Here is a 144179-nt window from a genome sequence, read left to right on the forward strand (position 1 = left end):
ATGATGTGACACAGCGCTGGGAGGTTGATGATGATAAGAAGAACTGAAAACCATCCACCTTTAGAAGAAGACTCACAGAGCAGTGAAGCACGAAATAAGCGTTTTAGGTGAATTCGGGTGAGCTACATTTCCGTCCTAACATTTTAATGAAATACCCTCCTTACATTAGTACTGTAGACGTTGCTCACTGTACGCTACTGCGCCGGCTGTTTGGGGCTTCGGCTCTTATTGATATGCTAGCTGTTCTCCAAAACCCGATATTATGAGCATGAAACCTTGGGAAGCAAGATAACGAGAGATGAGACAGTTTAGTAGAAAGTATTATTATTGTGGCAGTTACATTAATGAGCATTACTGAATGCAAAGGCAATTAATTACTGCTTGCATCATCACCCTGGAAAAAGTGTTTAATTATTTTTTGATGCACTCTGTTGCACTCTGCGAGCCTGGTGGAGTGTGCTCAGGCTGACAAAATGGATGCTGGCAGGGAACCAGCTAAACTGTGGTTTCACTGCCTAATGGCTATTGTACTGGCAGGGCAGATGGTATTTCTTGACAGTGGAGATGCACTGAGGTCTGCTGCAGCAGAGGTGACACGGCTGCGTTTAAAAGGTTTTCTTTCTTTCTTTTTTTTTTTTTTTCCTAGTGATCGATGTCTGCAGCAGCTGACATATTGCATACCGCTATATGGACGGTCTTAAACTTATTAAAGGCTGATGCAAAGACAAACAAACGATTCAGTAGGTATGGTTTTAGAAATACTGAGGTCAGCTGTCCACGTCCCTTCTGTTTCCTGGAAGACACAAACATTAAAGCCTGTAAAATCGTTTAATCAGTTAATCAGTCAGTTATATTGTCTGTATCAACTGCCATGTCACCATCAAGGGTCAACAAGGCCAAAGCCTTCTATACACCGACAGGAATGAAATAAATCCGGTGGCCTAAAAATAGCCAAAATTCAATATATACAATATTTATTATAGTTAGATACAATATCAAATCGAAACCCGATCACCAGATGAAATGTTGGCAATATATATTTTCTGCAACTTCAAATATGTCAACTCTCAGTTTTATGTTGTGACACATAAACCACTGGGTTATGGTTAGGAAAGGAACATGTTTTGGCTCACCTTGTTCTGTTGCCAGAAAGTGTCGACTGAAAATGGTCCCAGTGTGTCCTTAAAATTATCCGGTGTTGAATGTTGAAATACCATCTCATGCAGTGGACCCTGACTTTGCAGCGGTCTGGCCCGAGTGTTACACTGTGTAATATGCAATAATATGACATCAATTGTAGAAAATGTTTGACACTATCACAATTGCTGATGAAAGTCTATGTACCTGTCTCAGGCAGGAATGTTCACAGATTAGGTTCTGCTTTAAGGTCTTATACACAGGCGAATAAATGTTATGCACTGTTACTTGGAGTAAATGTGGGTTTTTCTGGGTTTGAAGATGGTTGGGAATGTTTGGGATCATGTCAGTGGAGCAAAGGTCAGGTGTTTTTTATACCTTTTTACAGAGATGTCTCTTACATATGTATTTGTGGAATGTAAACTCTCCCAAACGCCACGTTTGCCATAAAGTATGTAGGGGACATGCCATCAGTGTACTCAGTGACAGCTACAGTGTGACCTCCAGACTAGATCAAAATATGTCTTTTACTTTATGTCACATCAGAATCTCCAATCTGGTCAAATTACATTGGGTGTCATGTAGGGACCAGGTTTCTACAATCAAGAATAATGTAAAGTAGTGTAATGTAGATTTTTATTTTTTTGTCTTGTCTTGTTTGTTGAACTGACCATCATGAGTTCAATGACTCTTACTTGCTGGAGTACTCTTTTACTGGTGTGGATTACCAACTGAGACCGTCGCGGCCAATGAAAGTTCCAGGTTTGCTATTTGGCAGGTTGCAGTTAATTTGATTAAATGCGAACATGATTGGAAACAATGATGGAAAATAAAGTTCCAGCAGTACCTAATAAAGTTTTATGATCTTTATTATTTCACTTTATTGTGTACATATTCCTTTCTCTGTGATGCATGCATTAATAAATCTTAAAGAAATATGTTTATTTTAATGTTTGTTATCTACTTATAATGAGTACCTACTTGTATAAAAAGCCATTCTTAAATTGCTTTTTACTTTGACTGAAAATACATCTATTCACTACAGTTGACGTCATGCACGGAGGGGTATGTTCTGCCTATTGGGCCTATACTTGGAGAAAAAAACGTCTGAAGACTGTTTAATATTGATGTTTAATTAAACTATTCGAGTGGAAATTACATCATAATTATGAATAAAACATACAAAATAAGGCAGAATTGCATTAGGCAGAATATAGCCTTTGGCGCAAAACGTCCACTGGAGTGGACAGATGAATTTTCTGTCACAGAGAAAAAATAAAAACATTTACAGGAAAAAACTGAAATCTGAATAAAATTATTTCTATCACGTGGTTTAGTTGATTTGCTTTTCTTTTTTTCCCTCTCTGCTTTTTGTGAAAATAAGAGGAAATAAGAATCATTCCAGAAGTACTTGTTGTGTCTACCTTTTTCCCTTTTCCCATCCCAGAGACACACATATGAAACTCAAATGGAATTATGAACAGAGCTGTGGGGGTCCACCACCTGGTGGTTGGGACATGGTGCTCCAGGTCAAAAGGTAAAAAAAAAAAAATGGCCTCAAGGTCCTGATATATTTGTGCTTACAATAAAATACTGTCATTAGTATTCAACATACAGCAGTGTTTCCGGCAGTGCCACCTGCGGTCAGCCAAACAAGATGCTCGCGGTCCTGTTTGGTGCCGTTTCCGGCAAAACACAGCCCATAATGTTCTCCGGTGTTGAGGTAAACCCAGGCTCTGGAAGTCAAGGATCCACATGTATGACGAGGTGTTTAATTGCAGGAGGGAACCTGGAGGGAACCGTGGCGTGAGCGGTACAATCAACAGCCATCTCACATAGCTCCCTTTCTTGTCTAGTTGGTTCAAGGTTCAAGGTTATCCATTTGTCACATACACAGAGTGCACAACATAAAGGCTCTCCAGAAATGACAAACCGTGGTGTGCCATGGTGTCATCCGTTGATTGGTTTGGACTTAAGGCAAACTGTAAGCGGGTCAACTGCGGATGGGGAGAAGCGGAATGTAATCCTTGACCAGCTGTTCAAATCACTTCATCACTACAGAGGTGAGCGCCACTGGATGGTCGTCCTTTAGGCAGGCTGGTCTTGTTTTCTCAGACTCAGGAATGATGATGGACTTCCTGAAGCGTGTGGATATGACACACTGAGCCAGGGGCATGGGGCTGAATGCGTTATCTTGAACACGGTGGCTCTGGTGTTATGGTTTGTTTGCTCATAACCCGACACTGAGTCAATCCTTTAATCAAACGTCATGCTGTGTCAGAGTAGCGGAATACAAATTCTGATATCATGTGATGGTCTACGAGAGGCTCTCTTGTTTTCACAGCGGGGCTCCCAGATTCTTCCCCGTCAAGCATTTCTTAGATCGTAGTTAGATCATGACATGTTTTTATTTTGTATCATTTTCCTAGAGGAGACCGACAGCTAAAAAAAAAAAAAAAAAAAGTGTCACACAGTGTGCCAAGAGGCGCAAAGATTGATATAACACCTTCTTTTTTTAATAAAGAAATTAAGACATTCTAAAAACATCATGCAAAACATCAACAAAATATTGCAGCTACTTAGAACAATACAACACAGTGGCGATCCACACATAGTTTGGTGTAAAATATGACATTGGTGTTAAAAAACCTTCACATACTTCACAGCACTCAAACTTTTTTTTTTCTACATTTTGTGTCTGAACTTTTCAAACTTTTTCTCATCCCCACTACAACAAAGCAGGCTCCATTTACTGATCATGGCACATCAGTGTTCTCTCATTATATCAAGAAGATGTTTCACTGTGGTGCAGGACTACTGCACCATTCTAAAACAAACTTACTGACGTCTAACTACGAATCAAACATTCAGCTTTATGTTGAATTTCATATGTGATCCCCATTTTCCAATATCTTTGTTGAATCTCCTGTGAGTCACTGAATTTATAATGTGTATTGACCTGAACAGCAGAGCTATAACTCGTTTTCAAGCGGAATTCATTGAAGACAAATAAAACTGTTCCAGTGAATTTGCTTACGAAATATGAAATATCTAAATGGGTGAAACAACAAATCAGCCACATTATCGATGAGTCACAAATAGTGGGGAAGCGCAGGAATGTTATGTGCTATGCTGTTTCTTTGTTGCAACATAGCCTGGCATATCAACACGTTAAATATTGTTAAAGTCCAAACTTGCAGCAGATTTTAGATGAACATTCCAAACTTCATCTTGAGTGTGTAGAGTGCATTGTCTGCCTGTAAAACAGGTGGTCACCTGATGCCAAGTGTGACTCTCAAAGTGCCCTCATGACTTTGTAATATGCCAGGCCTCTGAGCAGGAGGAGCCACCGGCTGTCAGACATCAGCATCTGGTTTCTCTGCTCTCATGACTTTGACGTGACAAGAAGCAGGAGCTGACCACAACGTGGTTTCAGCAACACAAACAGCTCATGACCTGACTGAGATTTTTAAGTGGAAAACGAATTGGAAAAACTGATACGTTGTGATTTAATGTTGCGTTTTGTTTTAATGGATGATCTGCTGGGTTTCAGAGGTTTTCAAAAATGTAGACATTTAGACATTGATACTGATTAATGGCATTAAATTACAACTAATTTATTAACAATTACATTTGTCATTAATCTGCATTCATGTGTAATGAGTACCAGTACGTTCTTCTCTAGTTCAATGCTGTAATAAAAAATAACAGTCACTGTAGATTGTAGAATATGTTCATTTGCACTGAGAACATTCTGTTGCAGGACTTTCTCTTTTAGATTGTTGACTTTTAGAGTTGAATCAGAACCAAACTGAAAATAGCATTCTGCACATTGCTCATTCAGAATAGGATCAATATATTATATCCTATTTCCATGATCTAGGAAAGAACCAATGATAACAAGAAGTAATTGGAGATGGATTACTCCATTCTGAGTTAGAAAAATCTATTGGAGAACATTATTTTCTAGGGTGTTGTTTGGAACAGAATCGGTTTGAGTTATAATCTGAGTGGGGGTCTTTAAATTAACTAGCCTTAGCCCTAACCAACGTATAAGGCAGAGAAAGATAAACAGGCTAACAGCAGAGCATGTGCGTCCTGAGACACCAAGACTTTTCACGTTTGGTTTTACTGTCAATCTCAAGTGATCCGACCGTAAGTGGACACCTTCGAGCCCGTTAATTCACACTTGACCTTTAACGCCCCTCGACATGTGTCTTGTGACCACTTAAGATCTGATCTCACTTCCCCGCTCTATATGCAAATATATACGTACATCCCCGGAAAACACTGAAACATTTATTACACAAAGAAAGAAACGTATTTGAGAAATGAATGTATAAATGTTTGCCGAATAAACGAGTAGGCCCAGATTGCGATGAGTGTGGTGTATGCAGGGTTTCACAAAGTTCGCACAGTTTCTCCTAACGGGGGGGGCTGTCAGATAGGAGGGGAACATCGAGGCAGCTGTGACAGTAGCCACTCCAGTTCTGGAGCTTCCCAGAACCAGGGCTTAAAAGTCAGCATCCTCTCAAATCTAGCAGTGGCAATGTACTCAACCAACACTTTGTGATGGCTGCTGACCCATCCTACAGTCCCACAGTGTCAGTTTTTGATGAGCTGGGAAACCAAGAGCATCGCTATCTGATGATTTTTTTTTTTTTTTTTTGTTCCCTGAAGTAGGGTTTGACACTCAAAAATCAGCATTTCTTAGCAGTACGACCTTTAAGGTGTTTCCAGTTGTTCCTTTTTACCTTTTCAATTCAGTTTTCATGTCCATCTATTGCTTTTTGTGTTTTCAAGGATAAAAAATGGAATAATGGATAAATGGAAATGCTTCATAAAATGAATATATTATCCTGTTTCTATGAAAATACTTGTTGAGGGGTTTTCAACATCGCTTTTGGGTCACAGTAAACAAACAGCGCCTATGGTAAACATGGTTTATGGTTTTGGGCGTTGATTGTCTCACACCTGTGCAGTAAATGCGGAGCAGTGTTTGGGAAAGCGTCAGTGTTTGTGTCGCTGCTTCTGGAGGTGACAACTCCAACGCCCCCACAAAACAGGCCCGCTGCAGCACAGATGGGAGGAAACGCCGTTCAGCCAAACACGTGCCGACCAGCCTACACACAGCCTCCAGGTGCGAAGGCAAAGGGAGCTCGCTAATCAAGTGTGTTCCAAACCAAGGGTGTGCTGTAGTGATGACTTATTCTTTCAGTATTGCGCTCACATTGTCTCAGGGCTCTACAATCTGCACGGTGAAGAGGGTGGAGGTCAGGAGGAGCCACGGCGGAGGAATCCCTCTCCCAGGACTAACCAGAAATGCGATAGATGTTGCTTGTACAGAAAAGAAAAACAAAATCACAGTGTACAAGTTGCATTGACAGGATATCTGATACAAATTATAACATGTAAAGTGCATGGATCCAGGACTTGAGTGACCAGGACATCCCCAGGTATAAGGAGATCGTAAAAGCAGAGGAGAGCAGTGATCCAGAGGAGACAAGGGTGTGACGATCCATAAGCATCAATGTGTGAGGCAGCAGGAGCCGGGAGAGGAAGATGGTCCCAGGGGGCCGGTGGTCAATCAACAGGGAGCCAGAGTGAATAGTGAGGAGGAGGAGGAGGAGGAGGAGGAGGAGGAGGAGGAGGAGGAGGAGGAGGAAGCGATGGACAGTTAGAGAAATGTTAATCAGAATAAGCAGATTGTTTCTCATCACAGGACAACGTGAATTTTATTGCAACAGGTAACTCATTGAGACTGGGACCGACCCACTGAAGAAAGTACTATCAAATTCAATGACTAATTAAAGGCTAAGTCAAAGAAGCGAGTTTTGAGTTCAAATTTAAAGGCATCAGTGGACCCAGATTGTCTGATATCGGCTGGGAAGTTATTCCAGAGGAAGGGGGGCACGATAGGAAAAAAAAACCCTGCTTCTTATTAACCCTGGGGACCGTCAGGAGCCCTGAGTTTTGAGAGCGTAATGCACGAGTTGGAATATATGGCATGATGAGATCTGACATTTAAGATGGGGCAAGGCCGTGCACAGTTTCGTACGTCATCAGCAGCACCTTAACGTTTTATCATGTATGCATTGGGACTCAATGCAACGAGGCTAGGATTGGTGTAATCTGATCGAATGTTCTTGTACGTGTTAAGACTCCATCTGAAGACTTGTAATGCGATCACGCGGCAGACCTGACAACTTGAATTCCTTCATCATGTGGTCCTACTGCATGTATTTCCTCATGTTAAGGACATCTGTTCATTATAAGGATCCCCATATCTGGTGGCATGGCATTCAGCCAATCAAACCGCGGTCCCTCATACATATCACATAGAGTACATGACGACCATCGGTTCATTAATATACGTACAATTTCTTTAATACAGGTATATAAAATAAAAAAATCAAAACTTTCATAAATGTGAAAAATAATACACCCATATACAATTCAATGCCGGTAAGCAGTTTACATGCATTGAGGTAGAACACTAAGTGAAGTGTCATGAATTGACACACAATTACTGAAAACTAGCACAGTTTTACATCCTACTACTTTTTAATCTGTTATCTATATGCCAATGAACACCTGTTTTAATTAGACTGATATTAGAGGGCAACTGTCAATTTGGCCTTTCGTGGCTCCAGAGGAAGCTGAACGTCATCTCACAAACTGCCTCCAGTGATATCACTCAGTGGGTAAGTTGCATTGTGGGTAGCGTGCGTGGCAGGTGCTGAGAAGGGAAGAGGAATGTGCGGCGCGAAAAAGAGTGACATCTCGCAATCTGCTGTATTGCATTACAGGAGTGCAATGCCAGGCCGCTGCTTCTAAAAAACCTGGCGCCGACGTTACCCACAAGGCAACTTAACTACTAAATGACATCACCGGAGACAATTGACGAGATTGCATCCGCCTCTTCCAGTTTGTTATGGCTCTGTTAACAAGAGTTTTTAATCTCACAACCTTAATAAATAGTTTTGTTTTTTTTTTAAAATAAATTAAAAAGCTGTGCGTACGATGATGTCGAATTGTGGTATTGGTGCAGTTGGCAATACAATTACTGTATTGTGCCTCCTGCATCCTTCTCATTTGTTGTGGGGGCATCAGACAAGTGCTCCCTCCTCCTCATGAGGTCAGGGATGGACCTGCCCTGATTTCATATGTAGGAATTATGACTTGAGTGGTATTCCAGTGTACTCCAGACAGAAGGTCAGATTCTTTTTTTTAAATTCCAAGTAACACGGCATAAGACTCAGGCTGCGATCCGTAGTCCTGTGTTGCCTCTGAAGGTTCCTAACTGAGTGAAATGACCCGGGAGTGTCTAAGTGGCAGCCATGATGGGAGCTGTTTGGATTCTCTAAACGCTAAAGAGAGGGTGCATCGGCGCTTCTTTTCTTATCCCCTGTAGGACACACAGGAGCGTCCTTCACGAAGGGAAAGATAAATAATTCCTCGCAGCCTTTAGTGTAAGCACGATCGGACAGCGCTGCAGCTGGGCTCCTTCATTCCTTTTGAAGTCTCCGTCACATCTCTCCTCCGCCTAGCAACGTTTCCCGCCGAGGTCAAGGAAGACTGCTTAGGGAAAAAGGCCGCAGCCGAGCGCTTAATTACCGAATTGGCTTTGTTTTTTTTGTTTTTTTTCTGCCGTATAGCTGGAAGGTCAAACTACTGATTGAAAATTAAAGGATAGATTTACATTTTGTCAAGTGCACCTTAACAATAGCATTGACATGCCTGTAACTACATTTATAGGGTTATTGGTTGCTGTAATTGATCCTCCTGCCCACACTGGCCATCATGATTGAAATATTAATGAGCGACAGAATACACTGACCTTATTTTTCAGGCAAGACATATACGGTTGAGGTGAAGCTAGCGCGGTGCCGCTTTGTGACCAATCCTCCATGTCAGGCCGGCGAGGAAACACTTTCCAAGGAAGTACAAAGAGGGAATTTCACACTAAATAAAGACCATAACTTGATTAATCTAACTCAAACCTGTGGAAGCATCATGTGACATGTAAATCAAAAAGCTTCAGTACGGAAAACCACTACAGTATGTGTGCGAATATGAACACACATGTCTTATAACACCATTTTAAGCCTGTCTCTTGGATGGATCGACTGCAAAGACACTTTGATTGCTATCAAACCATCTTCTTAAAACAAGTGCTACACTGTAAAAAAAAAAAAAGAAAAAAAAAAAAACCTCATAAATGAACAGTATTATTCTGGCAGCAGGGGGGTGCCAAAGATGCTGTAAAATACCAGAACATAAATGACTTGTGAAAAAACAAGCACTTTTCTAAAAATAGAATCCATTTTTTTACTTGAATTTGACATAATTCTCTTGTTTTTTTATTGTTTTAATGTTTGAAAGAGGGTATGTGTGCATACATACATTAGAAACAATCAAACACTGTTATATTACAAATAACCGCGGTTAGAATCACAGGCACAGTGCTGATTTTGAATAGGATTGTAATAAATAATTCAACATGAATAAGCATATCATTTGATTAAACTGAAGTCTGCTAATAAGATTTGTCTGTTATTTGGAATGGCGTTAACGCGTGGCTAACTTCGCTGTGGTCTGTATCATCCAGCAGAGCACACCAGCATCACAAGTGGCAGTGGAAGTTTGTCAAGCGGACAACAACTTGAACACACTCGAATCTAACCGAGGAATCTAACCTCTAACCCCAGAAAAGTACATTTTGTACAATGTTGCAAATGTTATGGTTAGTCACAAGTATAGATTTGTCCTGTTATTTTACACTGAACACGTAAATTCACGGTCTGTTTCATTTCAACCTTGTGTGTTTCAAAAATTACATTACATTCCAAACGCTACACATAAATGCTACATTTGTAGTTAATTAAACTTTACTTGCCATCATCCTGTTATTAATGATGAAATGCGTTATAACCCATTTATTAAGAAACTGTAAAGCTTTATAAACACGTGTTGCCACTTTATAATGGACCCCCAGATAATGCATTTGTCTAATTAACCTTTTAAACATGATCATAATGATCTGTTCCAACTTGTGACTGTGACAAAAGTATTTACTTAAGTTTGATCAACTATTAATGTATCGATGATTTTTTTTTTTTTTTTTTTTTTACAGTGGGGAGTGCGCGCTGAACCAGCGGACAGTGGGGACCAGCGATTATCCACATGACTTTGGACCGGTCCCTCTAACGCCTCAGCCCACGGACACTTGAGTTGATGGAAGAGGAGAGTGCTCGTCCCAAAAGGCTGATCCCTGATCGGCCTCTGAATCAATTAAGAGCAAATATTAGGAGTGGCACAATTTGTGCCCGTTGCAACAAAAGGGCAAAGTGTTCTCGGTCCGCCCAGGAGACTCATAACACTCCAGCAAGGATCTCTTCTATCTTAATGACTCGGGACATGCTGTGCTCGCCCGGCACTTGTCGGGTCGCTGGTCCCCCCCCCCCCACACCCATCTCCATCTCCATCTCCATCCCTGTTCGCTCCCATCTGATGCCTCAGAGTTATTTAATGGCCTCTGAGACGGGCTGTCAAGAGTGTCTCCTGGATGCATTAGTATCAAGATGGTTGGACACACCCACACTAAATACGCACGCCTGTTCATTACTGTAAAAACATAAGGGCTCTGAGGTGGCAACGTTTCCTGTCCTTCTACTTTCAAACAGCCCTGGTGGTGAGGAGGCCTCTAAAAACACATCTGTCATAAAGAGGAAAAAACAAACAAAAAAAAAGAGTAAAGAAAAGAAAAAAGAAAAGTACAGCATCAGAAAACAAACTCCGCATCATCTGGCGCTAAGCATACAGACGTTTCAGAATACAAATCTCTCAGGAGAAAAAAACAAAACAAAACAAAACGAACAAAAAAACAAAAAAAAACCGTGCGCTTATCTTGCTTTCGGACGCAGAAAAAAAAAAATGCGCGGCGCGTTTTCAAATCAAGCGGTCAAGGTGACAGTAAGGGACCGGATGAGGACTAGATTTGCAGAGGTGTGGAGTGTGTGGATGCCACAGTGATCCACTAGACTGACGTCTCTCCGGCAGCGCACACGCGAACACCGCAGCCCCGGTTATTCCACAGACTTCAGCGCAGCCAAGCAGTCGACAGTGTCTCCTGCAGAGAAGACGGAGAGAAGAGGGGAATAATAAAAAAAAAAAAACAACGGGAACTTCGGCAGCGACAAAGCTGTAGTCTTCTTCTTTTTTTTTTTCTTCTTCTTCTTTTTTTTTTATTTTTCGTTTTTCTCGCTGTGCAGCATGTTACACCCTCGGCAATCTCCGTTTCAACACACTCGCCCAGCAACTGTTTGATTTTTTGCTGGTGCGTTAGGGCTCTTCTCTTTTTTTGTGCGTGTGGACGGATTCGTCTTTTCGGCTGATGTAAAAGAAAAAAAAACAAAAATACAAATCGACCCCTCTTACATTGGAATGATGTGGACCTCTCACGATACTGTTGGATTTGTTTTCTTAGCCGGATTTTGCGTGCAATTGGGATTCTCCTTCGAAGGTAAGAATTGCATTTATTGTTGTTATATATATATATATATATTTCATTTCTTTCACAAAGAGTCGTTCTCAGTGCATCGTGTCGGGCTCCGGTGCCCCTGCGCGGCGGAAGGCAGCTCGGTCGGAGAAAGTGTTAAAAGTGCGCAGCCGTTTTTTTTTTTTTTTTTTATGGAAAAAGAGAAGGAGGCTTGTCGGAAGGGGAAAGATGAGATGTTTAAGTGCATAACGGAGCGAAGGAAGGAAGGAAGGAATGGAAGGGGGGCGACAAGCAGGAAAGGCTTAAAAGATGAGGATGGAGAAGGTTGTGTGTTTTTAACCCCGTGATGACACACACACACACACACACACACACACACACACACACATACAAATGCAACTGGTGATTGTTTGGCGTGCGGAAGGAGAGCGGGCGCTTTTGTTTTTCCTCTCTCCTCCGATTTGCGCCAGAGAATGTAGAGATGTCTGTTTGAAAAAAAAGGGGGGGATCGAACTTCTTTGGAGAAGTGGCCGAGCGGCTGCAGGGGGTTTCAGCACCGCGGACAGCCGCATGCAGCAGCAGCGGCTGTCCGCGGTGCTGAAAGCGTTGAGCCTGCCCTGCTTCCATCCTCCATCCTCCATCCGCCTGAGCGCAACACTTTAAAACTGCCTCCGTGCTCCCCCTCCTCATCCTCCTCCTCCTCCTCCTCCTCCTCACGGATGTGTCCCCCCCCCCCCCCCCCCCCCACGAAAATTACTGAGGAGCGATCAGTGTGAACACCGCTGTTGTGATGGAAATGATCAAAGTTTGAATATTCTCACTCTTTTCTCCTCTACCGTCGCCTCCACTCTCCTCTCGGCTGCGCCCCCCCATCTCTCTCTTTTTTTTAGTCTCTCTCTCTCTCTCAAACCAAACTCATTTATTATTGCGTGTGCTTTCTCCGCGCTTCGCCCTCCTTCTGGCGCAGTCAAGTTTATTTAGTATTTAATCGCGGTCACGGAGAGTCCGAGGAGGGGGCAACGGAGCGGCACCCAAACAATGGAGATGAGAGAGGAAAGGGGGGGGGGGGGGGGATTAAAGATATAGATATAAGTGAATCATGTAGCCCCGGTGCGTTATGTAAATTCCCAATGAAGACGCGTCGAGATCTGTGACTGTGGGGAGAGACAGAGAGAGGGAGAGTGTGTGTGTGTGTGTGTGTGTGTGTGGGTGGGTGGGTGTTAGGGGGGGGCTCTCTCCTTCAATTAAAAACAAGAACGCACCTTTATCAAGCGCCTGCTCTCACCAACACAGCTGCCGTCCCCACGAGCACACTCCATTCGGGGTTATTAATTCATGGGCATTTCTTTTGCGTGCAGAAATCACATAACTGTCTCCATCATATCCCTCCTCCTCCTCCTCCTCCTCCTCCCTCCTTCCACTTCCTCCCCATCTCTCATGTGCAGGTCGCTTCACGGATCTGCCCTCCAACATGACGGTTAAAGAGGGACAAAACATAGAAATGGCGTGCGCGTTCCAGAGCGGAACCGCGTCCGTGTACTTGGAGATCCAGTGGTGGTTCGTGAAAGCGCCGGAACCCACTGACAGCGAGGAGGACGTCGATCCCGAAGAGGTACAAGGGACCCCTTTTTTCTCCCGTTCTCTCTTTCTCTTTTTTTTCTCTTCTCCCCCACCAAAAAAAAGAAAAAAAAAAAAAACGGAAAAAAAAGAAAAAAAAAAGCTGTGGGAGTTCTGTTTCTAAGCACAACCCACTCCAACAAGTATCCGCGTTATTACGCACAAGCGCCTTTATGTCGCCGGGCGTCGTGCCCGTGTGGCAGCTCCGCAGACGTCACGGGCTCTCACGGTACAACTTTCCACACTGACCCGGTTTCCCCTCCAAGGTGCGGTGACCTTCAAAATCCTCCAGCAGCTACACCTTGAAGTGATCCCAAAAACTTGACGCGCTGTGTTGGCTGCGTTCAACTGAAGACTCCCCTCATTCATCGGGGAAAACGCCGATAGATGTCCAGCCGCAGTGCGGGGGACACACTTTAGTGACAACATGTCGTTTGTATGTTCCCTGAAGAACATCATCTTTTTTTTTTTTTTAATGTTTCACTGTGAGCTCACAGACCAAAGCCCCGGAAATGTCGTTTTCTTTTTATTCTCATTACTCAAAAAGATATCCTCAGATGTTTCAGACTTCCATGTGAATTAGTATCTCCAGCTGACCATCCAGCCATTGTTATAAGGTGTTGTGGATTGAACAACAGGTGTAGTCCTTTATTGAGTAAATAGAAAATAAAGCAGAGAAATGCATTTTGTGTATAGAACAGCGAAAGTAGTTTGGCTATGGGGAGGAAACTGTGGGTTGTCTTGATGAATCACATGACGGCATGGCCACGTTCGCCACGGTGCCCCTGAATGCCCAGACAGGACGTGTGTGTGTGTGTGTGTGTGTGAGCGCTGACGAGCTGATAAAAGTCAGTGAGTGTGTAGAGCACGTGGATTGGATTACTGGTTCACAGGTCGATGTCTTGGATTGTTCATGACTGGTTTATGAAGCATTTCGTTGTTTGTTAACGGCTAAATAACTTTTAACTGGAGTTTGAAGGTGCACTGTGTGGTTCTGAGAAAGAAATTGAAATGAACCATAAGGTCCCCAGCACCTAGATGGTCCGGTGGGACATGGGGCCCTCCTCTGTGGACAGTTTGTTCAGTGTCTACGTACTGCACCTTTAATGAGCCGGGAAGTTACCTTGAATTTTTTCGATGGTTATTCGCGAGCGTTAGCTTTCAGCAGCGGGATCCCGCTTGATGAGACGTCGTCACTGATCCATCACGTCCCTCTGACGTCGTCTGTTTTCGTATCTGACTCCATGAGCGTCACGTCAGCGTCCCCCTGCCTCCCCTCAAACAGTTAACATGATCCCTCCGCACTCTGAGCAGAGAGCAGACACATCAAGAGAAAACACAAACATTAATCAAGGCCTCCTGTTGAAAAAAAAAAGAGAAAAAGAAAAAGAGCGAGCTCGTTCTGGATATTAATTGCATAATAAATGAGGTAAATGAGCCCGGCTATTCATGAAAGGATAAAATGTGGCTGAATCAATACAGCTGTATTCTGGTATATTGCCTAATTAAACAGTGCATTGGAAGTGCTGTGGCATTTTGTTATATATTGCTGTTGCGTTACCGCCGGCTGTGGCAGCCTTCCCCTCGCCCCGAATAATGACTGGCTTCTTGGAGGATGAGAGCGTCTGGATGTGTTTACCGCATTCAAATGGAATGAAAATGACTTGCTTACATATTGTATGGCAGGTAGCTGCTTGTCAAGGTTGGGAAAGGGGTTGGTGTATTGTCATGGCAGACATCAAACGGTGCTCTTTCTATTTCTGTGACAAAGAGGAGGAGACTCGAGCATGTGTGTCTGTGTGTGTGTGTGTGTGTGTGTGTGTGTGAGTGACAGTGGGCGGCTGAATATCCATGTGGCTTTAATTATTGTTCCATTGTTGCCCCGGCTCTCGTCGTGGCATGGGCCAGGCTTTGATGTGGGTTTGATCCCACGTGACTCTTGGATGTTGGGCTGAAGTGGCCTATTGATGCAGACATCACATTGTTACCCACATTTCTTATCAGCGAGGCCTGTTTGAAAATGAAAGCCGCTGTGTGTGTGTGTGTGTGTGTGTGTGTTTGTCCTGCAGTTTGAATGGGAACAGTGTCAAGGCTGTGCAAGAGACGCTGCTTGGGAAGCAGCTGGTCTCCTGGAAATTTAGAGGAAATGAGCACGACGTCTTCGAATGCAAATACGTATGCAAATGTGAGCTGGGCGCGCGAGAAAGCGAGAGTCGTCGGATCTTTGAAACGGTGACATGAAAAGGCGCGGGCGGGGGGGTGGGGGGTGGAGAAAACAGACAGCAGTTTTCACGTGGAAACGGTGCAGCGGGGGGGAAGGGGCGCCGGATGTGGACGGGTGGGCGGATTCTTCAACAGCCCCCCCCGGATCACTTCTCAACTTTACACATGGAACTTTCCGTAATGAGACGGGGTTGTTTTGTTTTGACGGTTTTGTTGAAAGCTTTTTGGTCACATCACGGCGATAAAAAACCCCACATACCTAGATATCATGGCATTTTCTCGTCTGTCCGCCTCGACGGACAGGGAGTGCCCGGGTCACCGGTGTCGTCCCCGTCGTCCCCCGGGGTAGAAAACAGAACTGACCATGCAGACAAACCTGATATGCACCCATACATTAATACTAAACAGTCTACTCGCTTCATCTCATGAAAGAAACATAAACGAGGCCTATTGATCACTCAGGTCTTTTGAAGTTTTGCTCTGGTCCGCTGAAACAGCTGAGAAGTCGTAGAAAAACCCGTTTGATTTTCCCGCTACAGCTTGTCTAGTCTTTTTTTTTTTTTTTTTTTGCAACATGCTGTTTTGGTTCAGTCATCCAAGGTGTTCCAAGGTGTGTGTGTTTTTTTTTGTTTTTTTTTTTTAAAGGAAAGAAAAAGGAAAATATGAATTATTGCTTAGCTCAAACCAACTGGAGGACACAGTGAACCTGAGTGTGTGTGGGTCTGAAACACTGAAACACTGAAACACCGTCTATTGTAGTCCGAGCTGGGGATCTGATGAGACCTCCAGCTGTGCGGTTTCTGCTAACTGACACAGACATGTTGAGACTTTACGCTTCTTTGTGTTTAAACTCGACCTTTCTTTGGGTTCAATGTTGTGGCAATGGTTTGATTATGCTCTGGCTAGGTTGAGGCATAAAACCCAAGTGGCTAGAAAAACAAAAAAAAAAACCCATCATGTTTTGGCTAAAACAAATATCTACTCCTGTCGTCAGCAAACCCAGCAGGAAATTGTACCGATGTCTCCTCATGATTGTCGAAACACTTGAATGTTGTTTTCTTCATTTGGCAGCAGTCTCACCCATCTGTTGCGCCATGCGATGAACATATTATGATTTGTGTTGTGCTGATGTGACAGAAATGAAACTGATTGGATGCTGATTGAAGTGGTCTGCAGACAATGTGAAATGCAGACATTTTATTCTGGCAACTGGGCTGAAAATATGATGATGATGAAAATATGAAACGTTGGCGTCTTCGGGGTCCAAGCCACACTTCTCGTGGGGGACATGTCCTGTCATTGGACAAGCAGTCGCTGGATACACCTGAATCTCAAATCTGGTTGCGAGTTACCAGTTGCATCGTGGGTAATGTAGGCACTGATTATTGACAGCCAACCAAATATCCATGAAAATATGAAGACGATTAGTCTGGTTCTCTGGCTGAAATGCAATCTTGAACTGCAATTTACTGTCTCTGCGAGCCTGTAACTCCGTCGCCATCCCCTCCACCTCCCGATGCGGAGGCCAGGTCGCGAACACGATACGACACGTATTGTAAAAAGCTCAATATGGTCTGAAGCCTGTGACAGGTACACATGTGAACGTATCGGCGGGTCCACAGAATCGTTAATTGCCAACAGTTTATCCTGGCAACTGAACCGTGCATAAAGGAGTTTTATCTGATTATAATAATTCTCTTGAATTTATACTTGGCTGATGGACCAGATTCATCTGAAAACAAACCAGGTTTATACATTTCAAGTTGGGGACATCCGTTTTATTGTAATTCTAATAGTGAAAGAAAAAGCAGCCAGCTGGTAAAATTGAATTTGAGTAGATGTGATGGATATTTATTATTATATAAATCGTCCATAGTTACAGTCCCTCAACCTGAGGTAAACGCCTTAATACATTAGTTGCGTTGCTTTCCGTTATGGAGCAGTGTTGATCTGTATGGCTGAACCATTTCATCAAAAACAAACTTTATAGGCATCTCGCGCATCATTTCATAAACACTTCATTGAGAAGCCTAACCCTAACCCCACCATTAACAAAGATTAGGATGCATTTATCTGCCGGTCCCTTAATGTGTGAAAGCTGGGAAACTCCAGTCGCCCAAATGAAACGACAAATGACGACTAATGGAATAACCCTCCAGACAACGGATGCTCCAAAGGGTGAGCGTGACATCATTTGCAATCACAGAACTAAACTTGTTGAATTTGTGCAACGACTTGGTCGAGGTTAGTGTAAGAGTGGCTTTGGGTTGAAAAAAAAACAAAAAAAAAACAATTCTGACCCCCAGAACAAAACAGGAAGCAGATAAGGGTGCCGTAGTTTTTAGCTAACATGGCACAGGGAGAAAATGTGCATCTGTTAGGGACTGTTTTAAGATGTGCTCTAATCCACATTTGCTGCAGCCAGTGTGGGACTGAGAATTCAGTTCAATTCAATTCAATTCAATTCAATTCAATTCAATTCAATAGGATTTATTGGCATGGCACTGGCCAAAGCACAATTACAAGGAAATAAACAAAAAAAAAAAAGTGTGAATGGCAGTATTAGTTAATAGAATAAAACAGACAATGAAACAGATGATAGGGAAAATGACACATACATACACACACACTCATATATAGATATATATAGATATTTATTCACATGTGTTTTACGTTCAGAATATGCTTAGATGGCAACACTGAAACATGTCGCTTTTTGACGTGATGACAAACATCATAACACTGTTAATGTTTCACCCAGTCAAATTTGTTTTTGGGGGGGAAATGATGCTGTAATGTTGACGCTGCAACTGTTTGCTCCCGTTTAATGAAACGCCACGAGACCGGACCGGACACAGATTATGGAAAAAAAAAAAAAAAAGAAAGCGACAAAACAAACATGTCAACAGAGGGAAAGCTGCTGTTTTGGCTCCGGCTTCCACAAGTGGTGAGCGATCCTCCTCTCAGATTATAAATGACACGCTGCCAAGTCGTAATTATGCACAAACACAGAGAGGCAGAAAACAAAATATTCACACCTCCATGACAAAGAGGATTCACGCTGCTGACGGGATTTGCTGCACTTGTGATGTTGTTGATTCAAGTCAAAGAGCAAAGATGCACAGGGAGGCGGAGAGCGATGGCGCGGCCCGGGTGTGAGCTAAACATTTGCTGTTACAGAACACGAGCAGATTGCCGCGGCGGCGACGGGTCATCACTCTGCGCGGCACTTTTTGGCTGCAGACGTTTCGCAGCGAAGTGTGGGGCGTGATTACACATGATTGTGTCGAGCTGTTTGAGTCTTCTTTTTTTTTCTACTTTTGCAGGCTCTGGGACTGCTTCTGGTAATTTGTGATTGTAATCCACGGAGGCTGAAAAAGCTCTCAAAAGAATATAATTTTGGGAGAGAATAAAATGTTGAATTATGAGCAGGGAGAGGTTTTTTTCTTTTTTCTTTTAAATATACCACTTCTCTTATTTTAAAAGCACAGCAAGTACCCGTGGTGCTTTTTTTTTTTTTTTTAATATTAAAAGAGTAAAATCAAAGCCATCTTTGTTCCATTTTTACATCGCAGGTTTCATTTTTAGATTTGACTGTCCGGGATGACAGTAATGAGATGGATGAGGACTGTAGTCAGAGGTGCAGTGAGCCATACTGATCAGGCAGAGGGAGCCTGCTGTCTCTGCTGATCAGCTGGGCAGTCCACTTCTCTCGGATGCTCTACATCTTTTGGTGAACTCGCCAGCGACAGAGATCCAGGTTCAGTCGTGAGCTGAAACGTTCAGTAACTTCGTCAGCCTCGTGTCTGGGATTGTTTCTGCCTTCCCGGCATGCTCCACTAGTCAAGTCATCCGACCTGCTATTCACAACCCCTTTCCTTTGTGACCCTTTTTTAAAAGTGAAACAGCTCCTACTTGCGACCCCAATCAAAGAAGTCACAGTTGTAGATGTAGTAGTTGGCGAGTCGGTTGAACTCCATGGAAGCGCTGGCGAATTATTATTATTTTCTTTTTCAATCGAGGAATGTGCGACACCCTCGTACCGGCTGGGGAGGAGGCACGAAAAGTGGGACTCTGACGCCTCAGGTCAGGGTTTGGTTCGTGTCCTGGAGTAGCTGGATTGAGTTAAAAAGATCCAGATTGTGTTTAAATATTGATACAATGAACACCTTCTCTGCTTCATGACAAATTCGATCGACCTCACCAAGTGCCTGCATATTATAACTGCACATTAACTGTGCTGTTCTAGGCACTACAGATGCACATTTTGGGGGGGAAACAAAAGAAACTTGTTGTTGGCCAGCTTTGCAGATTAGATCATGATGACTGTGATTGTGAGTTATGGGTATAACGACAAAGCTGAGGTGGCGTTAGTGTGATTGCGTCATGTTGCCGCTGCAGGTCAGTTAAACTGCCCAGAATGAGGAAGTGATGCCAAAGTCACCCTTCACGCCAAACCACTTCATGACAAAGGTTTTAGGAATGTATGCATTGTGCTCACTGTGATCAAAGTCACTTCACAAGACGCAAAGATGATATACATTTACTTTCCAATGACTTGAAGGTGCAAACAAGATGATTTAGGTGACCATTTCGGCCATCCTCAGTCTCCAGCGTTTGATTGGCTGTCGTGTGAGTGTTGAGCAGCCGACCTGACGCCTGCAATGATAAACTGAACAAAAAGAAGTGATGAATCATCTCGTGCTGGACATCGTACGTCCATATCCAAACCACGGATTCAGCTCGTCCTCAGGCCACCGCCCCATCTAACCACGTATCTGTCACGCCTGTAGTTACTCTTGTGATGTCATAAATAAAAGTCAGGGGTGAAAGCGCGGTGGAGGTAATAAATACGCCAACACTAAATAACTACACCCTGAGGCTGTGGGCTCCTGCTTTGCTGCTTTGACCTCCATCATGGAGTCAGAAAGCACAGACAGCAGAACACAGCCTCCTGGGTAATGGTATTAGCTGGAGGCTGTGTCACACATGGCGGACAAAGAGCCTCATTTCCATGTATTTCAATTTAAAAATACATTAGCCAATTCCCCTTTTGGTTTCAAACCCCTAAATCCCTCTTATTCTGAAGAGGTGGATTCGATTCTTCTTGGGGTTTGATCTCACTTTTTTATCCAGCTAATCCAGCGGGCTATTGTTTGCTATGAGATCAATTTATTGAGTAAATCTTTACAACCCTGCCCACTGGTAATTCTATTTGGTGTGGGATTAGGTTTGGATATAAGGGAGAGAAAAAAAAAAAAAAAGAAAAAAAAAAGAAAAACAAGGGAGGAAATCTGAGTTATATCTGCGAAGGTAACTCCGCTGATCCTTTCAGCCAGTGCTCTGTGAGTTTTGCAGTGGCGTATTTATATTCCTACTCAGGTGAGGAATAAATACATGAAAAATAAAAACAGCTTAGAATCACTTTAATGCTGTCTGCGAGGGAGGGGGGGAGATCGCAGCGTATCTGGAATATCAGAAAAGCTACACCTTGGCAGGGTGAATTTTTTTTTTGGAAGCTGGATCAAGCGAAGGCACAAAGAGTCGGAGGGATGATGATGCTGCTGCCGGAGCCTCGACGCAGATGTGGGCTGTTTAAAAATTCATACCGCATCCCGTTCCTCAAATACCGCTCCGAGTGCATGAGTGGCTAGACTGCTGCTGGATTCAGACCTGGATTTATCTGACCTGAGATATGTTAAAAGGCGGCATGATGCGTCTGATGTGAGAAGAATTTAAGGTAAAATAAAAAAAAAAAAAAGAAGGGCGAGCGGACATGATGTGAGGCCGCCCTCGCCCAGGCCCGCCAGCGGAAAACAGGGATCAGCTGCGTCCTGTGGCCAGAATACAAATGCCCATTACATAAAACATCCACTGGTGCTCTTTGACCAAAAAAAAAAAGCACTGGAGCCGCAGCAAGCTTTACCTCTCTTAACAAGTGAGTTTATAAATCCAGTGGGTGTAACAGCAAGGAAGCATAAAATCCATCGTCTGCTGTACTCTCTGAGTGACCTTACTGTCTTCCTCCCCGCCCTTCCATCACCGCTCGACTGCAGCCTCCTCCGACACCCGTGCTGTGATAACTGCACCGGGAGTCAATATGATGCACCAGGCGGAGCCCCGCTAACTGCTCTCATCAGGCCCCGACGCCTGCCTATGCACACACACACACACACACACACACACACACACACACACACACACACACACACACACACACAAACACACAAGCACGCGTCGGTAATGATCGTAATGGTTTCCAAATGGCGCGAGATGAATATGAGTTCCTCGCGGGAGGTCGTGTGTGAGCATGTACTGACACATGAAAGCAGCCCGCTGCTTTCCATTTTCGACCAGTGGACTGTGGACCGCTCGCTGCCAGGCTCCGCCACAGTCATCAGTCATAGGAGGAAGGCTTCTTCTTCTTTTTTTTTTTTTTTTTTTTAAATTCACTAAAAAAGCTGCTGCGTCAAAGCATCAGGCTGCTGCAGACCTGGCCCTCGAGTTGGACTTCACCAGAAGTCACATTCTCCTCAGTTCTGTCCAAGAAATAACAAGTCTATTGTTTAGGATTAATGAACGCGAACACACGTTTGTTTCCTTCAGTTTTACGCTTCCAGCTGAGCCAATTGGTACCCTTTGAACCCGCCGATAGAAACGGTTCGTCGGTGCCTACGTTGGCGTTTTTTGCCTATTGTGATGTCATTTCTTTTGGAGCATCTTCACATACTTCACATCCCTGGAGTCAACCTAAGTTAAGAGGTTATTTAACTCACATAACAATAACACATGATGAAAAGTAATTCAGTTATGTCAGAGACTTAAAAAAGGCAAAAGAAATAGTGCTGTATAAAAGCACAAAACACAGTCATCCAAAATATTTTGGAATGTAGGAAGGTGAACTATATCTTTTCTAACACAACATATTTCAGATTTTGTGAAATGCTCGTTTCAAGTGACGAGTACATCGCTAACCCTAAATCTCCCCAGTGCCTACATTGGTATTTTTGCTTGTAATGATGCTACTGTATGATCAGTATGCTCACAACTACAAAAAAACCCCACTGAAACATAAATTAGATCATATGCAGTACATATTTGCTTATGAATTACATGTATACAAGCCATTTATTTATTTAGTCATAAGTAGTGATTAGATAAGGGCGCGTGTTCTGAATTATTAGCTAGAGATTAATGAAGTGGGGGTGGGATTAGATTAGTTCCCACTTCTTCCTACTCCTTTTGGAACGTGTCATTAGAGTCGCCTGTTTTCATATGAGCTGCTCATTTGCTGTTTTGTTTCTTTTTGAGAAAAAAAAAATGTGTATAAGGAAATAATGAATAATAATAATTTCAACCAATCGATCGATCGATCAATCAATCAATCAATCACTTTGTTCAAAACTACAATATACACGTTTTGATTGAAACATCATCATCACGTTTTTGCATCATTCGCAAATTTTTTCCATTGCTAAAACAAAGACTGCACAAGCTGTTAGTTTTCTTTTAGTTTATCCCACGGGACGTCCGACTCGATAGATACAGCTGTTTGACACTGTAAAAACAGTATTTATGCAACTGTGGATGACCTTACATCACTCTTCATTTATATTTAGATCATCAAAATGGCATAAAAAAAACAAAAACAAAAAAAACAGAAATGGCGGAAGCCTCGAGCCCATTTGTCAGTGCTGAAGACATTTAAATCTGTAACATCCAACCAAAACCAAATTAGTCTTCAAATGTCATGTCGGAGAGCCTTCTAAATTATTAAGCTTTTTTTTTTAATTTTTATTATTATTATCATTATTTAAGGGAAGAAAAATGCCCTGAAATGGGAGATGAATCAGAAAATGTTCCATTAGCCTACCAACCTCTGAGTAGGCGTACATGTTTGATTAAAGGCTGACAAGGATGTGGAGAGACACTGTAGACAGCAGCATGCCAAAGACAGACAGTGTTTTATTAGCAACAGCACTGTAAAAGAACACATGACTGACCTTACCAGGGATTTATGTATTCACTTTTAAGTATTTATGCTTTTCTAGGTAATAGAACTGACTGGCCAACTAGCCATGCAGCCTTTAAACTGAACGGCAGGCTGATGTGTGTCTGCCGGAACACTAGAGAATGCTGACATGTGCGACTGCGCTACACAAATACCGTTGAAAATAAACTTATTTCACTGGCTACATGACAAAGAAGCGCTTACGTATGAGAAACGAGCAGGATCCAGGTTCGTGGAGAGGCACGGCGCTGTTATGAAAATAACATATAAAATAGACAGTTCCCCTTTTAGCAGCGAGCACAGGGCATGCAGTTTAAGTGGCAGGTCTGCATGCTGGGGTATGAGAACACACAAAGTAAAGGAAAATAACTGGTTAACAAAAGACAGACTTCATACACAGTTCATATTTAACAAAAGGCTCAGTAGTTTTAAGCAAACAGGAGGAAATAGTCCACTTGCTAGGGACTATTTTCAGCAGCGGATTAATCCACACTTTGTTCTCTAGTGAGTTTTTCAACTGAACGGCAGCGTTCCTTGTTGGTTTGTGTTCACATTCACATGCGATGATGTTTTGCTTTATTTAATTTGTACATTTTCATTCAAATGTGAATTTGAATCTGTTGTGGAAATGCTCATTTCACGTTCGAGTTGTTATTTCACTTTCACACGTTAAAAAAGGCAGTTCACATATGGACAAGGCCATGAACGTTAAAATATTCACTTCACATGCAAAAATTGACTGTTTGTTTGACACTGGATTCACGCGAAACGTGAATAATGGACAAAGGCAGCGTCGGATAAAGGTTGTGCCAACGTTTTCTCGTCAGAGGGCATCCATCCTCTCATCTAGTCACTGGATTGAGTGTTTTGGACTGTGATTGACTGTTGCGCTTTCGGAGAGAATGACGGACGGCGCTCCGTCAGACGACTCTGCAATGCTGCGCTTCTCCATAATGATGAATCTGATTCAGATGCCTGTCTGCTTTTTCTGTTTCTTTGAAAAAAAATCAAAGCGGTGGGATGACTCATCGGACTGTCACGCAACACAAACATAATGCATTTTGAAATTTGAAGGTCACAGAGAAGATTTGTTTTTACTCTTTTGAGGATTTTATTGTGGCTTGGATTTGCATTTTTTTTTTTATTTGGTCTGCCTTTTATGGTATTAAGACGCTCCACTTGCAGCCCTCGCGAGTCCTGCGCCGTCTTGAGTTTTACAGGAAGATGTGAGTTTCCAGCGAAGCGCATTTAGAGAAGCACGTGTCAGTAAATAAGGTTAATAGATAACATCGCTATTTCTGCAAACCAAACCGATCCTTCTCTCTGAACTCTGTCTGTAACCTGCCAAGAAAACCCTGATGTGGAACTTTAAATGGCTCTGCTGTTGGATCCGGGGCAGCCTCAGCTCCATGCCGCCGCAGAGGAGCGAGATGATGGAGGCAGGGATGAAGGGACAGGCAGATGGAAAAAACATATGGGAGGTGTGATGCAATAAGGATACAGGATGCCTCGGGGGAAATATCTGGAAGAGATTCATACATGCATGCAAAAAACCAATCCTCATTTACTGTCCCGCGTGGCTCTGCACAGCTCTGTGTACTGGCCAGACTGACTGACGAGAACACAGCAGACTCACAAAGCAGGGACTTTTGTTTCGTGCGAGGCAAGCTGTCCACACTCCTTATTCCTGATGAGCGACGGAGCAGGAGCTAGTCACTTAGTTAGTCGGTGACTCAATCAGACTAGTATTCAGAGCTCATATGAATGCGCACTAGTCTGAGCACTGGCATTATTCTATTACAGCAGTACAGTCAGAAAGCCCACGGGGCTTTTTTATGCCTTGCACCAGAGATTAGAGTTATTGGACCATATGATTGTAGTGTTCTTCCGTTTCAATGTCGAGAACATACTGTTTCCTCCATCGTTCATTTTAATTCCGATGCATTCGAACTCGGAAAAATCTGCAGCAGGAGACGTTGCGGTTTAGCCGGCGTGGCGCTGCGCTTTACACTCCAGCTGTGAACACTCGGCTCCCTTTGATCAGCAGTGACTGGACTGCAGGCGTTGCGCTCTTTGTGCGGTCCAAATTGATGTTATTAGTCTGCTTTTATATCATGACACCTGTCCAGATGCCAAGACTGATTTCACTTTCTGCTACCCTACAGTTTAAGCTGCAGTTTTTTTTTTCCCTTTTCTTTTTTTAATACCTACAATAATTTCAGTTATAAAAACTTGTCAAAACGTTTTTTTTTTCTTTTTGGTTGAGATGAACTGCTCAGACTCCAGCAGCAGCAACAGCAGACAGGTGCAACCCAATCACCAGAAGAAATGTTTCTAGAATCAATGTTTCTGATCAAACATTACATTTGATTATACCATATATTATTGTATTTTCTATTGTTTTCTATGTTATGTTGTGACAAGGCTGTGTTTATGGTCTGCTGAGGAGGAAGTTAAGGCACAGGAACCCCTTTCAGTGATTCCCACAGAATCAGACTTCAGTCGTGGTGGTGGCTGTCCAGCTGGGGTGCTGTAAAGCATGCGAACTCGGGACTCGGTTAACTTCCGGTTAAGCGAGCAACTAACTCGAGTGAGTGATTAAAATAATTGAATAATTTAATTTAATAATCGGGTGGCTCTTCTAGACTTTCCAAATTGTATTGGTGCAAACTGTTCTAATTCTGAGTCATTTCCTGGAGGGCATTGACGCTGTTATTACCATCTTACAGATGCGTCATTCACAATATTAGCTTTCGGGAAAGAGTCCCCAGTGCATCACATGATGATGTCATTTCACAGCTTGGCCAATTACAAAAACTGTTGTCAAGGCCTGGCGCTCTTCATGGGGGCTTGATCAGTCACCTGAGTCTTTGCATAGGAAGTTATAGTCGAGCCAACTGTGTTAAATTGTCGTCCTCTTCTTTGCTGGTTTTACCAGAGACTGGTTTACCCAACTAAAAACCACACCGCCACCCACTCTATCGGAGTATATAACATCATGCTATTGAGCTGTCTTGAGCGAGTGAGAAGAGAAAAAAAAAACAGATAATCATAATGCTGATATTGTGGGGGTCCGCCACAAATAAATGAATCTATGAGAAACACTGCCGTCAGGATTAAGAAATTCATGTTTTGGCCACGCAAACATGACTGGAGACATCCGGTCTGCTCGTCAAAACAACTGGTTTTGTCACCACCAATGAAGCGCCATGCTTACTAATGTTGAAACACAGTCTGAACGAGGCTTGCTGACCATGTCGCTCAAACACCCCCTCCATCTCCAGACACAAAAATCAGGTCATCAACGTGATGTTGATATGATACATATTATAGCAATGTGTATGACATGCACAAATGGTGGTTTTGCAGAAGTGTTACCCGCTAACATTTTATCCGTGTGTATTTGACACCCACACAATCAAAGTGCATTTTACCCGCAAGTGATTCTGCTCTCGGCCCGGCCTCATGTTATTCAGTGCCGAGGTTCAGATCTACTGTGAGAAATGTTCCCTGAAGTAAGTAATTAAGTAAGTAAGCACTTTTCAAAACATGGATTACAAAGTTACAGAAAACAGATCAAAGCATTCGTATGAATAAGAAGATCAAACACAAATCTGGGCGAGAGAGGGAGAGAGAAAGACATCGACCTTTGGAAAGAGTCTGCTGATCAGACTTTTCCGCGATCGTAGCGTCAGGACAGAAGATGCTCTGTCAACATGAGTCTCGAAACCCGAGAACCAGGGGCCCTTATTCTGATGACCTAAGAGACCTGGTGGCCCTGTAAGGGTTTTTTTGTTTTGTGTGCGTTGTGCCTTGACACAAATTAGAAGGAAGGAAGGAAGACACTGTGGACTCTTTCTTATCGCGGCAGCACAATTTGGAACTAATTGTGACCGTGCTATGGCGTCTTATCTTAAAGGAGAATACAGTGCGTTAAGGAGATTAGGCAAGACACAGACAGACAAAACAAACCAATCACAAGAGATGATTGGTCGGGGCTGTTGGAGAGAGACAGGCGGGGACAGAGTTTGGCAGTGTTTCTTAAATGAACATAACGTGACTCAACAACAACTCCATATGTTTCTAATGGGAGTCATAAATGTTTTTTTTGTTTTTTTTGGAAACCAACTATCTTAAGTGCTGTTAAGAAATGTCAGGCATTTGGTGTAAAGACCAGAGCATCAAGTCCAAGGAAACTGACCTGCTATCAGCTCACCACATCGGATGTAAGCGCAATCATGTGTGACAAAAGCACCGTGGGCATTTATTGTGCAAATAACCTTAGCCCCACTTAAAATCAACTGATTACCACACGCGATCAATTCTGACAAATCATACAAAAGCCCATAGAGTGCACATCAATCACTGCCGCTCTATATATTGACTGCGGCTGACATATTTTCCAGCAGTTTTTTCCATAATCCGCCATACTCCTTTTGGTGCTTTAATCAGCTGCAGATAATGACCAGTGATGGCACAAAAAAAGGGCTTATATACATCACAGTGGGGCAGGAAATTAAACATGGATTAGGGAGACGGTTTTATGCTTGCTGTTTGATAGCAGAGGCAGATTAAAATACATGCGTAATGACGGAGGTGTTAAGGTTGGCCGTGACTTGAGCGCCACGCAAATCAGCTTACACACACAGACTGTTTTCTTCAGATTGGTCTGAATGCACAAGCTCCGGTTTATAACCTTTTATTGCTGATATGGCCATGAGGATCGCACTGAGCGCAGGAGCCTCTGGAGCCGCCTGATCCCAAATACCAGCCTTTTACTTTTCACGGTGGCTGGTAGTTTCTCATAGGTTGTTTCAACCCCCACGTCTAATCAAAAGCGATCCTTGAACCTCCACTGTGTTCGTTATTAGAGGCGCGTCTTTAAAATGATTTTTCTCCCTCGCCTCTGGGAAATTTGAACGTGCCAAACGAGGCGGACTGCAATCGGAGTGGAAGCATGGCATCATGTCTGCTCTCCTCGTACGCAGAGGGCTGAGAGTCCACTGTCACAGATACACGGTCGCAAACAGCAAAGTCGCTTTATTGCTTTTGATGTCAGCCCTGGTAACTGCCGTGCAGCCGATACAGCCGGAGACTAAAGGGGGGGAGGAGGGGGCTGGATCTCATATCTGCCACTGCAGATAATTCAATCAATGGATCCTCCGCTGTCACTGTTCTTCTTGACCCCCCCCTGTTACACTATCACCGAAAGGAAACTGAATCCATTTGGTGTCACAAAAGCAGTTGTCAGACTAAGAGTAGTACTTTTCAAATTGAATGAGAGGCCTCTCCAAATGCCTACAGATGACGCCTTTGATGTCAGCTCTGTTGGAGAAGTCCTCCATTGTTGGACACACGGCCACGTTGCTGCCATTCGCTTGCTCTGCCCCTCAGTGCTGTGCCGTGTGACAGGGATGAACATTTGTGTTGATATGAACAATCTTTGTTGATGGTGTTTTGCTATTGTACATACATACCTTTATTTGCACACATATGATGTGTATTAATTACAAGTTCATGTAAATACAACTAACATTTTGTGACCTGAAATGTAAATGTATCACATTAAAAGTATAGTATATGCAGGTGTAGATGGAATAATTAGACAGAAAATTGTGACAATTTCCTCATTCCTTCAATTTCAAAGGACAACAATGTGTCCTTTAGCATTCCATATCTGACATATGGGTCAATTTCACCCTGAAGAGAAGAGGTTTGACATCTCTATCAGCATTACCTCATGAAACAAAAATAGATATACATTATAAATATATACCTGATCTGTAGAAGGTGATGAACACCATTGCTCTAAATATTGATTTGTTTTTTTAGTAATGGTTCTAGTTTTTTATGAGGTACAGTGCAAAGCATTTTTATTCGGGTATTTTGGGCCATTACACGTGCACTCAGTCACCTTGACCTGATGCAGATGAATAGCACGGTCAGGTAAAAAGATGTCGTTGCCCTGAAACATGGATTTTTTGCTCAGGTGCTTTGCCAAAGGGACGATCAATATCTATTAAAAAAAATAATAATAATAAAAAAAAAACACTAAAAGTCCAATAGATTCTCTAAGAATACAGTGTTTTGACGGCTTCATTTGGGGTGTGCATCATCTCCTCTTAGTCGATTCAATTTTACATTAAAACCCGATTGGACGTGATTTGATTATGTTTTAATACTGATTTAGCCTCTTTGATAGACCAGTAAGCATGGTTGGTAATATATGAAATAATGTTTTAGTCTTCAAGTGGGCCGGGTCATTTTTTTCTTATGTTTTCCTTCCTTCTTTTTTGGCTCAGAGGGTCAGTGTCACCCATTTAAATTAAATATTGGTAAATAAATCAACTTATGGCATCAATAACTGCCTGAAACCGCGAAGACATCTGGGCAAGAGTGATTTGGTCGTAGCATTAGCTGCTAAAGTTATCCTCGGGTAACGTTACTGTCAAGCACGACTGCTCCATGTTTTGCAGACTGTGACTGCAACGATTCCGGGCAGCATTGAAAGGTTTGAGTCAAACGATACCCTCTGTGTTGACTTTTTTTTTTTTTTGGGAGCAGCTTGAAGAGTGTAAGTGATTGCTTTTCAGGCTGCAAAGAAAAGAAGAATTGCTTGGAAAGATTGTTTATGTATTTATTTTTGACAGCCATATGAGTTTGTCTCAAATTTCGCACAGAATTCAGGAAGGGTGTATCTGTGTAGGCGTCTGTTAGACGGTTTGATCAATTTTCCGGTACCCCACCCACCCACCACCCTTCTTCCTCCAGCTTAAGTTTGAGTTATTGTATGATACCTGTTACAGCTTCAGTGTAAAACACAAAGAAGCAGAGCGCATCCAACTGCGTCACCCTTGAGTTTTAATTCGGCAAAAAGCAAGCTGTCTGGGATGGCCAACAACATGAAACTGTATGTGAGCTCCTTTAGTTATTTTGCCTGTTATTCCAGCAATCCATTAGTATTCATTTCATTCGTTCTTTTCTTGAAAGGTCGTCTTTTAGATGTGCGCCTCCATCTTCATTGACTCATATCCAGCAGGTCTTGCGGCGCCCTCATTAGGAGCATGATTAATCTTGGCTGCACATGTTGTAGCCGTGATGCTTTTAATTAATATATTGCTTGGAATAAACGAAGATGAGATCACACAATACTGAGCTGGCAGGCTGCACCTCATTCCTTGGGAGGGTATGCGAAGTCGGGTCTGGTTTCTTTACATACAATTATGTGATGTGACACCCCATAATTGCATGAAGGAGGACAGCAGTACGAACATAGTTGTTAATTGACATACAGGATTTATCAACAATATAACTTCTCCCATGAGTTACAGCATTGAAAAAGGTAAAAAGGTTCTTATTGTATATAATGTTATTGCTTACAACTACACTATAGTGTGTTTCAAACCACTATTATTATATTTTTGTATACATATGCAAGGCATTATATGATAAGATAATTTTAACATTACATTATTTCTGCCTGATGTTGTATGGATTTTAATATCAAAGTATGATTTCCATGGCTGCATGTCACAACCACACCTTTTCATATATTCTGTTGAGTTGTATATTTACAGTATCCTATTGTTTCAAAAAAATGAGACCAGAAAGCCGGAATACTTTTTTTTGTACCTTAGCCGCAAACTAGTGAGCAATGGAACCTCGGAGGGTGCGTTTGTTACGTTCATGAACTAAAGTACATTTACCCTCTGACAGAACATAAACACGGGTGGAGGTCACCTCTGCTGCAGTCAGGCTGCTAAACAGTAGTGAACATTAATCCACTTTTTAATCCCTAAATTTAACAAAGTAATCCCTGAGCTCTCCACGTGTAAACATCTTGGGATCAGCAGAATCCGACGTGAGTCTGGATGCAGCGGGTCCTACCAGACGGGGCACATTTCAACATGATTACATCGGAGAATGAGGTGCAAATTAGAAGAACAACTTGATGAATTTCTTCTGTGCAGCATGGCAGAGATCGTTTGTTCTTGAGGTTATGAAACTCCAACAGTAAGTTGGAGGGCAGGACGACCTAACTGTATATATGGAGGCAGTATTTCTTTTGAGTTTTACTCGAGATCATAATGGTAGCCAGCTATAGCCAGAGGAAGAGTGGAGGATGATTTGTTTCAGCTTACAGGACTCATGGCCCATAATGCTTTCCCTGGGGAGCTTAGATCTAATGTAGTGGACTTTTATTGGCTATGATGATTAATTTCTCTAATTGCTTCCAGTCCCCTTATTCACCTATCTTCACTGAGATATAGATAATTACATGCCCACTGCCAGATTTTAAATATGTACTGTATTGTCTCCTATTAGCAGGAAGAATTAGTTTTAACCCTTCCCACTCATCCGGCCCGAAATGATAAACCTAAAATAAAATGTTGCCGAGTCACAGCAAATGGAGGCATAAAGCTCAGCAGACAGCTCAGTGTTAAAGGTTTCTGGGTTAGGATTTTAAATCTTTGCCCAACCCGAATAAATGTCATAGTCTACATAATCATCTTTAGCTTTGTCAGTTGGAGACACAGTGGAGCCACAGACACAATATCCAACAATATGTGGAGAGGAGCAGTAAGTGGCAGCTCTGTCTTTCCCCACAATGTCTGAATGACACATTGGACTCTTCAGAGAGTCCCAAACGTCGGTGATGAAGTCATCCGAAATCATTACCAGCAGAAGGGCTGCATTAACCCGCTAAGGGAGCTGGAGCAAAGAAATGAAGGGTCAGCTCCTCCTCAGGGTCCAGTTTCTTCTCTCCGTGCATCGTGAGCGTAACTGAATACAAGTGCCTTAATCAGATATGAAGACATAATTGACACAATGTTAAAATCAGCACAGCTCAACGTCTCCTGTGAATTAAGAATGCACAGTGTCAATCAGGAATAAAAGTCTATCAGTCTGCTTGGAAAAACAATTCTCCAAAAATCTCCGCTGGCAGTGCAGATTTGTCCAAATAAAAAAAAAAAAACAGATTAAAATCAACAAAAACAATACAATCCACCCATTGTAATCCCATTTTTTTTGTGCAGAGGAGAATGAAACTTGACCCTTGCACATATATCATATATACCTCATGGTAAGGTGATGTGAACGTGATATGACACATTTAGCAGAAATGTCAATATGGTACAAATAAAAATGAGGATTTATCAGCTGTGTGCAGAAATAAAAGTTTACATTCAACAACAAGAATCAAACATTGTATTCTTGCGACAGGGCTGAAATGTTTGTTGGTCGTACACACTCATACGCAGAGTATATATATATATATATATATATATATATATATATATATATATATATATATATATATATATATATATATATATATATATATATATATATATATATATATATATATACACATGACTGGAGTCCAACGCAGGACTCCTTCCAGATGCATGTCCAGCAACAACAATTATACTGTACGTGAGGTAAATCAGGCAGGCTGCAGGACCTGCTGCACTTCATTAAGGCAACATATTGACAGTGAAGTGACAAAAAAAGAAAAAAAAAAACACGAGGGGACTCTGCAGGAAGTGTGACTTCCTCAGGCAGTGTCCTCATCAGTCAGCCCCTGCCTGTCTACCGGCATTAAGCTTACTAACCGCCATGATGCTGACAGGCTATTTAAACAAAGCAGAGCAGGTGAATGGGATAAATGCATCTGTTGTGTGTTCCTTTTGACTGAAATTTCACATTAGTTTTATGTTTTTTGGGTGTGTGCGCATTTGAAATATCTGGTGCTTCACTGAGATATCCGCTGTATGTTTATTCAGGGGGATGTAGTGGATTTGTAAGGATTTTCCCACATTATTCATGTAAAATACCTCATAAAATAGATATGACAAAAGATATTAAAGACTCAGTGGGGACTTAGCATGTCAAATGTGGCCGGTTCTATGAGATAATCAGGCGCTGTTGGACCGCCGTTGAGCATCTGTGGCTGATTGCTGCTTTCTGCTTTGGCAGCGTGTTTGGCATTGCGTGTTGGCTGTGGCGGGCCCTTGTCATTGGTTATTTAGGCAACTCTTCATGTTGAATCAGTATCAGAGGCGGTCTGTGAGAGACAGCTGTCCAACTGGCTGCTCAGACGGTGACAAAGCCATAGAGCAAACTTAATAAATGAGAATAGCAACACAAAGAAGGTTGATTTTTTTGTGCAGTGGTGTTTGCGAGCTCCTCACCATCATCATCCTGCGAGGGAGATCCACTCACTTTGCTAAAACAGCGTCAGGGAGCACTGGAGCTGTTTTTTTTTGGAGGCTCTCAGGAACAACATCTTCAAGATAATCTATGTTGGTGATTGGTTTAATTTGTCATCCATCTGTTCAGCCGTTCTGTGTCTTTTCTTCTTATTTATTTATTTTTTTTATCTTTCACCAGCACATTTTCAGTTTGCTCCCCATATGCAAAACATCGCCAGTGAAAAGAATATCAAATACAGGATGTCTTATTAATAAGCAGGACAAAAATTGCAAAAAGAGACCCCACACAGGGTGCCAAACAAAAGAATCGCCAAATGCAAATGTTTGTGGAATGAATATATGAATACAAACTTTGTCACGTGCCTGAAAACAAACCCAGATGGGACAGTCACTCGGTAACGTAAAAATTAAACTGTAAAATGAATACTATGTTTGTAGCTGAGGAGGGTGAGCTTGATTCACAGAGCGCTGCTTGGCCATGTACGATAAAATTGGTCGGTAACTTAATCATCCACGTTCTGCTGCCACCGTAGCATGCTAACGTTAAGCTGAGAGAAAGACCACGTTGATGATTAACATCACACCGGGGGAATCTAACCAACGGCCTTACAATAGCAAGACGATGTCTGTACCCCTGAGCCACTTGATAATACAGTACATGCTTTGAATTCTGTAGATATATCTATGCAGTGTTCTAAGCAGCCTGGGGGGCTGGGAAACATTAAAATCAAGCTGATTTTGTCGCCGGTGCTCTCAGGCCACATGCATTTAGAGAGTGCAGAACAGACGTCCATGTCGGCAGTTTACGGGCCGCCGTCTGCATCGCGTTTCCTTTAATTGCAAATTTCGTATTTCGTGGGGGATCCTCATAGGGTTTGGAGTGGACGAGCAATACTGGTTCATCATGCTGTCTGTCAGCAAGAGCAAACCAAACCAAAACATTTCAAAAGACTGTTCATATGTCTGGCAACGAAAACACAGCCTGGCACTGCTTCGTGAGACCCCGGCTGCAGGGGAAGAACAGGCAATCCTCACTGATGTATCACAGCCTCTGTGGTGAATACGAGCTGTTGGAGGTTGGAGGTTTTCAAGCATGTCAGTTTAGAAATGCACTGCCCTCTATGTACTGCTCTCAACAATAAAGCAGTACTGTGGAGCAATATTTAATTCAGCGACGCAAAGGTCTAAATGCCAGTAACAGACCTGCACTTCAGGGGGAAAAAAAAAAATGCAATTCTGTCGAAAATACTAAAGTTTTTTAATTCAAGGTTAGCTGTGTCTTTGGTCGGTCGGCTCGGCGCATACTTTGCACTTTTGAGAGATTCCTGTCACATAATTTTGGGCTTCGCTGTAGCTTCAGTGGCCAATGGAGCAAAGTATTATGTGTCAAAATGAACAAATGCAGGCAAAAATCATTTACACCTGTGGCGCCTTCGAGGACTGGAAGCACCTGAGCACATTAAAGAGCGCGATTAGATGAGAGTGCTGTCAGTGCTGATGTGCAGCTGACAGTGATGGGGTGGATTTCAGTGGGAGAAGGCTGATGCTGACAGACAGGGAGACAGAACGAAGAGAGGCAGGTAATGAAGGGAAAAAGTAAGAAAATACCGGGAGGGATTATTTCAGACTCAAAGACGGTAAGAATGTTCCTGGGGAAAGAAAAAAAGCGGAGGAAAATGGCTGAAAATGTGAAAGGTCGGTGTATTACGTGTGTGATAGTGCGGCGGTGTATCTACTCCACTGCAGATAGTTAGAGACGGATGAGAGAGAATGCGTGTGCCAGTGTGTGTGTGTGCGTGTGTGTGTGTGTGCGCACACCAGGCAACAGGAAGCAAGAGCAGGCGAGAAATGGGACTCCGCTAGGCCTCCTATATCCAGGGATAATAGAGCTGTCACAGTGTTTTGACTCAGGGCATTGATTCTGCCTTTAATTGCTTTAGGCCTCCGCCTGCTGGATAGCAGTCCAAGGATATTAAATGTAATGTATTGTTGCACTAGAACAGTTATGACACTGATCACACACTGATATGTACTCATGTGTTGTCAGTGCCAATAATCCTTTTATCGATTGGGGCCACCTCCAAACAATTACGGCAATTGTTTAGGGGCATAACTCAGACAGCGCCGCGCTCCGTCTCCATCAGGCATGGATATTTTATTGAGCCAAAGTAATGATTTCCTGCAACCCGTCCTCCTCTGTTTTCGAAATGACTCCCCTGACCTAAAAAAAAAAAAAAAAAAAAAAAGATTTCTCAAAGGAAAACGGACTAACATTTATCTTGAATCATAAGTCATGGTCAAATGCTTTGTGGTGCATGAACCCTGGGTCCCCTTCCAATTGACCAAGAAGCCTTCCTATTTTCTTTCTTTTCCGCTTTTATTTTCTCTCAGTCAGCTCGGCAGTGACTCGGTTTACCAAGGAACCGCTAGTAGGTGGGCTAAGACCACCTGACTGTCCGCGTCATGATTGGAGCAAACTAATTCCGTCGATCACGTCTAAAGGGTGTAAAAGGTTATAACTTCACAGTGAGGTGTACATGTGAAAAGCGGTTGGAATTATCTGTAAACAGAATGGGAAAAAAAGAGCCATTGTCAGTAGACTGGATTGGTAGAGTGAGTGTAGATTGTCCACTATAGATGATCAATCGTGGATGCTGTCGTTCTTACAGAAGCCCTTGGGGACTCTTCTCACAAGAAACCCAGTGAAAACTGAAAACTGAGCACCTTTTAGTTGTTAAAAATCAAACAACTGAAATCTTGAATCGATATGTCTTCAGTCAGCGCTGTCTCACCATCACAGTCCTGGACTGCAGCAGACGGGTCCAAACTGTTTGGTAACAAGCCGATCCAGTTATCAAGGAATCCAACATCAAATCAAACAGCATTAAAAAATAAATCCACAGCATTCTTTTTACTTGTACATTTTCGCATTTAATCATTCACAGTTTATGATAGCCTCGATAACAGCATCAATGAGGAGATGATGTTGATTTTCTTTTAAATACATGTTTCATCTTACTTTACATAATTGAAGAAAAAAATGGTTTTAGCTCATAGCTAGTAAAGATGACTGAATTATTCCCAAATCTTATTCAGATTTGAGTCATATAACCTTGTAATTACCAATTTCTACATAACTCTGCCTCTCACTCCAGGAGGGTGTGACATTGGTCTGTGGGACCTTTTGAAACTCACAGTTGACTGACTAGCTGGGATGCTAACTAGTTATCAGTGGCTGCCCCAAGAAAAAAAACACTAATTAGTCAAACTGTTCAAATACGACCCAGCTTTATGTGTAACTAAGCAGGACCTTTAGCTGTCGTGGGAGTTATCAAACTAAACCCTGACGACTGCCAAAAATTCAATTACAGATATCAATAAATATGCGAGGCGTAAAAAAGCAGTTGTAGTGATGTTTGAAGGCAGATATTCTGTTTTTTTTTTTCCTGTTTCCTGTTCTGATGCAGTTTCCCTCTTGCTTTCAGGCTCTGCGCAAAGCTAACTAAACATCTGAGTGCCGGATGCATGATGATGGAAATCATATTGATCTTCCCATCCGACTCTGGGTTAGACGGCAATCAATGAGAATTTCCCAAAATGTCAGCCTGTTTATTTCAAAGCTGCACTAGGCCACGTCTCACTTTAGCAGCCCCAATTGACAGCTGGAGACAGCAGCTGGTGTTTTAAAGATGTGATGGGTTTTATTACTCTGAGCTGTGAGGTTATTATATGGCCTCCTCTCGCATTGTGTGCGCAGTGCCAAGACGCAGCGTCGCAGTTTATTTTGCAGAACCGGGGTGGATCCACTGTGTGCTGCTCAGTAGTGGGATTAGACACTTACTTGTCGCAGGACCACTTTACGGGCTGTATTGGTCTCTGTTCTGTCACAGAAATGAAGCCCTGATAGCAATTTCAGCGTCTGGCGGTTTTAGCTAACATGCAATCATAGACATGGCAACACGACCCATGAAGCCGCCGCGGTTGCATCCACTTGCGTTGAAGGTTTTAAAGCCACAGGCCCTTCACACTCTTGAAAGAGGGTTTTCTTAAGGACTACAATAAATAGGATTATTGTTCCTGCTATTTATAATGAGTATTGTAATAAAACTTCTAAGAGCAATGACATCATCATCATGAGTATCTGTATTCATTTTTTTGAGTTGCCCTTTTCACACAGCTTCGTCCTCCTGTCCTTTCCCAACTTAATGGAACATGATGTAATTAGTTTTTTTTACAATTTACATTCACATTTTAGGGCATTTAGCAGACGCTTTTGTCCAAAGCGACTCTCAGTAATCAGTAGTTTGGGGTTCAGTATCATGCCAAAGGTCAGTTCAACATGCAGACCAGCAGCATCGAACCAGCGACCTTCAGGTAACAAGGCACTGGCTCTACCGTTGATCCATAGCTGCACTCAGAATGTCGTTTTAAAGGGAAATGTTTCATATTTAGTCTCCGTTCATGTTTTAGTCTCCACTCAAAGTTTTTTTGTCACCGACGTTGTCATTCTAAGCGTCCGACAGCATTACACAAACCATAGATGTTAACGTCTTGCTCTGAGATCTCACGAGAGCTGAGTTGTTTCGGGAAGACAACAGTGGAAGAACTGCAAGCGAGAATTTATATCATATAAACCACGGCTTCATATTTAACTGATTTCGACAGTAAGAGTCAACGGCAGTGTGTGACAGTTCACATCTCGCAGGATGTTAGCCTGTCAGTGACAGAAAGAGAGACTCTTAGTCGACGTACCTGTGACAGTCCGAGTTGCCTCAAAGGATTGCATAGCAGCTGTGCCCTGGCTGCCAGCTTGGGTGAACTACTGAACCATTGTTTACTCACCAAAAAACATGTAATTATAGGGCCCATGTTTAGAACTGCTGGAATTTAATGACCTGTTACAGCTGTTTGTCTAAAACCAAGGTCAGACGGTGTGAACTGAGAGCTCCGCTGTGACTTTAGCTGTGTTTCATTAGCCTTGAACTCATAAAAAATATGTACAAGGACATAGATCTGTTCTGCCATCATATGGATTTTGGCACATATACACATATACCTGTGTGTGTGTGTGTGTGGTTGTGTGTGTGTCTGTGTGTAATTGTCAGACGCATTAATATCATATTATGATAGGGATTTTTAAAGTGTTCACATTGTGTTTTTAATTGCTTAATCCTTTACTTAACTGTCTGGTACTGTTTTCATCACTCCGTAATGGATATTGTGGAGGTCATAATTGCTCCGTACTGTTATAGGCTAATTGTTGACTGTAGTTAGCTAAGGTTAATGTAGCCTTCTAAATGAAGCTTCATATCGGTTGTTGCACATTGCTTACAGTGACAGTGCCTTTTTTTTTTTGAGACAGGAGGCAGGGATGAGCTGAGGGAGGTTGCGGTGGAGAACTTACCAGGCTGAGGTTGAGGATGAGGTTGAAATGTGATTTTTGGGGCTGCAAGAAAGAATTTTTTTTCAAAGTGTAATTTTAAAGGTGTTTGCATAGCTATTTCCTGCATAACTAATGTGGGTAAAAGCGTATCAGACAGGATATCATATCAACAAATCAGCTTGTTTATCATAAAGGGATGCATGACACATTGTTAAGATTTGGCTGGTGTGACCAACGGTATCATACTTCTCTATATATATCCATAGACGCCTTTATATGCATCTATAAATAAGCATAATCCTGATATAGACCAGCTTTGGGAACATCTCAGTAAACTTTTGAAATGCTGGCATATGGAGTGGGCAGGTTTGAAGTTTCCGTCTACCATCACACAGTTCTAGACTTCAGTTCATAACAGCAGCTTTTCCTTCAAGCAAAGAGGTAAACTGGCCATCACAAAAACTCTGGCGTAAATGACATTAAGAGGCTCACAAAGAGAAATAACAATGACTTCTGTTTGTTATGTTCATTCTAATATGCTCAGTGGCAGTGTCGGTTTTCTGAACAGCTAGAGCTGCATTAATCTTGCATCAACAGATTTGGCAACTTGAGAGCAAACAACATGGACACAATGGCAGATTCAGCAAACATCTCTAACTCTGTCTGTGGAGTAGTGTACAGGGTTTCAGACGGTGAGAACAATGAGCGTGAACCAAATCAGTGACGCTCTTGGTCATTAAAGCGAAACAATGAGCTGGAAGAAGTGCAGGAATCCATAGGTACAAATAAAGGTTTCTAATGTACATTTCTGCAAACCGTGGCTTGTCAAACCGTGGATTCTTTGCGTTGCGACTTGACATTCCTTTATGTTCACTTCTCAGTGTCATATTGTGACAATACTGTGCCTATGGTCTGATTAGGTTTTGGCAGAAAAAACACTTTGGAGTTATAAAAAAAAGAAATTAAGTCTTAGCTCGCATGATCATGTCGTCACAAAAATGGCTGGAAATGATTGTGACCTATTGTCCAAAAAAATGGCCTTTTTAATGCCGTTAGCGCGGCTGGAAAAATACCCTGATGTCTCTTTAAAATATCCAGCGTCATTTGCTGTTCTTACAAATTGTGGGCTTCCTGTGCCAAGAGATCCTTCATACATTCTTCTAGTGTAGCTCTGTTGAACAAAACCTTGTGATATGAGGTGGGTGTCACTCGCACTTCTATATATTCATATTTATATTCTTTTTGTACTTCACTCTGACTGTCGTAATGTCGTGGGTTGTTTTTGTTGACGCCGACATGAAAATCATTTCTGAAAGGACAATAAACAAAACTAACAAAGTCATTTGACCCATTTTTGAAATTCAGATATTGATCAATGGTGATTTTAAGCACATAAAAGCACATAATTATGTGTGTGTGTGTGTGTGTGAGGGATTAGGTCCAGACTCTCTACGCCTTATGTTCACCTTATGTTCACTGTTGACTGATTTATATTCGCACTTTTTTTTGGAGCTGACTCGAATCCCTTCTGTGCATGTCTGTGCATGACCCTCCACAGAGTATTCATGGGCCACAAACCCCAAACACTCGGCTTAAATTGGCAAAAAGCTGCACAGAGCCGCAGAGTCGGCTGTTATTTCCCAGCGGGTTAGCAGCCGTAGCGGGGCTCTCATATTACAGCCCTTTGATTTAATGTTAATATCAAAAGTGTACCTTAAAGGGGTTTTAATATGATGCGAATGAACCCTGACTCGGTGGGCCAAGGTCACCTCAAAACGCTGCCCGACACACACTTCTTTTTAAACATCTCCGTAGTCATTACGCTTGCTTTTCCATTTCGGCGAGCCGGGGATGAGCTCGTCCAGGCGCCGCCTCGTCCTGTGACACTCGCCTCATCGCCTGAGTCCTCGCATCCTCTCCACTCCGCCTCCTCACGCCTAATTCAAATGACCACTTAAATCTTAACTCATCCTGCCGTTTTGCATTTGAATTTTTTTCTTTCTTTCTTTTTTTTTTTTTTTTCGCATCTGATTATTTTCATTCTTTCCGCTCTGCCTCTGTCCGGAGCAATCACGTTACCATGGCAAATGGAGTGACTGTCGCGCAAAAAAAAAAAAAAAAAAGACAGAGGGAGAGAAAACCAAACGGAGAGGATTGCCGTTGGTGTGGAAGGGTAAGAGGGGTTGTCGCGCGCTCCCACACAACAGTTGCATCAACATTTAGGCATTTTTTAAAATTTTTTTCCACGGGGTGCTTGAGGTGATAAAGCACCGGCACTTTTGCATTCGGGGGCCTGGCATTATTCTCCCAGCGGCGCTTTATTTAAGTATTATCTGCGGTCTCCACTTGCATAACCCCAGATGAGATGCCGCATCACTGGCACGTGCGCTGTCAAGGCCCTGCTGTGGCTGCCGGAATGTGACTGTAAATTACGGTGACCACATGACATTGCTTTCTGTGTCAAGGCAGAGAAAATTGAGGGAATAATTCAACACAGTAAGATAAGATGATACCACCGTGTCCTCCAGACCTTGTTTATCTAAACCGCAATTGTGGCGAATGAGTCGGGGCTGGCTTATAGAAATTGAATACTCCCTCACTGCAGGGCCCTATCAGTCCCCCGGTCAATGATAGTCTGAAGGCCAACATAAACTTTGAAGGAGGAGAGGAAGAAATTCTTTATATCACAGAGCGTGTGTGTGTGTGTGTGTGAGTGTGGTGTGGGGGAGGGGGGGCACAGGAATGACTGATTCAATATCCTCAGGTGGAAGCAGACAGAAAGCACTTTAGGTGAGTAAAGAAAGTCATTTCAAGCTGTCAATCAAAGAGAATCGCTGACATCTGCTCGAAGATGGAGGCATCAATCACCCAGAGTGCAGTGGGTTTGCACTGGTAATGCGCTAACATTATACCCAAACTGAGGACTGGTTACAGGGGATCGCTCCACCTGTGAGGGAATTACTATCCGCTTTGCTGCAGTCCAGCCTTATTGATTGCGTTCAGTGAAGTTGCTCCCGCATGCTATTATCTATATCATTATCTATATCATCATTTTTGTCCTTGTTTGATCCAACAACATATGACTGAAGTATTCTCATCAAAACTTCTTACATGGAATTATGGGAAACGCTGCATTTTTCTTTGCTCCAGACAGTTTTTTTTTTTTTTTCTCAACAGTCCGGCGCCCGTGCAGCTGCTCCAAAATACAGCAGCCTGTCACGTTTCACCAGGAGATTCATGTTTCGGTGCACCTTTTACCAGCACCTGACATGATTATTGTTTCTCGAACATCAAACTGCCAGGCAGCAGCGACGAGACGTCTGCAGCAGTGCTAAGAGCGCTCGCGTGAGGCTGTAGTAGGAGCGGCATTTCTTTCAGCTCGGTGCCAAAGTCAGCATGCGAACATAATTTAGCCCAGTCTCATACCACACACGTAATAGCCAATCCATTAGAGCGCAGCAGGTGAGTGCGATGATTTGCACACGTTTATAAAGGCACATTAGCAGCAGGGGGCAATAATGAGGAGACCAAAGGACAGAAAGACAGAAATTTCTGTGGAGGGAGGAGGCTGGGGTTGGCAGCGTGGTTCTTCTCTCAGGTGAGCTTTGTGGGAGTTCCTCGTGAAGCCAGTAAAGTGTTCATTTAGGGAGAAGTTACCGGAGGCATTTTTTTTTCTTTTTTTTAAACATAGTAATGTCTTGTGTGTTACTGTAATGTGTTACTGTGTTGTTTTACACTGGTGGGCAATGTCAAATGCAACGATACACAGGTTACATAATGACATTTGTACTACTGGCTGATGTTAAGTAAAATGTCGGGCTGGCTGGTATGACCTTAAAATAGTATTGAAATATCTGTATATATTTATTCTTATATTTATATTGTGATACAGAATATATAACGCAATGTTTTTTTTTACCTTCAAAAGCACTTCATAAGTGCCCAGACTGGACAAAATCAAAATATTAATGCACTAAGAAGTTAAACACCAAAGACCTCAATATTAATACTTCACCAATATTGTAGGGATGACTGTTGGTATTTTCACAAAATACTAGAAAAGTCAAATTTTGGATTAAAAATCATCAGTGACACAGATATAATGACAAAGTGTGTAAAGACAAGTATTAGAACAGTCTGGTAAATTCAGAAAATGACATCACGTTACTGTAAAACAGCCTTTAAAAAACAAGAAAAGACGACACTTATGTCATATTACCATATTACAATATCTGAAATATAATACTTATAGTCTGATATGATGATAAACAATGTAATAACAATATATTGCCCTACCCTAAACCCAGGTATTGGACATATACAATTATCACCTGATCATAGTGCTTGGCAAAAACCAAAGTGACTTCACTTCATTTATTGGGAAATGCAGATGTCTCTACCATGTCTCCATGTACATCCATGTTGTTCCAATCAAAACCACAAATATTAACCTGATGGCCACTGATATCTGAAATAAAAATGTCATGGCAGTCTGTTGAAGAGTTGTGAAGACGTTACACTAAAAGTGACAAATATTACCAGGGCAAACTACTGACCCTGGTGTTATTATAAAGATCAAACGGTAATTAAACACCCAGAAAGCATTTGACGGGTAGAGAACCCGGAGCTTTCAGCTTTGCCTGGGTGGCAATCCAGTCTCATTCCTGATCTCCTATCATTGATACAATCCCAAGGCCCTGCTCAGCCTCCATCTTGACCGGCTCCCTGACTGACATGTGTTGTCAGTTGGGCTATTACACTAGGCGACATTGCGAGGTGCCAGGTACTTCTCTCAGAGTAATTGAGTCAATCTCACGTGCTATCAGTGGCAAAAACAAGGGCATCCATCCCCTATTTCCTTCTTTCTATTACAGTTAGTTTTTAGTAAGGTAGTTAGGTAGGAGACAAGATTTAAAATGAAACTCTTGTATTTGAGAACTAATTGCATCTTGCATGCTTGCAATAACACCCTGTTAGCCTCGTTATCCTCTGTTGGTCTGTAATTAAAGACATAATCCTAAAAAAAAAGTGTCAGATGGTCCAGCGAACAACAAAAGATTCAAGTAAATGCACTGTTGAAATTAAAAAAACAGCCCAAAAGTTCAATTATAAAACACAAATATGAGAACATAAAAGCTTATAAAAACTCTCATGATAAGTGTTGTAATTAGGTGGAGAAATATGTGTTTGCGCTTGAGCAGGCCTAAGAAATGGTCAATAAAAAAAGTTGAAATTTGGATTTTATGGTTTCCATCATGTCAGTGACCAACCTGCTCACAGTCCTTTTTTTCTGAACAGCTGTCACTATTGCAGCAAATATAGACATTGCTTTGTATTTAGAAAAGACACCATCAAAGATTCTATTTTCGGTCCACGCTATTTTAAATTGACGTATTCTTTTCATGCCTGTAAAACCAGAAATAGTCTTTTTTTTTCTTTCTTTCTTTTTTTTTTTTTCTAAGGGACAGCCTGAAGAGACAGTCTGAAATGGACAGAGCATCTTCAAAATTGAATAGAGCAAGGACAGGCCTCAGCAGGGAAGAACCAAATCAAACATGTCACAAGAAAATCAAGCTCGGTTTGATTATGACGGAGCAAACAAACAGGAACAGTTGGGAGATACAAAAGTGAGCCAAAGTCTTTTTTTTTTTTTTGGGGTTAGCTTCTGAAGGGAGTGTTAGTTAATAAGGCTGTTTCCTGTTGATGGACAGTCTTGAGATTAAGGTTCAGTTTTGTTGAGATAAGGGCAGAGCATCAGATGGCTGCTGACAAAATCATTGTGCTGTTTCCCAGGAGCAACAACCACAATGCAATTTAACTGGGTGTTTTTAGCCCTTGATGCCTGCAACAAAATTGATTTTTTTTTTTTTTCTCTCACCATGGTCAAACACAGTCAATTATTTTGCCATGTTATCCTTATTTAATCCGGGTAGAGGTGAAGAGTATGGAAGGTTATCGGCAACAATGTCCAGGTGGCAGCCAACAATTTTCCATGACAGCACTACGACTTCAGGCTCAGTTTGCCAACGTGGCGGTACTGTGACAGTTACCACGTCAAGTTTCGACATTACAATAGTGTAAGTTGAAAATGGCTGAGTCAAAAATGGCTTTGTCGAAGACGCCCTGACGTCCTCTACCGAACAGCCTTCGCTGGTTCATCCTCTGGGGAGCGTGAGCGTTAGTTTCAAGGCACTCTTTCAGTTTAGATTTAACGTTTGTTTATGCACAAGATGAAATGTTGAGCCTCGCGCTGGCAATGGAGGAAAGAGCCATTGAAAAAAAAAACACGAGACAGATCGATCTCTGCCAAGAATTTTATTCTGGCGACTGGGCTGTCAGGCAAGTCCCTGTGGCCATTAAGACTCAGCCTCAAGAGAGCAGTGAAATTAAGAGAACAAATAAACAGAGATCTGGCCAGTAGTTGCTGAGATGTCTCGCTCTGGACCGAGCCACCAGATGGACAGGCTGCTGCCACATAAAGACCTCCTCCTTGAAAATTCAAAGGCAAGCACACGATTAATCGATACCCTCGCCACCGTATCATTAAAGCTAAACCTTTACCGTCATAACTTAAAACATCTGCAGCACAGTTCATTTTCTAACAATCTATTTCCCTCCATCTGCCTCCACCCTGATGCCCACGCCGCCGACGTGTCCGCTGACTGCTGCGATCGCTCGCCTCGTAAAATTGATTAAGACAGTAATGCCTGCCCGTGAGAGAGTTGAAGAAGTTGTCCAAGGTTGCTCCTCAGATTAAAACACTATCCATTATCCAGCAGCAACATGTAATTAAACTTTACAGATAGATGGCTGTCAGGTTGAAGGGCCCACACCGAGGAGGATCCTCCCCTCCGCTGCCTGAGCCGAGCGAAAGCTTTAACGCCGACAGTAAAAGTGCGCGCCGCGCTCTGATGTTTTACAAATAATGCTTTAATGACGTAATGTAATCCAGGGCGTTCATTCTTGTGCGACCTCAGTTTTAGCAGCTTCGCAATCTTTTTTTAACAGAAGGTGACATCTAAGTGCAATTTCGCCCGTTCCATGCTTTCATTTCTCCCTTTTAACTTTGGGAAAATTTTGTGATAACTATTTCATTACCTTCTGAAGTCAGGCATCAGAACTTCAAAGCTGATATGGATTCCTGGCAAAGTATTCTGAAGAGACTCCATGTGTGTGTGTGTGTGTGTGTGTGTGTGTGTGTGTGTGTGTGTGTGTCTCTCACTGTCTGTCTCTCGCAAACTTTATTATTATTATTATTATTTTTATTTTTTTTATCTGCTTAAAGAGGACCGTTGCTTATAGAATCAAAGCACCGCTGGAGCGCAGCTTCTCAATAATGCAGCGCGCACACCTTTCCCCGGCTACGGTTCGCTGGAGGAAAAAGTGAAGAGGTTCGACTCCAAGCCCCAGAGCATTTGTTAAATAGCATTCGTCTGAAGCAGCTGCGGTATCATTGCATTCGTTTCCACGGCGATGACAAAAAACTAAAAAAACAAACGCTGCTGGTTTTCCACACCTCACCTCCATCTCCATAAGTCCGAGCTTGTCGAGATATTAAAACGTGACCCTAACCCTGTCACCCTGTATTAATCCTGAGATAAAATTCACTCTGTTTTGAATCATAATTAAACCTGCGATTGAATAAAGTATCCATTAATACTCCTGACAGGGAAATGACAAGAATGGAGCCCCTGAATGCATGATTGATGTGCCAATTAATTTCCACCAAATAAGATAGAATCTTACACTGTTATTATACTGTGCATAAGTAATAGCTATCTCATAATTATAGCAATTATTCAGCATGGATGTGAAGGAATACAAGACCCTAGACACTACATTAGTGAAGAAGTGCAGGCTAATCTAAGTGTGCTACTCAAATTTCAGAGTAATTTTTAAGATTAAGGCTCAGTTCCATCTCCATTTTTACCCCTTACTCCTCAGCACAGAGTTGTATTGGTTGCAGTCTCCCCCTATGAAATGGGACAAGCCTTCAAGACCCTTTTGGAGGAGACCCCAGGGCAATGTTGAGCTTTGTTTGTGACGCCCAAAAGAGGAATTTTCAGCCCAAAGATACATTTGCCTATAGTGGTTGTTGTGCCTGAACCTAACCAGAGTGCAAGCACAGCGTTGCCAAAACATGAAACATCAAATTACGCCTGAAGAAATGTAATATATTAACATATCAGCCATTTGAGGAAATGTACATTTCTGACATTTACTCAGGTAATTGCGTTGTCCATTGTTGATTTGCTTAGGGAGAGGGATTACATGGGACAGATTAGGGAGATGTACTTTGTGACAAATAGAATGTCTACCTTTTGTTGCTTAGAATTGAATCATCAAGGCTGTTTTTGTTTTTTTATTTTTTTGCTTTAACTTTTTGATTTTCATTTTTGGTGAATATTATTTTGCTGTTTCTACAAAGTACTCTGTTATATTATTACATTGCAAGAGATGGACAGCAGAACTTCTTTCCATTCCTGAAACAGCGCTGACAGCCACAGTTAGCATCCCTGATCTAAAGTTAACCGTGCCCACCACCTGATGGCCACACCTAGAGCCCAAAATCAGCCTAAAAACCAAATAACAGGACGAGGCTTTCTGAATTACCGTATTTGAGACCAATCTGTTGTGTACTCCAGACTGTGATACAAACAAGTCTCTGAACCACAACCAGTGTCTTTTCTGCAGGATACACAACACATATCCATCCCAGCATGTACAGGAACAGGTTTAGTATATTAGCACCATAGGGTTTGACACTTCAGCCAAATTAAAATGATGAAACACAGGCACAGTGAGGTACCCTATGAGATTGGATCCTTTATGGCTGATCCATATTCAGTTTCCCGTATTGCATTTTTAATGAAATTGTTCGTGTCAGATGAAATCACAGTCATAAAATTTGGCATATGCTAATTTTACTCCTAATGAGCTCCATGAACCTTAGCCTGAGTGTTCTATATAGTCCCAGTCTGTTTTGCTCCAGTAATGCCACCTGCGTATAGTTATTTTGCCCCAGTGTTGTCATTTATTAACATGCTGTGTAGCTGAGTCTGAGTCTACACCTCACTTGTGCTACTCTTGCTCAAATCCGATCTGTAGCTGGATGCGGTAGATGATTCTGCATCAGAAGAGCGTATGTAATCACATTATTTTCCTTAACGGTGGTGTGGCAATGCCGAGGAAGAATTAGCCTGAGATTGCCTCATGGCTGTACAATACATCACCAACAGTTGTGTCCTTCATCCGCACACCGACTGCTCCCTATATGCAATTGGATGCATGAATCTCTCTTGCTGTCATTAGTCTGACCTTTAAATTGGAAAAACACAGCAGCCGTACTACATTTTTCAAATTCCTCTCGTCAAAGTCTGTCTCTAAATAAATTGGAGGCTAAAAATAGGTCATGCAGCTGCTGAATCATGCTTGATCAGGCCTGTCAAGGCAAGGCCACTCCAATCAGCCCTGCATAGATGACAATGCATAAAACACTGAAAAGCAAAGCTAGGAGTGAATGGAAATGCACTTAGAGCACCTGGAAACCATGTCAGATTAACCTCATAGGGCTCTTTGCTGTGTTCGGCGATCTTTGAAACCTCAGAGAGTCTGGGCACAGCTCACAAAGACGGGCAAATTAGTCCCAACATTTGGGACCTAATTCAAAACAGACTCCTGTAAATAGAGACAGAGACCTGAACAAAAAGAGCTGTCTGCAATCAGACCTGATCCTGCAGATAATCAGACCCAATTCAGGGTATTACTGATGAGAAACCATTCAGACGTCTGCAGCAAAACAACAGACGCCTAACCAATCTGATTGGAGCATAATTCGAACCTGGTTTGACATGTCTCCTGGGTTCGGTGGACCACTGAAACACTGCAGAGTTAAAATCTTTAAAAACACATCCAGCTTTCCATGAATGAGGAGTGATGCCCAGTCACCAAGATACAGTGTTTGCAGTTAGAGCATCTGAAAACCACTGATGAAAAATTTGACGTTTTCTGACAGTAAACTAACACATCTCCTTGTGGCAATCGAAAAATGTATATTAATTCAAAGCATGATCTTTTCCTAAGCTTTTCCAAGTGGTTTTTGTCCCTAAACCTGGCCAGATCATCAGCACAATGTTGTCACAACATCGAATAAAACTGAACCTAAGGATACATATTGTGATTGGGTTGGTGATGTAGTAAAAAAGTCCACTAAATTGCATTCCCCTTTTTCAGTGGGCGCGCCATCCATCCCCACCCTTATTTTATTGGATCCCGGCATATGAAAAGGTTCTGCGTCCTGATCCAGGACAATCTGCCAAACCAGTGACCAAGGATTCTGTAAAAGAAAAAAAAAAAAAATGAACACCCATCAGTGATGCATCACATCAATAATGGGATGCAATAAAACATGAGACCTGGTTTTGTCCACACATACTCATGCTGTTGGAAATGACACCTGCCAGGAAACCCTCCTCAGAGAAAAGGAAGGGACACATTTTGCGAGCAGAACAGAAAAACCGCGACGTATGAAGCCACTTTAGAGGCAGGTAGTTTGAAATGATAGATGATTTGGTTGGTAAACATGAGCTTGCAGTGTGCGGCAGACTGCAGATTTGAGCGATCGATGGCGAAAAAACAAAAAAAGTTCACCCAGTTTGCGTGTTGAAACTACATCCCGCAACTTAAACTGTCGATTTGTAAGGCAATAAACCACGTCAGCTTTGGGTGAAAGCTAAAAGAGACAAAAAAAATATAAAAACTGCGATGAAAATACGCCAAGCATTTCATCCTCACTTCTCTCCGGTGACTGCCGGATATCAAATGTTGTATCAGGGATGCTGTGATAGGTAAGGCTACAGGGCCCTGGAGGCACACCACTACCACTTCTGTGAATGGTGGCTTTGAAGGGCTGTACGAGGAGTTCTTTTTTTTTGTTCTTTTTTTTTCTATTTTTTTTTTTTTTCCCCGAGACCAAATTGTTTTGTTATACCTTACAAAGTTAACACAGGAAATTAAGTTTGAAGACATTGGGAAATCCTCGCTAACTTTCATTGTCTTATTAAAGTGATGTGCCTTAGCAGCTTTTATAGATGTTAAAGCAACATCAGTTAAGTATTGAACTTAATCAGCTGTGATCGGCGCTCGATTGTGAAATCAACCACGCCGGCCGACACGGAAGCTCTTAATGTTTCCCTCTTTAAGTCGTTTGCCATTTCTTTCTTTCATCCCCTCTGTATTTTTCTTGACATTTCATCTTTCTATTCTCTTAAGACATCAAATATACCATTCTGCTCCGCTAATGTGATGTGAAGTGGTTCTTGCACTGAACTAATTTGGCACATTAAGTGTTTCAATATTTCACAGATGTATAAATGTCAATTATTATGATATACAGGAATAACTTTTTGTGACCATTCCTTATTAGTGAAACTAAAAAAAAAAAAGCTACTGCTCAATTGTGGCACAATTTTTAATGTTATCTTAATGTTCTTTCCAGTCGTGGCCATTTCTTCAACTCCAGTCTGACATCCACGTACAGAGTCTAGTATAACAACACCCGGAGGTTTTAAGGTCCTACAATTATCTATGTTCCTTTTCAGGTCTGTAATTTTATTTTGCACATTGACATAAAAAAAATATGGATGTTTCATGTCTCTCATACTGTCCTCTGGATATAGACTTATATAGAATAGATTTCTCTGTGGATTGATCGTTTTGATACATTCACAGTTTTTATGTAGCATAGAGACTTGCTTTATAATTTAAAAAGACGTGGAAAACATATTTTCGAGAGTGCGGGACCTTTATTATTAAAGGGTAATGTTACACTTTAAAGTATTTTTACCCGCTATGCAACTAAACCACTGAGTGACATCACTGCAGGAAATGTATCAAATCACATTAAGCTTCCACTGGAGCCAAAAAAAAAGCTTTTTACTACTTTTGCACATATATAGTATTACTTCCAGTAAACACACTTTAATGTGTTTTTTTACCCTTTAGGGAAACTTGCTTGTGTTTTTTTGGTTTTGAGATCAGATATCTCACAGTTTGGGACAACCTGTCATGAAGCTAACTATCCAGGCAACACATTCTGCACATTATGAAAAGCAGCGACTGCCAAACCTCCTGTATACTTCCTCTGTGCTGACACATATACCGCTAATTGTCATTCATCCTGATACAACTCGCTTGTGTGGCTGCATTTGTAATTGTGATCTAGTTATTTCAAAGACCTTCTTCATGTGCTGTTCCCATTATAGTACCACCCCTGTGGGTCTTTGTCTTTTTCTTTTTTTTTGTTAACAGTCTTGCACCATTACTGTACGCAGACTGCAGCCATCTGTAGTGCTTTGAAAAGAGACTATTCTTCGAGCAAAGTCTTGTGGGGTAAGCTTCGTAGTTCCATTGTGTGAACTCATTAGGAATCTCTCCTTTGCACCTCAGTGTGTTTGGTCCATATTGTGCTAAGATCATCAGTAAGTGGGCCTTTTTTGATCATGTGAGACTGCTGACACGCTTTAATGTATCTAAAGCAGAGGAGCTGCTTGGATTCCTCACCAGCAGAGCAGCGGCATTAGGAAGCTGCTCGAGGTAAAGCTGAAAGAGGCAAAACACTGATGTCAAAGTGACCTGCCTGAATCACAAAGTGGGCCTTGAAAGAGAAAAGAGCCTCCCAATAATTGAGCTGCTATTGTCCAAATGAAATGCTGTTCTCTGAGTTGTCACTGATGGAAAAGTATGTCGTCAGGAAGTGATAAATCCTCCCTGAAGGGCCTAAAGGTTTTCTCCCACATAGCAGTGAGCAATGCGGGTTCCGGATAATACTCGACAGACCACTGGCAATGTCATCTTTGAGGATTTCTGGACATTTCAGTTCAGGTTTTTTTTTTTTTTTTTTTTTCTTTTTTCAAACAGTTGTCAGCGGAAGCCGTCAATGTGCAAAATAGCCTGGTCGAGCTTTAAAAACTGGACTAAAGCTGTCACAATTCAGTGTCCCTCTCAAATGTCACCTCTCGGCTCTCATTAGGCATTCCCGTTGCGAGTAGCGAGTACTTTGTCATTCTGCTAGCCGTCGCCTTGAATTGACATTTCACTCAGTGTCCCTCATTTCATTCAGTATTCTTCAGAGACTTCCTTCGCCTCTGTCCACCCCCCCCCCCTCCCATTTCCAGCCATGCCATTTCACCTTTTTGTCTCCCTGGAAATGGATAAGCCAGCCAGGAACAAAAAATTAAACTGCCAAATCAATTAAGGCTCTAGAAAAGGTGCAGATTCATTTTCATGCCTGTTCATCATGCCCTTTTCTCCACGCCTGTCTGTTTCCATCCTCGGATTATTGGTTGCTCTTTCGCTATGTGCCGACCTACAAAGGTAGACATTTGAAAGGAGATGCGGAATATAAAGTAACTACTCAAGTTGGTCGCAACGCAGTTTGGTTTTATAACAAGCAAAAGTAGCTAATTTGCAAACCACTCATGAAAAACCACGGTTCCAATTTCTTTTGTCTGGCGTCGTACATAAATACAGATGCCTCTGTTCTCATAATTGGAAAACATTATCGCATCTGTGTGTCTTTTACTTTCCCTTCGACTGCGACAAGGATGGAGTGCAACAAAGCATGTGACTTGGATGAGAGCGACCGGTTTTCATTTACACTGATTTCTCCTGACCATTACAGCGACCTCTGCATAACCGTGACCAAGTTTTGATGCCTAAACCAAACCGTAAACTTATCTTCAGGTTCAATTTCACTTTTTTCTTTGTGACAACACTCTGCTTGTGGTCTGGTTAAGTTAAGACAAGAAAACCAGCCAGTTACGGTTAGGGAGAGATCATGTTTTGGCTTGACATACCTGTTCTGGATACCACAAAGATTCAGTCGCATACCTCTACTACCTGTCCTAAAATGAAAGCGACTTAGTGCTTGTTAAACTGTGACCTCTTGCAACTGTAGTAAATCGTTTCAGCAGAAAAGGAGGAGGGGCGGAACAGTTGAAAGAGTGAACAGTCTGTATTCGGAGGAGGTCGGGACAGATGGTTGGGCGAAACAAACGCAAGCGTTTAATCAGGACACCACTTTTCATGTCCAGTGTGAAGACACCTGCGAGTTATTTTAACTGTTAATGTAGTGTAGTTACGTCACTTGCATTAGATATTTATAATGTAGGTATGTTTGAAATGGAAGTCACTGAGGTAACGTAGTGATTTAAGCCAAACCGCAATGTTGACCTCAAAGTTTTCTTGCCCAAACCTAACCACAGTGCTGTCACACTGAGGTGGTCATGACTCTCTGGAAGACGTTGACAATCGACCTATTGAGTAGTCTAGGTATAAGGATGTTTGGACCACCTGATGTAAAAGTCTGATCCTAAACATGCAATCTGAGCTTGATATGACACGTGTTGTTATGGTGCATATAACTCATACGAATTTGAACACGTCAGTGGTTTGCACACGGTCTGAAAACTACCCAGAAAAAATATTCTGGCAACTGGGCTGATATCTCGCTGACTACTGGATGGATTGCCAATGCCACCATGACCTAAACATTTAGCTCTAAGTATTCAGTGCGTTTCCTGTGTATTGTGTCATTTTGCTCTTTACTTTTCATTACAGTAAATTACTGCCATTGTCTGTGTTTTTATTTTTTTTTCCTTAAGTCCATCCTTCCACCACCAGATCCAAGTTGTGAACAGTGAGTTGTTCTGCTGAAGATTTTTCGTTTTTTTTTTGACTGAGCTGTTCTGGGATCCACCTGGGGCCCTCCCTTTTTATTGCATCTCTAACAGTGTAGCTGCTCACAGCTGCTGCTGTGGCAAAGGCAGAAATATGGTGATGGGTGGGCCTTGTACATAAATCGGTGCCACAAGTATAAATTGCACCTCTGGGCCTGTGATAAGCATCGTAGAGGTATGTCCTCCTGTTAAATCATCTGACTATTATGGCTTCATGGTGCAAGGCGTCAAGGCTTGGTCTTCGGGGGTGCAAGAACGTCATCATCGTGATCGCTCTTTGAAATAGAAGTACTGATATACAGTTCAGAGGACTTGTCAGTACAGATGTCCTTTATGTTTTTATCCTATTCATGGTGGAGAACAGGGTTCAGCCTTCTCCTCCGCCTTTCTTATGTCATGCATGCAAATAGTCAGTTCAGACGGTGCATTGAACACTGAACAGCAGGAGCTGGTCACCTGGACCGGATCCCTCTTCAGATGCAAATGCATGGGGGACATATGAGACGAGCCGGAGCTCAGTGCGCTGCGAGCCATTCCCCAGGGAGGCTTCTCCCACTGTTTAGCCTGCTTGACTGCATGGAGTCTGGGAACCGGTTGGCTGGTTTTGCTAGAGAGCTTTGTCAGAAACAGTTCCTAGGCGAGCTCGATTCATGAAGAGACCTGCAGTTATCTGCTATGGCTGAGAAAAGTGTCCCACGGCGAGAAGATCAAGAGGAATTTAAGATGGAAGGGAGGTTTGAAGGGCAGGACTTTTTCCTCTGTGTAGTTAGCATGTTCGCAGTGTGGTTGTGTGGGTTTCTTTTGGCTCACACTCACCATAAAGCAACCTGGGCATTAGGCTTATTGCTCCTGTCAGTGCCCGTCCCTGAGGCGCTGGCCTACAGCTGGAGGTGGTCCACTGGAAACCAACAAAGGACGCCCACTGCTCCTCAGAGATGGCTTAAATGCAGAGTTCATATTTCACTGCACTGTACTGAGTATGAGTGAATGTTACAAATTGATTATTCTTCTCTGTCTCTCCTCCAGCGCCATCTCCTATATTCTCTGCTTCTTATATTTTTTCTTGTTTTCCATCCCCTTATATTTCTGCAATAGAAACAAATCTATAATCTATAAAATCTACAGCGTTGGAATCAGACAGACAAAAGGATGCGTCTGTCGCTTCGTTCCCATTCCAGTTTGCCCTCTGACTGGCCGATGAATCACTCCTTTTCAGTGCAGGAGAAGTTCTGTTCTGTTTGCCGCGGTTGCTGCGTGGGCAGACTTTTCAGATGATTTTAAAGCAGGACACATTATCGTCGGCGCGTCTCACAAACACGCAGTCAGAAGCCGCTTTGGGCTTTGCTGATTTCGCCGTCTCCACGATTGGAATGTCCGCGGTATCTGGCAACTGTCACTCAGCGGCAGAATGGGAGGAATGAAAACAAAAGCCAGTTGCAAAATGCAGCTCTTATAAGCTCAGATGCTGATTAAGATTTCAAGCAGGAGACACACACACACACACACACACACGCACACACAGACAAAAAAAAACCTCTGCTTAATTACAGGACTGACTAATTACAGCTGCAGGCAGCAACACAGTGACCGGGGTCCAGTCTTTTACAAGAGGGGTGTATGTGGATCCTCATGTTGAGTAAGACTGTTTTCATGTTAAAGAACAAAAGGATACAGTGCTTTTTTCTTTTTTTTTTTTTTTTACTGTATGGTGAGTACATGTACAGGTTTGCACTGTCCCGTGAATTTCCGGGCCGCTCGTTGCGATACATGTATTGAGGCGTCATTCTATGTATGAAATTACAATGGTGTACCTTAACTGCATATTTGATTGACTCCAGATGTCTGTGTCCGCTATGTGAGCTTCATGAATATTGATGTGTATGATAATGCATATTTCAGTTCCTTTCATGTTTTATAAGGAGCTCTGATTTTCAATAGAGAGCTGCCTTCCCTTAGAGTCAGCCATATTGAATTATGATGACTGCTGGCTTGTGCTTTTGTGCTGTGGGGAGGTACAATTATGAGTATAAATGTTTTTGGACAGGCTATATATGCTGTATAACTGGTGGACAATGTGGATTTGATGTTTGGCCAGTGTCATCCCTCATCCCCCCATCATTTGTTGAGCATTTGTATTTAAAGACTGTATCTCAGTATGGACAGGTGAGTCCGAAGGAGACCATTGGCTGTAAACATCACTTGTGGATTTACATGTAAAGGCTGCCACGCTATAACATGTTAAGTTATCATTATTGCAATGGGTGATAATTTTGTCCATTTTTTACAAGTGAACATTATAAAAAAGATATATTATAAATCAAAAGTTTGATTAAAAAAACGTTTGAAAGTCTGCTTTGAAAATATTGTTGATACTTTTTCTTGTTTTTTGCCAACATGTAAATGTAGAAGATGAAATTGACTCATAGCGAATGTTAACCCAGTCAGTAAATGAAAAATTCTGCAAACCATGGATATATTTGTTTCTTTTAGGTCAATTTCAAATTGTATATTGACAGCGCTCTGTTTATGGTCTGGTTAGGTTTTGGCATGATAAAAAAATCTCTTGGTCAGTTAGTATGTTTTGGCTCAAAATACCTTACATTGTCGCCACAAACATGCTTGAAAATCGCCCAGCAGTCTCCCTAAAAAGAAAATCAGTGGTCTTTCATTTAAGAAGAGATGAAACAATCAAATAGTGGTCACTGGCTTAGAAGCCTTCTGGCATGTGTTGTAACCCCACCACCACTGTCCCCACATCCTCCAATAATAAAAGCAGCATCAGAATCAGAATCAGTATTCCTTTATTCTCCCACAAATGGGGATATTTGTTTGCCACAGAAGCCAAAGCACAATAATATTACAGAAAAAAAAAAAAAAAACAATAGTAAAAAATAACAATATAATTAAAAGGTAAGAACTAGGATAGACTCATATATACATATAAACATAACATGTAATGTAAACATGATGTGACACTTTTTCTGTAAATGCCTGAATGGTATATACAGAAACAGAAATAGAAACTGCCTACATTTTACCCTTGTGACTGGGCTGGAAACATCCTCTATTGCACACTAATTGATTTTTTTTTTTTCTTTCTTTTTTTTTTTTTAAAAAGTGGACTTTTAGAGAGGCTGCTCATGCAATTCTGATTCATGCATAAGACAGGAGAATTATTTGTCTAAGTGCAGCGGTTTTGATGAAACTTGAAGAGATGATTGAAGAGTTGAAAGCACTCGAGCAGCCCTTTGGGCCCAGGCAACTAATTGTAATTCGTTGAAGCTAACGCCGTGGGATTCTGATGCTCCGACACAAAGACAGTCAAGTGTGTCTGAGGATGTCTGCACATCTATTTGCAAGAAGAGTGGCTGAAAAGAGGACAAACCTCTGATTTTTGACCTCAGTGTGCACAATGGGACTGCTGTGTCCCCGTTCCAGCGCTAATGTGGCTGCCAGTGCTTATATGAGTGTCTGTCGGGGGGGGTTGAGATGATAATTGTGATGCAGTGCATGTGACTTTATGGCTTTTAAGTGTCCCTTTATAGGACCATCTTGCACCTTTTCTTTCAGCTGGTGCTTTGGGACCATCTCACAGTTTAATAAGAGCACTACTTTGGTACTTTAATTCCTGTAACATTGGCTTGTCAAAGGATCATTTCCCCCTCGCTGGATAAAGTAATGGAGTAATTGTACACAATTCAAGCACTTTCGTGTTTTCTACATGCACAATTGCAGGCTTTACATGTAATTAACATAGCTGTTGTCATAAACCAATGGGCTGTGAAGGGGATTAGTGTTTGCATGTGAATGGGGCCCGTGTCAGCTGTGGGATGTAATTAGGGTTAACAACTACGCTTAGACCCAAAACATCTTCAAGCGGGAGTCAGAGTGTATTGTAATTAGGGGGCACTTCACAGGGCTCACTACTGTGCTTCATGTCCTCTAACTTTACACCCACCCATGGCCTTAGTTTGTTCTTAAAGAGGGGGCACGCCGCCACCGAGAGCCTCAGCTGAGGACGCATTGAATCTGAAATGAATCAACATTCCTGACTCATTATCGGATATGATTAAGTTGCCCTAGCTGTAATGGATGTGGCTGTCGATGGCGATGGGCGCCAAACACATCCATCATAATTGGAGACGTGTCACTGGGTGTCAATACGCCGCCAATGTGTATGTGCTGAACACATGTGGTGTGCCCTGGAGGTTAGGTGACGTGTGTCGCACAATACAGATGATGTCGGATTGAACAAAGCATCGAGTCGACCGTAAGGGTTTTAAGGAGTGTCACCGTGGTTTTGAGTTCAGGATGGAGCGCTTGAAATCCAACTTTATACAGCTCACCAGATTTTATACGGAGGATTTCCCAGTTATTTTGAGGGGGTAAGAGAGGTTCAGACTCACAATGCCAGAACAAGTGTAACAAACTCAAACTTTCACAGATTCATGAGCAGAAATTCTGAGGTTCTGTATGGTATATATATCTGTTATGACATGGAAAAAGAAAGCTATTGAGCAGTTTTTTTTTAGTTTTTCAAGGCTGTCTGAATACACTAGTTATGCTATATATTCATCCTGGTTGTGTGAGGTAGAGCTTTGACATGTTGCATCCTTCATGGTCATACTAGTATGAACCTTACTGAGATACTTCCACATTTGTATGTGTCATATGTAATATATTGACATTTCTAAAATGCATGTCATATGTCATTTCATGTTTTGCACAGTGTCTTCACAGTGTCTTCAGTGGGTCACATAGCTTTAAAGGTATAATAGAAAGAAGAGGAATATTCTGTTTTCTTCAGGGCAGCTGGCTTTTTACGTTATTCATCATGTAAAATTGAACTACTTCCTTCATCTGACTTCTGTCTTTTGCAGATGTGTTTTTCTTTCAAGGCATGAACACAGACAGAAGAGAGAGAGAATAAAAAAAAAAAAAAAACCTCAACAGATACTCTTACATTTTTAAACAGTGTCAATTTATGATGTATGATGTGCCAGAGGTTGCCTCATCCACCTCGACTTCGGCTTATCGTGTCCTACATCCCTCGCCAACTTCCCCCAGTGAAAGGCCACAAACTCACTCCCGATCAGAGTGGGTGTACGCTCATATAATTGGATCCAAAGTGTGAACACAGTTGTTTTGCTGCATTTGTCTTACGCAAAACATATCATCATATTGCCACATCAGATGCTGGTCTATTTTCTGCTGCTGTGGGTGTTTTCTCGGCCTCTTCCATGATGGATTTCTCCCGGTATCATTAGCGAGCATCAGTGTAAATGGCGGCTCTACAAAGAAACCCTCGCTCTTTGATTATGAGAGACTGACACCAAGACATGGTTTTTCAGATCTCCGAGACATTTTTTTCTGCTATCAAACCCCATTGATGTTGCACTGGAAATATCCTGATACTGTGTCACATTGTGCATATTTTTGCCAGTCACATGGTAAGAGGGAGAGATACTCCAGCTAATATAAAAAAATGCACGGGGGACACAGCCAACAGCTGTTTGAAAGGCTGTTAAAGTATTGAGGCTCTTTATTCTCACAAAAATCAAAACACAGTCTTGAACGTCACTCGGTTGGGGTTAGGAAAAGATCTAGTTTTGCCTAAAATACCTGTTTTGGATGTGACAAACACAGCTTTATATGTCACTACAATCAAGTCAAAAGGATCCTGTGGTTTCATATCTGCAAAATATAAAAACTGTGATGGTTTGGAAGCCGTTCTGCCAAGCTGTATTACCACTGCCATCTCCTCTGTTTCTCTGCATGACAGTCAGGTTATAAACATGAAATAATATAATATAACATCGCACTGACGGGCTATTCTTCAGATTAACTTCAACACTTTGATGTAAAGACTCTACTTTGATCGACCAAAATAATCAGATGCAACATTTAGCTCGGTAAGCACAAACGATTCCCGCTATTGTTTGAGGCAGTTGAACCCTTAATCTTCTGAAAGGAAAATTCTACCGAGGCGTTTCATCACGTCAACCCAACAGTTTGTTTTTGCTCAAGGCTGATAGGAAATCAATATGCTATATCTGAGGGTTGAGTCTGGACTAAGGGTTTATGCCATGTCCACCCAAAAAAAACAAAAAAAAACAACCACGTGAATGACAAATTGAGGCCTGCATTTGTCTGTGCGAAGACGGACGGGCATGTATTAATGAAACAAGGCAAACGCGCAGATGTTTGTGTCGGTATGAAGAGCGCATCACTGCCGAACTCGCATGAACTCACGCTGTTGAGCTCATTTAGACTCTATCAGTGCCTCCTCAATTAAACTGTTCACAGGCTCAATCTTGATAAACACAAATCTCCCTTTCTTTGTCACCTGAATTAAGATTGATGAAAGTTTCCTGTTGAATAATCAGCCGTATTTACGTGTTCCACCTGTAACAGTCCACACACATTCTAACACTTCACAGAAGTCTGGAAGTCCTTGGCTGTCAACTCTTACTGGCTTCTTGATAATTTATGATTATTATATGATATCAAATGATCTATGATAATTCCATTAAATCATTTAGTATGCAACAAACCAAACCATTAAGTGCTACAACTTGCTGCTAAACTGTGCAAAATATCTATTTGTACAAAAGTACGAAAAAATGATCTAATAAGCATCTTTAGATATAACATCTTTGATGCATTTGCTATGCTTATGCAAAGAATATCAGCACTTTTCCAGGAAATAGATAATCCCTCTCTAGAAAATCTACAGACCTAAAATGGGCTTTTCAGTTCTGAAGCTATATTCATAAGATCTTTAGCACTCTTCTGTATCTGGTAGATCTACATTAATACTACACAGAACCAACATCTGGTTACAAGGAGGCGCAAACTAGTGGATATTAGAATTTCTGAAAATGAAAGCAAATACATATTTATTTAAATAAAGAAATCTCCTGGGTGGTCAGGACAAATTTCAACCCAATCCAGTGGGAAAAAAAAAGAAAGAAAAAAAAAAAACGATTGGAGAGGTTTTGAATCACAAAAAACAAAACAAACAACAACAAAAACATATCATAAAACCATCACATGACTTATTTCTAGGAAATCCATGACTTCCTAGAGCTGGGGGGCTTAGGTGAGCCGGTATGGAATGACCCAGTTGTTTGTTGACAGAGGCTCCTCTTTGAGTGTCCGGCGCCATTAAAGGCTTCATCTCATGCTGAAATTAATTCTTTAGGTTTTCCCCCTGTGTGCACTTTCGTCCTCAGCACGCGGTACATTTGAATCCATTTCTCTTCGGACTGATCGCGATGCATCTCTCTCATCACAGAGTCGTTTAATACCATCCCTTGTTGTCACATTTAAAGAACAATTCAGAGGTCGTTTTAATGCAGCACGGCTAAGCTGGCGTTGCTTTATGTGCACTAGTAAGATGATAAGCTTTCCCCTGCAGTATACAATGACATATTTCCTGTGCTACCACGGCTTAAGATTACAGTGTCATATGAAGTCCACGACCTGAGTTTAACCTCCGCTGAGTGTTTGTGTTTGTAGTACCGATGATTGCTGGATAAAGTCATCCAGATATTAATGTGCTTTCACTGGTCGTCCATGTCTCTCATGGGGGGGCTGTCACAACAGAGAGCTGTGATACAATCACAGCGGCGCAGGGTGGTCCCGTCCACACTTCACTTTAAACGACTGACCATTTGTTCCCTCGTGTGATGTTAATTTAGTCTCAGCGACTCAATAAAGTTTTCTTTTTTTTTTTTGTCTTTTTGATGCACAATAATTGCGGAGCACATTTTTACAAGGAGCCAATTTGAGATTTGCATGAAGGATGGTGTGTCACGGTGGAAGGCTTTTGCAATAACGAGACACGCGATTGAAATTGAGATACTTGCGGGCGGCCGCAGCTTTGGCTCAGAGGGCACTCATGCGGTCGAAATGAAATATAAATGGGGAAATAATGGAGGTTTATTCCGACAGCGTCGCTGAAAAAAAAAAAAAAAAAAAAAAACCTTTACATTGCTGTCGCGGGCCGGAAACAAACATAATTTCATGGAACAGGTACACGTTCAGATAAGAACGAAGTTGTTCTTGACGAGTCCAAGCGTGTACCAGAGTGATCACTCTGCATTAAAAGGTTTCATACTTTAACATTCTAATCTGTTCTTTTAAGGACACGCGGCCGCCTCATCTTAGTGGCAGATAAATGCCTTTTACAGCGGATGATAAATGGTGGTTTTTCTGAATTGATATTGGACATTCATTATGTCACAATTACCTTAATTGCATTTGTACAGCGCCGGGTGACTAATGGGTTCACACTCATAAAATACTGCCTCGCTCTTTTTTTTTTTTTTTTTCTGTTTTAGTGCCTGCAAACGCACAGAGTCAATTTAGATAAAATATTTGAAAATGTTTGAAAGGCGGAGGTGAAGCCAGACATGAATTTATTCTCGATATGAGAACAGGGCGAGCTCGGGCAGCTGACCTGGAGCCCACAGAAGAGAGAAACTGCCCCCAAAAAAACAACAAAAAAAAGGGATTCATATTTCAGTTCCTTTTATCCCTCTCCCGCTGCACACACACACACACAAACTCGCAGCTGCTGGCTCTGTGAAACGCTGTTATTTCTCCATGTGACTGGCCTGTGCTTGCAGTTCTATAAGACTCTGATGAATAGTTTTGTTTTCGCGAGTTAGACCAACACCAGAGTAAATGCTGGGAACTTTCTGCAAACCACACGTATGTTGCAACGTCACATTTCTTTAGGTTGAATTTACAATCTTATCTTGCGGACACTATGCTTCTGATCTGGTTGCGTTCAGGCACAAAACCTACTTGGTCACGTTTTGGCTTGAAATTACAGCGTTTTCACACTTGCTGAAATACATTCTCAAACTGCTGCAGCTACAGTATTGCTGAGGAAACTATCCAAGAGAGTTAGTCAGGGAGACATTTAATCGTTAGAAAAGGTTAACTCTTACTGGTGTGAGCTGGAGCTGGTTGGACTGAAGGCAGATGTTAATTTACCCATTCATCATGTGGACTCACACACACACACTCGCTCTCACTGCTACACCTGAGCACCGGCCCCGTGAGTCTGATCTTACAGATTTACTCTTGTGTTCGGGAACCTTGAAGGCGCAGCACGGATCTCAGCGCTCCCTGCACAATTAGTCGGGGGCTGACAAGTCGCAGTTTTGGTATTCTTGTGGCCTCGGTGCACTCGGACGTGGGAAGCGATTATCACGTGTCGTACGTGGTTGTATTACAGACTGTGGCTGTGATAAACAGAATTCATATAAACAGGTCTGTTTCCCCCGTCAACAGTTTGGGAATCCAAGAAACTGTCCTGTGTGTCTTTTTTAAGTTAAATTCATGGTGCAGCACATGTTTAGGATCCTACTGTCATTGTGACCTTTTTTTTTGTGTGTGTGTAACAATGCAGGGTTTTATTTGTCATCACCATCATCCATCTGCAGTTGAATCTAAGTTGATCTAAGAATAGGATCAACTATGCCGTCCAGTTTTCCATGTGGTGTTTATCTGTTTCTCAGCCGCACCTCTACCTTAATTGTGGTTGAACATGCAGAGCATCAGGTAACACTTTGAGTGAGCCATCCAAGCGACAAGAGGTTCTGGGGTTACTTCTTCAACAGCCTTGTGTATGTTCGTGGCCAAAGAACTGAAAGGGTGCGAAGGACTGCGGTTCACTCCGTGTAGCTGATTTGTGGGCCTCCAATTGTTTGTGGTCAACTAATAACATGAACACTGAGCATTAAAATCGATGGATGTGTTGCAATCAACCAAAGGACCTATATGGCACAAAGACGTACTGAGAGGATCTATAATGTTCTCAATAATTGCGAAATACTGCCACATGATGTCACAAGGAACACAAAGAGGGTCGGACCGGCAGCTACTCTGGATTATGTTCTCTGTTTGCATCAACAGGGTTCGCAATGAAAAGAGAAATCAAAGGTGGAGCCAGACGATGTTCAGCACTTCTTAATCTGCTAGTTAAAGAATGTATCACAGCAGGCCTTTGATCAGCCACAGCGCTACGGAGCAAAAAGGCATGAGGCTGACTTTATTTATTTTTTTTTTTTTTCGAAATGTATTAAGTGTATTTTCATCCTCAACAACTTTATCAGGCCCACATGGAGGACTGCGAAATAAAGACATCGCAGAAATAAATAGAGGGGAAAATGCAAAGGGGAGATAACGCAGAAACGAATAGCAAATTAAATAACTACTTTTTAATGAACGGGGAAGTACGGTAAATACATGTTGAGCTGATACAATAGGTCTAATGTAAATACCAATTAATGTCACATTTATAACTTAATTAAAGTCTGATAGTAGGTTTGTTGGCTTTAATGGCATATTCATTAACTTACCTTACATTACTGAACGCGATCCACAGCGGCTTTTAAACATGATGGAGGCAGATGACTAAACGCTGCTGAGCTCAGGCCGCCTCAGTGGAAAAAAGTCCACCGTTTGTTTCTGTCTAACATGCTGTCTCAAACCCAGAATGGACTGTGGTCAATAGTCATACGTAATACACCACATTTGACTATAACCTGTACTGTACACATAAGTAAGTACAGGTTTGTTTTTTTTTTAGTAAAATGAAGTAACATGTCAAAACATATTGTGAACAGTGTGACTCATCAGCGTTGTCAGGAGATGACTCACACTGGAGTGGGGCTGTTAAAAGAAAAACACCCAGATGGAACTGTTGACAGGAGCACCTTTTTGTGCAGCGCTGGTTCCATCGAGCACTGCAAGCCTGAAATATCATCTCCTTAGTTAAGTTTGAGTGTGTGTCTATTCGTTGATTCACTCATTTACATTGAAATCATTTTAAATGCCTCTACTATTGGTATGTGCGATTCATTTTGATGAATTACTCGAATATTACTTGATGATTTTTTTTTTTTTTGGTTCATTTGTTTGCTTATTTGCTTTTGTCAGCAGGATGAAGCAAAAAAGAAAAAGTGGATTTCCATGAAACTTGGAAGGATGATGGGTGTCAACCCGGAATAGACCCCATTAACTTTCTGTGTGGATCTGTATCAAGGGGTTAGGCTTAGGTTTTATTTGTATTTGTATTTTTTTTTTTTTTTTTTTTTTTTTACATTTCTGTTAATTTCTCAGGGAACTATGAGTGGATCTTTGTGAAAAGCAATCAGGCGTATACACAGTAGGTGGCTAGAATCTAGAAGTGAGGCACTGCTGGGCCTTGGTGGAGGTATGCGCTCTGCAGAGTGCCACTTTTCTTCAGACCCCACCTGCCTGGTAAACACCTGATGTCTCTGACATGATGAAGCTCATCCAGAGCCACAGCAGACATTACAACGACTGTTTCAACTGGCAGAGTTCCGCTCAGAGTATGACAGATGTGCAGATGTCTAAACTTTAACTTATTTCAGATTCTATCCATGTTCCCCGATCATTAATAAATGGTAAATTCATTATTAATTCAACTTTAGCTCATGGTAATTTCTCTGATAACAAACAATAAAATGCTGGACAAATCGTGGTTATTATAAAGTGTTGCCAAACACGGTGCCGTTTGATTAGACACCAGGCACTGGGAAATTAAATCCGATCCATTTTAATAGCCCCGCGGGATTTCCGATAACGAAATGTTTGAGAAGCAATTAAACCGCTTTCCTGCATCTTATTTGTCACCGTGACCGTGTTTTCCTGAACGCCAACGCGCAGACCGGACCGGAGCAGCCGTCACCTCTGCTGGAACTCTAAGTTTATCCTCCTCAGGTGACATATATAGACTCGCACATCCAGCCCATATAACCGCCGTGAAGTTTGTAAAAAAAAAAAAAAGAAAGAGAAGGCTAAAATTGATGACTTGAAACAGTCCGACGCCAAGACCGGGGGACAATTAATCCTGCCTCGCCGTTAAAGACGTCTCCCTGATACAATGGAGGATGCCAGGTCCATCTGTGGAGGGGAGATGTAAGAGTCATGCATACATGCAGACAGTGAAAGCTATGGCTCCTAATTCTGCTCATTAATCACCTGTCTGCCGAACATCCTCCAGAGAAAAGTGCCCGGTTCCTCCGAAAGTAATTACAGCACTTGAAGGAACGCTCTCTGCTGCAAATGCTCATAAGTAGCCATCTTATCCCTACTCCTGCCCTTCTTTTTTTTAAGTTTTTTTTTTTTTTTTATGTTCGTGTATAGGTTCCGCGTCCTCTGGAGGAACTGCCTCCTCCTCCTCTTCCTCCTCTTGAGTCTTTTTCTGCTGCAGCTCCTCTTCAGCTTTGTAGTCAGCAGACTTGTTTTTTTTTTTGTTTTTTTTTCTCTGGGCACACATCCATTTGGCATCCGATGTGGGATAAATAAATTATACCCTCTAAAATCAATGTCCAGTCCATGATGTAGGCTGTAGGCTCAGTGCTTTACCACCGTGCTAGACTTATGTCACCAGGGCTCACATGAGGGGCATTTTTTGAGCCCCGGAGCTACACTGCTGTTCAGTGTTTTGGGGTTTTGAATTTTTTTTTTTTTCTGTAAATCTATTCCAGGCCTTCTGACATTTATTATTTGTCATAAGTTTTCATGGGTAATATTACTTTTTTTTACTGCGGAGACTGATGGAGGTTCTGAGGCACAATTTGTCTCAGAAGGCTGTTAGTTTGTCACACAGTATCCCGGTCCTGAACCACTTTTTCACCTTGATACGCTGCGACGTCTGGAAGCTGTCTCTAATTTGTCTACAGAGCCACTCAGAGAGCCTAAAAATAAATCAAAAACTGTTGCAGAAAAAAAAAGAGAGAGGGAGAGAGAGAGAGACATCTTTGTGCATTTATTTTTAAAGGCAGAACAGTAGGGACGCAGTCACTCAGTCTGTGAGTAAACTGTGGGTTGATGCCAGAGTGAAAGATTTATAACGAATCGGCAGAGAGATGGTGCTTTTTTTAAAGTTGTTGTAGTAATTTTGTAACTGTTTTTTTTGTTGGTTGGGGGTGGGGGGCTGAGACCAGACGTGCTGAAAATACATCTTTGACTGTATCCTCAGAGCAACTCCGAGAGCTCCGGTGTATACGTCAGGCTGCTCTCACTTCCCTAATGCTTTTCTTTCTCTTTCTGCTTTGCTTCCTGTCTTCCCAGATGGAGATGATACCAGAGCCTGATCCTGACGACGAGGGGACAAAAATAAGTGTAAGTTGAAGAACGCGCCGCGTGTTCCCTTTGCACGGTCATAGTCCCCGGCCTCTCGAATGCGCACCGTCACCCGAGGTTGGCGCCGTTTCATTCAGGGCAAACACAACAGCAGCTGATTTCCCTGAATAATACACCTTCAAGCGGAGAAAGGAGCTAATCAGTGAAATCAGCGGCACTGTATTATTACTGCCAAAGTGGTTCCCTTCCTGCGCTCATGCCCCAGCAAACTGCTCGCCCACCCCCCCACCCCCCTTTTTTTTCCCTCGCCACAGTGTATGTGCTTTGTGAGCCCGCTGCGCCACGCAGAATGGGAACATAATGACCTCACTGGAGTCCTCAGATTATCAGAGAGTCGAGTGACGCAAATGTTGCATCGTGCAACTTAAAGTGGCAGGTCCAGGATCAGGGTTACCCGCAGCTAAGTCTGTTTCAGTATGTATCAGGTTGTCATTTCTCTTGGTGATGGTAACCTGGAGGAACGAGCATCGATTGAGGAACGTACGCTTCTTACCCTAGTCTCACTTAGTGAGTGCAGCTACATTCCGGGTTTTTCCAGAGTAAAGGATGTAGTAGGGGAGACCGGGTATGGTCGTAACTCTTTTTGTCTCAGCTCCTGTAACCTGCAGAATGTTTGTGGTGGGACACTCACATTTTGACACAAGGTGCCCTCATTTGTCTTCCACAAATAGCAATGTTCTTAACTTCTTCAGCTACATCGCAGAATTCATTCTCTGATGTCAAATGCAAGGAGTGCCATTGTTACAACATTGTACAACACTGTAACACAACCTGTGGTCAATTGTGACAGTAAGATTGAAGAACTAAAAACTGAAACCACACAACAAAATATGCATCTGTATTGGTTTATTGTGCATGTGCCAACACTAAAGCAGCTTCATGTGCTTCACTGAGAAAAAAAAAGAAAAAAGAAAAAAAGAAAAAGAAAACTCATCACTGATGACTAAATGAAGAACACTGTCAATGGTGTGGATCCTAATGCAAATGATAAATGATAAAACATGAACCTGAGCATGTGTATCTGTGTGTGTTATCCATCTAATCAGAGTGATCAGAGTGACAGATGATTTTCCATGGGTGCAGTTTTTTAGAAGGCCTAGAACTTGCAATTTACACTTTTCTTTGGGTTTGGACTTTGCTGTGCATCAAAGACTTTTTGGCTGCTGTGACACTGGGCAGCTCTCTTGAACCTTGTTCTCTTTTGATTTCTCGCAGTACCTGCTCAGTGACACATGGCAGATGGAGAAGTCTGACCTCACTTCATCTGATGCAACTTTAAGTACATGTGAAGACTCGCCGCTATTTGTTGTCTTCACCCGCTGTCTTGGCATACTGAAACTGAAAGGAGGAGGATAGAGAAAACATGCAAATTGTGAATCAGGGATGGTCGTCACATTTTCTTACAAGGTGTTACAACCATCCCCACCCCTGCCAGCCATTGTTAAGCTAGCTGTATCAGAAATCAGCATAAATGAAATGACTCACATTTTACGTAAAAACCTATTAGTACTGATCAAAATATCGAGTGGGTCCAAAAAAATTACTTTGTTACCTGAAAATGTATGTTTTGGCTCTAAAATCTGCTGACTTCTCACCGCCATGCAAATTGACATGCAAGATCAGGGAGGGAGTGGTGCTACATGACACTGATGACATGACTCGTATGTTGTCCCTTGTTGGTGAAAGTGATGCTGTTACAACTATTCCTTTGTTACAGCCGTCCCCGGTCTCCCCCACATGAAGCAGGGCAAGACAAATCAAAACGTATATCTCTGTATTTTCAGGCTGCATGGCAATACAGTGTTAAGAAGAAGGCACATCTGAGATAAAACAAACACTTACAAATAAAAATAAAATCAAAATTAAATGCAATGGCAGGGTTCTCTTCCTGGCTCAAAAAACCAAAAATAAATACTGCCACAACATGTTAAAATTAAAAACAAAAACAAAAACAAACAAAAAAAACAAAACACAGAGCAGGGTCCGTGTACTTGGCAGCCGACAGATTTTCATTTTTGAAATAAGCTTACTTAACTTACTGCCCTTTAGAAATCAGAAAACAAAATAACGACCAATCATCAGATTTTCTATGATGTGCTTATAAACAGGAGTTTAAAAAAATGTGCATGTAAATCTCAATTTTGAACTGATTTTTTTGTTGTGACCCAGAAGTAGTGGACATGTTATTATACAGTCTTGCAAAGAAAAGCCCATCTGGAGCATTCGAGTACTAGGATTGGCCAGGCACCCACGTGGGGTTATGGGATTATAAAACAAAGCTAGTGACCAGTAATTTAACAATTATGCAATTTAATTTCTGATAGTTTTAAACAGTTCTCTATCAGGGGTCAGGTAGCCAAGCTGTTGGGCTCTTAAACCTTGTTAAACTATATTGTCAAAACGCACACTGCATGTAGGTCCAGTCGCATTTCAAACGTATAAAGTCTCCAGGTCATGTTTTGGAAAATGAATTAACATCTACTTGAACATATGAACAACAAAACAAATAAGACTAGTAAGGGACTGAGTGAAAGAAAAAGAGCACACAGAAGCAAAGCTCTAAGCTGTTAAGGTGGACGCCAGAATGGAAAGCGAGACGTAATGCCGTGCACAGGTGTCAGTGTGGCCAGCCTGTTAGAATGACTCCAGCACAGGCCACAAAACTAGTGTGTAGTAGTATTATAAAAGTAAATAGTTCCTTATATAGCCAATAGTGTTCTGTCTTGGGGGCTGAAAAGATATTTTCTGTGACCCTTCAAATGCTACCACACAGACGGGCCCATGTTAAAAATACATCCAAAAGTTCTGCTCACAGTGTCACAGTGCACAGCAAGCAGGTCGGCAGGTATCCCGTTCCCTAAACCAACACACTGAGGCCTCCTAGACAATACACAGCCGGGCTGTTACTCTTTGAAACATTGCGTCCCTGTAACAGAAGTGAAGGGTTTGCCGTTGTAAGGGCCCTACGCGAGGCCGCCCCGGGACACATTTGGCACTGCAGAGCCCCAGACTGTACTGATGTTGCTTGCATATGAAACAACAAACTTTGCTTAAGCAAACGCTGTGTGTTTCGAGAGAGAGCCATAACACCACCGACGATTTCATCAGCACAACAAGGAAAAGTTTCCATTAAAAATCAATCTGCAACATCATCACATACAACACACCCTGCACATTGTTCAAGTTAAAAGAGTCAAAACGTGTCTCGAAGCACAAAATAAGACTATTTGCCTTCATTTTTTTTTTTCTGTCTACACTTAAGCACACGTGGGACTCTGGATGCAAGCCCTGGTCTCCAGTGCCAAATTCCCGTGCTTTGTTTGCCTGCTGCTTACCCCAACCTTCCAATGACCTCTGTGGAGAACAACAACAGAGCACTCTGTAGAGTTGGGGAGGGTGGGCAGTGAACAGGATTCAGGGATACAGTTTATTATGTTTCCGTCAAAGGAATTTGGTTAAAACAAAACAAAACAAAACAAAACAAAAAAAAGAAGTTGCGTACGGATGTGAATTCTAGCAGACAGGTTTGGCAAACGTCAGCACAGATCTGCCATGTACCACTGAGTATTTACATGTTTATCGGCCCCACCAGCACATCCAGTTAAAGCCTCCCAGATTAATATGGATAGGCATCTAAGAAGGTTGCACTGCTTTTAAAGGCTGTGCGGGCCACCGTGGGGCTCCTGCAGGTGACGCCTTCACACCTCTGCGTGAATAAACTAACCTTACCTTCCAAAATGCCGAGATTAGATATCCTTTCGTTTGACACTGCCGCGGTCGGGTGATAGGATCATAAGTCAATATAGAAATGTGTCAACTCAGAGATTTTCCTTTACTGTATCTCACAAGGTATTAAAGACTCCCTAATGCATCGGGCGATTTAGGCAACAGAATAAGCAGGACTGCTTTCTGGAGATATTGGATTTACAAGATCGGTGCATCTTTGTGATTAAGTACCCCTAATGCCTGTCAAAGACACACATTACCGGCTTGTGGCCTAGCATTTATATCTACAGCCTTTTTCTCAGTGAGAAAACCTACTTCATAATGTAAGGTGCAGGTAGAAGTTGCCATATAAACACATGTGCACGGTGACAGGAGATATTTAGTCCATCTCAAGAAACCAGCAGCACAGTTTTCTGCTCAGGCCAATAAAAAAAAAAATCATATTAGCTCCAGTTCTGTTGGTATCCAATTCCCATTCCAGAGGTAGTCCAGAGGCCTCAAGGTTCACAGCAGTATTTAAATGTCCTGCAGAGGTTTTGTTATGAAACAGCTTAATTTTAATAGTGCTCCCTCTGTATGACCTCCATAAGCAAACAGGACCATGAGCGCGAGGACTGGCTATTTCTGTGTAATTATTATGGCTATTCTTAATGTCTGAAACGGGGTCAGATTCTGACTTATCTGGGTTGTTGTATACGTCATCAAAGTTAAAGCGGCGCACTAATGAAGATATATCGAGGTTTGAGTTCAAGAGGTAGAGGAGTGAAGAAAGAAGCTGCAAACAAACAAAGCTGGCAAAGCATTGTTTCACGATCATCTTGATACTGTTTTTAATTGCTGTGTCCAGCTTTATTATATCACTCATAAATAAAAACAAAGCTCTTACTTACCTCCCACTGCAACAGTACATTCAACGTGGGTACAGGAAATGAGGTAAACGTAGTGTACTGATAAAAACATAAATAAATGAGGACATTTAAACAAAATAACAACTTAAAAATGGCAAGTGGTCAAGCTTTCTCGTAGCCAGCACATTTCAATTTGTTTGAATTTGAAGATTTTTGTTCAGTTCTTAGATACTTGGATCCGCAAGGGTTCAAATAGCGAGTGAGATCTAAAATAAAACTTGGCTTCATGGATGTGAAATTTCGCCAGTAAAAACAATAATTAATCTTACACAGTCACAGCCAACGTTATCTGCTCTCTCTCTTTATATATATATATATATATATATATATATATATATATATATATATATATATATATATATATACTGTATATAGATAGATAGATAGCTAGATATACACATACATATACAGTTTAATAATCATGCACTGTAGCAGGTTGTAGAATAAAGTGGCGTGATGTGTAATGAAACCCTGTTGTATCCCATCATATCATCCACTGTTATGACACCGTGGTCTCTTTTAATTACTCTAACAGACTGTGAAGGTCCAGGGCAACGACATCTCACACAAGCTGCAGATCTCCAGAGTCGGCAAGAATGACGAAGGACTGTACGAGTGCCGGGTGACACGAGCCAACTACGGAGAGATTGTAGAGTACAAAGCCCAAGCCTGGTTGAAGGTCAACGCCACGGCAAGGCCACGAAGACCACTGCCGCCCCCGAAGAAAAGCTCCCCGCTGCACCTGACAGACAAGAAGCCTAGAAAGTCCAGCTCATCCCTTGGCCAGGATAACATGAGTTCAGACCAGAGGTTGGCCTCCACCTCCACCTCTCACACATCCTCAGACACAGCTAAACACAACCCCGGCTCAGGTAAGGCCCCGGGGGGAGGGTTACGTAATAAGGGCACTGTGAAACACACACACACACAAAAAAAAAGACTCTTGTAGTCAGAGTTTTTTACTCCCAGGATAAATTCTGGTCTGTAACCTTCCTGATGTGTTTGACGTATTCATGAGTCACCGACTGTGGTTGCAAAAGGTTGTTTTGGTTGAGATTCAGAGCAACAAAGTCAAATCTAAAAATGGCACTTTTAGAAAACAGACCTTAGAAGACCTGCTAAACCTAAAGGTTTTCATGATTCATGGAGGCTCATTATCTACACACTGGATCAAGTGAGAGTGAAACCTTAAGTGCTTTTTGGGTCTGTAGAGCTAAAAAGGCATTCCATACCTCCTAAGGTGGCAGCAGATGTGCCTGGGATCTCAGACACCTAGAATACTGTAAGCTTTTCCTTAGCATCGCAGTAAGCTGGCATCTGACTGGTCACACACTGAAAGGATTACAACAAATGTCAGAGGTCAAAAGGTGAATATGATTGGCCTTTGAGTGCAGCCATGAGGCATCGTATATCAGCAGCAGGGAAGTCAAAGTCCCATCCATACATTCACAGGTCTGTCTTTGCAGTAGTGTAGAGTTAACAGGCACATGCCGACGGCTGTCCAAACTCAGCAAGTCCGCAGGGGTCCTCTTTTATGCCAGCGCATCCTCGAACCTAAACGACTGGATAGGTCAATTGCCAAAAGATCGCCAAAAGCAACATCAACAAAGCGAACACAGTCCGTTTGGGTTTAGGAAAACATTGTGGTTTGGCTTGAAATTACTGTTACTCACACACACCTAAGTCGCTTCCATGACGTGAGTGACGTATTTGACTCTGACAGTGGACAATAGCAGTTGAAAAAGTGAAAATGTCTGTGCTTGTTTGACCTTACCATCCATCACGGACCTCCTCGCACTGCGAACTTTGTTGTACATTGTACGTCTTGACCTGACTTCCTCTTTTAATGCTGTAAACATTAGTCACTCATGTGGTTGTTTTTGGTTTTTTTTGTTTTTTGTTTTTTTCTGATCAGGATGAGCAGCTTGAGATACAGACTGCACCGTACTTTACCTAGGAAATGATACACATAATTGCAGCCATGGAATGAAGGTTTAAGGTGCTTCATTCGTCACATAACCAGGACAAACAACACTGCACACCTACACAATATGGAAAAGATAAATTACTTCTGATTCTTGTCTGGAGTGAGTAGGATGATGCAGAGTTGTTTACTGTAGTTCAGGAATATTGCCAAAATGTGTTTTTTTTTGTTTTGGTTTTTTTTGGCGTTACCACAGATATTGGAGAAGTTGGTTGTTATATTCTGGGCTTTTTGGAATGTTTCACTTTCCTTTGTAAAAGTCAATTGCCTGCCTCCAGCAAACCCAAAGTGTTGCTGCCCACCGCTCAACTAATTCCAGGAGATGAGAGGACATTCTGGCCTTTCTTGCGTCTCTTCTCTGGCTTCCCTGGAGTTTTGAAATTGATTTTAAGCCTTTACTGTTAATGTTTAAAGAACTGCTACATGGCCATGCTCCCGGCTATATTTTAGAAATGTCCCTCCCCCATGAGAGGCCCGTTGGATCCTCAGGCAGGCTTCCTGTGGTGCTTCTCAAACCTCACCTTATTACCGAGGGTCTTCTTGCTGCAGGCTCCTCAGCTCCGGGACTTTGTGTATGAGAAGGCTAGTCCAAATTACTGGCATTTTTATAAGTTTCTTTCTTTCTTTTTCTTTTTTTTTTAACAGTTATCTATTCGAAATCTCACTGCTTCTTCATTCTTGTCCATATTTACCTTAATGTGACTATAATTTAAACATTTCTTAATGTGTGCCCTTAAGAAGTCTATCAGTACCACCATGGGACAGTGAGAATAAAGGACTGAAAGCAAACACCTCATTTTCCGAAAAAAAAAAAAAAAAAAAAAAAATGCCCCTCTCTCTGCACAGAGCAATGCAATTAGAATGACAGATCACACAGAAACACCACATGTCTCGACTTCAAGTCGTTTATTGTATTTGTTGAACTTGAACAAACGTTATTTATGCTATTCACTGCAGTATGTCTCTATTCTAACACCCAGTCTGCAATTACACTCCGCAAGAGCATATCAATGTGACGCAGTCCTTTCTAAGATGTGTGCGGTCTGATACCGATTGAGTTGTCCTGGCGAGAGCAAACATCACGAGCCTTGGCAAGAAATGGAAAAACGTGCAGACCAAGCCCGCGGAGGATGATTTAACCCTTTCATTACCGTTGAGTGTTCCTCCTGGATTGAGCAAAATTCCCCTTTATTTCTCCAAGGAATAGAAGATCATACGCAGCAGCAACCAATCTTACCAGTACAGTCATCCTTCTCTTTTAATGCGTTTAGTGTCTCATAGAAAACACGATAATTAATTCTAAAATATGATTTATGTCTTTGGGGATTGATAACACAACAGAACAGAAACATATCTGTGACCTTGACTGAAGGATGAGGTCATTTTGTAATGATTCAAAACAAACAACCATTGGTAGTTAGATAAACGTGACATTACAGTTACTTTAGTTTAGGCAACTTGCAATACACCTCCTATTAGAATTATCTAATTAAGTCAACACAGTCTTTCAGTGGCTTTCAGCTGAAGCTTTCGATGAGAGGAGGAAGTGATATGGTGCCTCCCTGCCTGTTATTAAGTTACTCTTCTCTCTTATCTATAATGACTTTTTCATTGATCATTTAAGGCTGTTTGTTAGCCTGTATGGAAAGGTGCAGTGTTTTGTTTTTTTTCTGTTTCTGTACAACCATGCAAGATTTCATGCTTTCATTTGTTTGTTGTTAACCTTTATAAACAACCCATTTGATCATTGTCTGATCTGGTGATGCTGAATGTGGTCAATCGGTGACAATCCGAAAAAAAACAGGGAAATCCTGAGCACTAATGTCAACAGGAAGCGTTTGGACGACCCTGTGAAAATAGCTGGACTGAAACTGACAATGATTGAGCTGAATTATATTATCAAAGATAAAAATTCAAAGCTTTTATATCAGCATACTCCTAATAAGTTTTAATGGATTGGTAAATGATTATAGGACATTTATAAACACTTAAATAAGACGTGTCAACAGCTTATAAACCGCTTATATAGTGTCCTATATATATATATATATATATATATATATATATATATATATATATATATATATATATATATATATATATGTGTGTCCTATATATATATATATATATATATATATATATGAATGTATACTGCAATTTACCTCATACCTTTTCTCACATCCACTCACTTAAGCTGACAGAGGACATCAGCTTTGCATCTTCACAGCGTTCCACTTGTTTAAACAACATTGTAGGAGCCTAAGCAGCAATGTAATTCTTTCCCTTTGGAGGCCCAATTTGAATTTTCTCTCATTAACTCTGCATTATTTATTTATTTTTTTGTTAATTCTCTGACTGTCAAATGATGTTGTAATTGCGCGACTCCTCCTCATCTGTAAATGCCAAATCATTTGCTACCTGGTCACGCGGTCCAAACTCAAGTCGGCCTCGCTCTGGGCTCAGATAGCCCTCTGCGCAAACATAGAAAGATATTACTTGCCACTGAAAAGAGGTAAAAAGTTGAATAATCCCCGGGGCTGCAGAGTCAGAGATTATGAGGCAGCCAAATTATGCTGACAACTGTGTTGCAGTGAGTCCTCTGTGCGGTGTGTCTGACACTGATAAATGCCTCTCCGTGGCTGCTCAGGCAGCCTTAGCCACCTTCTCTGAGCGGCAGAGAGGTGTTACGGCTGAGGGCGACAGAGTTCTATTACTGCCGCGCTCAGGTTGGAGGCAGATGAGCAACAATAGGTAAACGGGCTGAGATGAAATTAAACCTGGGAGAGTGCAGATATATATATATTTTTTTATTTTTTTCCCTTTTCCGCATTGCTGCATCTGTAAACAATGAGGCACCTTCCAGATGGCTGAATGTGACTGTGGCTGGTGGAGCGGCTGCGGCTGCAGCAGCAGCGGCAGCAGCAGAGTGGTTTGTTCACAGCTACTCCCCACCAGTGTGTCAGCTGTTGTTAGATCACGGCTTGGCCTCCATCGTTCCTGGCAGTGTTGTTCTCTCAAAGCGCAGAGGTGACCACCACTGAATGCGGGGGGAAAAAAAAGCAAAGAAGGATGTCCCCAAAGCCAGACTTACCCCCGCCACCCCCCCCGACCCCCACCCCTGAGACCAGCCTGGTTCCTGCATGAAAGAAAAACAAATATGGACTCAGCTTAATTGCATAAGCACTCATCCAAAACGAAAAATCACTGACCTTGTTTTCAAGAAGCACCATATTTTATTTATTTATTATTTTTTTTTTAAACTGCCTCGACTTCATATGTCTAAGGAAAGAACACCAATGAGTCATCGCTCTAGTAGGGGCTTTGGAAGCCGCAACGCTGCCGTTCATGGCTGCGTTCGTACTGCTCAAGCAGTCACGCGCGATGTGAGTGCGCCGTTTCGGGTTCGTGCGGAGGCCGCCGAGGGTCCTCACACTCTCTTTTCTTTTGTGTCCATGTAAACGTCTGTGAGTGCTCTGTGAGGGAAAAGCCCGTTCGCAGCATCCACACGGTGGTGGATGTGACTAAACATCTTCATGTCAAATGAGACTCAGACAGCGGCGGGCGGTGTCCTACTGACTCAGGCATCACTGTGCCTGTTACTGTACAAAGAAGACAATGCGGGGGCGGGGCTTAATGTCGAGTCACAGAGTAGAACCAAAGTCTTCTATCAGCAACACTGTACGTGTCCAAAACTGACCTGAAAAACTCTAAACTGACTGACCGCGAATCACTTTTATCTGATTTAACACGGTGTGGTAGCATTTAGACCTCTTACAAACGAACACAGAACCACTTCATGTGCGAGTTGCCATTTTAGACGACCCGTTTCCAGCTCATAAAACTTCAGTCATCAAAATACTGAGGAGCACCAGAGGTGTCAGGGATTTTTCTTTATTCATTTTTCATTAATCGTGTGCATTATTTAATCATTCGTCCTCCGCCGTGCCATGAGCAGGGCTGGAAAATATCTCACTACTCAGGCAGGAGTACAGTTAATCCTGAGATATTACTCAATTCCAAGTTAATGTACTAGTATATTAGAATAACACTTAGGTAAAAGTACAAGGTATTCTTCTCGGACACTACTCTATTTGATCAGTTACATTAATGTTTAATGTATTATCAATCGATCAATTTCTGTTTCTCCAAATCATCAGTGTAAATGAGCTCCAGCTCTACTGTCTGTATGTCAGGGTTTCCATTGGTCCGTTTGTGAGCAAAAAATGCAGATGAAAGGTTGAGGTATTCATTCAGTTTTTACTCAATTATCATTTTTAAAATCCCGTTTGAATCGTTGTAAAAGGAAAACCACAACAGCTAGAGCGTTCACACTTGCTGCAGCAGAGAGATAAAGTTTCTGTCTTCCTCCACATGACAACGGATGCACATCGTCATTATTTCAAGTGTTGCGCGACGCAAAATGGGACAACAATGTGCAGTGGAGACGCAGGTTAGTAAGAAAAGATACCAATGTAGGGGCCGGCAGGCCATTATTATTATTATTATTATTATTATTATTATTATTATTATTAACTGGAAACCAAAACTGTCAATGGTCTGAGAAGCAGAAATCCCTCAGTGTTGTGGAGTACAATAGTAAGTGAAATAAAGCTATACCTCAGAAGTGTTTTTGAGTATTACATTGCATCACTGCAATTTCCCATGGCAACAAGTCTAAAGATTCACAGAATTGTTTTGTTTTTTTTCTTTCTTTTTTTTCAGGAAAGAAACAGTGATACTGAGAGAAGAAAGATAAATAAAACTGTCCCGTGGTACGCTCAAGTGTGAAGGACTAATCAGCTGCACGTCCCTCATGTCAGCTAGGGCTTTACGGCTGCAGCAATGTCGGACTAAGACACGCATAACTGTGGGCGCGCTCCCTTGAGATGTGGTGGGTGATGAATCCGGAGCATTACACGCCGGTCCGTGTTATCGCATTTGCCCTCGTCCACAGATGAACGGTGGAGCTGCGAGGTAATGACACCCGGTTGTGTTTAACCGGTCAGTCAGCCGACGATCCAGCCGTGGCTCGGGCGGCCGCGCTGTCAGTCAGAGAGCGTATCAGTCGACAAGCAAATCAGACAGCCAGTTTTATAACGGGGCCACCGGGCAAGTAGGCAAGCGAGTCAAAGAGACAGTCAGCTAGCCAGCCAGCCAGCCAGCCAGGGATCAGCAGGGATAGATGGAGCTGGCACTAAGCCAGTTTGAGCTCCCTGTGGAGGTGCTGTGGTGATTCACCTCCCTGCCTCGCTGAACCTGACTGCCTCGCTGGCCTGGAATTGATATTCCACATCGCCGTTTCACCGAGCCAAAAACATTTTGGCAAAAAAAAACCTGGAGTGTTGTGTTAGGTTAAGTAGGACAAAATGGAGAGTATTCATTGTGGGTCTGTTCTATCCCAGCATGCACCGAGGAAAGCCTGAAAACGTCTCTACCAGCCCAGACAGATACTCTTACTCATTATGCCTGGAGATAAGTCAGTCTGCACTCCCTCGTAATGTGGAGGAAAGCCAGGAGAATACATGCAAACTCACGGAGGCCGTTGTAAACCCTGAGACAGCGCAGGAACGTCAGACGTCTCCAAATCGTGGCGCCTTTTCACCTATAGCCTTCAGTTGTCTCTGAGCTGAAGAACTGCAGGGGAAATCAGCTGCAAATTAACCCAAAATGACTCGTAAAGGCATCCATGATGTGGCCTTGTCAAGGAAGCTGACAGGATGTTTGTGGAGAGGCTTTTTAAACAGTGATGGGGTAAATGAAATGATACACCCATGGTCAATATGAGGCATTTTATTATTATTTATTATTATTATTATTATTATCTCTACTGCTTGACCCTTTTTTTTGCTGTTTTTTTTTTTTTTTTTTTACTTTGCTCAGCAATTAAAATGCACAGTCGTGTCCAAAAACACCACAATAATTCACAAATGTTCCTCCTTTGTTGCCTTCTAAAAATAGCACAGGAGCACAGCAGGTACCTTTAACTTTATTGTGCTCGCTGGCAAGGTTAGTTTCAAAGTGGAAAACAGCCCACACAAAAAAAATATATAATTCAATAGCTGTACGTATGTGATTTATATATGAGAAGAATAGCTTTGCACACAGTTTTTAGAACATAACGAATAACAGATGCTCGCTCAGTATGGCTGGCATTGAGGGAAAGACTCTTAATGACTCCTGTAGGAGACAGCTCCCGTTTGTTACAACTTGAATCTACGTATTTATACAGTTCAGAGGAGTTCCAGCTGTGAGGTACGTCTCCCCAGGGGGGATGCAGGACAGTGATGGGGGTAGAGGTGTAAGGCAGAGATATAGATACGAACACAGTGTGCCTTGGCCAGAGTATGTATATGTGTAAATATGCAGATATATGCTGAAACGTTTATTTTTTCTAAAAGATCATGTTTTGGCTTGAAACATCTGGTTTTGTTGCCACTTCTTAAAAAAAAACTCTGTCACTGGCTTGGCAGCCTTCTCAACTTGATCATGCATCAGGTGATAAACATGTAAACCAAACGTAATAAGATGTGTAAAATAATAATAATAATAATAATAATAATAATAATAATAATAATAATAATACATACATTTTATGTAGCACTTTTCAGGGTACACAAACTGGCTCTATGGGTTAAAAATCAGTGAAAAAACAACACACTAAAAATATAAACACATGCTATACATTAAAGCAGTTTTAAAAAGCTGAGTTTTGGTCAGTGTTAGAAAGTAATGAGGTCTGTACATTCTATCATGTGTTTTTTTTTTTTGGGGGGGGGGAGTACCAGAGGGAGGGGGCAGCTACTGAGAAGGCTGTGTCGCCCCAGGTTCGGCACTTGTGTGGTGGGCCAAGCACTGGGATTTGCTTTCCGGCAGTTGGAGTGAGTGGCAGTTGGTGATGAATTCGGTGAAGGTGTAAATTTGGACGTTTTTTTCAGCGTAGCAGTGGAAGCAGGGACCGTGTGATGCGGCGTATGATGTAATCAAGGGGAAGCATGGAGAGAATGAAGAGTAGTGGACCAAGCATCGAACCCTGGTGGACGCCTTGGGACAGAGGAGCGGTGGAGGAGGTGCAGTTGTTGACATGGATGAGCTGTTTTCTGTCTGGGGGGGATCTGATTTTAACCAGGAGAGGGAAGAATGGAGCGGTTGATGATGTCAAAAGAGGGGACTGTTTCTGTGCTGTGTAGTAGAAAAGTCAGTTTGTGACTTTTCATGACATGAACAAATGTGAAAGTGCCAGTGTCAACATTTTATCCTGGCAACTGGGCTGTGCAGGAAAGCGACGGGGGGGAAGTGACAGCGGCAGATGTGTTGTGCGAGATAAAGGCAGAGGTGCACGCAGGTTTTCTAAAAGTGACGGTAGGTTACTGTAGTTTTACTCGCTCGCAAACACGGTCGGCAGTCAAAGCAGCAGCAGCTCGCGGAAGCAATTAAGGTACTCGAAATCACTTAGCATCTCATTGCCACAGTTTGTAGCAACAATTGTGTCTGAATTACACTGACTTTTAGAGGCATGATACAGTTTTTTTTAGATTCAAAGTGAATGACAGTGATATTATCTGCAGCACAAATAATGGCCTATAAATTGCATCATAAATAAATGAACATAAGCTCATAACTTTTTTTTTTGTTTTCTTCCTCAGTGATTGCGGTCTGTACATGTCCGACTGCTAACTTATTCAGCACATTTTTAATGGTGTCAATTTTGCCCAAAACATGCAAAGACATGTAGGAGCACTGTTGTCTCACTCGCGCAGGCTCAAAAGCCGTGACAGTGATAGACTGCTAATGGGACCTAGTGTTGCAGCTGAGCAGAGATTTTGAAGGCACTCAGCAGTTCTACAGTGGAGAATCCCAAACTCTGCAGCCACAAGCTACAGGCGGAGCTCGAAAACATTTCAAAGGTGGAGGATCGCTCCAGAATTCCACAGGTTGCACGCACCGTTGCTGAACGGCTCCAAATGCGGTTTTACTCCATGCTCCCTCGTCCGCGAAAAAACACCCACCCGGTCCGTTTGTAAGTGTAGCGTAGTGCGGCGCAGCACTACTTGACAGCTGGAGGGGCCAGACTAAGGAGTTCCTGCAAACAGGCCAAAAGTTAGGATTGGATGAAGGCGGGACTTTCTTGGATTTGTCTTTTTTTTTTTTTTTTTTGTTTACTTTTTTTGTGCTGGGGTCAACATGGAGTGTGTTACTCTGCAAATTAACCAGATGTTATGTTGTTTTTTTTTGGTGTCTGACTTCCTGTCTGCTCTGAGCTGAATTCGTCTGAATCCATAGAGGCCTTGCATATATGCTAGCTATGGAAGGGTCTGGACTGCCAGAGCTGCAACAGGGTAGATACCTATCAGCACAGTGAAAGCACACACAGAGATGAGAGTGAAATCTCTCAGCTCCACTGATGTGGCAGAACCAGTTGGGGTCCATCAGAATTTGGGGGTCGGTTCTCCTCCTGCCCGACTCATTGCTCTTGGTCAGAAAAACGTATTTACCGTACGTACTTACCACTGAGTAACTTTGAGGTCAAAATCAAGGTGCACAGTAGAAATATAAACCATTAATTACAGGTCACGTAGAATTCCTGCCTCAACATACTTAGCATAGTTTATACATACGTAGTTTCATACAGTTACTGTACAAAGTTTTCAAGGGAATTTTTGAGATTTTGAGAGCCCTCAAACCTGATTTCACTTCCAAATTCCTCCTCACAGGGAGAAAAGCAGACTAAAAAGTATTTCTCTTAAACAAAATTATGTTCAATTTTCACTAACATCACTCAAAGACTTATGCACCCTGCAAACCAATCTTGTTTTGCTCTCAGATCTTTGGCTAAGATTCACCATTCGTTTGTTGACAGCAATCTAATATCTTAAAAAGAAAGATCAGAAAATAACTTGTCAGACTTTGTCAGAGACAGAATGATAAAGTCTTGGCTTCAACATTGTTGTCACTTGTGTATCCACAGTCTGGCATCCAAGAGCCAAACAGGCAGTCCGCATCTGACACAAATATTAAGGAGTATAGGCTTTAAGCTTTGACCTGAAGGTACACATGGCACACTTTTAATAAGTAACATATGTTGTTGTGAAGGTTAGACATGATCGCCACCTGGTTAACTAAATAAGACACTGTTTTTCTAAATACACAGTGAACAAGCTGTATTTAACCTTTTTTTGTTGTTGGCAAAGTCTAAAATGTTGCCCCCAGTGCAGCATCAATATTTACGATATCGATCAACTGTGGTATCGAATATCCATATTATTTTGGGGTATTGTGTCATGTATTATAAGTTATAAATTCCAGGATTGTCTCACTGCTACCACAGACACCCTGAATGGATTAGGGGTTCTGACTGGATTGTTTCTTTACCTGATAAAATCATATCTACATTCACCTTCTTCCTCCGTTTGTGTTTTCTCAGACAACCAAACTGAAAAATTGCTTTCCAGAGCAATAGAAACCACTGCAACAGCAAATCAATAATGTATGAATAACAATCTCCCTGCTGTTCTGTACAAGTGTGGCTTGATCACCAAATTCTAGAGGGAGTGCGGACTATTTAGAGTTGCTGTGGCGGATTTTAAAAGTACATCTGGGAGATGTCAGAACTGACACCAAAGAAATGACCCAGCACAGCTGTGCCTCATGCGGCGTGTGACCCATCATACTTGGTTTTACTCAGAAGGAGGTCATTATGAGCCATCGCTTGCTGCTGTAATAAGCTGCATCTCCAGGAAAAAAAAAAAACAAAAAAAACCCAAGTGGCTGATGATTTGTTTTTCTTTCATTTCATTTGAATTGAGATTGACTCAAAATGTTCGAGGACGTGTTTCAGGTCCAGAGGTTGTGCTGCACCACTCAGAGCCCTGGAGTAGATGTAGGTCCAGCTGGTAAAGCACTTTGAGTTGCCTTGTGTCTGAATTGTTGCTATATAAATAAACTTGCCTTGCCTCAAAACCCTCATTTTGTTACTTACTGATCTAGTAGAAAGAATGTTGGTTCTGAAACATCTCAAGTCCCAGTGGTAAGTGCAAACACACCATTGGGGGAAACAGACTTTGACACCGGTGCACTCTCCATCCAGTGAATGTCCATATATTCATTCTTGTCTAACCTCAGTTTTCTATTACTCATTGTGTTCTTTTGCAGCGTAGAGTTTCCACAGTTACTAAAGTTGCACCAATGTGACCTGAAGATAGTGACCGAGAAAAAACAATGCCTCTTCCTGTTTAGGTTGCCTGATGATTTGCTACTTTTGCACAATCAGACTTTCTTCTTTCTATGTGAGAAAAATCCAGCCAGATGGCAGAATGTAGAGCAGAGTCATTTTAGGGAAGAAATGAATATATTGATAGTGCATTTTTTTCTACAACCATCACACTGTGCAATCAGTATTTACTGCAGGTTGATACATTAAAGCAAAAAAAAGTCTTCTCTTGCCACTTCAAAGTAATTTTGATTATAAACCAGTTTTCAACCCGCAAATAAGCTGCCTAATATTCTTACATCAAGATGTCAACTCACATTTATTTATCATTATTTATTGAATATTGTCACAGAGGGCTAGCATAATTCTATTGAAGCAAATCCTTGAAAGACACAAAATCCAATCTATTATACAACTAACCTACTCTGTCTGTGGCCCTCAGCTCTAAGCCCTTTGCTTCCTACCAAAGACATGCATCTGTAAGAACAAGACAAAAACATGCTATGAAGCTACCTTCCGCTGCGGATGAATCCACATTTGTCGTTCTATAAAGCATTTGAAGCATCAGGACAGTGTATCTGGGATTGAGTCGGAATAAACTACAGTGTGTGTGTTCATGCCAACGAAGGAGCATGTTACCCAGTGCAACGGCTTGATGTGTTTGAATGGTTTTTGGGCAACAATGGAGTACTCGCACAATACGTCTCAGATAACTGTTTCTTTTTGGGTCAGTGTTAGAGAATTTTGACGATGAAATATAATAACATGTACTGTATAACAACAATTTCACAACATGACAGTCTTCTATCTTATTCAGAAGCATGGTGTCAGTATGGCTCCCATTATCTTTCATACATTGCAATTCCCAGTACAGTACATCAAAAAGAGTAGAGCTGGAAGTGCTTCATATATTGCATCAATTAAACCTGATGCTACCAAGAGGCGTTCTTACAGCCCAGCTGTGCAGGTGTTGCGGGTTTCTGGCATCTCACCAGATGGCTGTGAGTGTATATTAACCGTCCACCTGAACACAGTGTTGCACTGAACTGCTTAAATCATGAATCATGTTCAACAAACTAGAGAGAACATATTGTGAATATTTTTGCAATGCGATAAAAAAAACACACACAACAGACTCAGAGGAAACATTTGCTCATCCGCAGTTTAGTAAGTAAATGATGTGATGAAATCCGCTGTGGTTCTCAAACAGAGCTGTGTGCTGGGATGTGTTTTTTTGCCTCCAGTCCATAAGAAGGCTGGCCTGATGCAATCTGCAAACACAGTGACCCAGACAGTAAGTCAATGACTGTAGCTGGAGCACAACAAAGCAATAATATGTTAAAATACATTCTCTGATTGGCTTATAGCAATGCATTTTGGCACCACGTTGTGCTTACAAGTTCAATATAAAAACATATTAATGTAATACAAATTTCTTTGGTCACAATGTTGCAATCTAGCAGGAGACTCAGGCCTTGTTTTCACATAGCTCTGTGTTTATATGTGCGTCAGCCTAAACTGTATTCACTTCAGTAGGAGCTATCTGTGATCTCAGATGTAGTTGAGAAACTCCTCCCTGTTTTATTTATTTCAATTTTTTCCTAGTGTCGACTGTGCCTCAAGTATGTCAAAAGTGTTAAACTTTTGCACCCTTTTTTGATAAACTTCATGTGCCCTGCATGCCACAGGAAGTTATCACAGAAACAAATGAGCAAACTGATCAATAAATGCAGTATAACTCTATGTATATATATATATATATATATATATATATATATATATATATATATATATATACATAGATATATATATATATATATATATATATATATATATATATATATATCTATATATATATATATATATATATATATATATATATATATATTTTTTTTTTTGTTTTTGTTTTTTTTTTTGTTTTTTTTTAAAGAGATAAAATTCCACTACATGTCTAGCTCATACATGCACAACGCCTAAAGGATACTAAAACAGAACACCCACCCAGCCACAGTCTGTTCACCCTGCTGCCGTCTGACAAAAGATACAGAAGTATCTGCTGCCATACTACACAGCAGCTTCACTCAGGTTTCAGGCTGGTCCCATAGCCTGAGGAGTGAAGCTGCTGTGAAGTCCAGTGGTCCTGAACTCATCATCAACACACCATTATTGGTTTGGATATGGTTTTTGGTGTTTCTCTTCAACTGAATCACAGCACAATATGGATAATGAACAATTGCTGTGTAAAATACGAAACATCAGCTCTGGCAGTCTGGACCCTTCCGTGGCGGATGCCAGAGAACGGCACATCAACTGAATTCAGCACAGTGCAGACAGGAATTCAGACACTGAAACAACAACATAACATCCAGTTATTTTCCAGAATAAAACACTCCACCAGGACAAACATCTTAAAAAAGCAGATCCAAACACTTCTTCTAATCCTTTGGTTTGGAACGCTAACCTTTTCAGTATTCCTTTTATCGTCCTTTTTGTCTGTTTGTTGTTGTGTTTATAACACAGAATTGTGATTCTAAAGTTATCTGAATGCCGCCGTCTGGTAGTGCTGCGCCGCGCTGCACTCTAAGCGCAGCTGGTGGGGGTTGACGGATGATGGAGCACGGAGCAAAACCATAGCGGAGCCATTCTGCAACACACATGCAAAAAGTGGAATTCCCGGGTCACCCTTTTCTAAGAAGCAGTGCCCTGGTTAAACAGAGCAAATTGATAAACGCCATCATAGCAATCAATAAGAAAATGACGCATTTATAGTAGATTAAATTTAATGACAATGATGTGCTTTGTTAACCATTTATTGAGAAATTGTAAAGATTTATAAACATCATGTGCAAGTTTGTCCATGTAAGACCATCCATATAATGTTGGCTGATGAACTGCATAATATTTATTAACCATTTCAGAAGTGTTATCAACGTCAGCTGCAACTTTACAACGGATGTGTGTTTACTGTCACGGAGTAGATTATTGTATAAAGCTGGATATTAGAGAATAAGTGCATGTTTTTCCCATGTACATTTGTATGTCTCTCTGCGCCTGTGTCTTGCTCAGACTCCTAGCTGGAGGCCGATTAATTATTCTCTGTGTGAAGGGTGTTTTGGCCCAGAGTGATTGCTGCTCCTCTGTGGCACTCCTGTTCTCTAGATCACCTCAAGCCACCACCATTCCTTCCCTTCATCCCCCAATCCCCCAGCAGCCCAGACAATTCAGAGCTGTGCCACGAGGAACAAAGTGTCCCCCTGGAAGATTTCCTTCTTAGAACTAGTTGTCTGACACAAGAATACAGTCAATGTCAACAGGATTTAGTGAAAATTGTAGTTATATTTCTGAAGTTCTGCCCTTGTTTCACAAAATTAAAACTTTGTACTCCTTACATTACTCACTTCTCCCTCCTTTCAAGCCCCGACCTTCTCACAGCCTTTTGTTCTCTGTTTCTCTTTTTCGGACACAGAATTTTGCTGCAAAGGATTGTATAGGTGTCTGTATCTGTTACTCTCATCAGTTCAGATTCAATGTTCCTGAGACTCATGCGGATGTGTTCCAGTTTGCTGTAATTAGTCATGTCAGGCGCTCAGTAAACAGGCCGAGCCGCCTGCAGTGGTGAAGGCAGTTTGTCAGGGCCAAGAGGATAGCAGCTGCCCATGTAAATCCTTTTCATAACAGTTCAGAGACTGTTTCTTTAAAAAAAAACAAAAAAAAAAAAAAAGACATGTAGGTTTCCCTGTCCATCAAGTTTGTCAAACATATTGGAGACTAAATATACGTTCATTTTCATAGGCAAAAGGTCAGTCTTAGACCTTGACAGTTTTGTATGAATGCTGCACCAGTTCTATCAAATTCTGCAAATGTGCTGAGCAGCGTGTGTGTCACGATCCTTCATTAACATTCAACACTTAATGTGAGTACACAACATTTGTCCATTCGATGTTGAGCCAACACCGGGCTTATGACCTGGTTAGATTTAAGCACCAAAACAACTTGGTGAGGGTCAAGAAGAGATTGTGGTTTGGCGAACCTGTTTTGGTCACCACAAGCACAGCTGCAGATGTCCCGAGGTGTCCTTACACATAACCTGTGTTGTCATGCTTAACATCTTTTAAACTTGATAATTTGTGTTAACAGAAATCTCATGACTCCCACAAATATGATAAGTGACAGGCTTTACAGGTCACTCCAACGGAAAAAAAAAAAAAAAAAACAACAACAAAAAAAAAAACATCTTAGACGCGTTTCTTACAAACTCATGAACTATTGTGCATTTGATATTATGAGGTGGAGAGTGGAAAAAAAAGAACACATGTTGTTTATCTGATTCCTGTAGAGCTACAACACATCACTGTTTCCTGATCTGAGCTCACTATCAGCAGGATGACCCCATGTGGCCATGCCTTCAAAATCTGGACAGTTAGTCCACTGTATAATTAGAGGAGCTCAAATCAACTTAACCATTTTGTAGTTGCCATGCCTGAATATAATATACCTAGTTGTGAGTGGGCAACATGGATATATTCTTACACATCATATGTCATTGTTATATAATGCCACACGCAGTATTTCTTTTTATTCTATATTTGCTGGTTGTCTGGATTTATACTGCCCTCATGTGATTTGCCTAAAATGGTTACTTTGAATTTGTATTTGAATGTACATGTTCCATCTAATTCCTCTATATGACTTAAATTTAAAGGCTCCCATTTAATGCAAATTCTAACATGTTGAGTCCATGTGCATGAATTAAAGCAGTAGTTATCAATGTTGTTGTGTCACAACCCCCCAGAACAATTTGGTTGGTGTTCATAACCTGCACTACCCAACACTGGGTCTTTTACTGCAGTGTGTCCAGTCAGACCTAGTAAACACCCTCAATGTAATATATTTTAGCGAAATTACAGCACTGGTACAGACATTGATCGAACACCATCAAAGTTTATGTATAAATCTGCATCAATGTTATTTAATGAGTCCAGCTATTTAATTTATTCACACTGACTCAACATGATGGAAAAACTCACTGTTTTGACACATTTCATTTCATTATCATGTTTTTTACTGGATTGTGACAACCTCGATTAAAAACGATACAGTTGTCTAACAGCATCTGACTGGACCATCTGTGCAGTGGTTACATCAGAAATGTATGGTTCACTATACATCTCTTAATCCTCTGTTTCTTCTCTTCGCAGGTACAAGAATATCCTCCAGCTATGGACTGGCTGTCCTCCTTCTGGCGTGCGCTTTGGTGAGGGATGCCTTGTTATAATTTGAAGAACTGATATGGTTTGCGCCCCCATCTCGCTCTCTCCGTTCGCGCTCAAAGCCAACGGGAAAATTGCCTGATTTTATTTACTCCCCTCCCACCCCTTTCCCTCACCATGCGGACTGCACAGTTACCCAGCACATTGTTATTAGCCACTGTAAACACCAGTCACCTTTAAACCAGTTGGATTACCTTTTGTACAGCTGTCGACACCATCCGAGGTGCAACACTCCGGTGTGAAAAAAACGGACTCTGTATCTCGTTGGATAACCCTCATGGAAGAACGACTTTCTTATGTTTTTTGCTGTTCCTCTTCATGTGTTCATTGCTCAAAAGTGAACAAGAAAAAAAACAGAGAATCTACATTTGTGTAATATATATGATTCTAAATATATATATCTGTTTTATTTGAAACACCTAGAATTGCTGTATGTGCTGTATACATAGCGCTCCATATTGGCCATGGAACTTCATTGTGAAGAGGCTCTCTGGCCCTCTCAAAGAAGCAAGAGAAAGTCAAGTACACGTTAATTTAGACTGTTAACATCAACCATCAGGGTTAAAAAAAGGCTACATTTCTCATTTTCCTTCCGCAGTATTAGCCATCCAAATTATCTGATGTGCATAATTTTACATCTTGTTAGTGATACATATACAGGTGTGCATGCTTATTAGTCTGAAGGCTTAAAAGAAGGGAGCAAACGTTACTTGAGCTACGTAAAGTCGACACTTTGAGTTCAGTGTTAAAGTATGTCGGAGGTAGCTTTATTTTTGATGTGCTAGCTTTGGTGTGAAAAAAAAAAGTGTCATTTTAATTTGTATTGCATCCTCAGTAGGAATAAAAAAAAGGATGTGACAATATATGATTCATTCAAAACCCTGGTATGTGACAATTGGATGATTAATTTTAATTGACCTGCACCGTTTTTAAATGGCATGCTTCAGTTGCTGTGCACCTCCCTGCTCTGTCTCATTACAAAGAGGTAAATGAGTATTCACCCGCTCTGGATCGTGACTATTGCTCGTTTTATATCATGTTGATGCTGGCATACACAAGCAAACACACACACACACACACACACACACAAACACACACACACGCACACACACACACACACACACACACACACACAAAATTGCACATTTGCAGATAGACGTTTGAATGGCTGGAAGGTGAGATGAGCCCGCAGTGCAACATTTGCTTATCTGTCATCAGCATTGTATATGACCCATGGTTGGGAGAAATAAGTTAGTTTTGTTGAAATCTTCTCTCTGAGATCTCACAGTAATATATTTTTAGTTTTGTTTTCAGATGATATATTGTAGAGATTTTTATCCACACAGAGCATTTATAAGCAAAACGCTTTGACAATCCGACACAGACACAGACAAAGGTGTTTTTGGTTTCGTAGGGCAACAATTTTAGATCATTACCATGACATGGTTTAACCTGGAAAAAATTAAAAAAAATAATAAATGGGATTCTGTTGTTGTTGTTAACTTTTGAGCTGAAAAGGAAAATGTGCACCATCCATCAGAAATGCAGATGTTCCGACTCAACCTGAAATATTTATGAATAATAGAGTAGTTGATTTGTGTCTCAAGAATCATCCTGTACATGAATATCATCCACCATGACTATCATGCAGCCACAGTGCAGCGATTGCCCTGCAATTAGATCAACATTTTTTATATTTGGTAGACATTTGCCTCTAAGCACTTTCTGTTTTTTTGCTCAGTTGATGCCCAGAATTCAAATCTACTTAAAGGTCCCATATTCCACTCATTTCAGGATCATGCCTTTATTCTGGGTGTCTACTAGAAAACCTTTATATGCTTTAGTGTTCAGAAATACTTTTTTTTTTTTTTTTCCCCATTGCTCATTATTGCAGCACCTCTATTCACCCTCTGTGTGAACGCTCCATTTGAGTGACTGTCTCCTTAAGCCCCTCCCCTCCCGAAATGTCCAATTTGTTCTGATTGGTCACCTCTCACATGCCTGAACAGGCACCGCCCTCCATGTTTTCCGTCCCATCTCTGCCGGTGTTTTAACAACAGCAGCCGTACGTGGGGGCGTACCTGAGGGCGGCGGTGACGGCTGCTCTGTTGTGACATCACAACCTTAGCTTGTTTGAAGGCACAGTTTCTGAACACTGGCCGTGTCAGTTTTTCTGTGAGCTGAGCAATTTGATACTTTCACAGTATTTATAGCACCTACACCTGCTTTATACGCCAAAAAAAACACATGGAAATCTAAATATGGGACCTTTAAGCTAACATGAAGCATGATTATGTAGTTCCTCATGTGCTGTATGGTATAATCTAACATTCATACATAACGTACAGGTGTAATTGCCAACGATAACTGTGCTGTGTTTTTTCTCAAAAGTGAAACGCTCACCTTCCTTCAAGCTTTTATTCCGCTTTGCAGACAAAGCAAAAATGCCCCCTTGTATAGTCGTACTGCATTCCCAAAGAACTGTGGAGGGAAACTTGTTGATTCAGCACCGAAGTTTAAAAGCTGACAGAGCGTGTCATGCGTTGGGATCAGACCAGAGACATCTCGCGATCGGCAGCTTCGAGCCCGGGTATAAGGATGCGTGGGAGACAGAGGGCAGTCCTGTCCGATCCCTCGAGTTCCAAATAGCTTCAGGATGTATTCGGACAGTTAACCTAGCATCACCTTCTAATATATTTCACTCTGCTGTGACTGGGAATCAATTGCTGTGTTTTTGAATTGAGACATGTTATATAATATGGTTCAGAATGTTTAGTTTTCCGAAAATAAAAAAAAAAAAAGTACAGCTTATTTTAATGTATGGAGAATGGGATTTGGGTGTGGATACTGTTGGAAATGTGCCGCGGCACTTCGGAGAGAGTGTGCACAGTCTTGAGCGGACAGTTTGTCCAACCCTCATGTAAAAAGTTAAAGATCTGTACAACTTGTAAATGAAAATACTCAGCATGTTAACATTTTTTTTAAAAAATCCATTTAAAAAGGCAGAGGCCAGTGATGTTCTGTACTTGTAACAATGGTGTCATGTACTCATATTCAAGTGTTAACAAGTCCAAAGTGGGTTTTCATCTCTTCAAAATGAACTTGGATAAAAATGTATTTGACAAAAAAAAAATATATATATATATCTATATATTAGAAACATCTCCTTTATAAAGCTTTCACCTTAATATAGGGGACTCGCTTGATTGTGGGTCCTTGCAACACATTGAATAACAAAGAAGGAGAGATTGGAGCGATGACTGATTAGAAACTGTGATCGGAGTGTTGAAAAATGATGCTTGTTTGGGTCGTGATGGAGGCTGAGTCGCTCCCCAAGCGACGAGGCCTCCGTTACCAAAGAAGAGAACAGTTCACGATGACGGCTGGAGCAGCGGTTCCTTCATCCAGGGATGCTATTTCAGAAACATCACACAACCATTTTTTCTGTTCTGTTTTATATGCCACGCTACTCATTCACTCTAGATGTATTTGTTTATTCTAATGTATTTCATTTCGATGCGGTCCTGTCTGTTTGTTGAGCTGTCAAAAATTCTGATGAATTATAGTTCTCTTTTCTTTGGTATTGTGTGAGGCTTCTGTACTGGAACATTGCAACAGTTTGTATTATAATGACGATATCAGAATAATATTTAAATAAACCATTTTCACAGATTAAATTCAAACACTGAGGGGTTCCATCTGTGTGGCTGGTACCATACTGAGCTTTACAGCTGAACAAAGTGCTGACGATGCCAAAAACTGGCCCAGTTACAAACTCAAAAGTGAGTTTCTCTCTTTCTTTTTCTTTTTCTTTTTTTTTCTTTTTCTTTTTAATGTGTGGGCTAAATCACTTTTAATTTGATAGTACTGTTAAATGTTACTCAAAATCAATCCGCCCTTCACTTGTGACTGTGATAAATGGAAAAGAACAGAATGGGATGGCCGTGTTGTAAAACCAGAGAGGCAGTCTCTGAGGTATAGAGGCTGTGGTAAGAATGGAAGCCTTAAAACACTTTGATGCACTACGGTAAGACTTTGCAAGGAAGAGCATTTTTAGAATTTGAATGGACTTGCAGTGCTGACGTTTAAAATACATCGACTGTAAGGACCTCCAAAGCCTTTTTTTATATAGTATTTAACTCGCTTTAAGTCCTGACTGTAAATATCATGATTAAAATTTGTACAATAATTATTATTACGTACAAAGACAAATTAGAGTGAATGGGCTTCATTCTACACTGTCGTTTATGCTTTCATTTTCAGAAGAAAGGAGATTAAAGTAGAAGTAGAGGATCAAATACTTTTTTACACATTCTGCAATGTGCAGAAAAAAGAACATTTATTAGGCACCAAACCATGGACATCACATGACAAATGTTACAAATGTGTAATTTTTCAAAGAAATAGAAAAGGGTTGATGAGGTTGTTGGTCCTCTCCTCCTCCCTGGCTGGTTAACAGCAACACGCAAGAGCATCGCAAACATGCAACACATCTGGTGGGTGGGCAGTATGTACAGATACACGCTATCTCAGGGCGTTCAAGCTGGCAGTGTGTTGGCCGTAGCTTATGCCTACCATAACATATCTGTTCGAACTGCTCGCCGACACGTTGAATGTGTGCCGCCTGCCATCTGTCTAGTACAGTGCAAAGCGGGATTGGTCCACGCAGAGTACTCCTCTCCAAAGTTCCAGACGCCACTGAGGGTGAGCGTTCAAGTCGGTTCCAACAACAAGCTGCTTTCAGGTGAGGACCCCGTTGGAGGACGAGGAGCTGGCAGACAAGCCTCCCTGAGACACTTTCTGACACCTTGCGCACTTATTCTTTAAACTGCAAACCAACAGTTGCATCAGCCATCGGAGTGACCGGTCTCAGTCAATCATGCTGTCGAAGCTGGATGTGGAAGTCCCCCTGCTGAAGTGCCAGCCCGTTCTCACTCCCTTCAATTACATCCCATTTGGGACCAAAAGTCATGAGTTATTATCATTTTTTATTTATAATACAGAAGTACGTAACTCTATGTAAATCATGTAACATGTTACATAAGTTACGAGACATCATAAATTAAACCTAAAGTGTGATCTTTTCCTAAACATAACCAAAGGCATCCATTTGACCTTAATGACAGTCCAAAAGTCTGTACTGGACTGTGCGCCAGCAAGCTTTATTTTGAAAGTCCAAGCAGATGTTGTTTATAACATATTATTGTTAACGTGACTGTCGCCCTGGCCACTGACAAGGCAGCTATTTGATGCACTGGGAGAGATAATGCGGGGTATTTCAATTCAGTTCGAAAACTTAATTTGTCTCAGAGGGGTTATTAAAGAGAAGAAGAAGAAAACCCCAGTTGGGGGTGGGGGGTGGGGTGGGGGGACGCCTCACTGCACCTGTCCAAAGGGAGCACCCTGAGGCCTGGGAAAAAGTCTACGGGTTTCCCCAAGGCCCAGTTCTGGAGGCCCCTAGTTTCGAAAAACTGGGTTCTGCAGGTGTGAGGCCAACTAGATGCACTGCCACAATCTTTGAGGCGAGACTGGGGATGGTTTACAGTGATGAAAAAAAATAAATAAATAAATGTTGAATTCCCTGACAGCTCTGGTACCTGGGGATCAGTAAAATGCTCACAAGTTTTTTTGCAGGTGACCACTCTGCAATAGTGAGCCATTAGCCATTATTTGAATGTTTGCACACTGGCTGTGATATAAACAAAACAGATCTGGATTGCATAATAACAACAACTCGTGCATTACAAAATCAATTAATCCGGAAGGTCAAAGCACCCACGCACAAAGAACTTAACACAATTTGACATATGTGTCAAAACTGTAGAAGAAGGTAGACGCTGCATAAAATGACTACTTTATTGATATATGAACCTGAACAAAATGAGTGGGCAAAATGACTGCCGTTTTACGTCAATAGTTTCCAAAGCAGTCCAAAGCCCTCACAAATGATTCCACTGATGTTTGACTCGAGGGGGGGAGAAAAGTAGCATTTTGCAGGTGAATCTGCAAATTGGTTTTACTGCAGGTCTCTTGGCTTTGGCAGTCAGCCTTCATCAGCGCAAACCTCAGGAAACAGGAAACTACCTCTCTGTTGGTAGGGACGGGGCCTGTCAAATCTCATCATCCATTCATCTGTTTGAAAGACAAGCTGGAGGAATGGAAAATGAAGAGAGGTGGGGGGGTGCATATTTGGAACCAAGGAGTGAATTTGGCAGCGGAGGCTCAGCTAATCAGGTTTACTTAATCAGTGGATTCAGAATGCAAAGCAGGCCGACGGAGCGAAAGAGGGCGAGGGCGAGCGAGATGGATGAGCAACAATACGAAATTAACCCTATGCCCGTGTCTGTTAATTCAGCGAGCAATGACACGGTTATTCATGTGGAGGCAAAGAGAAGGCAAATCACCAGCCTGCCTCCAGCGCTCTAATCAGGCCACTGGTCCTATTGCCGCACAGATAAAGAGGGATGGTGGAAATGATTGTATCGTATGACTAAGTCTGTCTAAATGTTGCATATTAAAATATGCTGTGTTGTGGCGGCGCAGATGGCCAAGACCTGTCCGTATTTTTTTTTTTTTTTTATGTGCTTCAATGAGAGAACAAAATAACACAGCAAGATAACTGAAGTTTACATTTCCAAATGCTCATGAAATATGCATGCGTACATTGTAGGGACAGAATCCATGCTGAGTGGAGGAGCCACTGTGACTTAATGCAAAGCACCCCACCGGTAAGCACGGCATGAGGCAGGCAATGTGTTCTCAACTGCTTCCCCGCAACTCCAGGAACGACATCGTGCATCAGATGAAACCGGGAAGATCTAACCACAACAACACCGTGGGGATGCAGTGGCCTAAAGATGGGAGGAATGGATGTGACTGCGAGTGTCTCGGCAAGAGGGGTACGAAGCAAAAAGCGCCGTCTCTCTGAAGAACTCTACAAAAGGTGCTGTTGAGCGATGGCTTTAACTGCCCTAAAGTCTGAAGCCTTACAAGACGCCCATAGGGGCTTATTATGCCCCCTTGTTCTCACTAACAAGCATGCTCAACTTTGTGTGTAAATTTTTACTTGAGGAAGGTGATTTATAATTGCCATGAGCAAAATGTCAAGGCAACCAGCCTACTGTGATTTAAAGTGTGTTTAGTCTGAGTGTTAATTTGAGGCGAGGGATACCAAAATGTCATCTCACGAGTTTTCCAACCTCAAGGACAAAGCTCATCATCTGGCATTGATTTCCGGAGGAGAAATCAGCCAGAATAAAAAAGTTGACAGCTAGCATTTATGCAGTTCACTGATATGTTCACACTCGGGCATTTCAGCGATAGATTATTGATATTTCTACAAAGCGTGTCACCTCACATGTTTATGACCAGACTTTCATATCACAAGGTGGACAGGAAGGCGGTGGATTTACAGGCGAGAAGGCCGCCAAGCGAGCTCAAGACTGTGTCTCAACATCTGTTGGGCAGAAACCAACGGACATGTTCAAGGAGACCTTAGGGAAACTTTTTTGTGGTGACCAAAATTTCATGATCTTCTCCTAACCCTCCCCAAGTGGTGTTGGGGCCTAAACCTAATCAGATCACAAGCACGGTGCTGGCTCAACATCAGAAAGAACACTTAACCTCAAGAAACAGAAACCTTTAACAAGAAAAACATGTTATGTGTTAACATATCCATGATTTACAAAGGACAAATACGGCCAACATCCATTGTCGTGATTGGTTTGGAGACACTTTTCTTTTTTTTTTTTTTTTTCTTTTTTTAATGAAAAGTAAAATTAATCAATCATAGTGGATTGTTGCGAACAGCTTTGATGATTTCTGCTTGGACAGATCCCCCCTAACACATACACGAACATGGAATCATAGTTCATAGCAGAGCAAATGGTGTCGGCGTGGTATTGTGTCAGACTGAAACAGCCATGCACATGATCAGATCACTCATCAGTTAGCTGGTGCAGTAGCCAAACGGATGATGAAAGGGCCGGTGATTGTGAATGTGATCATGAATGACCAGCTAATGCCATTCAGCCCATGAAATCCATACAAGTATGCAGTACTTTGCATGGACTAATGGAAATTCACAGATAGATGGGCCTTCATTTTTTAGCTATTGATTGTGACAGTCAATGGAAGGTCAGGGGATGGCGGCCAATGGAATTTCCATTTACAGTCAAAACATATATTTTGAAGTGCTTACGGCAAATATTGGCATGTGTGATTGATAACACATTATTGTGATGGTTATTAACATCACAAAGTATACTTTTAATTAGATTTTTCTCTTTATTGCTTGAAAACCCTAATTTGAATGTGTCTCTCTTCTTATTATCATGTGGCACATGTTTCTTAAGAAGCGACAGCAAACCTACTCTGCAAGCCTTACCCTCTAACAACTTATAACTTATATATATGATCTGCCCATAGCACTGCATGAAAAGTCATACTATTCTTGCTAACTGGGGCATCCCTGCAATGAATACTGGGATTCAGGTATTGGTGCTACTGGGACCTGTTGGATGGCAGAGCCCTAACCAACAATTCTGCTCAAAGACAATCTAAGAAAAGCAAAGCAATTGAAGGGCATAAACTTTACTAAAGTTTCTGTTGCTTGCTGCCAGTGTGTGTGTGTGTGTCTGCCTGCTTGTGAGTGAGTAAAGTGTGTGTGTGAACGATCCTGCATTATTTATTTGCACTCATTAAAAGTAATCAATTGAAACTGGCATTGATGTAAGGGTCTTTATTGGGCTTTCAGGGATCCGTCACTGTAATGTACCCTGTGACTTTCTAACCCCGCTTGATTGTTTTGTTCCACAAAGCGCCCAAAGGGAATGGAAATGCGTTTGTGCCGACCCATCAATGCTAAGCATCACTCAATGAGGTGGGATTTAGGGGGCCCAAAGGTTTTTGTAAGAAAAAAATCATATCGGCGTATCAGCCCAGGAATGTGCAGCAGTGTGGCTCAGGATGGCTGCGAATGACTGAACCCGGCAACAATGGCCATGTCAGCTCAAAGTGTGTGAATACAAAGCTCTGACTTTAACCCAACATTAGACACAGATGAAGCAGTATGAAGGCTGTTATGGAAATGCGCTGCCTGCTATAAGTGAGCGAGTGGGTGTGTTGATTAAAAGAGAGAGCCCAGGAGAATTGAGTGTTGAACGTGTGTTGACAGAATGTGAAGCCGGCCTCATTAGACTATAGAACCGGGGACGAAAACACTCTGTTCTCCTCACATGTCAACAAACACATTAGTTTCAATTCACTATCAGTCAGGACAGTTAGAAGGTGGGCGGGCGGGTGGGTTGGGTTGGGTTGGTTCAGCATTCGGAGGCGATGCCATGCTACGGTCCCAGATCTAAGTGCCATGCAAAATGGAGGACCCCTCCAGCAAAATCCTCCCTCTCTCCTTCAAATCCTCACAGGCTGCCACGGGGGCACGGGTGAAGGAAGTGAACTGCACACACAGAGGACGTGAAAGTGACACCCCGCTGTCAAATCAATTCAAGGTTGTTCTGGGGCATCTCAGGTACTGAAAATAAATCAGTGTCATGACTGTGGTAGTAGAAGACAGGTGCCTTACCCGTCTCGCCGTGCCGTTGCTTAGTGAACCCAAACACGCCGTTACACTCAAGTGAGTACAACGACTTTAAGATTTCACGACAGGCACGCGCCTTTGTCATTCGATATGCCACATAATTTAATGGTTTATCAGAGAAAAGTCACCATTTTCAGAGCAGAGGTACATCAAACATCAAACAGGAAATATGTTTAGCCTAGCTTAGCACAAAGAGTAGAAGCAGGGGGAAACTTATAACCTCCAAAAAACTGACAGTGCTTCTCCTGTAAGTAAGTACCTTTATGAGTGTTGGGGCACATGCATTGTCATTAAAACAGACCAAATAATCAATGTACCACCAATGACAGCCAACTAAGTACTTTTCACATTTACCTTTTCTAGTCAAAGCCTGGCTCCTACATTTCCCAAAATGCAACTAGACCATGTGATGTGTGATGCCATGACAGTTGTCAGAGGAAAATGTGAGCAGTTTCTGCAAACCGCTGATACGTTCACATTTGTCAGGATCATAGTCTACATACCACACTGACATTTCACTGACAATATATTAGTTCACGTTACATGTTTCATAGCCTAACTTTCTAACTAGCCTTGCCTAAACTGTTATTTTTTTGACATGAAGTCGGGACAGGCTCTAGCCAGTTTTCGGCGACCAAAAAATAAGTAGTTTAAACTGAAACATGATCTTTTCCTAGCCCCAAACAAAGTGTTTTTTAGTGCTTTTCAGTTTCATCATATCCATGCAGGAATGCACATTGCCAACCATTAATTCTGGGCGATTGGGTTGGAGGCGTACTAAACTTGCTGTCTTCAGACCCGGCTGACATAGACGCACGTTACATCACATAAGAACACATTTCCCGCTGGAACCACAAGAGGCTTCATACAACCTTTTCTCACAGACGCCTCTAAACAGGCTGATGTTTGAAATCTGTGAAAAACCTGAAATCAATGACAATTTTAAAAAAAAAGTGTCAGAAAATGGTCTGTTTTTAAGAGCATTTAGTCTAGAACCAAGCATGAGCGCTGACTTTGAAGCCCGAATAATAAGCCTCCTTTGATTTCAAATATCTCCCCTCAGGACCGAGAGTAGTGACGATCCCACTGACGATCAACAAGCCATTCCGCAGCCTCTTGCAGCTCTCAGTTGACTCAATGATGAGAGTGCATAGAGTAATAAGAGAATCAGACATCTATGTCTTTCATCAAAACCAGCTGTAAAAAAAATGATATGCTGAGAGAGTGCATAACCTCTGTTTCAGCCCTCGTTGTGTCTCCTTCTTCAATAATTCAGAATTGATTTTTAAAGATGTTACTCATCCCGAGCACATCTTATTTTCCATCAGCCCGTCTCAGGCCCTTTTGTCAGTCGGCCAGCCTCATTTCGGCGCCCAAAATCCCTCTCGAGCATCATCTGAAGCAGCGTCAGTTCCTGATGAGGGATGCAAAGTTGGATCATCTGCCAGTGGACATTACCTGCCCTGAAGTCACTATTAGCCTGTGCATATATTTCCTCCGAATGATCTGTTTCCTAGAGATCCAGCGCACGCACACAAATCTCCACAACTATTACAGATCGATTAAACCATAATGCAGTTTGTCAGTATGTATATTTCACATGCTCACATAGTTTATCTATTATGCTCGCTCCAGACACCAGCCATTCATCAACACTACTTACATACTTTCCGATCGGAGCTCATTAAAGTGTTATTGACTTTTGCTGCTGCAGCTTGTTGCTGCAGGGTAAGATGATAGAAAAAAAAACAAAAACAAAAAAAAAAACTCCTAGTATGTCTATAAATGTGGGTGCTGCCATTGCCCTGCTGTAATATAATTTACTTTTAGCTTGCACATGTATAATTTCTGATCTCAGGTCTGATGCCCTGTTAGGTAGAAATAATTGAATGACCATTGTCAAAAAAGAAAAAAAAAAAAAAACACAAAAGTGGTGATTATAGCCGGCACACTGCAGTTACAGATCCGTGATTAATCGGCCCGCGCCTGATGATAAGAAATGACAGCAAAATCAAATGTGTTTATTGCTAAAGGAGCAGCCATGACTAAGCAATGGGAACAGATAATACTCCATAGTCTGCAGGCTAATTAGTTTGTTATACAGGTGAACTTCTGTTATGATAAACGGTTAAAACAAAAATAGCCTGAAATGAAAATCCAACTTCAGCCCAGTGCCAAGAGTAATTCATCACAGATTGTGAGTCTGCGCCTGCCTGTGAGCCAAGATTCACGTCGAAGGCAGAACAAGAGATAAGAGAATGAAAAGGAGCTTTTTAGTAAAGAAACATTGCGAGAGGTTCAAAAGGGTGCTCATGGCTCCTTGATTCACAGCCGCATTTAGCGCTGATCCAATCGTTTTAATAAGATGAAGAAGGGAATATGGAGGAAATAGAAGGATTACACCTGTCTCGGTGCTGCCGTCTGTTCGTCCAGGCCGGCAGTTTGTTTGACTGTTGTGTTGTTCTGCTGCAGTTTAGATGCAGCCTCGACGTGTCGGATCAGCTGTAGCGTCCAACATCAGGGTTTACTGAGGGGGTGGGATGTTTCCAGCTCCATGTGCGTGTGCAACTCGAACCAAAGTCCATACACTCCTACAGGAACTTCCAATGTGTTTGGGAAACTTCCTTTTTGTCCGGAACGTTCTGCGCGGACGTTGAAAATTTGCATGCATGGTGTAAATGATGATCTTAGCTCACAAAACCGGCCATTATTGGTACTGTTTTTGTCTCGATAATGCTCTCTGTGCATGTATAAACAGAGAAAAATTACTTTTCCCCCATGTGACACTGGCTCATCAATCTATTCATAAAGAAATTAATTTCCGTCCATTGAACCCTAGGGGGTAATTACAGCCCGCTCTTACTTTCAGTGCATCAAATACAGCAGCCTGGTTAGTTGGCCTACATCGTAGAGTTTGACGCTGTGGTTACCCTTCCAGCATCATTTATGCACCCCCGCCTTCCTGGCATAGCTGTATAACTAGCAGAAAAGTGCAACTGGTGGGGTCGTCAGGGTGGCTGGGTGGGTCATATTCCTGGGGTTGATGTCGCGGTTGTTACTACAGGTTGATAGTGATTTTTGTTCTAAAGTTATGTTCAGCACATGTTGCTTGAAAAAACAACCAAAACCTTTGGTGAAGGCCACTGACTGGGCTGATCACTGACAAAATGTCAGTAGCTACAGACACACATTTAGTCAGAAATGGTTGCTCAGTTCCACTAAAAGCACCATCTTGGAAAATAGTTTTATTCAAGATTAAGTCCACATAGACAAGTTAAATAAATACAGTTAAAAAGATTTGTACTGTACTGCGCAACTAGGAATAATGAGGTATGTAAAATTTGACAAACAACATTCAAATGTAAAACATATGAATGTAAAATAAAGTACAAATTAAAATGCAAATGCTGACATGGAAACACCCAGTCTGGAAGCATGTCCAAAGATGAAAATTAAGACAAAAAGAAACATGAAATGACACTCCCAGCATGGTCAATGTAAATTTGTTAAATAAACCCAGGGGTAATAATCAGTAGATCTCTATATGCTGAAATATGTGCCACTAGAAACTGAATTTGTATCACCAATATTTTTGCCAAACTTAAATAATTGCATTGAAAAAAAATAATCTGATTATCATAATTTGAAACTGAATTCATTAGTTTGGAAAATTCAATTCTTTATATAGTTTCACACTCAGTTCTCACAATTCAAATTCAGTTCTCAAAATTCAGTTTTTATTCATTGTGACTGAGTGGCTGATCCATAGACTGGCTTGACCATGGATGAGGCTGAGACAAATACGGTAATGGCAGTTTACCATATATTTTAACGATCTTTTGTTTAATTGTTGTCAGTGTTATGGCCATTTTGTAGAATTGTTTCATTTCGTCAGCGAGTATAAACAAATCATAGACTACTAGCATTGTTTCAGCCGAGTGTGGCTGTAACATTACATGACAAGTAATAGACGGGTGACTGTTAGGCTGTTAAACATTATGCTTATGAATTACTGTATGTTTGACAAATTAAAAAAAAATAAATAAATAAAAAAAAAAAAGGCTAGCTTGGCAGCCATAGCATGTCCGACTATAAATAACAACAAAGTGCATGGTGAGATTGGAGTTATGTCAACATTTATATATAATTAGCTGGCTTGTGGTCACATAACAAATCCAACTGATTTGCTACTATTGCATAATTTTGGTGGTTCCTCATCCACAGCCTCCATCACACTTGGTATCAATTTGACATAAACTCCACAGCGTACAATCACAGTGATAATTGAATCTGTTTATAGTAAAGCAATTTAATTTGTTTGAAATGAAAAGCCTCTATTACTTTCAACCTTAACTACTTCTAGATTATTATGTTACCAGCTACCTCTCTGTAGCTCACATCTCCTATTTGGAATATTATTAGTACCAAGAAGAACAATATTAATAGTAACCCTACTATTAATGTATGACACAATTTCATCTGATACATAGTGTGTCAGTGATTCACAGTGGTATCAGAGAAGAATAGCACCAGCTGATGAAATGGGTTGTATTACTTCATGGTGTATGTTAACATTTCATTACATTGCTTTTGCAGAACATTGACATTCAGGAGTTCTTAGCCAGACTGAGGGAAAGACTCCAGTGTGCCCTCGGCAACAACCCTCCAGATCTTGATTATTTGAAATACTATATAATAAATAACTTGGAAATACTATATAATAAATAACTTGGAAATACTATATAATAAATAACTTGGACGTTTTAGACTCCAGGTAACAGAGGACTAGGTCCAAAGTCTTCTTCATCTAGGTCTACCTGCCACATGTGTAGCAGACATTCAATGAGTCTCAAGAAGAACCATCTACAGGAGGATGCAGGAGTACAATATGTCAGTTAGGAGCCTGTATTCCACCATGACTGTTGATGCTCTGGATACTGAGGTGCATCTCAGCCATACATATCTATAGACTACAGCAGTCATGCTAATGAGTAATGAGCTAGATTTTGTACATGAATGTTTTATATCCAGAACATCCACATGGTAAACTCTACCAAGGACCGCCCCGGTAATAAGTGGACACATTTTCACACGTTGACCAGACACGGTCCGGCCATATACCTGGTTTCGACTCAGTAATATTGAATTTTCTTCCATCATCCAGCTGATACACTTACTTGGCTCAAGGTAAAAAAAAAAAAAAAAAAAAAAAATGAATGAAGTTTCTGATTGAAAGGTTCATGCTTGCCAAAGAAAAAAAATGTGACCTATATATTTCCCACCACTCAAGCTCAGATTGCTGACTGTTCCTCTGCTGGTTCCATCTGTCCATCATGTGTTGGGGCTGGAAGAAAGCGTTACGTCTAAACCATTTAAAGCCACAGGTTACCAACAGGTGGTGAAATTGTGTGCACATTATTGCACACTTCCTGCTGCCCTACTGACAGAAATATGAAAGAATTCATGTAGCTTTGATCTGTTGTCAACTCCATTCTCGAATTTCCAAAGCATAAATGGTCCTTACAGTGGTGACAGCAATCTCAATGACCTTACGCACAAAGAAGTGTTGCCATAACAATAACCTGCACCATATCAATCAAAAATCAAAGGTGATCCATTCCTAAATTGGAGTCAGAGAAAGATAAGAGAGCAATAACTAGTTATTCGTGTTACTGCCATTATTGCATGTTTGTACAGTAATAGGGGAGGCTGTGGCTCAGGGGCAGAGCTAGTGTCTTGTTATCCAAAGGTCGCTGGTTTGATTCCCCTGGCGTGTCCTAGGGCAAGATACCGAACCCCCAAATCTGCTCCTCATGTGCTGGTCGGAATCTTGCATGGCAGCCACCGCCATGAGTGTACGAATATATTGTATTCCATAAGGCCCCAGTCTCAGCCACTACGCTCTAATGTTATTCTTGTTTTTGTTTTTTTACGGATCGAAAATGTCATAAAAAGATTAAGAAAGCGTTTATTAGACAGAATGTTTGTTGATGTCCCAGAGTGCAGGTTTGATTTGATTTGAATTTTGCCTCCAAAACACCAATAAGAATTATTTTGAAACAACATATGTAATAAAAACTTAATGTCAGCTGAACTACACTTGTTTTGATTAGGAATTGGCAGCATTTAAATGGCTTTTATTTGAACGTGTTGTTATTCTAGTGAGCGCATCAGCTCAATCAGCTCCACCTCCATCTCCACCTGCTGCACCTGAGCTGCTGGACCTGCCCGCTTAGCAGAACGTCGCAGTCCAGGAGCTTAGTGTGCAATCATCTGCTTCTGCTGTAAATCAGAGCTGATACACACTGCCCAGTAACTGAGAACCACATTGCATATTTGTGCCAGATTACGAAAGTAAATCTGATCCACGTCTTTTCAAATCAGTTTGGGGATCTTGGGGATTCTGAAGACTTGAATTATGGCGCAGGAGCTGTCTGGAGACATTTGATTATTCATTTTTTTCATTCTTTTTTCCATGATGATGATGATACCCAGCTACTCCAGTTGTTGATGAGAACACTGCCAATGCTATGTTGCCATGAAGCTCCAGTAATGGTTTTTTGGACTACAAAACTTAACATAACCATCCATCGACCCGGCGTTGAATAGATACTGACTAAAATGTGATTTATTTTTTTTTGGGGGGGGGGGCATGAACTGTTACTTTAAGTGTGGCCATTCAGAACAGGCAGAATGATTTGTCTTGTGAGAATATTGGAAAAACATTGTTTAACCTATTTCCAACCTGTCCGATTCGAAAGACTGCATTCAAAAAGACAATAGTGAAAGACTTTCAGATGGAATCGAGGGCTGTGTCCTGATTACAAGGTTGACGCGGATGAGAAGCAGACTTTACGGATGAATCCAGCAGTGCCTCTGAGAGCTGTTCAAGATGTATTATTTTGTTTGTAACTCTTAATTACGACGTTTTGAGCAGGGTTCTTAGCAGCCTCCTCACACACGCAGGCTGCTAAGATATAATTGGGGCCACCGTTTTCCGTGGCCGCGCAGCAAATGGCTACTTGAACAACTCCCTCTCACTCTCCGGCCGCCCGTCGAGTGCGGCTTATTGCACTCGGTCTTTATTCCTTTTAATCATTGACTTCATTTCAGAGATAGAGAAGCTGACATTGGGAGAACCTTTTCATTGCCATTCTGCAAATCTCATTGACTAGCATTGTAATAGATGTCATATGGCAGGATGGAGGACAGGCTGAATAGCTGCGGCTGAAAAGGACAGTAATATGTTTCTGTTCCTGTGCAGACGCTGAGTTACAGTGTGTATTATGAAGCCATTTAGCCCGGCGCACATTTGCCGTCCATGACTGTAATGGAGCAGTTTCAGCGCTAAAAAGAAACAGTTTCACCACATCCAGCAAATTAATGAGAATGTATATTTAGTATTGAGTATCCGTGCGAGTGTGAGCGGGTGTGTGTGTGTGTGTATGTATGTGTGTGTGTGTGTGTGTGTGTGTGTGTGTGTGTCTCACAGTGCTTGACTGTTTTGATATAAAGTATGGATAGTTCCAGGGACACGAGGCAGCCTGGTAATTTAGCAAAACAGAAGGTTGATACCATGGGAACATAATTAAGGATAATTCCAGTGTGATTTGAGTGTTTGCTCATCTTTTTAATTTTGCATCCATTCAGTTTCCAGCATGTGCCACAATCAAACATGCTGGGTTTAGAAAAAAAAAAAGAAAAAAAAAAAGTGCTTTTCTATTATGTATTCCGTCCGTACCAGTTTTAAAGCGTACAAAAAACTCTCAGGATGTCAAATTATGATGCCATGTTTCTTTCTGACTGAACTTCAGCTAATAACCTTGTATCTGAATCTCCACAGTAGGTATCCCCTGTGGTTTTAGGAAATGTTGAGTGCAGCTGTACAGGGCATATGAATATTGGTTCCCAGTCACATACGTTGCTGTGTGTTTTTGTTGCTATAATCCTCCCACGTTGATACTGGACACACGATACAGTTCTTGTTCCACGCACAATGTATTTGAAAGTTTATGTGAAACTTATCAATGTGTTCCTGGTATTTTTCTTTTTTCTTTCTTTTTTTTTTTTTTTTTTGAGGAAATCTAAGTGTTGCTTAGATGAACCTACAATCGTGCACATTTTGTAAATGGCAAATCAAGAAAAAAAAAAAAAAAACAACCGCCAGAACTAATGTTATGTTTCAGGGAACCACTGATATATTGAAACTTGAAATTTCGTTAGATTCAGTTCTCAATTTCATGATGCACCGCACTGTGTTAAACTGTCACAGAGACAGCTTGATTGATGTGTTTAGTGTGCATGTGTCTGCCACAAGTGCATAATCATTTAAGTTCATGAAGTCATTAAAAAAGGTTGATGAAAAACGGTCTGAAAGGTAAATGTGTTGTCGTACGGTGAGTCCATGTCAGTGGCATTGTGGGTAAGAACAGCGTGGCTGCGGATGAAGAACATGCGACCCCAGAGTAAGGATATTCTACAAGTGGTCCAAGAGGCGCACACTGTAATTTTCTTTACATATTTAATGTTTATGTCTAACGTTGTTAATGTGTCTTTGTATGCACATTAATGATGCATTTCAATTTAGCTCAGGACATTTCAGTTACGCTAACTGTTTGTCATCTGTGAAACTTTTATTGTAGTTTTCACGGTGTCTGCTGAAACAGAGAGAGACAGCAAATCAATCGTCAGAAGACATCTGTCTGAATCGTGGCGAATGTTTCATTGGACCGATGTAGCTACACCGTGCCTATGGTCTGGTTTGGTTTAGGCACAAAAGCCACATGCTTATGAAAACATGGTTCGGCTTGAGATAGCCCACCTGTTTTGGTCACCACAAAAATGGGGGGAACTGTCATAGGTCCTGCAAAAAACATCCAGTTTACCCCCAGAGAATCGAACTGCGGTTTTCATCTGACAGCTTTGTGGCTTGTGCCGACTCCACCGCCATCCTCTCCACCACTTGATGTAAGAGTCAGCTAATAATCATTTAAAGTGAGTGTGATATGCAACAGTTTGAACTAATGTCAACCTCGAATGCATCTCCAAGTGCCAACTGCTAAATCTTTTTCATCTTGTTTGTTTTTTTAGCCGTCAACATTTTGTGATGTTGTGCTGCACTTCATCCACTTCTGTCTGTCAGTGCTCAGCGATGATGTGTGCAAAGCTGATATGCAGTGTTGTCCCAGGGACAGTGAAGTTGAACTAACTCACTAACATATCCAGGCGAGTGGGCTGTCTGAAAAGCCTCATTTTGATGAGAAGCCTGGACGTCTCAAGGCTGCATTACTGGTGACAAGCCCGAGGTCTCTGAACATGAAGAACCTACTTTGTGGCGATCAAAGCTGGTATTTAAAGCCAAAACATGATGAACATGTCTTGTTACCAGACAGCTGCTGGTTCGAGTCCCCTGGCCTGCATGCCGAAATGTCCTTGGGCAAGATACTGAACCCCAAACTGCTCCTGATGTGCTGGTCGGCATTTTGCATCGCAGCCACCGCCATCAGTGTATGAATGTATGTATGAATTACTGTAAGTCGCTTCAGACAAAAGCCCTAAAATGCAAATGTAAAAAATGTAAATGAGATGAGACATTAGCCCAGGCCCGTGGGTCATGAGTGTCACTTCACTTCCCGCGAACACACAAATGTAAACTGCTCCTACATTGTAGTTGCATCATTAATTGAGTTATTTTGCAGATCCCCTTTGGCCCACAACAGTTTACCCGAGCTGTGGGTGCAGCAGCTTAACAATACAACGGACAGTTATCACACATTTGTTTAATTTGGGACATTGTGTACATTACTATTTATGCAAACACAACATCTTGCAAGCCAGTCCAACATCAAACTACGGGGGCAATAAAAAATCTCTTCATGTGAAAAGCTTTTTTCCCTTAATTACAGCGAGCCGACACATTCCTATGGTTCTGTTCAACTGCTGCGCCTCAAATCTCAGATGTGAGAGGACTTCAAAGTGGCTTCCCCACTGCTTCATGGTATTTGTGGTGTCCAAGGGAGGTTAGATGGAGTGACCTGAAAAAAGAGGGCACTGAGACTCTGGGTATGGCTACAGGGATATTCTAATTAACATTTTAATTAACACAAAATATTGTTCACTCCAGGCCATCCTTGGAGCCATGTCTGGGACACGCTCGTTAGCCTCTCTGCTGCTGCCCTCGGACGTGCTACCTGCGGAAATATCATCCTCCAAGAGAAAGAAGAGATACTGATGGATTCAGTTTTTTTGTTGTTTTTTTTTTTTTTTAACTGAAACATGCTGGAGAGTGACAGTCAAAAAACAGGTTTGATTTGTTGGATGTTTTATAAAATAAGGACATGGTGTTTATCCAAATCACATACAGTAAACACATGAACTGAGACATGAAGTCTACATGCAGTATCCTTGCTGCATATGTATCAATGTTTGATATATGGTGCTTAATCTTTAAATCCCTTCCACGTGCTGTAATAATCAGGGAAAGGCACAGTTCACCCTCCAACACAATATAACTAATTTTCCTTCCATCCGTCCTTCGAGATTGCCGATGCTGTGGATTACCGAGGCTTTGAGACATTTGCTCAGCATGATGCAACAAAATCCATTCCTAAACATAAACTAAACAGCCGCGCAAAGAAACAGACATAATCTGTTTGCAAATTCTCACTAATGACTCTGTTATTAATGGTTAATGAAATGTTCATTACAGCCTCAGACGGATAATCAATCCACACCTGCCTATCCTGTGACCGGTCACCCGTCTGTCACCAGGTTAACACATCTGAACAGACGCCCACACTCCCACTCACATCAATGCCTACAGGCAGTTCCCTCTGCGTCTGACCTGCGTGTCTTTGTACTGACGCTACAAACACAAGACACGAGGAGGACATGTATACTCCACTCAGAATGGATGATGATTCAATCCTGGGATCTTGTTGCTGTGATATTACACTAATCTTCAGTGTGCCTTTGTTTAGCACCTTTTACCAAGTTTGCTATCTAATTGTTTGGACGCCCATTAGCTAAAGAGCGCATTCATCCCTCCTCATGAACTTACTATAGAAACAAATGGTTTACAGTGGTGACAGATTCCCAATGGTGAGTAAACAGAACAATAGAGAGACAGAACAGATATAACTACTAGAGCTATACAGCATGAAGCCCTGGAATGCATCAGCATTTTTGCACTTTTGGTACCTTCTTCTCAAAGTCAGTATAACACATAGAGGTGGTGATATTGTATTCATGTTCAGTGTTGCTTCTGGTGATTGAAGTCACGCTTCAGAAATGGTGTCACACTTCAGAAGTGGCGTTCATCTGTGAAGATTGTCCTGCTAAGCAAAACATTTAAGTATCATGAACTCATGTTTGCCAAGGAGAATATTTACTTCAATGATCCGATACCCAACTGAAAAATCTACCTATTTGTGGAGAGAACCGGGTTGATGCTAACTAACAGGTTTGCCTGCAAAAACACATCATCCCTGCCGCTCTCTGCTGTGGCTGAATAGTGGTAGCCTAGCAGCTGTCAAGTTAGCATTTAGCTTGCCAGCAGCGGCAGTTCACCAACTAGCCTGTCAATATAGTCTCTGTTTCATCAAGACTTTTACACTTTGTGATGCAGTGGTTTGTATTGTTACTGTGAGTTTTCTCTGGGTACTTTGGCTTCCTGCTCCATTAAAAACATGTATATTGGCTTGATTCTCCAATAACTGCCATTGACCAAGGCACCATCTGGTGATGGTCCCCAGGTGCTGCACATTGGCCGCCCACCGCTCCTCAGTTTCAATCTGTAGCAAATTGAATGATTGTTTTGAAATAGAAGAGCGTACTCTTCTTCTTCTAGATATTTTCCAAATGACACATGGATAAAGGCTTTCTGTTGTAACTAAGCCTTTAGCCTGGTGACCCTGCCACAAAAACAGCACACAAGGAGGAAGTACTGCAGTCATTAGGCAAAAAAAAAAAAAAAAAAAGATGCTCAACAGGAGTCAGTGCTGCTCACGCAACAGCTGCTTACTGTTGTGTATTTGTAAAACTCAACTCTCAAGCCTAACATGCCAAATTTAACTGATGTGTTGTGTTTTGTAATGTCTTATCATACACATGCTGGAGGCTGCAGTGTATTCTATTTCTATTTCTATGTCTACACCTTACCGCTACATAACGAAGATTGACGTGTCTTGAAATCTCTGCACACAAAATGGCACCACCGTTACAGAGTGCTGCACAAACCAACACAGGGCAAACATAAAACAGCAGGAAATGAACGGTAAGAGTGAAAAAAAGCACATTAAAAAAAAAAAATAATAATAAAAAAAATAAATAAATAAATTGTGGCATACTGTTTCCTGAATAAGCTATAGAAGAGAGGCCACAGCACTTGCCCATTTCATAAATGTATAAGTCTTCCAAATAACACAGAGTTTTCTTTTTGATACCATTCTTTATGACAAAGGCTCATGACTTGTTCCTACCACAATGGTGATGGTGAACAGAAGGACTTTATGATGAATAAAAACCCTCAGCAAGCAGTGTGGAGAATCCAAAAGAGAGGCTTATATTAAACATGACTATATGATGTTTCCTCACGTTAATTTTGTAACACACAAATCGAAGATGGCAAATTGAGTTCCAACTAAAACTGTCACTTTTCTTCATTGATTAACCCACTGGTTGACATTCAGTTTATCAATTCATTGCTCATGAAGATTATATACAGTGTTGGGCAAGTTGGTTTCAAGATGCAATATATTACATATTACTAGTTATCTTCATTTTAAAGTAATGTATTACATTACAATATTACTGTAAAGTATTTTAAAATCCTTTTTGATTTTGCCTTCATATAAAGGTGTATCATAGTGACTAGCTCCTTAGACCTTCCACCTAAACAGCTTCTGGCAGTATAAATTAATATTGGCCCAACATATTGTCCTTGGAAATTAGTGGAGCAAAACATTTAAAAACAAGTAGACCAACTAAAATAACAATAGTCCGGTTCAGAGGGCATTCTGTTCTTCTGTTCTAAATAACTGAGCTGATATTCAATGAAATGAGAAACAGCTAGAAATATGCCTGAAGTGTCCCAGCAGTGTCCAATACTGGGAAGATGTTATAACTGAAGGTCACTGTTGGAGTCATAGACGACATATGTGAGCAAATACAGTGCTACCCTCTGTGGAAACATCATCAGCACTGGTGGAAATGTCATTTCTGTGGATATAGAATCTGGTAAAAATGTCACTGCCATGGTTAGAAACATGATCTGCGCCCATCGCCAACACTGTTTGCTCAGGTCAGTCTCAACAGTTGAGTGGATGAACCTTTGAGTGTCCCGCCAGCGTTGGGCTTTCTGCAGCAATCAGGCAGCACAGTGATGGTCTGAGGGCTGAATCATTTCTGATTTTGGCTTTGGTTCAAACAGGGATCAGTCGTACTTGCTTAGACAGCACATCTGAGAGCAAATAAGGGACTAGTAGATAACACAGCACAAACACTGAGAATAGAGACCTCTTCTAGAGACCTAGAGGACAGTGCAAATGTGTAAATGCACAATATGATATTGCTGTATTGGTGTTACAGGAAGATCATAATTGTTGTTGCTCCAGGACCACAACTATTACAGTTTTGTAATTTGGGGAAAAGACTGGAAAAAAAACAAACTCATTTGATGGTTACAAATGTTGGGCAAGTTTGGTTATTTACAATTGATAATTACTGATAGGACAATTAATAATTACTGAGCATCACCCCGGAATCAGGGACCCATAACCAGATGGAAAAAAACAGTCACAAGAGAAGACTGTTCACTTTAAAATGTAAATATGTGTATTCTATTTCAAATTAGATGGAAAGGAAGGTGAAAAGAAGGGTGGTTAGAGGAAAGTAGGCTTGTATTTGTAATTGTAAATGCTTTGCTAAGACTACATGTCAGATGTATCTGAAGATAATGCACAGTAGTGGTAGTAGCAGATCTAGGGGATTACTCAACAGGGGAAAAGGGTACCATAATCTTACTGTTAAGGCTGTAAACCTAGGAGCTAAGGTCCCTAATGAGGTCCTGCATACAATCTCTAGCTACTTGCACCTCATGTGTATCTTCTCAAAACTACTGACAGGGTTTCTGAGGCATGCAAAAGGGTCTATCATGCTAGGATGGGGAAATAGTTTTTGTAAGTGCATGCTGATGGCTTGAGTTGGCATGTGACTATCCTCGTGTCGTTACTGGTGGTTGCCAAAGATAATGTCAGCTGATGCTGATAACCTGGGGTGGCGATTGTGATCCAAAAACTGTTGATTACATCCACAAAAGAGTAAAGGAAACCTGTAGTGGTCAAAAGAGTTCTGTCTCCCAACCTTGGTCGGAGCCCCCTGGACTCCTGGATGAAAGTGACCGGTCTGTCTGGGACTAGCAGACTGCAGCAATAGTCAGGGTGCTTACACACACCCCTAGCACTGTTGAGCATGTGTGTGTGACAGGTACTGAACTTGAAGAAAAGAAGGCGTTCAAGAGGGTTAGAAGAGAAAGAGGCTTGAGTCAGGAGTGGTGGTGTCAGGGATGGTCTTGGCCTCCACCTGTCCTCTTTCCTGGTCTTCAAAGTAAACTTTGCCAGTGCAAGGCAAGTGTACCCTGCTAGTTCAGGCTCAGGGATTAAACAGCACAGGTGAGGGACCATGGGACTCCATGTCCAAGAGATCAGGGGCCATACATACCTGGCTGACCTGTGTTCCATCCATCCTGGCCTCTGCCTGTTGAACTCTAACACAATCTTCCTGTGTGTGGGAGGTCTTTTCCCCGACGTGGACTTCATGCCACAGGCGGAAGTTGTCTTGATTTGCGGCGTGATAGCCGCTTTGCAGCTGGGTAAGCCGTTGCTAGTTCTCTGTGGCTTGTAGCTGGGCTTTGTGCTGATATAGTGGCTATTAGCTATTTGACCAAGCACCTCTGTAACCATTCCAGCATGGTCATTAACAGTTTACAATTACTTTTTTCAGTGCAGTTGCTAACATTACAGATATTTAGGTGGCCTCTATCCTCTGTGGACAGACTGAGGAGACCAGTGACTGCATCCTGCAGGGCTGGGCCACCTCGCTCAGAGGCCAGACAACCGGCAATCAACATGAGCTGCGGACTCTTGATTATGCTCTGTCTCTGCATCAATGCAGAATCTTCCATGTCTGCATTGCGATGCATTGTATAATCAGGACATTTCCACACCTCTAGTGGTTATTTGACGCAATCAATAAGGAAGGCGTTAGCTGTAATGTTTGAACCTCACACATGTTACTCTACGATGTTGACTTCTGAGTAGTTGCTTTGATTCTGCCTCCTAATTAAAAAAACTCAGAAACTCATTTGATCAGCATTAATAAATGATAAACTCTCCTTCAGGTGGTGTTTTTTAGTTGCAAATGTGAAGCCATTAAAAGTGTTTTGAGGAAAAGACGCTGTGCCGCGTGCAGTCACAGCCGTTGATGGTCTTTAGATACCCTGAAGAAGTAAATTCTCTCTTCCTAAACCATGTTGTCTACTCAGGATGTTGTCAGCTTGAGTTGTTAGATGTAATCCTCGATAGAGCTGGGATGAGTCATCAAAATAATGAGGACGTTATCATGGACAAACAGCTGTTGTGTGCACCTCTGTTATTGTGTGTGTGGAGTGTTAGGACAGCTTCATGCAGATCCCTGCAGTGCTCTGAGAGATCTGAAGTCTCCTGAAAGTTTAAATGTGTCGGCCCGAGCGTCACTGACCTCTGTGGGTCTTGCCAAGCATTGTTGAACCTGCTTGAAATGAAAGAAGTTTTTCAGCGGGCTGTGAACCATGACATTGTGGCTCACGGTTGCTGCCCCACATCAACACTAAGCAAACCCAATCAAACACTAAACCAACCCAATCAAAGAACTGGTATCATCGGTGTTACGGATCAATCAGTTAGCCATAGCAACAGAGAAGAAATAAATTACAGTTCTGACATGTATGTCCAAGACACCTGTTCACTGTTTACTGTAGAGGGGCCGTGTATGGGCCGTGTCTTTTGTAATAGGTCCTGCTGGCATGAGGGGCAATAGTGAGTCATTGTAGCCCTTAGTGTACCACATGAGGGGATAAAGAAGTCCAGCTGGCCAGAGGGAACTACTGCAGAGAAGTAAGTTATTCAGTAAACACAAAGATGCAGAAGCTCCAAAAAAAAAACAAAAAAACATTTAAAACATTTATGTGAATCTTAAGTGACGCAAAAAGAAGCTAAACTGCAGTTCACTGCAAGTGACATCTAATGTAGTCTGTTTCCTGTAACAAATGTTAAATGTAACTAATGACAACACAAACTGTAACAGTCAGAGTGATGTGATGGTCTTCCAGGCACTGTGGCGTCGCTAAAGATGGGCTTAGTCAGCTCTAACGTAATCACATGTGAAGATCATAAGACACCAGTGTTATTTTGACTGGCTGTCGGAGGTTCAGCAGTTTGGTTGAGTTATGTGTATTCTTGCTCTGCTGTCAGTTATTGTATTATAGTATTTTTTTTTTTTTGTTATTTTGAAAATGCCATTACACAAAAAAAAAAAAAAAAAAAAAAATGACTTAAACACAACAGCAGAGCACCATCCATCCAATAAGTGTCCGTCCATTCTCCTACAGCTGTCACACTGTGACATCAGTATTTACTTGAGGATGATGAGTTAGAGCAAATAAGTTGTTTATTGGCAGTTTAAATGTCCTTGTGATTTACCAGTCGCGAGTTGTGTTTCTTGCTACTTGCCACTTTTATTTGCTACTTGAGGAATGAATTAATTGCATGGCCACCCTGTGGTCTCAGAAAAGCAAGCACAAATTAAGATGAAACGCAGTGTGCCGCAACTGACTGCACAGTTTGAAGTCACAGTTTTTTCTTTTGTGACTTGACTAAATAAAAATACGTCCTCATACCACCACTGCCTTTCTGCTGGGGTGATTATTTCAAAAAGAGTGTGCAAGATGGAGACGTTCGTTTCTCTCCACTCTCACACCATTTCAGATGTGACTTTCAGATGTTCACGCGCAAGGACCACAGTGAAAAGTGGTGATGATACGGTTCCTAAAACAACTCCTCTGACTCCAGCCGCCTCCTCTGACACTCACAATGAGCGGATCACCTCCCCGCGCCAAGAAAAAGAATGTAATCCACCCAATAAAGATGTGTTTACAATGGCAGACTGAGACAACATGCTATTTTCTCTGCTTCATATGCCTCTTATTCATTCTGTCCTACATTCTTTAACTGTGACGAGAAGTGCTGAAAACAAGCCGGTGTCATTTCCCCATACCGCTGGCCCGAGGCACTGACGTCAGGGACGCTTTGCAACTACTATTATGTGCAAAATTTGGAGCACATATTGTAACTGCTCATTAGTATTCTCTCCAGTTGTTGGAGAGATCAGCACTTAGCTGTTCATTTCCTTTGGTTAATAGACAAAACTTGAAATGGCTTCGGCTGATACCTTATCGTCAAAAGTAAGTGCTGCATCTCATGCTTTTTATATTTCAATTTATTTATATTTTTCTCTCTGCAGCATGGTTCGGCCTCTTTTTTTTTTTTTTCTCTTCCTCTACCAAACAGATTTAGTTATATAAAAGGAGAAGGTCTCAGAGGGAAAAAAGAAGAGGGCACAGACCAACTATGGACCGCATTAAAAAGCATCACAAAGGCCTCCATCCGTATGCACTGGGATCCCAGGGGGCGGTGGCAGCCATGCCGCTAGGGAAGTGTCCTGTACTCTGTTCCAGTTATGAAACAGAAAGAAAGAAAGCACTCAGAGCCATGGAGACTCAGTGGATATTTTATCCAGAATGTAATATGTATTCAAACAGCAAAAACCACAACATATCCTCCAGGCAGAAGAGGCACGGTTGGCTAAAAGCTGCTGAAGCACTCTGCTGCTCATTTATAGTCATTGTGTTTGTTCCTATTGCAGATGTATTGAGGCCTATAAAGAATCAACAATACACTGTCTACCCACCATGTGTTCATACGAACACACACACATTGAGGAAGGCCTGTATGACATTCCAAATGTCGGCATGAATAAAGAAGCAATTGATAGGGTATGAAATCTTTAAAAATGCAACATTGAAATGAATTCATCTGAGCGGTTTAAAAACAACAGGCTCATTTGAATTAAATTAATTATAGACTGTTGCAGCATGCCGCTTGAAATCCACTCACAGCCTCTCCCAGCCATTCCCTTGCCCGGTCTCTCTTCCCCTCGCCTTTGCTCAGATGACAACCCGTGGACTTGTGGGTACAAACTAATATTGCACAGACATTCTACACTGAAAGCTCGCACTTGCAAATAAAGCAGCCATTTCTTTTAAGTCTCTGTGCTCCCAAGCCAAAACTCAGGCCTGCATTGGTTCATTTTACTCTATTTTAACTTCAGCTGCAGTGTGTATGTGTGTATGTGTGTGTGTGTGTGTGTGTGTGTGTGTGTGTGTGTGTGTGTGTGTGTGTGTGTAAGAGAGAGAGAGAAAGAGAGGGGGAGAAAGCGGGCTCATTAGTTTTGGAATAGCTAAAACAAGGTTGTATCCTCATTTGTTTGCATATGTTTATTTACATTTTAAGTGATTCTAAAGGGTCAATCCAAAGACAGACGTTATGCAATTTGTACAGGAATCAGAAGATAAGAATTCGGTTCATGTCCAGTGTGGGGGATTCAAGTGCTGATATGGAATACAGTACTCACAATCATGGTATTTTTAGTGTGGAATCACCTTAAATGAGTTTCCCTCACAGAATGGAATAAACAAAACAAAACAAACAAACAAAAAAAAAAAAACGCTAGCACCCACTAACATCAGGTTTTTGCCTTCAATGTCAATGTATACAATTGACATTAATGCAGAATCGCAGGTGTTTATCGCAGTTTCAATCAGCTGCGATGAGAACACGCCATTCAGGCAAGAGCGCTAATTTTCCAGCACAATGCCATGACATACACTGATTTACACATTCTGGATGTTGCTACAAGTACTGCTTGTATGTAACATTCTGTTTGCCTCGTGCTGTGCTGTTTTCTTCAGCAAGTAACCCAACCATCAGTCGGGACCATCCATATTTACTGCTACATATTTAAACTGGCGCTGCTAGACAGTCAATTCATGGCCCCAATTCTCAGTCATCCTCACAGATTTGATGGGTGACTCTGGCAGGCTCCAACTAGAATTGTCAAGTTCTCCAGAGGGCTGCGCTTTCAGAATTGCTTTCTGTTTATGACATCCCTCATCGAGACCTTTTTATCATTACCTGCGAACAGGAATCAGACGAGACGAATGTGCTAAATTATAGGAGGAACTTTTGTGATTGGTACTGGTCTGTGGTGTAACTGGTGTCTAAAAGCAAAAGAGATTTATTATTCGTCCCCGGAGTTTTAACTGTTTTCTGTCTCCGTGCACGATTCCTAATAATCGGATGCTATGCGTTTGGATGGCTGAGAGGACAAAACGGCTCCTCCGCAGATATTTGATCATCATTCATGCAGCGGTGTTTACCACTCTCCGCTGAATGATGAAATAATAAAATGTGGCAGGCCCCCACTAGAAAAGCCGGATAATCAAATGTTTGCATGAACAAGATAAGAGGAGATACACATCTGCAAGTAGATGGAAGCAAAGCACACCTCTACTGCTGTAAGAAACTAAAAAAAAAGATAATTACTGTTGTGGAGTATACCTGATTATGTTTCAATTCAGGCCCCAACCTTTTCGTTCTCATTTTATATTTCCTTTGAAAATGAAGTCTCTCATGTCTTAAAATAACCTGAACCTGAGAATTGAGCCGTATCTCTTCTTCTTAGTTGGACTCCAGCTGCGTTGCTGAAAGGATTAGCATAGCGAATTAATATAATGCTCAGTCACTGGCTGTGTGTGTCACTGCTCCACCTCCTGCCTTCAGTTCCTTTTCAAATCAACGTTTTGATTAGCATTTGTGCTGAGATTTTAGAATCACGCGCACTTCCTCCCTGCATCGAAAACCAACTTTATCTGTCCGGCGCATACCGGCTTATTGATCCGGAGGAGAGCTCAAATAAATGGTAGTCAGGGATGTGCGTGCTGCTTGAGACTTTAAGACCTTCATTACTAGAAGGGATTACGTGGGTGGAAACAGAAAAGACAGCAAAGCGGTGGACAGTGTTGATCAGTCCAAACCAATGGACCCTAAGAATTCATTTACCGACAATGGGTTGTATGTCAGTGTGAATCGAGCTGCTAATCAGAAGCAAGTCATGTAAAATTAAAGAGCAGATAACCGGCACGGCCTAAAGTGTAATTATTTTCATTGTGAGATGTTGTGATCTCGTGAATCCATCTCTCCGAGCTTCATGCTATGTGCATGTGGCCAAACACATCCTCTGAGAAGAACTGGCCAATTTGGGTCTGGTTTAGGTGTGACGATGACCACAAACAATGAAAACCCTCAAGAGTTTTGAATATCTGCCGCTACAGCGTCAGTTATATGAGAACGACAGATTATATCTCATTGAAATTAGAGCAAAGAACGGCATCGAAGCCTTTTTTCTTGATGACATGGTTGCTTTAGCTCCTCTCCCAACTGGCTTAAGTCAGGATTAGATGAAGATGGGCAGACGGTTTGTCCAATCACCTGGCAAGTGATTCTTGAGAGTGCCTGCCCTTTTCCAAACATTTCCTAGAACTGTCGTTCCCGATGGTTCCTTGTGTGTGTCGGGTGTGAATGTGAAGAATTAAAACACACATAGTGATGGATTAAAAAAGATATCACGGCAGACATTCCACTGCGGTCTATGTCCTATTGATGGTTACCGCTACCACGTAAGCTTTACCAGTAAGCTCTACCATGTTTTTATCTTTTGTTTGTTGGTTGGTTGATCTGTCAGAGGATTACACAATGGAGGAAGGAGGGGTCGAGACCCAGAATAGACCCCATTAACTGTTACGGATCCGGATGAAGGGTCAGATTAAAAAAAAAAAAAGATAATGTTCTGTCTTTCTTTAACATTGTGAGGTAGGGTGTTCTTTAGACATTGTCATTAATTACTCAATGATGCATGGATTTTGAAGAAAGAAAAAACAACTCATGCTTAGTATGAGAGCTTGTATCTATGATTGAGAGCAGTTTGGTGCAAATCCCAGAAGTTATGGGTGGATGCAAATGCTGAGTGATAAAGGGCGAGTTGGATATTTGATCAGGTTTGATTTTAATAAAGGGGACCGTTAAGCTTTGGTGGATGTATGCGCTTTATTTGTTTGACCGGATGGAAAAGTCTTTTCTTCTTTTCTTCAGTCTTCTTTTAATCAGGCTTACAGGGTTTACAGCTGAATTAATACAATGCCTCTACATAGATCTAACACACCACGTCACAATCTGTGCATCTGAACCGCCACATAGTTACTCTCCATCTCCAGTATGTTAAGGCCACACCATGCCCTGCACGGACAGTAACCAAGTAACCATTAGACACTGGGAGTTATCTGTGGTTCCAAAGGACACTGGGGGTGGGCGGATCGATCCATAAATACCAATACTACGTTCCCCCTTTGTAGATTGATTCAAGCGTCAATTGGGTGGATATAAAGGGGTCAGTTTCACTTTACAGCTGTAAATTAAAACGTTGCGAACTGTGATGTGTGCAGGAAAGCTGCTCAACTCGAAAGAAAACACGAGAGAAAACACAGAGCTGCAGCAGAGAAGAAAGGAGGGGGAGGAGGAGGAGGATAGAATATGCGTCATCGGCACCGAGACCCCTGACACCGAGTTCAATGGCAGAGTCTTTTCAGAGAGGCAGGGAATATTCATGTATATACAGCAACATAAATGTTACAACATATTGGTTGAATATAGCACACTGCAGTCAGGAATGTTGAGCCCATTGGAACTTGTTATCTGAATGGAAAAAGTTATTTATCTCAAACCTGAAATATGAAAATGGCTGAATAGAGTAACCCTTTTAAGTATAAAACCATACAATTATATATAATCTTGTTTGGATGTATGCACTTTCACTTTACATTACTAAATAGGTATTTTGATTATTTGCCTTTAAAAAAAACTGCCCTGAGGTCATGAACTGCGGTCACTGGCTTGCCAGTTATGTCACATCACTCCGACACTGTTCCGTCTGCCAGCTGTCATGAATGTCGCGCCGCAAACCTTTAACATATACATGATGTGGCAGGTCTCGTTGTCACATCACGTCTTGGCTTGTTGTTGTCGGTAACATGCGACACGTTCAAATGTGAATGTATTAGTAGTTTGCAGAAACATCAATTATTTATTTTATTATTATTTTATTCTTGCGCCTGAGGTGTTTTTTTGGGTTTCACAAAGGAACGTGTTTTATTGAAATGTGAACAATGAATCCCGCTGTAAAACATTTCGCCGCGGCCATTTCCTTTCAAATTCACCACCACGGTCCGACCCGAGGATTTCCGACCTTCGCTATCGTGCAACTTTTGACGGCGCAGTGACACAGCGTCCCTCGGCTCACTTTTGCAGCGCGGATTTTCCCCTAATGCAGCAAAGACCCAGTGCACCCCGGCCTGCACCTTCTCACCTCGTGCCTCCTGCTATCACAACATCGCCATTCAGCTGGGGAGGAAACAGGGCGAGGAAGTGCAAAAAACAGGCGGCGTAATTGCATCTCGGCAGACACAATGAGCCTATTGACGTTGAAAGCCATATTCACAAAAATCTGAGTATCAGGTCCTTTGTCCCTTTTGATCTCTTTCTCTCAGATGGGCGCAGGAGGAACAGGAGAGCAGAGTGGTTTGGATGAACTTTTGTGCAAACAACCGTGACCCCTTTTTCCACAATGTGGACTGTGCTGTAACTTGCATTTCACAACAAAAGCGGATAATTGCCGGTGACGAGTTTATGTATCCGACAGGAAATGAATGGAATTTGATCAAACCGAGCACATACGGTGAAGACGGGAGGGATACACATCCTCTTAATCACATCTACACACACACACACACACACACACACACACACACACACACACACACACACTGTCCTACTGGGGGGTACTGTTATTGCAGAGGCCTGTCAAGCTCCGGGGGGGGGGGGATTGTGGAAAATCCATTGTGCGCTTTGTTTTGGCGAGATCCGTCTGAGGTAATAGTAGCATGCGTTCCGTCTTCTCCTCGGCACGCATCTGTCTGAGGTGGTGCGTCGGTTTGATGTATGAAGCCGTTTGCCGGGAGCTGAGCTAAGAAGAATGGAGCCCTGCATCACTTAGCATCCCATTGCCAGACACAGCCCCGCCATTACACCTCCCAGAAGTATCAGGCACACCCTCGCTTGAGTAATTTTGCCATCTGTTGACAATGTTTACACGGCGGGTGATTTGTCATCACAAACAGCGGGGCGAAAAAAAAAAATAAAATTAACAAGCTTATTTATGATACGAGTTGCACTGGCACAATGAAAATAGCATTGGTCATGTAAAACAGTCAGAATGCCATTATGCGTCTGGGCGAGGTGGCAGAGGAGATGCATTACACCGCTTGAAAGTTAATGTTGTGTGGGCGAGTATCTAATACCTGTAAATAACAGCTATATTTCCAAGGCATCAAAAGATACGGCGCTATTGATAGGATATATTAGTTTGAAGAATTGAGATGGACTTTTCCTCCAGCGAAGCTCGGCGCCCAGAATTAAAGTCCTGGGAGCACAACGCTATTTGCACTCTCCCCAAGAATGTAGCTGGGAAAAGGTCAAACAACAAATTGAAATCTTGGCCCAATATTAGATGTAGAGTGAGAGCTGAAGTGTGGAATGACTATGAAAAAAAAAAAAAAAAAAACAGCGAGGGAGAAGAATGAGAAGGGGGACGTGGGGGGGTGGCGAGAAATCATGCACAGTACGTCTCAATGGGCATTTGAAAATCCTCGCAGCGCTCGAAAGTGTCTTCTAAGTTATGGGATTGCTCTCAAATGGTACATTCCTGAAGGGAAAGAATCTCATTTTGTATGTATAACTTTGAAAAGGTCACGAGGAGAGCAGACAGGCATGAGAGAACTTGAGAACCATCAAGAGGCAGGAGGTCTGAGGAGAAGATCAGGCAGAGGAGAGGCAGAGCGAGGCTGTTCCGATGCCCTGATATTCTCTTAACACCTAAAGTGCCTGGAGACACGGCTACATTGTGTGTGCGTCAGCGTGTGCATATAGATGTGGCTGTCTACTTGCAGACGCGCATCCAATATTTATCTGTCATGCATGAGGAAGAGAAAGTGCAACGGGCTCTCAGTGAATAGATTGAAAAGTGAGTCTGCCGCTGTGCTCCATCGGTGGACTGAGGTCTTCTTCTGTGACATTTTACAGCATGACGACATAAATGCTGACCCTCGATCGCCTCACATTCGAATGTTTGGTTCATTAATATAATATTTTTTTTTGTTGAGCTGTTGTTGTGGCTTATGGTGGAGAGGGTGGTGTTATGATCAGGATGGGCTGCAGGGTGGAGGTCGTTCTGACTGGCGGTCTCAGACATTTTGACCCAACTGTGTGTATCTTGTCAATCATAGCGTTTTTTTTCGAGTATTTTTGTTTACGACAGGGTTTTATTAATGTATTTGCTTCCGCAGTTCCCGTTTTTTTGTATTGCTTGGATGTCTGTGTGTGTTTTTGCAGTATGAAAAGAAACGTCTGATTGATTAACGTTCCAGAAGGTTATCAGTATTGATGCCTGTTAAAGGAGCAGTCTGTAGTTTTAGTGAAGAAATATTAATGAGAAGAGAAAGATAGTCATTGGCTGAAATCCATGTTTATTTTCATTACTGAGTAAACAACTTTAAAGGACAACACAATTTATACTGTGTGTTTATATGTGGCGGACCCTGCCACCTTTCTAGCTTCAAAGAGTGTTCTGGGACCTTATTTTCCTCTGAGAACAGCTTGTTTACTTGCATATGAAAAAAAAAAAATAGTTGTATTATTACCTTATGAATATTGTAAATATCAAATTTATTGAATACTGGCCATGTTAGTATTTATTACAATTTTGTTTTTTTTTTAAAACATATTTTTATATATCTTGTTATATATTATCAAACCAATATGAATATATATCAGTGGAGTCTTATCATATATAACATTTATATTTAAAATTTAATATTTTTATTTTGATAAACTGTACAACCAAATGGCCATGCTGAATGCTGGCAATGTATTGTTGACAGCACTGTACTGAAGGTCTGGTTTGGCTTACACACAGTAAATGATAATCTGCTGGCTTGATTTGAATTTTGGGCTTCATAAAAAAGGCTAGATTTTGTTCCGGGGTCTCGTTAAAAATGTTCCAGTGTTGTCAGGCTAACCATGCTGAACCGCAGGCTGGAGCTGTGGTCACTGGCTCGGCAGCCTTCCTGCCTCGCTGACAACGCAGTCCCAAGTAGAATGGTCAGGTGTAGTCAGCACACTGCAGAATCACACTGTTTTTAACATGCTCAAACATTTATTACGCCAATTATGCTAAAATCTGATCCTGATGACTGGTCTGAAATGTACCAGTGCTTCCCATCTGAGGATGAAAGATAAAATCATACATTGTTACAAGACGAAAGCAGGAAGAGTCTGTTCTGCATGAAAAATTGTGCCTATTTTTGTCTTTCTAATCACCATGGAGGGAAAAAAAAAAAAAAAAAAAAAATTAGTCTAACTGATCGCAGCTCATATCCACACGGAGGACGTGTAAACATGTAGACATGTCACAAACATCCATTACAAGTACAAATGTAAGCTAATTAAGAAACTAATTTGAGCTCCGAAACCCTGCTTACTTTATGTTTGTGTCCTGGTGCTATATGGATGTATGACACTGATCACGTTGGGGCCCCGACTGTCACGTGCACTTGGGTAAATATATTCTGCATTAACACAAGCTGGTCCCAGCGCACATCAGAGCGGCGCATCGTGCGGCTGCATCCATGCTTCTGTGATTGCACAGACATTGATTCTGTACGGCTTGGCAAACAGAATGAGTTTCTTGCACAGTAAGCTTAGAGGCATTAGTTACAGTTTGGGTGTCATCTGGTCCCTGATGCAAGATGAACCACATTCTTGTCTTGAATGCTCATCCAGAGAAAGGTATAAAAAGATCAACTGGAAGCTCGATGGGTCAGCCGCCTGACTCTCCGAATTCCCGGCGCCTTCGGAAAGAATTAACAGCGGCGCGGTGTTTGTTTTCGGTTTATGATAAAGTGGGGCTCAGTGTTATCTCACTCTGACTCTAATATGCAACTTTGCAGTCCGCGCACCATCTACCAAGGACTGCTGAATGTTACTCCGTCACGGGATTTGGCCCGTTTGTCGTTACAGTTGTAAAATGTATTTCTGTCACATCGTGGATATCTGCCGGCAGATAAACCCCAGGCAAATAGGAGTCAGCTTGATGAAAGCAAAGCACATCTGCCAGCGAGGTTCTGCCTTTCATAATTTGGAATCTTTACTGAAAAGATAAGTCTTCCTTTCTGCAGCCGGGATAAGCTGTGAAGTGGGCTTTTCATCGTTCTTTAAAAAAAAAAAAAAATCCCCCAGTCTCTCCAAAGAGAGCAGGAACCAGGACTCGACACTCCAAAAAGCCAAAGTTTTACATAAGGACTTGCGACACATGTCACAGTTGTTCCTGTGTGGAGCCTCTCACGAGAGATGCCGCCTCCAAATGAGAGCTATTACTAGATGTGAAAGTCGTCTGTACACAGAACAGCCAACCTAACGTCACTCTGGTGAGCTGCAATAACTGAGGAGAGCCCGGTGATTATAATCCCGCTTAAATACACCAACATGTGTAATTTCTGTTATAAAAATGTCATTTTGAACGTCAGTCTAAGGCAGAGGTGACTGATAATGCCTACGATCCCGCTCTCACTCAAACCCCTTTTCCTCCCTGACATGCTTTTTTAACTCGTCCTCCGGGCATGACTCATGAAAACAAGTGCGACATGTATCTGGGGCACCGGTGACATCCCGGCATGTCACCGTGATGTCTAAAAGCACAGAACGCAGAGGCCTTGGGAAATGATCGTTAACTCACTCGGTTTCCCTTTGATGATTCATTGATCCGCTGCGACAGCTAGCCTCGCCTCTTAACAGCTCGCACTGGCAAAAGGCTGAGAGACACATGTGGCCCAAAAAAAGGCAGAATCCAGGGAGTTATCACAATGAAATTGTTGACCGTGCTACAATTTACACATGCCATATTGAGAATTCTGTAAATACATGTGATATCGGGCTCACATAGGTTGTTCATTAACAGACTTGCATATCTGGAAGTGGAGGGGAGTGTTGATGGAGCGAGGCAAAGGGGGCCGGCGAGCGGTTACAGTTTCCAGCTGTGCCTGCGCTGACAGTGTTTTTGCATGTAAACAGACCAGATGCACGCAGCTGTCACAACATAAAGTAGAAAAAATGACCCTAGGGGAAACGTCAGGCTACAACATATCCGTGGCATGCACAAAAAAGTACACTGCGAACAATTATTCTGGCAGCTGGGTTGAATATTGTGTATGTGACCCTTGAACACAGTCTGTCATCATGCAGCGTCCAATTATTGCTTATGCGGCTCATCTTTTTTTTTTTTTTTCTTTTTCGCACTGTGTTGTCTGCGAGCCGCATGCAGGTTCAGAGGTCGCACGGCTCTCTGTGAAATGTTCTTTTGGCACGACGCAGCGTAATTTACCATAAACATATTCCGCCGTGACGTCTCGCAGCTGCCGCCAACCTGTAACAAGAACCCGTCTCCCCCTCGAATCGATTACTCGGCTCGCATCTGAGCGGCAAAACCCGAGAGAGAGAGAGAGGTTTTTAAAAGTCATCATGTTCTGCTCTCAGTGCTTTTGTAGCTTTTAACTGAATCTCTTTAGTTTTCTCTCATCTGGTTTTGTTTTACACAATGTTTCCTGTAATGCTGCTTCATAATGAAAGTTATAATAGGTAAATAACAGGCGGCTTTTATTGTTAAGAAGATACAGGAAATGAAAAGTGTTTGAATGAATTAGCAGAACTGACTTTGTTAGCATTAATAGTGCTGTGGGGATTGAGACAAGCACGTCATTGGTGTAAGACACACCTTTGGTGGAAATACAGATTCCCTGTCGTGCTGAGTCAGACTGCGTAGAGTCAGTCCGGCAGATGTGATGTAAAAAAAATAAAGAAAAAAGAGTGTGACAACCTGCGAATGAGACTCAACAATATCTCCTGAATCACTTTTTACCCCTTCCAATACTCTTAAAAGCCGGCATTTTTAGCGTTAATTTTCATTGTTTACTGGTTCGACTTTTCATATGCGCGGCCCTCTCCAAGCAGGGCTGTAGCCAGGCTTCTACACTGAGGTCAAGCGTCACTTGAGTCTCATTTTTTTTCACGTCAGGTCCACTCACACATTGTCAAAATAAAGTGAGTACTATATGTGTCTCCCACAGAATCAGACTCTAACTGTGGTGGTGGCTGTCCGGCTGGGGCGCTGTAGAGCACGCGCACTCGAGACTTCTGCCAACGGCTAACTTCCGGGCGGCTCTTCTAGACTCTCCAAATTATATTGGACTAAACTGCTCAAATTTTAACAGTAAAATGAGTCATTTTGTGGTGGTTGTAAAGCTTTTATTATTAGTACAGAGGCAATTTTCAAATATTAGGTTTTGGGAAAGTCCCCAGTGCAGTGCAGGCCCAAGCCTTTTGGGGGCCCTAAGCAGAATTTGATTTGGGGCCCCCCTCCCACCACTGCTGAGTCACCTGTGCAATTATTGACACAAATGAATTGACTTATTAATTAATTCATTCATTTATGTCACTTGTTTAATTCATTTATTATGTTGATAAATGATTTGGGTTCCCCTGCTGCTTAGTTCGCTTATGCCTTGAGCCGGCCCTGCCTCAGTGCATCACATGATGATGTAGTTACACAACTTGGCCGGGATAATGTCGACAATGAGGCCAGCGGTGTTCTTTGCAGAGGAAGTTACGGTCAAGGCAACTGCAGTCAACGGTCCTCCTCTTCTTCGTTGGTTTTACCGGTGGAATAAAAACCACACCCCCATCCACTGTAGTGGAGTATGTAACATCATGCTATTCACTGACAGGTCTGCTGTCTTGAGTGAGTGAGAACACACGCAGCTCCAAAAATAGAAGAATCAATGCATGGTGGCAAATGCTGATATGGTGGCCGACCGCCACAAATAAATTAATGTGTGGGAAACACTGAAATAAAAAAAGTCATGAGGCTCTTGTTAACGTTCTCAAGTGTTAACTAGTTTCTTAAGTGCTTATAAATGACCTATAATCTAACAATACATATTTGTGTTATATTTGATAAGACTAATATTCGTATGAATTCTATCAATATCTTATCAGGGTCTTCTTAATTATTAACTAGCATTAGTTTTCAGAAATGCTGCTGCCTTCAGTAATGGACTTAATAAATCCCTGTTTATTGCCCTAAAAATCTGAAGGCTCTGGAATCAGCCTATACAGTCAACTTTCTATAGGTGGATAACAGACCAAACAGCCAAGAAAAATATTCCAAGGTCACAATAGGAACTGTCAGTCCAACACTCACGAGAGGATGTTGATTGCGATGGAATAACGTGCATACAATGATGGTCCCCATAAGATGAGCTGATAACTCAAGTCTTCATCCTGAATGGAGTCAGTTCAAAGCTCAAAGGTCTGCGCTACTTTGGATGCCGCTGCTTTTCTTGCGAGAAACGCCCAACCTCTAACTCTATTAAGCCGTTTTTTTTCTCCACAATGACAACAACGCTTCCATTTCATATAATATATAAAACCCTCAACAGCTCCATGGTGCGCTTTCTTCCCTCAAAAAATAAATCTAGCACAGATTTCAATGGCCTTGCTAGTCCGCTGGAGAACAAGGTGGATATTGTTCCTGGCTGTCTCTGTCCAAACACCCATGTAGTCCACTGGACAACCAGGATAGCCAACGAATAGGTGAGCACTGCAAAACATCAGACCCCACCAGAGCTTCACAGTCACAGTCATACCAACGGAGGCAACTAATCAGACTAACAACAGCTCTAACTAGTAAAAGAATATCTACGTGAACTTCATGCTGTTTCTCTCTGACATCTCGTCAAACTTAAGAAATAATGAATGGATAATAGTGTAGTGATCAAACAAGTTGATGACAGAGCAGGTGATGTCTCTGTGCACCGTCAAAAAATAAAAATGTTTATCTTTATTAATTTTCCCTCTGTCTTTATTTACCCGGGCAGAACACTGAAGAACTTGTTATTTTTAATGATGACCAGAGAAACGTCTCACGAGGATAAGAGGAGAGAGAAAAGTGAGAAAAACAAACTAATTAATCAATTTCAATTAATTAACAGACGGACATAAAACACGTCAAGATGAAAGTGAAGATGAGGAGACATGCAGAGTACAGCTGACAAAGATGGCTTTCTACCTTTTACATAGCTATATATATATATATTTATATATATATATATATATATATATATATATATATATATATATATATATATATATATATATATATATATATATATACAGAGAGAGAGAGAGAGAGAGAGCTTGCTTATGTAACTGGTACCCTCGATATAAACTTCACCACTGATGTCAGCTTATGTAGTTATTTCTTTCTGAAATGTGCTGTGAATAACATCAAACATACACAGACATTTAACAGGTAAAAATGTGCCGGCTGTGTGGGTTCAGCTGATGGATTTAAGGTCCTCGGGGGTTATCTTTCCTCAACGTATCAGTGGTTTATTTCCCTCTCTCCTTTGGATCAGCGTTTCACTGAAATCAGCGGGTAAACACCAAAAAATAAATACATGACCGGGGTTTCAATTTTTAACAGCGTCGAGGCGGAACACACGGAAGCAGTGGCGGGGCATGATAAGGCAGAGTGGTGACATGTATTTACCGTTGATGATCATTTTTATAATCGATGTTTTATCTATTCAGATGGCGAGCGAAGGTGATTTGCTGTCCCAGAGAGATGCTGTGAGAACGCAGAGAAGAAGTGTTGTCAGAGTGTGTAGACACTGAGCTCGGTGAGACAATTAAAACAGTTTGGTCCAATCATTTTTGCTTTTTTTTTATCGGCTATAAATTTTGATAAATACCGACAAAACTCAAAATCCCTGATTCGGTTCAACATTTCAATTTTCAGGTCACAATTACATTTTTGGAGATTTTTTTTTCTTTTTTTTTTGCACTGATTGCTGAGCTATTGTTAAGATTACATACCCCAGCAAATGTCAAAGACAGGGCAACAGGCCACACTTGAAACACACTCATCAGTGGACGGAAACGCTGCAAATGATTTACTGATCGATATAAATGAGTGCAACATCGAAATCGTGTAACCCCTGGATAATGGTGATATGTCCCAATATCTGCCCAGTAGTTGTGAGTTGCGAAGATATGAAGCCTTTCTTCCTACATTTGTACTTCTTAATGCATCACTGTGTTGTAAGTGACAGAAAAAAAACAGCCAACAGCAGTCAGAGACGGTGTGTTTTCATACTGGCACCATGCCGACCTCCCTCTATCCAGCAGGTGCTATATTTATGTGTTTTGGTTTTTGATTTTGTTTTTTTTTTTTTAAACTTTTTGGGCCTTTATTGACAGGACAGATGGAGATATGACAGGAAAGCAACACGCACCAAAGGGCCCCAGGCTGGGACTCTGCAGCGAGGACACAGCCTCTGTATATGGGACGGCCACTCTACCAACTGAGCTAAATGGTGCCCTCATGTTTTTTTGTAGTAAAAGGAGACGTACAGATGACTACTCATTTCAACTGTGTGACAGGGTGCCCGGATCAAGACGGCACATCGCTGTGCTGCACGGCGCTGCCTTCGCTGATCAGGACACTTCAGAAGGAAACAATGAAGTCAAGCTGATCTTGTCGCTGAGGTTAAAACAAGTGTCAGGCATCCCATCATACATCAGGCTTCAAACTTTATAGCGCGAGCTCTGCTTTACAAACAAGGGCCGGAATTTATTATGTGAAATGAGGGGTCCTCTATTTCATCCCTCCTGAAGTTTTGGAGTGCATTCTAGTCAGATTATCTAAACTCTGCTGCTTTGATTTAGAAAGTTTGGATACTAAAAGCTCACAGAAAAATTGATGTTTTATTCAGTTATTTTCAATTCTTGCATTCTCTTGCAATTCTCCCAATTTATTTGCAGTCTGTGTCAGTGTAATGCTTCTTGGTGATGGAACCTTGAAGCCACGTCATTTTTTTGTAACGACTAGACTTAATTTATTTGAAATGGGAGGTGCCGTAACATAATAAGACCGATTAAATCATATTCAGACGTTTCTCCCCTGATGTGAATACACTCCTCTAATTCTCTTTTGTACCTGCTCTCTTTAAATTTCCAATATTTCCAATCAATAACGGTATTCCACGCCTTAATTGAAGGTGCCCTCTGCTAGTCTGTGCTTAACATTTACATTAAGCGTTTAAGTTTTACCCGCCAGGACTGATTGTGTGTATCCTTAACAGGCTGGACAGCCCACGGGGCACACGGGGAGACTTCCCTCGCGGTCTAGATGGTCGATTGGTCAGGATTGTGGCGCCCGTGTTAAAAAACTTCAAAATGCAATGTGTGAAAGTGAAAAAAACAAGACAGAGCCGCTGCCTTCACCGGCCGCCATCAGCCCCCTGCCTGCTTTTAAATCCCGATGTTTGATCCCTGCCTGTCATCACGTGTGATTGGTGCCATGCACGTTGCACATCAACGCAATGTGCAGTCAGCGTGCGGAGCGCAAGTTGCCGAGCAGCGTGGTGTGAGGGAAATGGGCAGCACGGACGGAGGAGAGAAAGATGGAGCGCATCAAAAGGAGACAGACTCTGCAGGAAGGTGACATTGACGTGAACAAAAGACATGGCCGGTGTTTCTTGAAAAGCCCAACATGCTAGCAGAGGCACCCGCAGCAAGTCACATCTCCCACGTTTTTATACATAAACTCACAAATGCCACTGACAGTTGATCACGCTCCGTAGAAGAAAAAGCAGGAAATGTGCACGGATGGTGATAACGTAGAGGCTTTAAACTTTACGGCACAAACTCTGGGAATTCAATTAAAATCCAAAGAGGTCCATTAAGGAAAGATGTTCCTCAAGCGTAGGTCCGGGACATCAAAATGTCTGACTTGCATCTTGATTCACTGCAATGTACAGTGTACTGAAGGAGCCGGGTGGCTGTATCAGCGTCTGTATGTAGTAAACAACTGACTGTCAAATAAAGTACAGTTCCATATATCATCAATATTGTCCGTTCTCAAATTAAACTGACTTTGAAGGACTTTTGAATAAGTACTTCAATAATTAATAAGTGTTCTGTACTCATTTTGAGTCTAATAATATTGAGTCAAGATAAAAACATAACAGAGAGGTTTTGGAAAATGTGCCTCTGTTAAAATAAAAAATAAATAAATAAAAAAAATATTGAGTTTCCCTTTCGCTCTGTTTTTATATAACTCCATTTCACATCTTAGCCGGTCGCAGCCGGCTTTAAAATAATCTCAACACATCGTAACAGCTGACCGGACTGTCTTTCCGTCTCATGTTTCACTCCCACGCTCGCCGTCTCTTGTTCAGTGAGAAAAAAACAGAGCTGGAGATTCACCTGCCAGGATCCGATCCGGGCTGGAACGGTGTCAGGGTCAGCCTCTTACATGTGTGTAGCTTGGACGATATATCCTTGTAATTCTGTTCATACTTGGGAAAGCTTATATTTTTGTGCCTGAATTTTGACTTGAGTGGGTATGTGACTGGTGCTTCTTATTGCTTCCTTTGATAATCGCCACGGGATCAGAACATATGAAACGTGCTGGTTTTGGACTGCCTGTCTGAAATATTAACATGTTACAGTCCATTCTTGAGTAAAAGCTGTGCTTTTGTTATCCACTTTTCCTCTTTCTACAGCGAGCCATGTGAGATATATCTTCTCTGACTCTTGTATTCCTTAGACAGTTGTCAGTCTGTGAGATTTTTTATTTATTTATTTATTTTTTCCACTCACCTCTCCCGCTTGACAGGATGTGCCGATTTAATTGGCTGAGTGAAGTCATGTTAGCTGCTTTGAGTCTGTGAGTTCCAGGGCTGCTACACCTGTGCCGTAAAGGCTAGAAAATCCCTGCCAGTTAAAATAGAAACGCTCCCTCATAATGGAATCTTTCGCAATATTTATTTAGAGCTTTACCAGAGCGTCATGACTGAAAGGCATGGCAAGGTTTGTTTTTTTTTTTTTTTTGTAATACAACACCATTCAGATACAAGGCAAGTCAAGGTGCTTTAAAGGGGAATGTAGTCACCACTTAGCTCAGCGCCAGCAAGCTCTGGAAGAGAGAGTGGGGTGCAGAGCCAGACTATCTAGGGATATGAAAACAACCTGCCTGGAACTGAGCTCAGAGATACTTGCGAACATTTGGGGCATAAAAAGTAGATTTATCTTCACTCCTGTTTATCAACCTGACTGCAGCAGTGCATCCGTGTGTTCTGTCATGTTGACCTTTGACTGAGCTGGAAGGGAAATGTACTTTACTTCGCGAGCGTAGCTTTACAACGAGAGAACCAGAGTCTGTGCTGAGTGCTGAGTTTACCCAGAGGTTGACCTGAGTTAAAACACACACACACACACACACACACACACGCTTCAAAGTCGCAGGGTTGTTCAGGGCTAATGAACACTTATGTGAGTAACACAAACAAACACAGGTAATCCCGCGGTTGGCATGGGCTGTTGTTAAGTTGAATTATCCTCCCAATCCAGCCCTGATCTGTATTTCCTTCCTCATAACACATTTGTAAAGATATATTTTTTTTCTTTTTTGCAATCGTTCGCACATATTCAAGCCTCCGTTTTCCTTGTCTTTGTCGATGTATTACTGTGGCTCAGAGGAACAGTGTGAAGCCATTGGCAGGAATGTTGATAGCATCCCCCGTGGTCACACGTGAAACAAATAACACTGAGCCTTTAATGAATCTGTTCCATCCAGCTAAAGCAGTGGTCAAAAACTCCACAGGGTATCTTGAATTGAATTCACAGCCGAATAAAATGAACCTGCATCATTCATTCCCCTGATGACGTGTAAGGGCTTATGGTACATACACGTGCCTCTTAATGTCACTGTGTTTTCAGTTCAGCAGTAGCCCACGTGTGCTATTTTACAGCAGTAATTCTGATGAACCGTAAAACAGGAGATAGGATTAATAGGGAGCGTCTTCAACAGCTACAAATGATCGATTATGACATCTATTTTTCTTTACACGAGAGACTGAATTTCATCAAAAAGGTTGGGAAAACATCATGTTTAAAAATACCCAGTTTGGTCACCACAGACATGGCTGGAAGTTCCCACTTACAAATCTTGAAACACAGTCTCAAACTTAATTGGCAGCCTTCTCGTCTGTAGCTCCACCAACATCCCCAAACGCTTCCGGAAATGAAAATCTGATGAAAAGCATGTTATGTGAACTTGATATGACAATTCTGGTACAGCTCATTCTCACTCCTAGTGTGTCAGATACAGCAGTCTGGTCAGCTTACAGCTACCCTATAGTGTAGCAGTATAAAGCACGAGAAAAGTCCAACTTGAAAGGGTGGTTGGACGAATCGCACACTGGACTTTACCCCAGACACCAGGTTTGCCTCCAGAGTGCGAAAGTAAGTCAAGAGTTAGTATAATTCATGTAAATCATCTTGCCTGAGTAAGTTAAGGTAGGCAAGTACGTCACTTATGTTATGTGACATCATTTGCATCACTAACACAACTGTTTTTACTGGAGTAAAACATAGTCCTTTCAACTCAAAGCTTATTTTCCTAAACCTAACCAAGTGTTTTTTGTGCCCGCGCCAACCCAAACGTTACCAACATTTCAAAAGTCACAATACATCATACCATGAGCAACATGTTGCCTGTGTCACATACAAATGTGAACATATCAGTGGTTTACAGATACGTTAACTGGCGCAGCCTTCTACTGCCGACCGCACTGGTTACTGAGATGTTGAAATGGGATGGATGGACACCCATCCTTCCTCGGTATCCTTTGGGCATCCCTGTTGATCAGGAATGATCTTAAGCCTGGTAAAAGCAGCAGCCTTGAAAACTGTTAACAGTGAAATCAGGAGAAATGCAAGATCAAGGACAAGATAGATTCGAAAGATGTTTCATTAATTAAAGAAATGTCTGCGCACTCTTTTATTCATCAAAGACCATCAGCAGCAAGTGGTGAGCCAGCTTGATCAAGCAACTACTACCGATGTCAAAGCGCTGCCTGCAATTATTGCACATATATGGTATCACTCCGGAGCAAGTGGCACCTCCCTCTCATGTGGAAGACGAGCGTCTCCTCCCTCATGAAAATTTCACTAACATTTTGGTGGGGAGAGGCAGGGAGTGAGCGCTCCGTGCATCATCGATTCTGTCAGAAGTGTCTGTATGCAAATGACTGTGTCAGATAATCTCCAAAGTCAACTCCTGATATTTAAGCCTCCTGACAGACCGTCAACCTTTATCTCACAGGCTTTTAATACCCTCTGTTTTACTAGGTAGACACCGCTGCACCGAACAGCTGAAAAAAAAACTTATTTCATTTATTTTTTCTTCCCTTGCTTATATGTTGAACAAAATATTGATTTAGACATTTGTGTAAAAAAAAAAAAAAAAAAAACAGTCGCCAGGGTACACGTTGCATTTGTATGTTTCTGTAAACCATGGATATGTCGAAACTTTATATTTCTTTAATTTGCCATTTAAGGATCATCCCCAAGTCATCAGACTGATATTCTATGTTGGCATCGCGAGCCCCCAACCTTAGGGGTCAGTATTTGACAATCTTTTGATGAGACTCAGCCATCAACCATCTTAACCCAGGTAGACACATTTTGTTGCTTAAAGCAGTTGGTCTTCTCCTTTACGATGTCTTTGGTTGTACTGACAGTCTGGCGTTTGTACCTCTTTATAAGTTTCTTAACAGTGTGGTGTTGTACCAGGCTCTTGAGTTAATTGAATGGATTGACTTTCTGCCCTGATGGTGAACACTAATAAGTATTAGTGTGTCCAAAGGTCAAGATGTAAGAAAATAACATTTCCCTGAAAGTACAGGAAGCAATTAATGTTTTTTTTGTCATGGTCTGAGCGGAGGGAGTCGGGTGTCTTGGTGTTTTTTTGTGTTTTTCCACTGTTTGTCTTCGCCCTGTTTTCTTCCCTCACCGGCTCCCGTTTACCAGCGTTTGGACCTGTGGGTGTGGCAGCAGTGTCTGCAACAGCGGAGAGGTGCACCTGCATTTCATCCCACTCATCATCCCCCTGCTACACTGACGCCAGATTGTTCCGCCAGTTACAGTGACCAAATCAAGGGCCTCTAGTCATTGAGTTAGCTTTTTGTGATCTCTTAGAACCGTATTTTCTAAGTGAGTGTGTGTTTGTTTTGTGAGTCCTGTCTCATGATTGTGTTTTCTGTGTACCAGCGCCTCTCTGCCTCGGCCTGCCTGCCTGAGTGACTGCCTGCCGGCCAGCCAAGTGAGCTTCCCCATGTCCCCCCACCTCTCCATGAATCCTCTGTCAAACAAAGCCTGTTACATTTGACCACTGCCTCCACTCTTCCTGCTTTTGGGTCCTGACCAAAATCCCCAACAAAAAAAAAAGAAAATCTAAGTTTTCTGTCTGTATAGGATGTTAAATGTGTGTGAATTTCTTTCCTTGTTTCCACAAATTGATCAATGTTACAAAAAGTGACTTCTCTGTTTTTAACTTTAGTTTTTAACATTTCTCTGAATCATCACTTTACTCACTTGGCGTGCATGCATTTGTTCTTGTCGACATACATTTTTCACTTCATCTATCTTCCATCTGCACTAAACAACGTGCTGCTGAATTTAAAAAAAAGTGTTTCCTGTTTCAACTCTAGCTGTCTTGAACTGTGAAATTTCATTATTGATCTTGGAAATAATGATTTGACAAAATGATCACATAATAATGACATGTTGAAAGAGTCGGAAAAAGATGGAAGAATGCTTGTGAGACTATTTTGTCAAAGATATAACTTCTTGATGCATCTTACTTCAAAAAGTGGAGGAGTTATAATTTTAGCAGTGTGCCATCATCCAGTCTGGTACAATATTACAGTGTCAGCATACAGTTTCCCTTTCATGATTTCTTTGAATGATCTCCTCAGTGTTCAACTCTAAGGAATTACTGGATGGTTTGAAGGTGTAATTTGTAATAAATGGAATTCAAAGATAGCATCAAAACGTAAGGGGGCAGCAAAACCACTTACTTACACTACACCAGACTTGCTCTTACAGCTATCTTTGGCTTTAGTGACTAGCTGCTGTTGGTAAGTAGCTAAGCTAGCCATCGAGCTAATTGTCCCCACATCAGCTGGCAACCGCAGACAGCGGGCGGGGCTCAGTCAACCTGCCTTCCAGTGAGCACAGCTTGACACCAGACCGGGACTGAACACAGCCTCCGGGAGCAGCAAATGTCAGTTTGAAAAAGGACTTAAAGTAAGGAGGTGATTTACAGCAGCTCTGACTAGGACTATGACTCCAGGGATAAGAAGGAGGATATGAAGCGGCAGACATCCAAGACAGAGTCGAGCATCAGCAGCGGGTGGAAACGGCGTGTAGTGCCGGTATATCTTCACATTTTACTCTGTGAACTGAGGATTTATTTGGACCAAACCAGAGGCTGTGACCGTGGAGATAAACCAACACTGTTCTGGTGACTTTGATTCAGTTTATATTCAGTTGGAATGAAGTGTGCTAACGAGGAGTTAACAAGGCGATTAAGCTTGTCTTGGAGAGAAACTTGAGTTTAGATTGGGTATGATTGTGTTTTCTCTTCAGTAGAGAAAGAAGGGGTGAAAAATCGATCCTTTCTTGGCTGTTTGTGATTTTATTTCGTTTGAACATTAGGCCAAGTAGTGTATTCAGTTGGACGTCTCTCACAGAAATGCACCTCGGATGTGGTAGCTCACTTCTCACCTTACTTGTTTAATACACACCGAGCTGTACCTTTGAATTGTTGTTGTTTTTTGTTTTTGAACAACCATATTCAGTGCAGCAGTTCATCTTTTCTACTGATGACTCAACCAGTTCACCAGAGCAGCTCCAACACTCAGTCACTGAACATTTCTGTGAATAAGTGAGTGCTCACAATTGCTCCTCCCAATTCCCAGTGTTATCACAGATTATCATCACTCTGCTCAGTGCTAAGACCCATGTGTCACAAAGAATTGGACAGTTTCATTGGCCTGAAGTCTTGCGGTAAAGGTTCTTCTATCTTTGGTTCGGACCATTTCTTCAAGTGCATTGAACCTTTGTCTAAAAGATGTACTTAAAATGTTCTGTTTAATTGGACAATATTCCAGTCTACTTCTCTGTTATTGTACTGTGCTTCCCAATGGCTGTTCACTGTGTCTGCTTTCTGTTAGTCTCCAATCTCTCCATTCTTTCCAAAGTTAAATATAACTGGTATTTTAGAGAAGAGAAGCATTGCAGAAACATTTAAAGAAAAAGAAAATAGACTCCTTATCTGCTACATGAATGGAAGTTCTGACTCACAGAAAGAATATGTAGCACTGTAATGCTGTTTTTCCCCTGAGGGACTGTAGGCCAACTGAAACAAGGCAACAATGAGCACTTTCACCAACTACATATATTTTTATTTGATGCTTTTAGACTTTGTATAAAGCACTCTTTCAGCCCCTGCAGCTTTCCCTAACCTCGAACAGTGGGGACAATAAACATATGAACCCCCCCCCCCCCAAAAAAAAAAAAAAAAAACACAAGAAAATATGCAGTTAAATCTAGTCAAATAAAATATCACCAGAAGAAGAGTTGGGCTGGCCACCTACCCATAAATCATTCCAGCGATCAATAACTAGAAAACCCATATGGGCCTCTGCCCCAAGCATAAACAAAACAGAGACAACGATGAAGCATAAAGATTCACTGAATCAAATAGTGAGCTGGTAACATCATCCCACAACTAAAGCAAATGGAATTAGGGTAGATGGGCGAAATAGATCAGCCGTGACAGTAAACACTTTGAAGAGCTACTCTGAAACAAAATAGCAGTGGCGCAGTTTCCAGTTCAGCCACCCAAGGTATGAACAGTCGGCTTCATGGTCTACATTGCAAGTTTCGGGGTCAAACCCTGAGGGCTGTGTTTTCACGAATCAGTGGTCAACCATGGTAGGTATAGAAAAGGACACACAGCAGGTGCACACAGGAAGTGGCAGGGGGCTTTGAGTGATGAGTATGTCATGAAAGAAGGTGGAAGGAAGGCAAGTTATCTAATATGTGTTTGTTCGGTGCCATGACACTTTTGAAGGTTAACTTTGGTAATTTTTTTTTTTTTCAACCTGTACCGTTTTTTTCAATGTTGTGGGTCCAACTGACTAATGGGGATGACAGTTTTTGAAATTGGTCGGTATTGAGCATGGCCACTACAGCCAGCGGCTGCAAAATGGGCTGAAATGTCCTCCCTGTGGGCAATTGAAATAAAACTCCAGAAATAAACCCTTTATTTACTGTGAGAGGGAGGGCAAACATCAGGGTAGCGGGGAGCGGAAACAGCTTGCACAGAATCTGTTCACATGTAATGCAGTGATTTAAAGGCTATTTTGACCAAATCACAGTCAGTATTTTTGGAACAGTGGAGAGATGAACCAAGATGTTTTTGTTGATTTTTATTTTGTCTTTGTGTGTTTCACGGCCATGACACATTTTGTCACGGCTTTAAAACACACAACCATGGTGGCCCTAGTTCCTAGCTTTTATGGCAGATTAAGCATGTTGAATCAGGCAGTCAGTGACAGAAGTCACTGTGCTTGGCTGTTCAGCTTAGCAAATCGGTGGACAAGAAGACAGTGGAAAAATAAAAGGAAATCCCCTTTGAGCCTGTCGCTTAAAGATCCATGAATTCACCCATTACTGTCCACCTTACCAGAAGGGGCTATATTAGTGAGAGTTGATGTCAAAACCTGCTGATTTATCATAACAATGATTCTTCCATTTTCCCCTTTTCTTTGGCAAATGGAGCTGTGCTTCCTCTCACACGAGTGCAGCAGCTTGTAGGCCACGGGCTGTCATCTTTGCGGCATGGAGACAGGTGGACAATTTGGCGGCTGTTTCTGGTGAAAAAAAAACAAACAAACAAACAAAAAAAATTGTTTTGTTAATAACATTCATCTCTTTTTGGGATCCTTTCCATAATACTGTCAGACACTTTGCATGACTTTCTGAACCTGTCAGTGGTAAAAACAAGCACTTCAGTGGATGTATTTTCATGGTGCAGTTGTCAGTTTGATGTTTAACTTCCAGGCTCTGAGCTTGTCACTCCCTAATGGAAGGCACAGCACAGCAGGGGATGGGTGGTGTTGAGAATAACTTCTCCTCTGGCAGAGCTCAGATTCAGAACTTAACGGCAGATGTAGGGGTGAGGCTTTTGTAACTGACCACATAGCTGAGAACAAAACCTCATCTCTTTAACACATCACACATGCTTTATTCTGTCATTCTATTCGGTCATTCAAATCCGGTCAATTTGTTTCCAATGACTTCATGTTATGTCTTTTTTTGTGTTGTTTTTTTATTCATCGCTTTTCTAAAAAAATACCAAAGAATCAGGGTCAGGGACCTAAGAATGACTCACTGACTGATGGAGTAGGTGCATTCTGTCAGTGATTCTGAAGGAGACACCAAGTGTAAATATACCCATGTTGGTATATTTCAGTTTTTTCAATAGTTATTTCAGTTCCACAATGACCCCTTGTTGGTTTCACTTGGAACTATAATTACAGAAAACCTAAGCATTGCAAAAACAAAGGATGGTAGATACACCTTTAAATACTAATATGGTTTGTAATTGGATCAAGCGAGAAAAGTTACTGTCTTTGGGTGGGTCACACATGTCTTTTTGACCTCCCTCTGCTAACAGACACTGGTTGGTAGCTGTCTGATAGCTGATAGGCTTCACTCTAATCTCTGTGTGTACTTCCACTGGCTCGGCTGCATTGTGTATCTACTGCATTGCAGTTCTGGCAGTCTGGACCCTTCTATAGCAGAAGGCTTATACTTATGTTGGGTGCTAATTCACGGTGCACCTATTCAGCCAAATTCAGCACAGGCAGGAAGTCACACAACAAAACAACATTAAAATATTTAGTTCATTTTCAGAATAAAACACTCGGTGTTGACACAGCAGAACATTCCTGCAGGCAGATGATCGGAAACCTGGACACTGTTGTGATCATGTACAGGGATGTGAATTACCAGGTTTGTCATTCTCCATGTGAACATGGCATCCCAAAGACTGATAAGACTCAAAAACAAGATTCTGGTGTGCATATAACACCACCCATTAACTAGACTTGAACCCTAACTTTAGCCACATTGGCACTTCTCAAAGAGAAACTGTTTTTCAGAGAGGACTTGGGTAGTTAACTACGGCTCTGACAGCACTAAACCATGGGATGTTACATTCTCTCACCAAGAAAAAGCTCTCCGAATCAAAAAGCTTTGTTCTAGAAGCACAGTTTTGTGCTGAGATACCAATTTGCCCACACAATAAAGCTTCAATAGACCAGTTTGGAATGCAGCCAAAGGACATAAATGGTTGTTTTTGTCATTTGAACAACTGGGCATGGCACAATATGAGATTGTTTTCTCTCCATTTTTATTTTTTTCAAGACATTTTTTTTTTTTTTTTGCACTTGCTCTCTTCACCATCATGTATGTGCAGCTTATTCCCATTGATCCACAGCAACAGGTCCTGTCTGGGTGTTCATAAGTAAAAGGATCTCTGACTGAAGTAAATACCCTAATACACTGCTGATACACATTTGCATTAACACCAACTAGTGAATCAAAGGATGTCTAGACCCGATTTGATCACTATGTTAAAAATCGAACCGATGTGATCAGTGCCCCTGCCCTTTCCTGTCAGTCTGTGAGTCTTTTTTTCTGCTAGGGGTAGAAGTTATTCTCAACACCTCCCATTCCCTGCCAGGGGTGGGAGATACTACAACTTCTGGTATCAATCCGATACCAAGTAATCACAAGATACTTTTTACTTGAAAATTCCGGATCATTGAATGATGTTGTACTTTTGCCTTTAATTAGTTGATCATGATTATGATAATAATAAAACACAGGACAAAGATGTTAGCCAAATAAGAAAATAATGTTTAACATAATTAAATCTATAACCTATTTGCATGTAGCCTGAATGGGATTCCTTCAACAGATACACTAAAGAGTTATTATATTCTGCCATATTCATATTGTTTGTTTGAGGTAGGCTATATATCTAAATATAAGTACATATTTTTGAGTTCCAGTAAGACAAATTAAGATTTAATTGAACTGTATGAATATATGATAATAGTGTAATCACACTGCTAAAACTACATCTCTCGCCACCAATTACACTTTGAAAAACAACATTAATTAATGCTGGAAATAACTTTCACCTCTAGAAACCGCTACCTGTGAAGTGAACCTGAGTGAGCGCACTGAGAGAGGTGGAAAGGAGCGCCGCGCATAGAGACGCTGCGCTCACGCAAACTCTGTGTAGAAACGAGTGATTTGCTGAACTTATAGAAGAGAAACTACAGTAAAAATATTGATTTCATCACGCTAGTATCGATCCGATACCAGTACTCGGTTTGGTAACGATACTTTCAATAATTGGATCCCTATTCCCTGCTGTTTATAACAGCTTCTAATGGAGCCACATAAATAAAAGCTAACAAAGATCAAAAAGATTACTATTAAACAGGCTGTAACACTGTATGCAGCTTGGATGCAATGCATGTAATGGTTTTAAAGGGATGTAAACATCAACATATACCCTGTCAAAATCAAGAATGCTGTTTAGTTGTATTGGAATGTACATTTTCGGGAGACAGGTTGGTGTTCGACATGTCCTCTGTTAACTGGCAGGGATGATTTCCTTTTCTTTAATCTGTTCACTTCCCAAGATCCACTTGTTAAAGTCATCATCATATGCAAACTGACTGAGAGTGGGATTGGACCACAAGAAGGTCCTGGAAAAGCTCCTGGAAAGATTGCTTCTTGTTCAAAACATTAAAAAAAATACAATCCCAAACTGGAAAGAATCAACAAAGTCACAAGTCTACCAGAGCATCACTGGTACCATCTACAGAGCATCAGTGACATCAGTGAAGTGAGATGTCTGCACAGAGCCCAGACTAAAAGACAACACCCACCCAGCCACAGTCTGTTCACCCTGCTGCCGTCTGACAACAGATACACAAGTTCCTGCTGCCAGACCACCACCACCAGCAGCTTCACTCCCAAGACGTTATGACTCATGTATAAGCCTGTGCTGCAGAATCGCAAATGAATCAAGGAAGATTGTTTTTTTTTTTTTTTTTTCTTTCACATCTTACAAGTTATTGCTTTCGTATTTTAAATCAGGTTTTAATGAGTTGCCCGCAGCTAGTGTTTCAAAGTTGCATGTGGGGGCTGTTCCCACAGACATTATGTCATCTGAATTTGCTGCTCTCCTCAGCCTGACAAACACAATTTAGCCTAGTTTAAATCTCCTGCGCTCATTCACTCTCAGTGCTCTCGTAGTGTAGTCATTAGGAAATGTCGCCGCTGTCAGACAGAGTTCACATTTAGCTGGCTAACATAGAGGAGCATTTACAAGTTAAAGTGGCACATATTTCACTCAAAAGTTGGTGGAGTCCAAAAACAGAATCATGGTTTTACAACGATTAAGTGACCAAATGAATAGTCATTTTCTGTAACTGCTGGATGATTCAATGAGAAACTAGTTCGTTAGATCATCTTGAAAAGGATAAATAAGCTGTTGTCAGTGTTGCGCTCACAACTTGTTCCTGCTGCCTCAAAGTTGCACAATCAGTGATTGCATGTTTAACCATATAATAGGTGTATGTTATGGCCATTAGTTTCAAGTACTTGAAATAAATTGTTGTTTTGTTGGTGAAGTCACATGGCTGGTCTTCACTCAGGTTGTATGTTTTTTCAATGTATTTAGGCCTTAAACGCTATTAAGCTGAATGAGTGGGAAAGCAATAAATTTGGCCAAAGGTATTGGACTGACAGTTTGATCCACGCCAGGCAAGAATGGCTGAAAAAGTACAGACAAGGGGAATAACCTTGAGAAATCTATCAGCAGCACATCAGTCCTTTTGTTTCTCTTGTAGAGCTTCCTGTCATGCTGCAGAGAGCCTTCCTGTCTCCATCCTGCCTCCATCCCACACCGAACCCACACGCTGCTGAGAACAAATGGACATCGGGGAGACAAGAGCTACATCATCCTGTTTGTATTCCCAGGGATGATGAAAGGAATTTCTCTTTTTGTGAGATTGTACAACGCCAATGACAACAACGCCTTCCTCTGTTAACCCTTAAAAGGTCCAGGAGAGACGCACTCCAAACAGTG

General features: G+C 41.7%; 1 protein-coding gene across 1 annotated transcript; it reads left to right on the plus strand.

Annotated features, from left to right (window-relative positions):
* Window positions 1-11021: 11021 nt before the first annotated feature.
* Window positions 11022-92785, plus strand: vstm2a (V-set and transmembrane domain containing 2A). Its single transcript, XM_037078380.1, has 5 exons — window positions 11022-11662; window positions 13084-13250; window positions 66947-66997; window positions 72188-72524; window positions 89042-92785. Exons 1-5 carry the CDS (start codon window positions 11584-11586, stop codon window positions 89116-89118), a joined length of 711 nt encoding a protein of 236 aa, XP_036934275.1. The 5' UTR covers window positions 11022-11583; the 3' UTR covers window positions 89119-92785.
* Window positions 92786-144179: the final 51394 nt, after the last annotated feature.

The sequence above is a fragment of the Acanthopagrus latus genome, chromosome 19 (assembly GCF_904848185.1).
Source record: "Acanthopagrus latus isolate v.2019 chromosome 19, fAcaLat1.1, whole genome shotgun sequence".
Lineage (NCBI taxonomy): Eukaryota > Metazoa > Chordata > Actinopteri > Spariformes > Sparidae > Acanthopagrus > Acanthopagrus latus.

What these genes read in the sequence shown, in the direction of transcription:
- vstm2a (XM_037078380.1), top strand. Translation starts at nt 11,584, where the DNA reads ATGATGTGGACCTCTCACGATACTGTTGGATTTGTTTTCTTAGCCGGA. An exon ending in ATTGGGATTCTCCTTCGAAG is followed by an intron (nt 11,663 to 13,083) that starts GTAAGAATTGCA and finishes TCTCATGTGCAG; the next exon opens with GTCGCTTCACGGATCTGCCC. An exon ending in TAAACACAACCCCGGCTCAG is followed by an intron (nt 72,525 to 89,041) that starts GTAAGGCCCCGG and finishes TTCTCTTCGCAG; the next exon opens with GTACAAGAATATCCTCCAGC.